The sequence below is a fragment of the Thalia democratica genome, chromosome 5 (genome assembly GCF_965202585.1).
Source record: "Thalia democratica chromosome 5, ktThaDemo2.hap1.1, whole genome shotgun sequence".
Lineage (NCBI taxonomy): Eukaryota > Metazoa > Chordata > Thaliacea > Salpida > Salpidae > Thalia > Thalia democratica.
Window position 1 is genome coordinate 35831822 of NC_139169.1, and position 144179 is coordinate 35976000.

The window sequence follows — 144179 nt, forward strand, 5'->3', positions numbered from 1 at the left end:
TTAAAGAAGCACTGGTATTATGGATTTTTAAAACATTGTAAACAGTTTCTTTTGAAAAAAAATAATGATGTAAAATTGTGTGAAAATATGTATGTGCATAGATTTTCTCAAACTCAAACATTTTACCTTGGAAGTTTAGGTGTATTTTTGTTAAGAACAATAGGAGGTAGATTGTACTGATAATCTCTCTTCATCGATTTGCTGAATTTCTCGATCTTCCTACATCTTTCATCACTTGTGAGTTTGTGGTAATTTATTGAAGTGCACTAACAAGTTAAAATAGTTTACTGTATATTTCAAACTTTGTTTGTTCTAACTTCTTTAAAAAAGCATTAATATTTTATTTTTACCCGAAAAGTTTATCTATTAAAAATAAAAAAAATTTAATTCATTATTGTTTGTTAACAATATCAATGTTTATCAAATGAAAAAAATCATCAACTCGTTGTTTAGAAAATATTTTTATCAAAAAAAAATGCAGATTTAGTAATTGGATCTTTTTTAAATTAAAACAACTTTTCCTGCAAACCCTCCAATGTATTCGTTCCATGCTGTGTATATCGTGGGTGACGAACTTTCCCAATCTGACTTTCAACAGTTCATGACCATCTGCAGGGTTACAAGTTTTACTAAAAGTTATTATTATTATTATTATATTGTTTTTTGTGCAATGTTGGACTCAGGCATCAAAACCTGAGCCACTTAAACAGGACACACAAAAAGAGAAAAAGAAAATTAACTTATATTCAAAACTTTAAATTATATATATATATATACAACCATAATTTAAATGAAAACACAAAGTTAAACACATATGATAAACAAATGAACTAAATTGAAAATTCAATTCAAAAAATTCAAACTTATATATTACTTAGTACACACAATAAAGAAGTTTGTGTAAAATCATGGCTTATAAAACAAAATTCATAACTACAAAATATATAAGTAAACTAATAGTTTGTAGAGGGGGAGGCGTAGGGAAACGAATTTCTTTTCTTTTGTTTACAGTGAAAAATTAGTGAATTTTACTGGTATTTATCGTATTTAAATCAAATCTTTTTAGCTTTAAACGAAATTGTTCTACCCTCTCACAAGATACTACATCCTGAGGTAGTCTGTTCCACATAGCTTTTGCTCTGTGAAAAAATGCGCCTTGCCACTGACTGTTTTGAAAATCATGTTTACATTTTATTTTCAAATTATTTCCTCTTAGTTGATATTTATTTTGGGAAAAATTAAAAAACTGGTTAAAAAAGCTTTTATATTTGCCATTGATAATTTTGTAAAGAGTTGATAAATCAAATTCCCATCTTCTATATTCCAGTGACTTCAAGCCAAATTTAATCATTCTATCATTATATGACGTGTAAGATATGTTGCAACGACTACAAATATGACGGGTAAAACTCCTTTGCACAGATTCAATTTTGTTAATATCCTTTTTTAAATGGGGTGACCAAATTTGGGTACTAAACTCAAGTTTAGGGCGAATGTATGTTTTAAACAGTTTTGTCAGAATTGAAGCAGAATTAGTTTTAAAACTTTTTAATATTTGATAACATGTAGTTTTTGCAATCTTATATAAATAGTTGATATGTTCATTCCATTTCAAATCTTTGGAAATATAAATTCCTAATCTTTAAAAACTTTAATTTCTGGTAACTTGATGTTATTGATTATGAGGTCAGTTGGAGAAGATTCTTTTTTGTTAATGGTTAGAATTTTACATTTGCTAGGATTTAAGTTTAGTTTTCTTGTTTTTAACCGTATGTAAATATTATCTAAAGATAGTTGTAATGAAGTATTTGACTGACTAAAAATTTTGGCATCATCTGCAAATAAGCTTAACTCACTTTTAATATCAATGTTTGAACAAATATCATTAATATAAATTAAAAAGAGAAGGGGACCAACTACACCACCTTGTGGTACTCCACTGTAGATTGTTAAAGAGTCAGAAAGCGTATTATTGATGAGTACTCTTTGTGATCTATTATTTAAAAAGTTATCAAACCAATCAATTAAGCTTTCATGTAGCCCATACTGATTTAAAATTTTTAATAATCTTTTGTGTGATACTGAATCAAAGGCTTTTTGAATATCCGTATAAACTACTTAAGTAAATTCATTTTTGAGATAAGGAACTAACCAAGAATGTAAGCATGTTAACAGTTGAATGGTTGATGAGCGGTTTGGAACAAAACCAAACTGTTTGCTATTTAATAATTTGTTATCAAAGAGGTGATTGAGAATTTTTACAGATACAATATTTTCATAAATTCTTGAAAAGCCACTTGTTAGAGATATTGGTCTGTAATTTAATGCATCGTGTATATTACCTTTCTTGTGCACAGGAATAATAAAAGATGTTTTCCATTGTTTAGGAACATCAGATAGTTCTAAAGAGCAATTAAATATTAATGAAAGTGAAAAAATTATTGATTGGATAACATGCTTGATATAATAGGGTGGAATGTTTTCTGGCGTTCTTATGATTTTATCTTTTAAGTGGTTAATTGAACTTATAATGTCTTCATAGGTTATGAAAAAATTTTGCATCTTACTACAATTCTTTTGGGGTAGCTTAAAAGACTGGTAACTCTCGTCTTTTTTGAAAACTTTTTGAAAATTTAAGTTAAAAAGTGTTGCTATTTCAAAATCTGAGGTTACTGTTTTGTTTTTATCATTATCATATAAGAGATGTATGGAATTATTTAACTTAAGTTTAGATTTCACGTAGCTATAAAACTTTTTTAAATTTGGCTTTTTGCAGAATTCGTTTTCATATTCAAAGTTGTATTTTTTAACAGCTAATTGATATTCTTTAGACTTGTTTTTGTATTTTATCAAAAGTGATTTATTTGTCTTACTTTTTTTGTATAGATTTGCTTTTTCTTTTAATAACTTTTTAATATGAGATGGATATTTTTTACTTTTGTTATTTTTAGAATAAATTGGAACAAAACGTTTGATTGAGATTTGGATTGAGCTAATGAATTGATCGTAGAAATGCTGGAGATTTTCTGAATTTTTAAATAAAGAGGTCCAATTAATTTTTGACAGGAAATCATTGATGCTTTCAAAATCTGCTTTTTTATAGTCATATGAGAATTCTTTAGCAATAGGTACTATTTTATTTTCAATTTTAATTTTTAGTGAAAGCAAGTTATGGTCACAAGTGTTTGTTAATGGAAAATTAGTTGAGTGTGATATGATTCTATGTAGACCAAAATGATTGCAAATTATGAGATCGAGAATGTTATCATTCTTATGGGTTGGATTTTCAATTACTGGGGTTAAAAAATTGTCTGTACAAAAATTAAGAAAACACTCATGGGGTTTATTGAAATCTGTGCTAGGAATCCTCCAATCTATATTTGGCATATTAAAATCACCAAAAACATAAAAAGAACACTCTTTTGGAAAAACCATTATAATTACATTTTGAACAGTCAGTGCGCATCTCCCAGACAGTGGAGGAAGGTAGACACAACAAAATCTTAATTTCATCTTTTTTAAAATTACATCTACACATAGGTATTCAAAATTGATGTTGCTAGCAGAGATAGAATCGTTTTTAACTTTAAGCGAATTTTTGAAAAGGATAGCAACACCTCCACCCCTACTAGACCTATCACTTCGGTAAATGTTATAGTTAAAAGGACACACTGTGGCATCATTGACCTTATTAGTCAACCATGTTTCAGTCAAAAAAAATAAATCAATGTTATTCAAATTTATATAGTTTTCTAAAATATAAAAAAGTTTTACTAAAAGTTGAACCTTTATTATTTCTATGAGAATAATGGATTCGAACAAAATAAAACAACTTTGATAAATATAATACAAAAGTATAACTTTTTATCAAAAACTTAACCAACAGGCATCAATAAAATTATTAAATACACTTAGTTGTTATAATATCATGTTCTAAATTAAAAGTTTATTTAAAATAAATATATATTAGCATCTCACTTTTAGCGTATGATAGTTGAAAGTTTTCAAGAAGTGCTGTTAAGCTCTGCAAAATAAAAGTTTGTATAAAATAAAATTATAAAAAAATTTCTATGTACTTAACTATTCATCTGAGCCAGGGGTCGGCAATTCAAAAAAGGAACGTTTTTTATGTGCTTTAAAAACATATTTTAAAATAACAAAAATTTTTTTTTTGAACAAAAATAGTTTAGCCGATAGATTATTCTATAAAAATAACACTTAAACTTTATTTTGTTTTTTGAGAATGTTAATACATTTAACGAGTTAAAAAAACATCTTAATGCGGCCCGCGGGCTACAGTTTGCCGACCCCTGACTAAGCAAAGACAGTAAAAATTTGGCCTGCGGGTCGAATTTAGCCAGTCAAGCTAAAACCTCTATTCACAACTTATTTTTTAGTTAAAAAAAAATTTAAAAAAAATTGAATCACCTATATCTCATAGAATTTTACAAACATGATGCTATTATAAATGTTAGTAGAAAGTAGCGTATACTTCGTGATTATTTTATTAATATTTTGTTGCTTAATAAACTATGTTTCATTTTTAATAAAAAATTACAAAAATGTTGCAGTAGTGAAAGGACTTAATTTTTTTTATATTGTTATTAAACCGTTACTTAATTTTTTAGAAATTTAGATTTTCACGAGCTATGAAAAAAAGAAACATTTTGTAATTTATATTTTTAAGAACTATCTTGTCCGTATATACAATGCTCTTTTAATTATTCTATTAACTACTCATTAATAATCAATTAAAACAAAAGTACAGAACCAAAGTACCATCAAAGTAACTAACTACATTATAGCAAAAAAGCCTAAGTGACTCAAATGTCTTACTTTGAACTGAAGTGGTTTATCCATGAGGTCTTTTCTCCTGCTGATACCCATGCTGCCATACATACTTCTATGGGTGACACCCAACACTATGTGGTAATGGTACTTGCCATTGTGTTTCGATTTGAACCCGATTGGAAAACGATTGACTGTGGTTAACTCGCTTGTTAGGTACCTGTGTTGTTATTTATTTAAGTTAAAACATAAATCTACAGTAGAAAAAAAACAACTTTGTTTTTTATGAATCTTTTTTTAGTACTAATATAGTTGTAACTTCAATTTTTTAATTTTATTGTCAAAACAATGTTTCACTCGTTTGAAATAACTCAAACGAGAAAAACACTGTTTTGACAATAAAATTTTAAACTTTAAGTAATAAATCTCCTTATAGTTAAGTCGAGAACTTTTATTGTAATCTCTAAAGTAAAAAGTATATAAATGTAGTTACAACTAATTTTGCAAACTATCTAGCTGAAAAGTTCAGAAACGTTCGAGCAAATTTTTAACTAACCGAAAACAATAGAATTTTTTTAATAAGCGATCAGTTTTACAGCTGCGATTAATAGCACGAAGAAGTAAGGGCATTTCTCAACGAAATAAGCATAGGCTTTTATCTATAAGCTTTAAGTTTGAATTATAAGAGACTTCAAGAAGAAAAAAAAAAATTTGATTTACTTTTAAGGTGAAATTGTTTTGGAAAAAAGTTATCAAAACAAAAGTATAGACAACACTTTTTAATCATCAAATTTATAGAAATCTAAAGTTTGTTAAAAAACATCATTTTTTTCGAACTAGAAACCTTAATTTTGAGGAAACATTATAAAAGTTATCAAAAATAAATGACAAGTTTAAGATATTATCATTGAAACTAAACATTTCAGATAAACAAAAACAAAATGAAGCATTTCTAAAAATTAAAAAAAAATTTAAATGAACTATATGAATGTTCATAATACACTAGTTGTAAAAATTTGAAAATGATTGGAAATAAATGAAGAAGTAATATATACTCAGTGGAGTAGACTTTTTCGCCTAAATTGTTTTAGTCTACAAAAAAGAACCTACCGAACAATGTAACTTTGATCGCTTATATCTCAAGACTTACTATGATTTTTTTACTGCAATAAAAATATTGTGATAGCAAATATAAAATTTAACCCAACAAGATCAACTTTAAAAACAATGGTGGCTCATCCTTGCACTTATAATTGTTTAAAAGGTGCAAAACAGTTAAAAGTATTGGTGCTGCTTATCATAAAAAAATAATTTAGAAAAAGTGTTGTACAGTAACCTCTCGCATCTTTACGCACTCGTGACGTTACGCTCTCTCGTTTAATTACGCATTTTAGAATTCTAAAAAATTCAAAAAATAAAATATTTTTATTAATATTGCACAAATTAGGTTTATTGTGATTTTATTCAAACTCATTAATATTTTTAATACAATGCAAAACAAGTTTATTCTTATGTGGGAAAAAGTCAAATCAAAAAAAGTTGTAGTAACATAAACAACTTTTATTAATCATTTTTCTTATATTTTATATATTTTTGTTCAAAATAAGAAATCCATTACAGCACCAAATGCATAAATTTGTAAAAGGTTATAGAAACAAATTTTAACATAGACACCATACCATTTCTTAATTGTAAACAAATGCTTAATTATAAATTGAGTTTGCTAAGTAGAATAGAATATAAATTTTAAGTATCAAATGAGTCACATATAAATAAATATAAAGAAAAATACACTTATTATCAAAATTAGTATATTTTTCTACAAGTATTGTCATTTTGTGTAAATTTAAATCCTTTTTTTTAATATATGTATAGTTTTATCTTTTGTTTTCATATTTATAAATAAAGTAAATAAATTGTTAAAAGTGGTAAAGTCCCCAGTCTGCTTTTAACTAGAAGCAATATCAAAAAACAGCCATTATAGTAAGTATATTTGGTACCTCTTGTATCTTTACGATCTCTCGTATCTTTACGCATTTTTTCTGTGGACACAATGTGCGTAAATAAGCAAGAGGTTACTGATGGAAACATAAAATTCTTAATTGTCACAAGTTAAGTTAAAAAGCTTCATAAGTTTAATACAGACACTAAACAAAAATAAAATCAAAACTACCAAAAAGTAATGAAAAATATAATTTTATTTAACTACTTTATGATTAAAATTAAAAATCAGTCTCAACTAACAGGGCCAAAACTACAGCCTCCAAGCATTTTATAGGGAGAGCCTCCTTGATAATGTTCCTGGCAATTTCCATGAGTGAAGAAAAAGGCCTGCACTTGCCAATGTTGAACAGTTGGGTGCCAGTGTGGTTGTAGGTTAGCTGCTGTATGTACATTTGCAACTGCTTCAATGCCGTCAGCACTGGCGAGTTGGTTACGTTTGGTGGGTGGGGTATTGGGATCTAAGATTATTGAAGCTGATTACAAATAAGAATAAAAAACATAATTATAACTTTGAAGATAAATTCTACTTTTCTTTTGGGTCTCTTGCCGTACTTCTGAGCGCTTGAATAAGCACAAAAGCTGAATTTCTAAAACTAAAACTAAATAATTTTTTTCTTTAACTAATTTTGGTAATGAGGTAGATTTTTTTTTCTAAATGTTTTTATTTTCTATCTGTTTAGGTAAAAATGGGTTTTTATGTTAAATGTTTTATAAAATAAATACACACAAAAATCTTCTAGAAAACATTAAGTGCCAATCCTTGCCCAACTATAAAACCAAAACAACTTGAAAACTTGAGTTATAAAAAATTAGAAATACTCAAATATTATACAACAGGTTATATGTCATAACAAGGATATAACTCCTTTAAAAAACCTATTGAAATCTATATCCTCCATCACTTATATCTCAAAAGTTACTTTATTTCTTTATTTTTTTTAAACTGTAAAAGACAACTTATAGTTTGGTATTTTTTATAAAAAACAAGACTAAATTTTAAACAATTTAAATACATATTTTATTTACTAAGACTTTCTTAAACTCAACTTAAACTCAATGCCTTATGACTTCAAAGGTAAGTAAATGTGTAGAAAAATTTTACTACCACTAACGTATACAAAGGCCATAGGAGAGGGAGGAATTGCCAATACTTCACATTGAGTTTTAGAAAACCCAAGTAAATCAAGTAAATAAAATATGTGTTTTTTTAAACTTAGTCTAACTTTACATAAAAAATACTTAGCTACAAGTTGTCTTTTACAGTTTAAAAAAAAACTCAAAGTAATTTTTGAGATAAAGCGACCAAAGATAGAAAGTTCAACAGCTGCTTTATGGGAGGCGTTCACTAAAAAGGTAAAAATAAATTATTTTACTAAAAATCTATTTTATTCTTCATTCTTAAGCAATGTTTTTAAATTTTACCAGGATAATCTTTAATAAACTTTAAACAACTTGTAGGAAACAGATTGTTAAATTTTCTTTAAGATATTTTAATAATGAAAAAAAGTCTTCTTAATTTTGGTCATATTTTCTGTTTAAATTTTCTTCCTACAAGCTGTTTGTATAAAAAAGAACATTTCCTGAAAGCTTGAAAAAGTTGCTTTATAATTGAAGAAAGATATTGATTTAAATCAAAATTCATAATTTGGAGAAAATTGACCTCAAAAATTTCTTGTTTCAAACGGTTGTATCTGTTTTTTTTTTTTCATGGACTGGTTTAACTATAATTGTATAAAAACTATCTTATAGTATATACTTAAAGTTTTCAAATAAGACTTAATGTTATTTTTGTATAAAAGAAAGTGTAGGTCCTTCATATGCTTAAAATATGAAATTAAGTTCAAGTGTAAAAAAAGGATGAAGTTGAACACTTTAGTGTGACAGAAAATTGTATTTAACGCAGTTTATGATGCTTTGCACATCTATAACGCCATAACGTGTTGCTACTGCTGTGAAGTCAAAGAAAAATAATAATAAGAAGTTAAAACAAAATGTATAATCAACTACTTATAAAAGTTGTTAACTACTCAAATTTAAACATTTCTCTATCCTAGACTGTTATTTAGTTTTAAAAAAATTACTAAATGGGCAAAATATCTAAACTATATAGTTCAAAAATTTATCAATATTAAATACCTACCTCATCACAATTGTCCATGTTCTTGATAGCAGTAATTTCATGTTTGGCATGGGGGTACATTGAAACAGCGTGAGCCCACAACCTCTCCCATGTTTCTTCATCCAGGGGAATCCCACTTCTGTTCAGAAGAAAGGGATACTTGAACGTTGATTTTTCAGAATCGTTTTCAGACGAGGCTTTGCTATCTTCAAAAATATACTCAATTAAACCAACTTGTCAGTGCTTTTTAAAAATGTTGTATTTCCTAAAATTAGTGTCTATTTTTTTAAAATGATTATATTATACTGTATAGAGGCAAAAGGGTGAATCACATTTCTTTAAAATTAGTCTTTTTTCTATACTAAAACAGTTGTTAAGAGCTAACAGTTGTTATCTGCCGCTTTTAATTTCAAAGTAGCTATTGAGACATAATCAATCAAAGTTGTATAGCTCAATAGGTTTCTAATAAAAAGCACAAACTAAAACGACAAAAAATACAATACTTCACTAAAAACCTTATCACCTCCTACAGTTTCAGAGCAATTGTTTTAAAACTTTTTTAGTCTATACTTTTATAAATTATAAAAAAATTATAGGAAAGATCAATTAATCTTTTTCTTACTCAAATGTTTTTTTAATCATTCGTTTATTTTTGTTATAATTGTTCAAAAATCGGATTCCTACAAGTTTTCATATTGAAAAAAAAAAACATTGAAAAAAAAAACCTAAAAATTTAGAGCAAATTGCTTCAAAAATGAAGTAAAATTTTTAAAACTCCAAAAAAAAAACAACCATATAGAAACTTTAAGATAGGTTTGTAATGAAAACTTTTAAGAAAGTCAATTATATCACATTTGAATTAAATACTTTTATTCTATAAAAAGTATTTAATAGTTATTATTTTAAGCTTTAGAATAAAAGTCTATGAAAATTTGAATAAAAAAAAATTATGAACTTCCTCTCTATAGTCAAAAACAACAAAAAAATTTAAAATTTACAGTTAACATTTAAGTTTGTTTTTTTTATGGGAGGTGTACTTTAAAGTTGGATATTTATTTAAATATAAAAAGTTTTGTATTTAAGCTCTATTTTACAATGCAACATAAAAATATTTACAGAAGTGGTTGTTGAGAGCATGAAATAAAATTAAAGAAATAGGAAGATTAAGCAAAATAGTTAAAGACATAGGGAGATTCAGCTTTTTTTTTTAAGTTGATCTTTTCTTTCTAAGCTTTCAGACACTTTTAGGCCAAAGGGGGTCCAACTCTTTTTTTTGACAAAAATTAATTTTGGCTTTGAAGTATAAACTACAAGACAGTTTTTGAAGAATTCAAAAATATAATTTGATTTTTAGTATATTGTAACTTTTGTAAAAAGTTTTCAATACAAATGTTATAGACTGCAAATTTGTTGGGGTAAATTTTAATGCAAATTTCAAAAACTACTAAAAATATATCTTCTGCTTCATTTTTTGAGCTGAAGACCTCAAACTCCAAGGAAACGTTCCTTTAATAGTTTCAAAGACTTTGAATGCTGCAATTTTTAAAATATTGAAAAATTAAAACTTCAGACAAAAAAAGAAAAAAGGTGCTTAATTTTTGATAAATTTATTGAAAAATTAAAATTTTAGATAACAAAAAAAGGTGATTTTATTTTTCAAAGTTAGAAAATTGCTGCACTCAATCTTTTTTAAACTTAATAACAGACTTTCTGTGAAAATTTGAAGAATATTGATTTTAAAATGAAGGATGAAAAAGTCTTTTTTTGTGTTTTTGGTTTGTGCCTCGCATTAGAAACCTATTGTAGAAACTTATTGAGGTCACCAACTTTGATTACTTATATCTTAAAACTTACTTCGAAATTTTTCAAGCAGTTAAAAATGTGTGATAGCTTAGATAAAACTCTATAAAATAAGATCAACTTGTAAAATCAAGGTGGACTCCCCCTATGATCTTAATACATTATGCAAGGCAAAAAAAACTAATTAACCAAAGATTTATTTTTTCTATATAATCCAAGTTAAGTCCTTTTTACAGCAAGTCCACGACTAAAATATAAATCTTTACACAGAATAAGTATTTAAACAACAAAATACTCACTTTTTATGTAAAATTTACAACTTCAATATTTACAAAACCTTTAAAAATGTATTGAAATTATTTCTTTAAAATTGAGGTCTCTAGTTCAACAAAAGAAAAAGGTTAAAGACATTTAATCAACTTTTAAACTTGTTAAGTCAATATTTGTGTTTTTATAACAAGTCCAATTTAGATATTTTAATTTATTCTACTGAGAGAATTGTTTTATTAAACTATGTTATTTAAATAATACAAATGTTTACAATGGATTTTTTTTTTTAATTCCAGCCAAAGAAATTTTTTGAAGAATAGAAAAAACTTTTTTTAAACTTGAGGTCTTTAGCTCAGAAAAAATTAAAAGCATATAGATTTATAGTAAAAAAAACTAGTGATTTTTAAACTATAAATAATAATGTACTATAAAAATATCCTAATTTGTTGAATTTGATTTTTTTTTTATCTGACTATACATGAAACATCAAACAATTTTTTTAAACTATCAAAAAACTACTTATAGTTTAAACATTAAGCTTCCACATACAAACCTGGATTTAATTTTTCACTTGTTAAAAAAAAATTAAACATATTTAAGGCCATTAGGGGAAAGTCCAACGTATTTTTTTACAAAAAATGATATTAGACCTTGAATGAAAGCTATAATTTTATACAACTATGTAAGATACTTTTTCAGAATAAAAAAGTTATAATTTATATTTGAGATTTGGTCAGTTGTGTAAAAATTTTCTGATACAAACTTACACAGAAAAAATTTATCATTGCTCATTTTTTAAGAATTTCAAATATCTGTTTTCCTACTAAATCTACTAAAAATCTGTTTACAGTTACACCTTCATTTCTTAGTTAATTAACCTCAAATTTCAAACAAATATTACTTACATTGATAGAAAAATACACATTGTAGAAATAAATATAAAATTAAGAATTTTATAACAAAAAAAAATATTGAATTGTTCTTTCAACAAAAATAAATAATTTTATTCAAAATAAATAGAGTCTTTTGAAAAGAAAGAAATAAAGTTTCAGAACAATTGCTAAAAAACTGTAGAAGATAAATTTTAATGAAACAATCTTTTTTATATCGATCTTCAATAAGTAATCTATTGAGCTCTCCAATTTTGTACCCTCATATTTCAAAAACTAATTTGAATTTTACAAAATGGTAAAAAACAACTCTTAGCTAAGTTAGAGATTAAGTAAAGTTAATTTCTATAACAAAAATAACTTATAAAAAAATGCCTTCCCCCTTATTGCCTTCTAGGGTAGCTGCCTAACTTACACAAGCGTACAAAATTGCACAAGGGGACAAAATTGCACAAGTGCACAAAATTGCACAAAGATACTTTTGCACAAAGACTAATTTGCATGATGGCACAAAATTGTACAAAGATAAAATTGCACAAAGATGCTTTTGCACAAAGGGTCACTTTTGCAGGAGACACTAATGCATGAGCAGACAATTTTGCATGGATAAATTTATTATTATTTTTTATAGTATCTGTATTTATTTTATTTTTAGTCTTTTAACACTGTTACCCCTAACCCTTCTTACCCTCGGTCAGTAGCTTTTTTTTCTAATATTAATATTTTTTTTTATATAATAATTTTTATTAGTTTTTTTTTTAATTTTTTTTTATTAGTATCACTATTACCCTTAACCCTCGGTCAGTAACTTTTTTTTATCCTTTTTTCATTAAAATTTATTTTTAGTTTTTTTTCTGTATTTTTTTGTATTTTTGTATTTTTACTCTCGTGCAAAAATAAAACTGGTGCAAAATTGACTTTTGGTGCAAAATATTCTTTGTGTAATTTTGTTCCTGGCATTTTAGACCCGATCCCAACCTTATTATAAACAAATCAATATAAAATTTTACAAAACTATATAAAGTTTTTCAACATATTTGATATATTTGTTACTTAATCACAATAAAATAATACAATTAATTGAATATATTTTTTTTTACATTTTTATTAGAAAAACATTAGTCTAACTCTTCCTTTCAAAGGTATAAGCGTTTTTGAGGGTCAAGCAAGTAAAGTTACATCAAATGTTATTTCTACCTACCCCTTTAAAAATTAACATTAAATTATCTAAAAAATATCATTTATAAACAAAAAATCCTTTGGTGACACCTCATTTGACAAATACTTACTAAGCAAAAGTTTCAGCACTGAATACCACAAAGTTTGATAAAATCATATCTCAAATCCCCAAGCAAGTTTTTGCCAAAGTTGCAACAAAAAAATAATCAACAATCTAATCATGTGATCACTGCCAGATTATATTATTATCTTTTTTGGAATCAATCGCCATTTACTTGAGTTTTCAATCTCTATATAATGCTATAAAAAAATTTAACTAATTTGAAATTTATCTTTTAAACTATTTAGGTAATGTCTGTAAAAAACACTTACTTAGTGAGAAACTAGTTGTTATAGTTCTTTGATATTTAGCTTTTTTGCTAGATATATTTGAGGCAGACTTCATTATTTTTGCTTAACAAACTTTCAATTTATAAACATAGTCAATTGTTAAAGTTTTAATGCATAAGTTAAGTAAGTATCCTTAAACAGTAAACATAAACTGATTTGCAAACATCTTCATAAAGTGAAGTACACTTAAGTGCTACTAGCAACTAATTTGTTTATGATTTGAAGGATTGTAAATACAGCTGACAAAAACTAAACTGGTTTAATTTCACAATATCAATGCTTACCGAGGCAACTTAAGAAACAACAAATAAACAGATGACTTTTGCTTAGTAAAGGTCAAATTAAAAAAAAAGCACAAAATGTTTTGAAACAAAATAGTAAAAACTTAGCCGCTTAAAAAAATCATTTTTTTTTTTAGTTAAATATTTTATGTGGTTTTAAACTAGTAGCAAAAAAGTTGAAAACTCCATGTTTTGGTTTTTTAGAGTTTTACTTAAAGCTCGTAAATAATGTAAATCTAAACAAGTTTTAACAAAACATTTTTTTTTCGAAATTATAGTTATAGAGAGTTTAAGAAGTTTTTAATTGAGTCATATCAGTTAGCCGATTAGTTTAAATTTGACTCTGTACTAGCAAGATTAAAAACACAGATAACTTAAAAAATTAATCTATTTTTCAATTTAATAAATAGCTGCTTTATTTAAAGATTAGAAAATTAAACATAAATTAAATCAGACATTTGTTTTTACTACAGTGAAGTTGTTTGGTTTAAACATTTTTAACCAAATTAGAGGTTTAAGTTCTTGGTTAGTATCTTGATAATAAAACGATTGATTTTAGTAAAATAATTGTCATTCACCGTTGTTGTGGTGTAGCACTGACCTTTGCCATTTTTAAGAAAAATACTTAAGAAAACTTTCTATTTTTCTAATTAGATAGTTTTTCGTATAAGTGTAAAAACAACTACTCATAAATAAAACGAATTTAATTTAGAATACTTTTGTATTAATTATAAAATAGTTATATAAAACTATATCAAACTTTAATTAAATGTATCTAATTACAATAACGAAATTTAAAATTATAACCGTTTTAAATATAACTAACCTTTTATGAATTAATTTCTAAACTTTAAATTTAGAATAATGCTTTGCTAAAAAAGTTTAAATCACAACTATATAACCTTAAATTAGTTTTATCAAAGACTTTGATAAAAAATTGATTTTTGATTTTAAGTTCTAAAGTGAACAACAAAAGTTTATAATTAAACAAAACATAAATTATATATAGATAATCCTATAAGGATAAGTATTGTTTTTTAATCAAAATATGTAAACAGAATCTCAATTAAAAAAAAAACAATTACTTTTACAAGTTTAAATAGCTTGCCAAATAAGTAACATTATTATCAGTAACTTGTTAGTCGTTTTGGTATAGATTTGAGAGCAAAATACCTTGAAAGTGTTAAAATTTTCATAAATTTCAGTTAATAATTATTTATGTATTTGTCTTTTCTATTGTTTTATATATCTATAATGAACTGTCTTATTCCTTCGTTCAACAATCTTTATTGATATATTTTTTAACTTAATTACATATAAACTTAAAAAGACCTAAAAAACGTTCTTAGTCATCTATTCTTTTAGTACTTTAATTCAATTCATCAAGTATGTTAGTACTAATATTTTTCACAAGAAAAAAAAGCCTTCTGTGTTCAATTCAATTTTTTTGACTATTTTATTTATTAAAAAAGCTAAGTTTAGGTCCCTTTTAGATAAATATTTTTTTTAAGATTAATCATAATATATATTATGTTATAAGAAAATGAACCTATCACGTCGTATTTTCTAAATATATAAAAACAAATTTATGTAAGACAAAATTTGAGCTGTATTCTATTGCTAATCTTACATCAACAAAACTGTCTACGTTATTAAGACTACACTAATTTGCTGCTTTTACTGTCATTTTCTGAGTTAGCACTTTTAAATTAAAAAAAATAAAGCTAAAGACTCAGATCCAACAATAATTAATAATAGTGAAAAAAACTAGTTAAAGGTAAAAAAAAGTTTAATTATTAACTTGTTGGTTATAAAAGTATAGATGTACTTATAAGTAGCTTTATGCAGAATTACCGATAAAAATAAGACGGCAATACTAGTTGAATAAGCATAAATTGCATTACTTCAAGTTAAAAAGTTTCTTCATAGTAAACAATTTTTAGAACTAGAATTAAAGACAAAATGTAATGTTATTCACAAGAAAAAATTGTTGGTAAAAATTTTGTTGAGTGGTAGCAATGAAAAAAAAATAAACTAAGTGTAAAATATCCAACAAATACGCCTAATAGTGTTAAACATGGTAGAAAACAAAAGAGAGTTTATCAACAATAAATATAGTTAATATCTAATTTAAGACTGTGCCAGATTAAAATTCAGATGTCTATACGTGTTTTGACTAATAAACTATCGATATATGTAATGTAAATATTAAGTACAAAAATGATACGATGATAAAATATTTTGTTACTAAAAACGGTTTAGGATTTTACTATATATTTTTTAATGATCGTGTAGAATTGAAACAAAGTATTTCTGAATAACTAAATTACCTCTTATTGAAGTTCTATCTGATGCAATACATTCTGGCATGTTTGTTTATTTTTAAACGAACGAAATAAACAACATAATCATTTAGTTAAGTAGATTCCACTTTAAATTCGTATAAATTTAAGTTTATTATAAACAAAATGTAATTTAAAAGTTACTGTTCGATTTCATGCTTTACTTAAATGTTTTCTGATAAAATATGTGTATCATTTTAATAGATAGTAAAGCGCTTTGTTAGGTTTTTAATAATATTCAAACTTTTTATTGTTTTAAATTAATTTTGCTGATTCTAATGCTGTTCTTTTTTAATTTTAGAATAATTAAAATCAAAAGATAGTTTTATGTATAAGCTAAAACTCATATGACTATATTAATGCTCATCATTATATATCACCATTGAACATTTTGATTACCTACTTCCTGGGTACAAAACGAACAAAAAACATAAAAAATCACTGTAAGATTAACTTAATAAAAAATTAAGCAATTTTGAAAACTTTAATACTCGCTAGTTGAGCGGATAAAAATAATACCTCTCATAAAAGTAATTACTAAAAAATAAAGACATACATAAGGATCTTAGTAGCAGCTAATCTAAACTAAAAAAAACTTTTAATACTTATTTACACTAGATAAATTTATATTGACCGGTAAGATTAAAACTCAAAAACAAATCAGTCGAACGTACGGTAACGAACGTGAAAACGTGTGAAAAGCACGGGTGACAATTTAGCACAGTGTGACATTTTAGCATGGAGTGACACTTTAGCACAGAGTGTCACTTTAGCACGGCGTCACTTTAGCACGGAGTGACACTTTAGCACGGAGTGTCATTTTAGCACGGTGTGACAATTTAGCACGGTGTGACACTTTAGCACTGAGTGTCATTTTAGCACGTAATAATTTTAAATCTTTTATATAGTTGAATAAATAAGGTATGCTTAAGTCTTAAAGCTAAAAAAGATGTGTTATAGACACAAACTTGATGAATAAACCTATGTTAACCATTTTATTTACTTAGAAAATATGTTCTCTACAGAGCACAATTATTTTCTTCTAAATGAAATATAGATTCTAACATGTTTAATTTTTAAAACTAAAACAGTTCATAAATGCTGTAAAAGATGAAACTTTTAATGCATTAGCTTTAAGAATACTTATTATTACTACTTCACTTGAATATTAAATGATAACTTATTAAGCAATTTTGTAAGGAGTTTTGTACTAAATTAAGACAACAAGTTATATACAATTTTTTAACCTTTACTATAATTTATATAATTTTACAATACCAGTGTAAATTTAAAACATCTAGAATTCTGTAAAAATTATGTATTTATTTTATCATTTGAAAAAAATGTTAAGTATAGAACGGGAGCTTGTTTTGACTGATTTCCTGTTATTTGTGCGACCCCTGAAAAAACTAGAGTAATCATAATAAAAAAGCAATTTTGGTTTTCTTCAAAAAACTTTACAAAAAATTTATATCGATATGTTAACTTTTTAATATCAAGTAAAATTAAGTTTTTATTTTTTGATGAGATACATAAAAACGTTATTTATAAGTTTTTGAATATTTTTTGATAGAATTAAGAACAAAGCATATTTGTAAAAAAAACCTTTCATTTAAAACTAGCAAATCAAAAATTTTTAAAACAAACTATATTTTGAATGATTTTACAAATCCAAGGGTGCCATTTTAAACAAGGAACCCTTAACACAATTTCTTTTATTTTTACATCATTTGAAAGACCGTAGTTTATTTCTTCATCAAATTTTAAAGTAAGTGTTCACGACTGCTACTAGTTTGTATCAAAAAGTTGTTTTTTTTTATTAAAATATTAAAGCTGGAACTGTTAGACCAGGGTTTTCCAAAGTGGGCCATTACAGGTGTTCAGGGACCACGAGCAGCAAAGGGGCCAAATGGGGGCCATGAGCAGTAAAGGAGCCAGAGAGAAACCATGAGGTCATAATTTGAAACGTACACTAGATATTATAGAGTTGATTACGAATAGCTTTAGTCTTAGGTGTTTTTAATGGTGGCTTAAGTAATATTATTGATGTGGGGCCATAGCATTTTTAATTTCTTTTTATGGGGTCTTTTGAAAATATTTTGGAAACCTTGTTAGATTAACTATTATATTTAGATTATGTTTTATATGTATTCAACTTATTTACTAATTTTTATTAGTCCTTAATGTAAATTTTGTTAAGTATCAAATATTTAGTTAAACATAGTAGCTTTACAATGTAAGGCAAAGTTTATAAAAATAGGAACTCGGATTACGTTTAAACTATTTTACCGTAAAATAAAAATTGGATCATATATGAAGATTATCCAGTCTGTTTTATTTCTATTTTAAAGTTGTTAAAAGTTTTAACATTTTGTATACGGGTTAAGAGAAAACTAATAATTAGAGTTTATTAATAAATAGTAAAAATGATTATTTTACCAACAAAATATTGGTAAACAGAAAGACTTATTAGCGGTGGGTTCGATTAAAAACATCATTCTATTAACTTGGAAGATATTTTAATAAAAGAAAAAGCTGTTTAATAACTATATACTATCAGGTTTTTTAAAACGTAAAAATATTTCATGAGTAAGAACTTTCTTTTAGTTTTAAAAAACTTTTTGACTTTACTTTGTAGATAATTTTTTTTTGTTTCTGTAAATACGTAAAAGTTATTACAAAGATAAAATACTTCTACTACTGGACTTTTATGAACAATAAATTACTATCAATGTTATAGGTTTAATAATTATAACAAGTTTTTCAGAAACCAAGCAGTTTATTATAATTTAGGAAACCAAAAAAAAAATTAACTATAAGTCACATTGCCAATAACTTTACACATTTATATGACATACACTCAACACAGCACAAAATATTATTTACTGTGGCGACTGAGGTTTTTGTGGCGACTGAGGCCCTCGAGGCAATTGAGACCCTGAAGGCATCTGAGACTCTTGATTGAACTGAGTCATCTGACGCCCTTGAGAAAACTGAGGCCCTTTAGGCATTTGATACCCTGAAGGCATCTGAGACCCTTGATTGAACTGAGACATCTGACGTCCTTGAGAAAACTGAGGCCCTTTAGGCAATTGAGATCCTGAAGGCATCTGAGACCCTTGATTGAACTGAGTCATCTGACGCCCTTGAGATAACTGAGGCCCTTTAAGTAATTGAGACCCTGAAGGCATCTGAGACTCTTGATTGAACTGAGTTATCTGACACCCTTGAGAAAACTGAGACTCTTGAGGCATTTGAGACCCTGAAGGCATCTGAGACCCTTGATTGAACTGAGTTATCTGACACCCTTGAGAAAACTGAGGCCCTTTAGGCAATTGAGACCCTGAAGGCATCTGAGACTCTTGATTGAACTGAGTCATCTGACGTCCTTGAGAAAACTGAGGCCCTTTAGGCAATTGAGACCCTGAAGGCATCTGAGACACTTTATTGAACTTAGTCATCTGACACCCTTGAGATAACTGAGACTCTTGAGGCATTTGAGACCCTGAAGGCATCTGAGACACTTGATTGAACTGAGTCATCTGATGCCCTTGAGAAAACTTAGGCCTTTTAGGCATTTGAGACCCTGAAGGCATCTGAGACCCTTGATTGAACTGAGTCATCTGACGCCCCTGAGAAAACTGAGGCCCTTTAGGCATTTGAGACCCTGAAGGCATCTGAGACCCTTGATTGAACTGAGTCATCTGATGCCCTTGAGAAAACTTAGGCCTTTTAGGCATTTGAGACCCTGAAGGCATCCGAGACCCTTGATTGAACTGAGTCATCTGACGCCCCTGAGAAAACTGAGGCCCTTTAGGCATTTGAGACCCTGAAGGCATCTGAGACTCTTGATTGAACTGAGACATCTGACGCCCTTGAGAAAACTGAGGCCTTTGAGGCATTTTAGCTTTAATCAAATTACAATACAATCTGCTTCCGTTAACAACAGCAGCTTCAAAAAGGTTCTGATTGTCGCACAACTTCGATAAGCCAATTCCATTGCAAAGATTTTTATATAACTGAAACCTATCTGCACTAAGTTTACTATCAGCAGCAATTCGTTGCTTGAGGGCTGCGACGGTCGTAAATTTGTGACAACCCAACTTCCACACGTTTCTAGTGCCATTTTCGTTTGGCGGCAACATGACGTAAAAATTCGCCCATGGGCAAACTCCCCCCATTGTGAGCACGAAACGTTGGGGAACATCCGTGGCAAAAAGGCGTTTTCCGATCAATTCGAACTTGAAACTCGGTTCATCAGCGTAGTCGAACAAAGACTGGGCTTCTTCAGGAATGTTGAATGTGTCACGAATCAGTCTTCTTATCTTGTCCGCGGTGAAAGGAACTTTGACATTGAATACGTGTTCTCCACCCTCGAAGTTTATGTGCACTTGTACCATGATAAACCTTAACAAATTACCTGATGGTTATTGATGCAAGTTCTTATACGTTTTTATAAGTAACATATTAAATTTAAATGCTTTTTGAACGATTAGAATCAAATGTTTATCAGTAAATTTCAATAAATTCAATTGTTTATAAGTTAGTTCAATTTTATAAGTATTAATTTATGATAATTAACTGTAGTTACATTCTATTTCACCTTAGGTTGATATTTCATAAAGTATCTACTTAGATTTTGTACAAAAGGTATCTTTTTTAGTGTAATAAGTGCACATATACTACAACACTAATTAAAATAGTTTAAACAGAATGAATATATTAGTATCTATTTTTTGTTTAACTTAATAAAACAACTGAAATAGGCTTGAAACATTTTGAACAATTGACAAAAAAATGATTTGATTTTTTCTAATTTGAAAAATTATGTTTTTTTGAAAATCTAGACTGAAGCAAAGCATTTATAATACCTGAATTATATTTCACATAATATTTTAAAAAGTTGTTCAGCTATAGTTTAAAAGCTAAATAAGTTTTAACATTTCTGAGTAAAAACTGACTTTGATAATACAGCTTGAACACTTTAAACTAAAATTTCATCAAAAGTTTATACTTAATTATAGTTCTTCTTTCCTTTAAGTAGCAACTAAAGCTGTTATATATATTTTTTGAATTTTGCACAGCAAAACAAAGTTTTTCAAACCATATTATACTTTAACTGTTAAGTTGAAACGTTAAAGTAAATATTTCAAACTATGAAAATAATAAGTTAATCAAGTAATTTAGCTTATACAGTTGGCAGTTACTTAGTAATAGTTTAGTAATAACTAATTAAACAAAATTTTCGTATATTATAATCTAACATTAATTTGTTACTTATGAATTAATATTTATACAAAAACTGTTGTCACGAAAAAAAATTTAAATCATCATTTTAAACTGACTAAAGAGTTATGTTGTGCGGACTAATAAGTTTATTTTCAAAGTAAATAAAGTAATATTATTTTTTTAACACTTCAGGATAATAAACTAATATATTGTTACAATTTTATTTGAATAGTTTTTGTGTCGATATGTTGTAGATTTAGATAAAACGTAAAAGATTTATGTGATAACTAGCTGTACTTGAAATAAGACTTTTCATTAAGTTATTTCTAAAGCCTGATGATATTTACTGAGCTTGATTTTTATTTTTAAAGGTAGTGTATTTATAAATAATAATATGTGGCGTACTAAACTATATATATGGAATAGAAATGCATTTACTTGTTATACAGTTAAAATTCATGTACGTAATAGTTTATTTATTTAACTGGTTTTATTTTGAGAGAGCTCTGAAATTTACGTGTAATTGTATTCTTTTAAGATACAAATAGTTCTATTTACTACCAAACATAAAAAGTTACAAAACTAATTTGTTACTAAATTTAAATGCTCAAAGAAGTACAAGTTTAAAAATAGTTAAAAAATGATTGTTATTGTATCTTATTCTTTAAAAGCTTTTGTTGCTAACATTAAAAAATTAAATTATTGGTAAAAGTTATTCATTATAAATGCTAAGTTAGGTTTTTAAACGTGAGTAAAATAAAGTACTACACCAAACTTTAAGTTTTAAAAATAAAATCAAGCCTTATTAGTAGAAACTTAACTAGTTAGAATTTTAAACTTCTTTGCACAAAACGTTAGCTGCAGTTCGTCTACAGCAGGGGTCGACAGGGAGTTGGTGCTCGCAGGCCAAATTTCAAGTTTCTAAAGTCTTCGCGGGCCGCAGTTTTAGTTTTAGTGATATTTGAATAGTATTTTGGCTTCAGTCACACTAGAGAAAATTTTACCTTTATTCAATTAATTATTTTAAATTACATTTAGCTGTACACAGAATGCCTATTTAAATTATAAATACTGATTATAATACAATTTACATTGACTAATATACTTAAGTGTTAATAACCTATGTACTTTCTTAAGTTAATAAGTTAAACTTAATATTTTTGTAATTTTATTTACAACCTAACTCTCTATAAAAATCGAGCTTGAAAAACATTTATGGGTCACTTTTATACATTTTTTATATTATTAACCCTTTTTTCATATTTCTAAAATTATATACTTTTAAAAATAGTTTTTCCGTCTTAAATACACTCTTTAAAAAATTCAGTAATTAGTTAACTAAATAAAATTAATACCTATTTGTATTGTAGAAAACTAAAACAAACTTTTTAAGATAATTTATCTTCGAAAACTTTAATAAAATACCTTATTAGTAATTAATTAGTATTTTACATGGTTGCCACTTTGAAAGCAAAAATGTCTGAGTTATATCAAACCAGCCTAAGTTTAAGTAGCTAAAAACTTGCTGTTAATCAAGCTTAAATCCCTAATTAAAATATTACCATTATAAAAAAGTACAAAACATGTAAGAAGACAAGAAAAAATAACTAGTAAACTACTTTACAGTTATAGAAACTATTCTGATAATTCAAAGATTTGTTCAAAGTGTTTGAAAAAAAGTTTCACATAAAATGTCTTAAACAGGTTTAACCTAGTCTGAGTTTTTCAAACTTTTAAACTAGCCTGTTTGTTTAGCAACCCTGTTTAAAATAAAGAAATAACGAATTTTATTAAATATTGACAGTGAATTAAATATATAAAAAAATATATATAAGTCAGTTTGAATGGACAATTAATTAAATAAACATTTTTAACAAAAGTTTAATTTAGCCATTAATGAAGTAGAAAAACTAATTGTTCATTGAGCGTTATAGCAATATTTTATCTGCAATAAAAACATTGCATTTAAAAACAGTAAATGTGAAATATAAGACGATCTATAGGAATTAAAAACGTTAGTTGGGAGTTGTTGCGAGAAATGAAAAAAAAAATCGATAAAGTCAGTACCAATAAATAACATGATCATTTTCAGTCACTACAGACTGATCAAAGAAGTGTTAAGGCAAGTTTTAAAGTAGCAAAATAAATTACTAAAAAGAAGATACTGTTTAAAATTGAAGACTTATCTAAATAATTTGTGTTGGCAATAGTAAAATATTTTAGTTTATTACATCAATAACAACAAGAAGTCGTGTTTAGGAAATGGCTGAAGATCATAAAGCCGCATAAATCAAATTAGGACTTTTATCAATCTGTTAAAATTGAGGACTGGTACAACAAATACTGGTCATCTGAGAATTTTTATTAGAGGTGTTTTTACTAACTTTGACATTTAAAAAGAATTTCCAGGTTTAGTTCTAATGCAAAGCACAACAATAGGTATAGACATTTTAAAAGCAAAGGTGCAATGCACCAATATAAAGTTTATGAAAGTACAATTTTTTGCTTCTATTTTTAGTATAAAACTAAATTTAAGGTAAAAAGTTTCTTAGATAATATAGCAATATTAAAAAGGTATTGAAAAGCTACTTTGAATGTGTTTTTTAGTATAAAATTACTAATATTGTATTTTTTTTTTCAAATCGAAATTTCATAATGTAAAATCTTTACATGTAAAAATTTTTTGAAATTCTAGGTTTTTTTAATTCTCAAACTCAAGCTCTTTCCAGATTTTTTAAGCATAAATTGTCAAATTCTAAGCTTTTCCGGGATTCAAGTTTTTTGGCAACAATAATTGTTCACGCTTATATGTATACAATAATATAAGTAATTTTTCAAATTATATCAGCTGCAAGACTTAAAATTTAACATATATTATATTTCATATCAACACTGTGAATTGAACAAAATATATATCATAAGTTTAATTTGCCACTCTTTAAAGCAAAAAAGCCAGCCTGAGTGACAAAAAACTAGCCTTACATTTTCGTATACAAAAAGCAATTCAAGTCAAAAACTGAAAAAAAATAATAAATTGGCCTGAGACTTGAAGTCTTCAAATTGTAATAGTTTCAGTGTGTGGTAATATTTAGTTGTTTATTTGCTCGAATATGAGCTATTTTGATTAAAAATTTACAGATTTAAAAAATAAACATCCATAAATTTAGTTTTTAATAAATAGGTAGTTCCAAAAATCAGCAATTGTGTATGTTAGTATGCAACGCATGAAAATTAACTTAATTTGCCAAAAAAACACCGTTTGAAAATTAAAATGTATGCCTAGCAAAAAGTATAATAATTTTTGTCATATATATTGGCTTAACTGTGTCTGTACACACATATTACATGTAGAAACAATAACGTTAGAAAACTATGCATAAACTAACCTTAATCTAACTTTAGTATTGAAAAAAAAGTGGTTTAAAATATGAGCATCTTTGTACATTGGTGTGCAAAGAAATTAATTTAAAGTGCAAAGAAAACTGCTAAAAATCAAACTGTGTCAAAACCAGAATATAATAAACCTTATTTCTTATTATTATGTTATTTTTAATGTTTTTTGCACACTCAAATATAACATTTAGTAACAAAACATCTATCAAAAAAAACTTAGGTATAGAAAACATTTAAAATAAATACCTAGACTGTAATTAAATGACATTTTAGTTACTTACTGTGCATTACTTTTGTACAAAATGGAAAAAACTTGCATTTAGTTTATTTACAAAGTAGTTTTTATATAACTAATTTATTAAATCCAAGCACTCTTTACACCTTTTTTTTTAGATAACTACTTACTTTTGTAAGGAAAAAGTTATTATGAAACTGAGAAAAAAAACCTGCTAGAATGCTAATTTTTAACATTTTTAATCTAAGCAATAAAGTCTTCAAAGTAATTTAAAATTTTATACTGGGACTTAAGACGAAATTATTTAAATTAAACCAAATTACCGAAAAAAATTTAACTTAAAATTAACTTTTACTCAGCGGGCCACAATAACATGCTTACAGGCAACAAAATTTTCTTTTGCGGCCCGCATTCCATTCAAAAAAAAAAAAAACGTGCTCGCGGGCCGCAGTTTGCCGACCCCTGGTCTACAGTATAAATTTAATGAGACTAAGTTTGTAGTTGTTTATGACGATGAATTAGTTGTTATTTAAAATACAAGCAATGTCTTTCAAGCAATGGTACAAACGTTCCACTCAATAAACCAAATAAATATTGAGATCTAAATCAATTCGATTGCATTTTATAGCGCGTTCTAATAGTTCTTTGAAAGCTTTTATTCAACGTATTTTAATAGCATGTAATGTTGATGTACGTGATCTTATAAATAAACTTTGCACTTTGTTTAGTTAAGCAATTATTGTTTTTACGCAATGAAAACGTTTGTTTATTATATAGAAAAGTTTTTTTCCTTGTTTTAAATTTTTACATTTCTGTGCTATTGTGTACGGATTTTACTAGGTAGGCATAATTTGTGGTTAGTTAAGCTCATTCATTGTGAAGTTTAGACTGTTTTCAAGCAGTTAAAATCAAATTATTGTTTAAACAGAACAATAACAATTTTTTAAATGCTTTTCATTAAACTAAACTGCTTTTTTTTAAATAATAACGTTTTAAATTAAGTTCAGAGTTTTAAAAACAGACGTTTTGTTTTTACAAAAAAATGTGTTTTAGTCGTTTTATCTCTGCTAGGATCCGACCATTTTAAAATAAAGGACCCGGAATTTCTTATTAGAACCTGGATCCAAGCGAAAAAGGGCGGGATCCAGATTTTGGGTTTGGCAGATCAATAGTATAAACATAGTTGAAGTTCTATCATAAAGCAGAACTTTTTTTTTAATCTTTTTACAGTAATTTACCTGATGCTGTTTTTTTTAATTTTTAGTCTTTAGAAACTATAGTATAAAAATACTTAATTTTAAGCTCTTTCTTTTTAGCATAACTATACTATTTAATTTCATAAAGCACAAACAATAATTGTACTTTGTTTTATATACGTTACACAGATAAAAGCTTTTACTTTTAAACTTTGAACAACAACTATACTTAAGGTTTTTTATTTGTAGTTGACTGGTTATTACTTATATTTATACTAGTAAAAATCAATTTCTTACAGCTTAATTTTTTATGTATTCTTGTCTATCACTTGTATTCTAAGCACAAAGAAACCTGGTAAGAAAAACAAATGTGTAAAAAGATTTTTTTAAATGGACTTAACATTCGTTTTATAACTTCTCATTTTTACATTTTATTGATTACATAAACATTTACAAACTATAAGGGTCGGTTTTTAAATGTCAAAAAACTTCTAACATAGTCTTAATTCGATCCATAAAAACAAGAAAAAAAAAAGTAGCTTTTTAAAAAATTACTTCTGAACAGCTTTGTATAACTTTTATATTACAAACATTACAATACAACAAAATAATTTTACTGATAAGCCTACTAATTAAAGGTTAAGGTATAGAAAAATTTATATTGATTAATTTACTATAATATAACTTTCAAACTAATAAAAAATAAAGATTAGAAATACTACAATTTAACTTTAATTTTAGTTGCACGTTATTAGTAGTTTCGTAAAAGTTCAATATGAACTGTGCTATAAAAACCAATTTGTGGAAACCTACAAATTTAAAGCATTTTTCTTTTCTTTTATATATAATAAGAAAGTTTAGTTGACAATATCAAAGTTATTTGAACCTAAAAATATCATTACAATAGCTAACAACATTTATTTAATAAAATATATAAGTTTAATGAGTGTGCTTGATAATGTTCATATTACTTTTATCGTAACAACATCACAGTTTTATCAAAACAAACAATAAAATCGACACAGTTTTAAAATCACAGTTTTCAAAAAAATATTGCAAAACACTGATCCAAACTTTTTTAGATTAAAAATTATTGTGTACAACTTTACAAAATTCACAGTACATTTTTTATATAAAAACAACAATGCTTGTTATACAATTTAAAAAATTACTATTTGCAAAATAAACGCTTCCAAATACAAAATACAAAATTAAACACACATTATCGCTTAATAAGTCTTGGGAAAGTTGTGCGAGTTGTAGTACGAGAAACCCAATCTGTTCTTGCTCTTGCCCGCCACCCCTCCGTCGTGGTGGTCCTTCACCTCCTGCGTGGACTTTCCCACCAAATTCGGCATTTCTTTGCCGTTCCTGTTTTTAAATAAAGACATGTTAGAGTTATGTAGGGTTAGTTTTTGTTACTAATTACAATTTAATTTTGTTTTAGCAATGCTTAGATAATTTAGAGATAAAAAGCTTTTTTTTTGTTTATCAAGAGACTGTTAAATGGCTTTATGCTATTATTCATAATTTAAGACTAGATGTTGTTGTGGCTGTTAATTAAAAATAGTTAGCAGTTAATATGAACAGTTTTATTTCAAATATATGAAACTCAACACCTTTAGTTTTTACAAAAATTTTGTTGTAAAAATTTTAAACAATACTCTACACCAGGGGTCGGCAAACTGCGGCCCGCGGGCCAAATGCGGCCCGCGAGTACGTTACTGTTTTAAATGAAATGCGGCCCTCGAAAGAAAATTTTGCGGCCCGCGAGCATGTAATTGTGGCCCGCTGAGCAAAAATATATTTTAAGAATTTTTTTTTGTTATTTGGTTTAATAAGTTTAATCTCGTTTTAGCCCCTGTATAACATTTTGAAAGAATTAAAAGACTTTGCTACATTAGCTTAAAAATGTGAAAAAGACAGATTAACATTCCATCAGGTTTTTTCTTAGTTTTATAGCAATTTCCTTCTTACAACAGCAAGTTAATATCTGAAAAACAGTATTAAGAGTGCTTAGTAAATTACTTATATAATATGTATTTAGTAAATAAACTACATACAAATATTTTCCATTTTGTACGAAAGTAATGAACAGTAGTTAACTACGATGTCATTTATTTGCAGTTAAGATATATTTTATTCATAAGTCTATTTTATAGATGTTTTTTTACTTCATAATATATTTGAGAGAGCATAAAAACAGTTAAAGTTACATAGTAATAAGAAACAAAGTTTATTTTATTTTTGTTTTGACACGTTTAAATTTTTTAGAAGTTTTCTGTGCACTTTAAATAATTTTCTATGCACACCAATGTACAAAGATGCTCATATTTTAAACCATTTTTTATTAAATAACTTAGTTAGATTAAGTTTAGTATATGCATAACTTTCTAAGATTGTTGTTTCTACATGTAATATCTAATTGTGTACAACCACGTTATAAACAATATATAAGACATAAATAAAAATAATTTTTGGCTGGTGTATATTTTCATCTTACAAACAATATTTTTTAGCAAGTTAAGCTAATTATTATGCGTTGCATACTGATATACACAGTTGCTGTTTTTGGAAATAGCTAATTAATACAATCTAGGTTCTTTATATGGTAAACTTATTAAATTTCTACATTGTTAATCAAAATAGTTCAAATTAAAGTAAATAAACAAATAAACATTGCAAAACACTCAGAATATGACTATTTGAAGACTTCAAATCTCAGGCCAATTTATTATTTTTTTAGTTTTTGATTGAATTGACTTTTGTATACAAAATATCAGGCTAGTTTTTTGTCACTCAAGCTAGCTTTTGATATATGATAAGTTCGATCTACAGTGTTCATTTTCATTATAATATATGTTAAATTTAAAATCTTACAGCTGATATAATTTGAAACTTTGTTTTATTAATCGTATACACATAGGTGTGAACAATCAGTGTTGCTAAAAAACTTTAAACTCGGAAAAGCTTTGAATTTGACAATTTATGCTTTGAAAAATCTTTAAAAACCTTGAATTTGAGGATTTTTTGAAATAACCGTGAGATTTAAACGTTTTATACATGCAAATTAGTGAATTGTCGTTTTGACTTATAAAATCTACCGTAAAAATACTTTTTTAATAAAAAACACAACTAAAGTAACTTGACAGTATTTTTAAATATTGTTATGTTGTTTAAGTTTATTTTGTACTTATTATAGAAGCAAAAAAAAATACATATTGGTGCATCGCACCTTTGCTTTTAAAATGTCTTTGCCTATTGTTGTGCTTTGCATTGAACTAAACCTAGAAAATTTTTTAAAATGTCAAAGATAGTAAAAACACCTCTAGTAGAAACTAGAATTAAATGAACAGTGTTTTTTGTATCAGTACTCGTATCTTATCAGATTTATTAAAGTCATAGTCTGTTTAATGCGGCTTTATAATCTTAAGACATTTGCTAAATACGAATTATTGTTGACATTGAAGAAATAAACAAAAATATTTTGCTACCGCCAACACAAGTTCATTAAAAAAAATTTAAATTCTAAAGGGTAACTTCTTTTTAGTAGTTAATTTTGCTACTTTATAGTGTGCCTTAAAAAGTTTCACTGATCAGTCTGTATTTACTGAAAATAATAATATGCTTTGCATGAACTGACTTAAGCGATTTTTAGTTTTTATGTTTTTCCGGAAACTCCTAGCTAATGTTTTTTAATTCTTGTAGCTCATCTTATATTTCACATTTACTAAAATTGATATAATGCTTAACAGATTTTTTCTACTTCATTAATGGCTTAATGAAACTTAATAAAAAACTTTAATAAAAAATGAAGTTTTTTTTGTTTTCAAATGTTAATATTTTTAAAGTATGAAAAAGTGGTTCATAGTATAAAAAATGTATATAAGTCTCACGAAAACGTTTTTCAAGCTCGGATATTATAGATAATTAGGTTGTAAGTAAAACAATAAAACATTAAGTTTAGCTTATTAAGTGTTTAACAAAGTTAGTATTTTATTAAAACTTAAGTATATTAGTCAATGTAAATTTATTCCTATATATATTTATAGTTTAAATTTAAACTATATGTAGGTAAAAGTCATTTATAGATATTAAAGTTATTAAAAGTAATTCTTTCTGTAGAGTGACTAAAACTAAAACCAAAATAATTTTCAAATGTCACTAAAACTAAAACTGCGGTTCACGAACATTTTGGGAAATTGAATTTTGGCCCGCGAGCACCAACTGCCTGCCGACCCCTGCTCTACACATAATAAATATAATAACGTAATGATAATACAATGTACTTTCTTAACTTTATCTAAATGATGAAATAAGATTAATTTAAATTATCTTAATTCTATAAGAGTCTAATTAAAGTAATAGAGTACTTTATATTTATAAATATAAAATTAAACCCAAAAAAAAGTCTTAATGATTTTAAATAAGTTTGTAATAATAAACAATATTATTTTATCATCGGCGGTAGAGAAAAAAAAAATTTTAAATAATCTATTTATAATCTTATAGTTAGAAAAACAGTCTGTAAGTCTTACAGATTGTATCAAAGATTAAAATTATTGTTTTCTTGTAAACAAGTTTAATGCTTAATCTAAAACAGCCTAAAGAACCAAAAAAGGTAATTAAATTTCCTTGCTTTAAAACTAATAATTTTTTAGCAACAAAAACATCAATCAAATAACTGACCAATTAGCAGCCATGTACGAAGGTCTGTTGCCGCTTTGATCAACCGGTCCCTTACCCCCACCGAACCCCGATTTAGCGGCTTTTATGAGCGGATAAACGTTCCTTCCCTTCGCCTTCGAGTCTGCTATCACCTTTATTGTTGGAAAATATTTAGTTTAAAAATTCCAATTTGTTTCGTTAAAAAACTATCACAAAAGTTCACATGTAATGCGCACCAAAAACACTTTTAGTACTTGTTTTAATTAAAAATTAAATCACAACCACTTTTAGTACTTGTTTTAATTTGATAACAAATGTTTTTATTTAATAGTTTTGTAATACAAGGAAGTTTTGGCTAACAATAAGATTTTAATCATAATAAGAAAGCTTAGCATTGGAAATTGGTATTTATATTGATATCAGATTCACTTGTAAGACTTTGAAATACATTACACGTTATGTATGTGCTTTAACAAAACAATATTACAAAGCTTATCATCACAACAAAACAGCTCAAACTTTATCAGCGTAATCCATAAAATATTTTTCCTCATCGTTGCAACCGAGCAGCATGGAGTTGTCGGCCAAATCTTCGAACTGCTTCTCTTGTCTCTCCTTCTCGGCTCGCTCGTTCAGCTGCGTCAGGTGGTACTCTGCACAAATTTTTGATAATATTTGTATAGTGTTGTACTAGTTCTGTTCACAGCAGAAAACTACAAGTATGAATGTGCTTATAGCATCAAAAGAAGCTTTTTAAAAGTATAATTGGAAAAAAACTTAAGTGATGTATTTATAAAAAATAATCATTTATTATTTACTGAAATTGTTTTCGGTTTCATAAAAGCTTTAAAAAGTATAAGTTTTAACCATATGTTTAAACTTCAATAATTATAAATAAAAAAAATTAATTAATAAAATGTTCACAATATATACTGTATATTAGTCAACATGGTATCAATCAAACTTGATATGGCAGCTTTTCTCTTCCTGTCTTCAGCCATCCTCATCTTGTCTTCCTCGAACGCGGCCTCATCGGCGATCTTTCTCAACCTCAACGACTCCTTGTTTATCTCCCTCTCTTCTTTCGACAACTTCTCGTGGTTGGCAATCTGTTGCAAACGTTCAAACAATTCACTGTGGTGGTTTATGCGCTGTTTAATATTACATAGAAAAACAAGTGTTTAAAAAAGTGTTCTCATTGATATATGGATGTTTTTAGTACAAGTTCAACAAACGGTGTCCTTGAGGTGCCTGCCGATCTTCCTCCGCATCTCCGCCGCCCTCGCCCGCTTCTCCTCCTCCGCCCTCGCCTCCCGCTCCTCCCGGTCCCTGGTGAGAAAGTCCTCCCTGCCGTGCTTCCTGCTCTCTACTTCCAGCTGGAACTTGATCAGGTTGTCGCCCAGCTTGTTGCGCCGCTCCTCGCCTTCTCTGTTCGGGGGAAAACACCGGTTGCGAGAATTTTAACTAATTGGTGTTTTGCACACTAATGTTTAATTTTTATATTAGGAGTGGTTGAACGGTAGATTGTGCGGAAGCTCAGAGGAAATATTGTAAACATTTTAAAACATGTGGCTTTAAGCTTTCTTTATAAACATATTTTTTCTTTTAAGAAAATTGGGTTTTGGAGAAAGTTTAAAGTAAATAAATAAATATTACGAAAGTAAGTAAAAAATCTAAAAATATATTATTACTTTTTAAATAATACTCTTCTATGTTTTACACGTATTGCTAAAGTAGGGAGGTGAGTTAAATTAATAACAAAAAAAATTTGAACCGATTATAAAAAAACTATTTCTATTCTTTTTTAACAAACACACATGTTCTTACTTCAGTTTGTTTATGTAGCAAGTTTTCAAAGTAGTCAACTTGTGTTATTTTCTCAATTATTTTAAATTTAGCCACTAATAATAATTTTTAAGATTAGAAATTAATCATCCAATTTTTAAGGAAATCAAACTATTAAAATTGAACTAATATTGGTTTTGGCTATTTAAAAGGTAAATATTTTTTTTTTTTAGTAGTAATTTTATTCCATAAACTAATTACTAAATTCACAAACTGGGATCCTTAAAATGAAAAAACAAAAGAAATCCTTTTGAATATATAATAATAAGTATAAAAATATGTTGAGCTACTTAAATTTCCTTGCCTAATTTTAAATATGTTCCTTGGTACCCTTAAGATACCAATATAATAACTAATTAGCTATAAAATTGCACAAAATATTTTTAGATGATTAACACACATTAACTTATAAAGCAAACAAATGTTAGTCTGAAGCTTTTTCTAAATACTCTTTTTTTTTTTTTGAAAAATATTTTATGTATCCTATCTTATTGCGAAATGCGTTTATGATTATATTTTATATTGATAAAATCAAACTTTTTCAGTCGTTCAGATCTTTCCCTGTACATTTTGTCCAGCTTCTTTTTACTTTCAGCAAATATCCTTATTTCATTTTCTTCCTCATCAACTAATTCCTTCTCCATTTTCTTGCTCAAGTTCCTTTATAAAATACCAAGTTGATTAATTAACTTAAAAATACTTAATTTTAACTCCAGTAGCACTTATAACTTTACACTCTTACTATATATGAAAACACTATTTACTTTAATAAAAATTCTTTTAGCTAAAATAAAACAAAAATCTAGCAGTTTAAATTATAAAATTTTAAACTTTCATAAATTATTTTTCACAGTACAATAAAAATAATTTGAAAATTAAACAATAAGAATTCAAAGATGCTATGAAATTAATTTTATTGGCAAAAGGTTTAAAATCAAAACCTTATTTTTATGTTTGTAAAAACTTTCAACCACAAGGTAGTAAAAAAAAATTGGAAAAAAAAAGGGCCGAAAGGACGAAAAATTGCGCGATTTTGTGTAAAAAAAAAGTTATAGAAATATTTTGAAAAAACACTTAAAGGTAAAAATTAAACTCAGCTTTAGATTTACCGGCAAATCCTCAAATTTGTTAAAAATTTCATCTAGTATCTAAACTTGAATATGTTCTCGTGTAACAAGTAACAAAAAAAAAACTCACCTCACTTTGATGTTGTGCTTGTAATTCTGCGCGGTCACCTTCATCTGCTCCCTCTTCACTTGCTCCACTTCCTTCACCTCCATCTCGTACAGTTCGTGCAGCTTCCTCAGTCTCTCCTGCTCCTTCAAGCGGTCCTTCTTCTCCTGCAGCTCCGCCGTCTCGCGCTCTTTCCACCTAACAGAGGTATTTGTTTTATTGGAAAAAAGGATCTAAAATTTGTAAGATTTTACCTAAAAGTTTTTCATTACAGTAAACTTATTGAACATAAGCATTTTGGCGCGTTTCTTATCATGTTGTAATTCGTACTATATATTCAATTTTGGAAAGAATTTTTTGGTATTTTTTGTTGTGGTTAAAGTCTTTTGCAAAAACATAGATTTTTCAACTGTGTTTTAAATGTTTTTGTATATATACTAATATTTTAGCATTAATTTAATATTTAGGGACAATTGCAACTAACTGATCTATTTGGTAGCTTTGTATCAATTTTCTTTCTTGCCATCTCAGCTGTTCTTTCTCTTTCTCTTCTAAATCTTTTCGTTCCTTTTCAGCTCTGAAAGCAACGAGTAATAAAAAAAATTACTCTTTTAACTTTTATGCAGGAACTAATATTTTAGTTTTGTGACAAGAGGTTTTAACTGAACTTTAACCATGTTGAACATAAGTTGTTTGTATTCTTATTTTAAAGTTTGTAATTATAATTACAACAGTTATAACATTATTACAAAAACTTAAGTACAACAGAGTAAACAGTACTTGACTTCAATTTTTTGCAATTTTTTAAAAAGATTACAGCAGTAAATTGTACTTAAAATGACTAAAAATACTTAGTTTTGTGTATTAACTATTATTAAAATGCATCAGAATTTAATTTCAAATATTTATTAAACAGCAAAAAATAACCAACTGCATTTTTAATCTTTCTTCCACTTGTTTGCTAGGAGGATTCATCATTTCTTTAACTTTTATCTGCATTTCCCTTTCCTTCAGCGTTTCACTGAGTAAGAGGGCACTCTGTTGCAAATACAATGATTTAAGAATTAGGCTTAGAACTATACAGTTAATGTTATGATTTCATACTTGGTTTTATATATTTTTTTAAAACTTCATATATAATTTATTAATAACTATAAATCATGTAGAGCAAAGTATCACCATCAGGTTAAGTAAAATTTATTGCGTACCAAACACGAAAACAATATTTAAATAAAAGTTAAATACTACAATGTTTTATAACTTATTCAAGAACTGATTTTAATACGTAGAGTGACTTTACAGTAACCTATATACTATAAATAACTAACCTATATAAGTTTTTATACTTAGAGTACGAAATCAATTAGTGTAAAATAGCTAGTACTTTATACGAATATCTTATATATAATACATAAGTGAAATTCTACAACAGCTTCCATGTATTTATAGACCATTGATGAATTTAAAATACCGCTTATATGGTAAATAAAACAGTTTCTATAATTGATAATAAAATCAATTTTAAGTACATAGGACATAGCGGGAAGGGGGTACATCATTAAAATAAAGTTAGTTTTTTTTTACATTTAAAACTAAACTAACAATTTTATGATTCAAAAAATTCACAGTAAGTTTTGAGATATTAGCGATTAATGTTAGAGAGTTCAATAGGTTATTAACGGAAGGCGCAAACTAAAAAAGACAAAAGTAGAGTAATTTCACTAAAAATATAGATCCTACAATTTTTTAGCAATCATTAACAAAACTTTCTCAGTGTAATCTTTAACAAGTTTTGAACAACTAGAAAAAACAAACATTTAACTTCTACATAATCGTTTTTTGAAAATGTAAACAAGAAAGTCAATTAATTTTTATGTTTGTATTTTGCTCAAAAATTCCCTTTCTACAAGTTTTTTGTGATGTTGAACACTTTTTTAAAGTTTAAGTTGAAATGTAAATTTCTTTAAATACGAAGTAGGACGTAGATGTTTAGTAAAAACTTACAGAATTCTTAGAAAATATGCATAAAAATTATCTCTTTCATACATTGTGTTGCAAACTTTTAACAAACCTAGTTATATATATAAGCTAATTAAAGTTTTTATTCTACAAAAACGACCTAATAGTATATACTTTAAACTTTTAAATAACATACAATACTATGTTTAGTAAAAATATATGTTGGTAACCTCTATGCCTTAAAACAGTAAATAGCATTCTCATATGAAGTTAATAAAATTTTTAATAAAGTATATGTCACACAGTCAGGAAAAAATTGTTATAATTTTGCAGAAAAAGCTCTTTTGTTTTTGCTGATTAAGTAAGTAACAACCATTAAAAATATATTATGTAATATTAAAGTAAGTAATCTTAATGTTATGTATATACCATCGGTGTATCACTGGCTATAGTGGTTTATATAAGTGTCAAAATAAATATCAACCATACACTCTAATGTGCATTAAGATTCATGACAAATGTACTTGGTAAAAAAAGTTGGTAATTTGACAAAATCATTTATTTCATTAGTCTCAGTTTTAATTTATGGATAATTTTATTTTAAACTTAAGATTTGATTATTCTATTTCAACTATCAGACTACAAGTCTTCGGTAGACTGACACCAGTCAATCTGACTGACTGGTGATTCCTAATCAGTATGAATTCGGTCTCAGTCTACTTAAGGCTTGTGGTCTGATGATCGAATTGGTATGATGTTAACTTGAGCATATCACGGCATACGGAATCTAGGCTTCGGCTCTGTAGACTTTCGCCATTTTTTTCGTTGATCAAAATTATTTTTACATACAGAAGGTATGAAACTAATCGATTAAAAATAAGTTAACAAGTATCATCTATTAAAAAACAAAAACATTAGCATAATAAGTCATTTTTAAAATATGTTTTATATAACTCACAGCATTTTTTAAATACATAAATTACAGATAAGGATATATTTCTCTTGAAAATGTTTCATTTTGCTTAAATTTATCAAATTTGTAACAAACATAAATGATTTATAGTAGGATTAGATAGAAGCTTTTTTATATTTAAACTTAATTACTACAACAAGATCATATTTTATTACAACAATAACAGCCTTTTATATCAAAATATTTTCATGTAAAATTATTAACTAGTTTTCCTTTTTTTTAAATACACGAAAACATACTTTATATAAGTTTAAGTAAAATGGCAACTTTAATACTACAAAAACATAACTGATTGTCATAAGATGTACAAATTCGTTTTTAGGTTTTAAAACTATATATAAAAACGATAAACTATTTTTGAATAAAAAAAAACTAACTAACAAAAGTTTTAAGAGAATATTGGACCTGCCAATTTTGTACAGTTTTGTTTATATTCTTAATAAAAAAAAATATTATATCAATACAATTAATACAATGAACATTTTAAAATAGTTACACAAGCGTTTAGCTAACATGAAAAGCCTTGATCCGGTCGGTCTGGTGGTACTGCTTGGTCCTCGCTTCCTGGATGGCCCTCCTCCTAACCTCCTGCTGGTACTTTCCCTCCTCGACGTCCACCACCTTCTTCTGCCTCTCTTCCTCCTCCTCCCGCATCTTCCTCGCGTTCAACCTGATCTGCCTGTCTCCCTGTGAATGCAATGAATGAGTTTATGTTTATTGAGAAGTGCGATAGTTTGCACACGTGCGTTTTGCTGCAGATTTCATGCTTTGGCTCATTAAAAGCTTCCATCTCACAATATTTATTATGGACAGAACAAAACACAAATGTTTAAAACGAGTAAGCTTTTTTCTATAACATTTAATTAAAAATGTGCCTTACCAATATTTTTCGCATGTGCTTACAACTTAAGCTCAAAGTTAAGACTCTATGTCTACAGCATTCTTAAAGTTACTATTAATACTTTGTATTATAGTAAATTCATGTGTTAGTTATAAGTACAATTTGTACTGTTTATACTTTTTCATCTAGCATGTTTTAACCTCAAAACTTTTTTTTGATCTAATCAGTATACAAAGCTTGAGAAATTTTAAGAAGTATGTTTGACTGATGATATCTGCAACATAAATTTATTAGTTAAATGGTTGCATTTTGAATAATTCTGTTTTAGAGTTTAAAAAAATCTGATTCAAAGTTTTCAAGTTTGCATAATATTAAAACAGCTTAGATAAAATGGGTTTATACTAAAACTTTTCGACTGTTTACGATATTTTGTGAGCTTTAAAAAAACATTAAGGTGTTTAAAACTATAAAAAACATGTAATGTACAGGATTTATAAATTTTTTTTTCAAGTTTTCTGAGTTTCTCTTAGGTTTTTAAAAGTAAAGTTTATTTGTCTATTCGTAGTAATAGTGTAAAATCAAATCTAACGTTACAAAATGTGTTAAATAGTATTAAAATACTTGAGAAAATGTTTTAATGTTAATTTAAATTGTTTTATAATGAATAAAATTACAAAAGATACAAAACAGTTTATTGTATATGATAAGACGTTAAAAGGTTCCGTGGTATGCAACTCGATAACCGAAAGGTTTCTTCGTGCATCAGGTTCTAGGACCAAATATTTTGAGCGCTTTTTTTGTCATTCAATAAACAATACTGATAGAATTTGCGTATCTAATAAATATTTATCTATTTTACATACAAAAACTCCTGGTTTTTTAGTGATGTTTGTGCAAAATTCTAGGGATTTCCAGGTTTTTTAGCCTTAATTGTCAAATATCATGTTTTTTCTAGTATTCCAAGTTTTTTGGCAACCCTGAATTAAGTTCTTTGACTTAAATTTTTAGTTGTCAGTAACTGTTTTTTATGGGAACGAGTCAAAATTGCACGAAGACAATTTTGCACCAAGGGTCAATTTGAACAAGATTTAAAAAAAACAGACAAAAAATAAACTAAAAACTAAAAGATAAAAAAAAATTACTGACCGAGGGTAAGGGTTAACAGTGATAGTAAAAATTAAAATTAAAAAATAAGTAACAAAATGATTATAATAAAAAAGAAAATAATAATAATAACAAAATATAAATAAACTAAAAAAAAAGTACTGACCAAGGGTAAGTGGTAACAGTGAAAGTAAAAAAAAATTAATGAAAAAAAATTGTTATTGACCGAGGATATGGGTTAGGAATAACAATTATAGGATAAAAAAATAATAATTTAAAAAAATAATTAATTAAAAAAAGTTTGACCAGTGCAAAAATTTCTCCATGCAAAGTTGTCTGCTCGTGCAAAAATGTCTTTGTGCAAAAGTATCTTTGTGCAATTTTATCCCCTTGTGCAAAATTGTTTTCGTGCAATTTTGCAATATTGTACGCTTGTGCAAGTTTGACAGCTACCCGTTTTTTATAATACATATCTTATTTCATAAGTGTGGCAGATGAACTAAAATATACTAAGAAACTTAAACAACAAACAAACCTTTGATATTTTTTGTTTTAATGCTTAAATGAAACAAACATTGCATACACAAAACCTTTTCCTTTAATGAAGAGATACATAAAAATGAAAATTAAAAAAAACGTAATCTGAAGTACTTTATTGGCTAAAAAAAAACTAAAACTAATAAAGACTACTACTCCTTAAAACCTAACATATTTGTGTAACCATACTTTCAAAAAGGTAAAAATATAAACAGTTATACAAGTGAACTGTACATTTGTTAGCATTTAATTTAAAAGCTTCAACAATGCCATATGGTAGGAGGCTTTCTCTTTTTTATAAAATTAACATTGGCTCCTAAATGAAAGCATCAAGTTAAAACTATAACTCAATTTTTTAAAACACATAAACTTCATTTACTACTTTGTAAAATGATATTAATATAAAATTTAAACCTTAGTTTACACATTTTCAATTTTCTCAAAAATTTAAAAGTAGACTTATTGACTTAGACTTATCTACTTTTTTTGAACAAGAGCCTTAAATTTTAAGGAAATATTTTTTTATAGTTGAAAAGATTTTTAGAGTTTGAAATTATTAACTATGAACTATAAAAAAATAATAAACAAAAACAAAACAAAAAAAAAATTATACTAAAAACATCTTTGGTAAAAATATTCAAAAAAAAAGTAATAAATATAGATTTACTTTGTATCAAATCTAAATTTCATTAGCTTGAATGTATAAGTAGTTCAAAATTTAAGGTTTTTCCAGTTAATGATTTTTTTCATAATAGCAGGTAGTTTTAAAAATATTATTTAACTTCAGGTTTATCCAGAAATTAAGTTTAAATGCCCACCCTACAAAGTTCAAAGTTAATTTTTAGATGTAAGTGACTAAAATCTATGATCTCAATCAAAAAAAGATTATTAAAGAAAAAAGTTTTCTCCTATTCCATTTTTAAACAATTTTAACTTTTTACAGTAAGTCCAATACAAATACTTAAATCTTATCAATGCAATTTCTTAACCATCTAGTTTTTTTGTTTTTTTTAACTACAGTTTTCAATTTTTATTATTTTCAAAATTCCAACATTTAATATCTTTTAAAGTATATAAGAAATACTTTTTGAAAACTAGAGGTCTCTAACTCACAAATAAAGAAGGAGATAAATTTTAGTGGTATTCTTTATTTTCTGAGAAAATTGAAAATGAAAAAATTGCACTCTGTACATTTGTATTGAAAACGATTTACAAAAATATTAAAATTTTTATTTTCTAAAAACTGACTTATAGTTTATACTTTAATACTTCATATAGTACCAATGTTAAACTTTGTAAAAATATGCTTACCTTCTTATGCCCTTAACTGCAACTAAAATTATATAATTAAACATTTCAGAAAAGGATAGTATTAGTTCTATACAAGATGAACTAAATCAACATAAAATCATAGGGTGTAAAAGATTTTATTAGATTAAAGAAATAAATACAAACAAACCAAAATTGTGTTAGGCCAATTTTTGATGGCCTCTTTAGCTTCCTTTTTGAGTTTCTGCTTTTCTTTGTAGTCATTGATGGCTTGCTGCTTTTTGCGCTCTGCTCTGTACAAGTTGTCTTGAATGCGGTCAAATTCTTCCCTCCTGAGAACTTTTACTTGTCTTAGATCTGTTCCATTGGGAAGATACAAGCCCTTGCCAAGTTCTTTCCCATCAACTAAAACAAAAGAATTTCCAATTTCAGTTTTTGTTGAAATTTATTATAAGGTATACCACATAGTTTGTTTTATATTAAGTTTGTGCATAAGAAATTAAAAGTACTCACATATTTTTTTTTTATTTATGATATATTTTTATTTTTTGAATTACTTTAAAAACACAAGAATTGAACTATAATGTAGTAAGAAGAAAAGCTTATGACAAATATATCAAAATTCTAAAAACATTAGCTTTTAGAATATCTACAATTTAAAGAAATTTTTCCAAAAAAAAAAAAAATTAATTCAGGTTTTAAGTACTTATTTAGGATAATGTTTTAAAATCAAATGTAATAAATTACCCTACAATTGTATTGATAAAATTTATTCCACATCAAGTATATTTTACAAATTCATCATAACTTCTTTTTAAAACTACTGAGTGTGATGCCATTATTGGACATTATTGTGCAGGGACGCCCATATTGAATATTATTAAGCAGCTAAAAGTTCTTAAGGTCAAAAAAACTTAGCTACACTAAAGATCATCTCAAAAGCAGACTCATGTCCTACAAAAAGCATTATCAGGGCTGTTATTTGACAATAAGAAGGAAACCAGAACAAAGGTCCAAAAAAAACAATCAACATTATTAATATCTTTTTGTGTGTTAGAACTTATTTCAAACTTACTCCATTGAATCTAAAGAACTAGAAGCATCTAACTACACTTCAAGAAGAAAATAGGAAGTGATAGAGCTAGTTGTCTTGGAAAATTGCTGAAACTTGTCACACAAAAAGTTGAATCATTTTGAAGACAAATAATAACTGAGAAGTTGATTTATTAAAACAACAGATGCTGACCCAACACTCAGAGAATGTTCTATAACACATGCTACCAAAAGTCCGCATTTTTCATGTTTTCAAAAGTCTCAACAACTTAGAAACCTCTAAGAATTTGTGAAACAGGGTAACACAAATGTACAAAATTAATTACATTTTGGCCCTGTCTTGTGTGGTGTGAAAAAGCACTTTAAAATTGAAGATTTATTTTTCAATAGGATGGTATTATCTCTCTCACATCCAAATTCTAAGCAAAAGTTTGATGTAGACACAATTTTCTGGGATTTTGAAGCAGATTGTACCCTCGATTCAAAACAAAATGGACTTCAGTGTTTGTCTAGTTTGGAAATTAAGGCCTGTTAGTCACAACACTCAACTGTAAACTCTATAAAAAACTTTAAGGTTTAAAATTGTGTCCAAAAATGTAATAAGAATTTTGTGCATCAGTTAAAAGCCTCAGAAAGGGAGCTGAACAAACAGTTGCTGATGAAAAAGGCCATGTTGAAATAAAGGCTTATACAATTTATTTTACCAACCTTTTAAATAAAACACAAAATATAAAACTTCTGCCTTCATTCATATTTTTTTAACTAATGACAATTTATACTTTCCAATAATACTTTCTGCACCCTGAATTGCAATAAGCACAGATTTCACAAAAATCAAACAAAAGAATAAAAAGTTTTATAAAAATGTAATATTAATAACGAAAAATTTGCAAAATAATCATAAAACAAATTAGATAAAAAAGATTACAAAGTAAATCAACCAAATAAAGCTTACCTATATCTCCTGCATTTCTTGCGGTACCTTTTCTTCTTCCATTTTGCACCAGGTTTATGTGCTGAATTGTTGTCATACTTATTTACATTAACTCCGCAATTATTTCTGAAAAATTATAAAACTTGATGAGTTAACTCAAGGTTTTCTTCTGTCTTAATTGACTATCAACTTTTTTTTTTTTTGTATTTTGTTAAGAAAACTTAAGTTGTGTAAACATAAAGATTTTGATTATACTATTTCGTTGTTTTCTTAAATTGTTTAATAAGTTGTTGCTCTGTTTTATTAATTTTTTTAGTTGCATTGTAATAAGAAGTACTTATGTATTGTTAATTACTCTTTGCTTTACTATTAATTACAATGATTGCATTTTCACTATATAAGCTAGATTTGAAATTTTATTTTTATTGCTTAGTATACAACTGACAAAAGAAGCATGAAATATATATTGTTCTGAAAAATTGAGTCTTATTTATATTGTTTGAAAGAACTATTTTTTAGTTTAAAACTTACTTTTTAAATAATAAAGTGAGAAAGATATAGTAAAAACTTATAAAATAATTTTAACTGCTTGTTTAAACTAAAAACTTTAAAAATATTTCTAAAAAGAAGTGTCAGTTAGTTATTAGATTTTTAAATGTTAGGTTGTAATTATTTCTAATCATAAAAATTTTATTATTTAAAAAATTTAGGTATCCGACATCTTTAAACGCTTAAAAAATTCAAAGTAACTTTCAAGTTACAAGCTGTCCAAGTCTGAGACCTCAATAAGCTCCTTATAAAAGGCTATTTCACTAAAAATCTATCCATTCTTTCATTTTTTAACCAATCTTCTTAAAACTTTTACAGTAAGTCCATAACTAATATTTAAATTGATTGAATGCAGGAATATTATTGAATGCAAGATGCAAAAATAAAATATTTTTTTTTAAACCACCTATTTTTTGTTTGTTTTATCTAAAATTTAAATTTTTAACATTAAATAAATATATGCTAATTAAATAACTTATATACAACCATGTTTCAATGGCGAAAAATTCTGACCTGTTTAAGTATAATAAAATAGTTAACTGCACATAACAATGTTGACCTGAATTTACAAACTAATGTCACAAAAACATGAAAAATAATTTAAAATAACAGCTTTTCTTCAAATGCTACAATAAGTCTACCAACAAAATATATAAAAACACACATAATTAGATCTTTTACAAAGTAACCACCCAATTATTCTGTTATATCTTAATACATCTTAAAATGCATATTTTTTAAACTATACACTTTTTTTAATTTTTCTTGTAAGTTTTTCAAATTTGTAATATAGTTTTATCTGATAATGTTATTCTTTATTTATTAACCCTTGACTAAACTACTAAAATTAAAGCAAAAAACAATAAAAAAATTGTTTTAAAATATTTTAATATATAACAAAAATAACCAATTAGATTTGGATAAAATTTGAAAAAAACCTCAACTTTTATTCTAATTGTAAAATATATTTTAACATACACTATACACCATACTAAACAATAAAACTTGATCGCTAACAAAAAAAAAAAACTCAACTTTTTAAAGAAAGAAAAATTTAAATGCTCACAACTATTGGCAGTGGAAGTTGATGTTAAATAAATTGTAGCTAAAAATAAAAAGTTGAAATAAACATTTTTTAAATTTAAATGTAGAGTATAAAATTGAGAGTAATTACTATAATTTATAGATATGACTAAACAAAATTATAAAATAATGCAGTAATTGTAGTTGAATTAATCAAGTTTTTGCACTGTATTGTAAGTATTTCACTAAAATTGCCTCTACTACTGCTAGCATTAAGTCAGCATGACTACATAGAAACAGTGCAAAATAATAAGAAATATTTTCAAAGATTTTTTTCAAAAGCAAATAGTTTACATTTTTACAATACAAATAAAAAATTTAAGTAACCTTTTTTGTTTAATAACATAACTATATTTTTTAAGTACTAAAAATGATTTAACTTTATCCGAGACAAGACATAAGTCTGTTTGCGTGGTATATGACTCGATAACTGAACGTTACACGGTGTAACTTACACCAAAGTAGGCAAATCGGAAGTTAAAAGCAAAGTTTTGTTTTTCTTAACATAAAAATTATATAATTATGAATAGTGTTTTTTTTTATCTATATAAGTTTTTTCGACAATTCTTACTGTTGAAGCTTAACGTCAATACTTAATTAGTATCTATTAGCAAATTGTAACAGCTGGATAAAAATCTTCAAATAAATTGCGCATTTTAAACTTAAGATTTCAAATATTTTTTCTACTTATATAATATAGTTAATAGTATGTATTAATAAAAGTTTATAGTTAAAATGTTTCAAAATAAGTTTTAGTACATTGGTATTTCTAAGCCGCATTAAAATTATTATAAGGTTTATTTAATTTTAATCTATAAATAATCTTTTTTTTTAAACATTAAAAGTTCAACCGTAAAAAAAAATTTGTGCATTAGGTCCTAGGAACAAATACTTTGAGCTTTATTTTGTCGTTCATTAAGCTATGAAATGAAAATAGATGAAAAATATATTATTAAAGTAATTTCGTTTTGTTATCTGTCTTTTTTTTCTTATTCACAATTAACAAAAGTTAATTTTCCAACAATCATAATTAAGCTTTTTATAGCTATAATATCAATTCTATGTCTGGTTTTATTGATATTAAGACTTAAAAAGTTTTTTTTTATGAAAATTTGACTTCAAAGAATAAAAACTTTAATATTGCATTGCATATATATTAAATGCTGCATAGTGCATAGGTGCTACGTTTGCGTATAACTATAAATACTATGATAAGTTTAATTAATGTAAAATATTGCAAAATTTTGTTGTACAACAACTTAACACTACAGTATGTAAATTACTTTAATTAAAGTAGTTAGTTTTAATTATTCATAATCAGTTCACTAAGTACACACACCATTTATCAAACAAAACTTTATATTTCACATAGCTTTCATGCAGTCAATTTTTTCTTGCAGTTTAATATTTTTAATCAGTTTTGACTACAAAATGTTCTATTTTTATGATTTTTTAGTTTGTCATTATCAATTAGTTTATAACTTATAAGTGGTCCGTTTTTAAGCTTTTACCAATTTAAAGTATACTTTGTTGGTTTTACAAGAAAAAAAAAGCTATAAAGACAACCTTAGGAAATAAAAGTATTGTAACATTTGATACAGCAAGTAAAGTATAATCTTGTGACTCAGTTTATGACAAATTCATTAATGTTTGAATTTCACTTGTATTTTCTCACATGTTTTTAAATTTTTAGATAAAAGTTTCATCTTGGGGGCTTTTAAACAACTAGCCATAAATAAAATTAGAATTTTCAAATTACTCTTGGCACCAGTTAATGTAACTATCATAAACAAATATGTTCACTCTTGTTTACCAACTAGAACAATTTTCAGTGATTACCTGGGATGATGTTGCACCAATATCAAGCTGAGATTATATTCTATGTCTTTTTTACGCATAATTTTAGGCTAAAAATTCATATTTTACAAATACATAAATTAAACTTATTTTTCATAAACTAATAAAAATTTATTAATTAAACCCTTTTATTTTACTATATAAAGCTATTAATATCAATACAATAATTTACATTGATTACAATATTGTAAAGCAAAATAAAATAAATATTTTATATTATAATAAGAAAATTTAAGTATTACCATATATATATATAAGTCCTGGACAAGACGTTACAAAATGTTCTCAGAAAGAATTCTAAAAAATTAAAAAATAACAGTTTTATAAATAAAATAAAACAAAAAATAACAGCTTTTTTTTTGTTTTTTGTCATTAAATTTTATTTTATTTAGTTTTTTAAATTTTGTTACAACAGATTTTTTCAAATATTGCAAGGAACATTTCCCAAAAGTTTGAGGTAGTTATCTTAAAATATTTAGGAGAAGGTAGATTTTTATGGATTTATTTTTCCACTGTTTTAGTTTGTGCCTCCTATAAGAAATATGTAATTGGCTCTGACTTTGACCTGCTCTATCTCAAAAACTATTTGAATTTTTAAAATCTGTAAAAAGCATATTGTAACCTAATTAAAACTCACTAAAATAAGACTAAATAGCAGGGTTGCCACTCGGTCAGGAAAAGTCAGGAAATCAGGAAAAGTCAGGAAAAATTTAACAAAATGACAAAAGTCAGGAAAAGTCAGGAAAAAATGGGGGGTTTTGAAAAAAAGTCTAGAAATTTAAAACTAAAAAAAAAGTCACATTTTGTGAGTTTAAATTTACAAAATTCCTTGTTTTCCAAAGCCTTCAAATGGTAAAAATTCCTTTTAAGTCAGAAAAAAAATCCAAAATTTTCCTAGCAATTTACAAAAATATTTAGTTTTATTTCCAATGCCTTCATCTGGTATAAATAAATAAAATATACTTTACAAAACTGCAAAATTTTCTGTTAACATATTGAACAAGTACCCTACTTGAACAAGCAGATTTTGTAAGCTTTATAGTATTGATGATCTGTAGCAAGGACACTTTCATAGTGAAACTGTGATATATACATAAAAGTTTATCTAGCATAATTTTAGAATCAAAGTGTTTTTTGTTTAGGTAAATTATTGAGTTCTTAATAACTAAGCAGTTAGTTTAGTATTTTATGTAACAAGTTAATGTGTATACTTTACTTCTTTATAATTTATTTAAAGTTGTTTAAATTTATAAAATAAGTTATAAGAGAGGTATATGCCAAGATTAAGTTTACTTATTATTTGTATTTTTTGTAGAGTAACTTAAGATTTTAAAGTAAATAAGAGTATATTTATTTGTTACATATTTTATACTAAATGATATTAGGAAATATTTTATAAATGAAAGTAAAAATAAATGAGTGCCAAAAGAAAAGAAATGAAGCCCACAAGTTGTGGCTTGATTTAGAGAAAAGATTCTCTTTAACAAGTGTAGGGGCAGCAGATGAGAGCGATTTAAATAGAATGAGGCAAATGATTTTATCTGCCAAGAAAATGAAGCAGAATGCAGTTCAGATGAAGGAAACCATATCTTCATTAGATGAAGAGGTTGAAGTGCTAATAAAAAAACAGAGAAAATAAATTTAAGTACATACATTTAAAAAAACAGTATTCGATTAAGTTCTTTATTGTTTTAATGTTTTAACTGTAAAAGCTCGTTATTGTTTTAAGGTTTGAGTTGTAAAAGTTCCTTATTGATTTAAGGTCTTAATATAAACGTTCCTTATATGTCGTTTCATTAATTTAGATACCTTTATGCTAGGAAATGTTAAAAAAATGTGTCTTTTTTCAGACAAGCTGTGTTTATAAGGTAATAATACAAGTATTTTGCTGATAGAGCTGTTTATTACAAACATCAATCATACACAGATGGTTTAAGTGATGTACTGGAAGTTTGATGATAGAATTCAGCAAAAAACTGTTGTTTCTAACCTGTATTAAAATTAGATTGAAAGCTTTATATAGTTTCAAGTGTTAGATTATGTATTTTAGAATAAGTTTAATTTAAGAGTTTGATTTAGAAAAGTCAGGAAATTTTTGGTAAAAAGTCAGGAAAAGTCAGGAAATTTTTCTCAGTTTGATCAGTGGCAACCATGAAATAGTCAAAAAGGTGATTTACTTCCCCCTATACCCTTAATTTATAAGTATAGTCCTAGTGGCCTGTTTGGCCAATCTTATAAAATTTTATATTACTTTTTACCTAGATAAGATATTGAAAAATGTAATTACTATAATAATTTTTTTTTGTATTATCTGTAATTTTGTTTTTAGTTTATAGTTTCAATAAAAAATAAATTAATGTTACAACTTATATATTTTGATTTGTAAATTTATTTTTATTTTTAAAATTTGTTAATAATACAATGATTCTATAACAAAATAAGTTAGTTTCCAAAAGTTTTACCAGAATTTCTAATTCATTAAATTCATTTTTATAAAGTTTTTAACAATATTCCTACATTGAAATATTAAGTTTTTAGAATACAAAATAATTATTTATACATATCTATCAATTAAAATGGGTAAAAAGGTTGAAAAGGACCATAAAAAGGAAGAAAGTATGAACCTTTAACTAGAGAAAGTGAAAACTGCTTGAAGCATTTGTTTTGTTGAAGCAGCACAAACAAAATGAATGCAACTTTAAACTTGCCTGTGTGAAAATTGAACATATCTGATGATAATTTGCAATGGTTTTTCAAACTTGACCAAAACAAATATGCAAGCTATGTAAGTTTAATTTTTATAGCAGCTACAATGCTGTAAATTCAATATAACTTAAAAAAAATTCATAATGTAATTGGCTTTCATTTCGTTTTACAGTATTTTTTATTACTGCACTAGTATTTTTAGTTCACAGTTTAAACCAAAAACTATCAATAAAAGTTATCTAAATTTATATTCTTAAACATTTATTTTCTATTCTATGTGTGTGTATTTTGAATGTAGCTGTAAAATATCCTAAGTTATTATTTATAATTTTTAAACTTGAATAGTTACTGTTTTTCTTTGCTTTATAATTGTATGAAATAAACTATGAACTATGTCAAAAGTCAACTAGTGTTTGATATAAATATCAACCACATAAAAAAGTTCAATTGTTTTAAATAAGGTATGAGAAGTTCCCTAGGAAAAAAAGGAGATGTTTTTTTGATGGTGATAAATGTACAGGTGACAATGTTGCTTTCGCCAGTTTCAGATTTGACATTGATTTTGACAATTCTGTTGTTTACTGTTTAAAAATTCAGCTGGTGAAAGATGCTCAGAGGAAAGTTCTTATGTTTGTTGTGCAGGTAATTTTTGTCTCAAAAAAAGTTGTGTGTGATGATTGTTTTAAACTTTACTGAGCTAGGCAAACCTGCTAATAATAATTTTCAGCCGTTAAAAATAAATTCAACAAATCTAAATAATTATATTTATTTTATGAAATATTTAAGTTAAAATTACTATGTGATGTTGTAAAAATGTTTTTGTATAAACCTTGGAAAAACTAATCAATTGATGACATGGGATGTCCATTTTTTTTTATGAAAAATGACATTAAATTTTATATGAAAGCTTTAAGTACAAACTACAAGCAAGTTTTTATAGGATATGAAATATATTTTAACTTTTGAAATATTGAAAAAAAATTAAAAAGTTTCAGATACAAACATGCGGATTTAAAATTTTTCTCGGTTGATTTTCTCTGAAATTAAAAAAATCACTAAAAATCTATCTTTTCCTTCATTTTTGAGCTTAATACCTCAAATTTTCAGAAAATGTTTCTTTTTATAGTTTAAAAACTTTGAATGTTGGGTTTTTAGATAAAAAATTAGGTGGTTAATTTTGATTTGAAATATTTATAAAAAAAAGCTTGCATTCAATTCTTTTAAATTTCAGTAAAGATTTTCTGTAAAAACGTAAAGAAAAATGGTTAAGAAAAAAAAAAAAAAAGATTTATAATGAAAAGTTATTTTTTTGTGTTTTTGGTTTGTGCCTTTGCATCAAAACCTATTGAGCACACTAACTTTGATTGTATATATCTCAAAAGTTACTTTAAGTTTCTTAAAGCAGTTAAAAATTTCTGATAGTTCAGATACAACATAAAATCAACTTGTAAAAATCAAGGTGGACACCCCTACGCCCTTAATTGTATAATGTCATAGGGGTGTCCAACATATTTTTACAAAAAGTTACATTATATGAATATTTGCATTTTCAATCTTTTTGTACCAAGAACATAAAAATAAACTTGATAACCTAATACCATCGGGCTTGTATGATATGTTCTCATGAAACACTTCATACTGAAAAAGAGAAGATTAATGAAATTCTAGTCAGAAATGGTTATCCATCAGAGCTGATATAAAAAGTCATAAAATCACATGATGACTTCCGTAAGAAGCCTAACATGTTTGAACCGGAGAAATTTTCTGCGGTTCTTAAACTACCATATTTGGGTACCGTATAATAGTTGTTTGAGAAGAAAGTGAGTCAACTTTTCCTTTTAACCAAGTTTAACATAGAGTAATATTTGTTTTTAAACCAGTTCTTAGATTGGAACTGAAAGACCCAATATCCTACCTTGATAAAAGTTGTATTATTTACTTTTTTTTTTTGCTTCTGCGAAAGAAGTTATATTGGACAAACATCTAGGCATCTAAAAAGGACAGTGAATGAACATATACCAAAATATGTATTAAACTCTATAAAAGAAAAGACTAATAACAAGACAAAAGCTGTTATAAATGCCACAAAAAGGTTTTTGATAGCAGAATAAAATTTTTATTTTTTGAATTCAGAACATTTCTGCATCAAAAAGAATTATATAATGGTAATGAATTTACTGTAAAAGTTTGAAGAAAGTTGGTTAAAAAATGAAGCATAAGATAGATCTTAGTGTAATAGTCTTTTTTTGCGATTTAGTTTCTTCTTTTTATTAGAAACCTATAGAATTCACTGACTTTGATCGCTTATATCTCAAAAGTTATTTATATTTTGTTAAGAAGTTTAAAATGTCTGATAGTTAAGATAAAACTTTATAACTTGTAAAATCAAGGTGGACCCCCCTCCCTCTTAAGGCCTCAAGCATCATCTTTTTTTGGATTTTGTTAACATAAAGTTACAAAAAAAGTTAATGTTTTATTAAAAATGTCAACACAATTACTAAAGTTTAGGTTATTAGATTTTTATAAGATTAATGGTAAAGCATCTGCCTAAATACTTTTCTTGAGTATTTCCTCTTGCTTATTATCTTTATATAAAAAATATTACTGAAAAACTCCTGGCTTCAACTTATGACATACATTGCAGATACTTCAGTTGTTTGCCATCAAATACCAAATGCACAAGGTGACAGTGTTCAATAGCAACAAGACATTTTACACGAAGAGACTACTAAACTGATGACTCTCTCCATGCGACAAATTGTGCAAAGTCTTCTGCAATACCGTTGCTAGGAAACAACCTGCCACCCAACGGTTGTTTCAGATGTGCTGCTATGGAAGCTCAACCTACTTGAAATATTTGAACTGTTTGACTTGACTCCTCTTTGCGTTTCTTTTTTGTAAATATAAATATAAATAGGTAATTGTACTTTTAGTTTGAAAATTCACCTTGGCAGTTATCTCTATAAGTAAATTATGTTTTCTGTTTATTTATACTTTATAGCATTCTATTAGTATTAGGCTATATTTCTTGTTAAAAATTTTCTTTTTTGAAAGCGCTGTTAAAGTCATGATTGTTTAGTTGATTTTTTATTTTTAAAGAATATGATGATTTAAAATAGAGTGTGCTTTATTTTAACTTGAATATTTTACAGAAGTTTACTTAAAATTAATTATGTGGAAGAAGTCGTTTTTTGTAGTTTTACTAAGCATAATCATTTATTATAAAATAAAAGTTGCGAGAACTCCGAAGTCAATAGAAGTGGCCGATGATGAATACGATTTTGTGATAAGTGAGACATTGGATCGCTCTTTACAAGGTGTAAATATTTAAGTTCTGTTATTTTTTTAGTTGGTGGCGGCACAACAGGATTGGTGGTTGCAAATCGACTGACTGAAGTTGATAACATCAAGTGAGTCTTTGTTGTTGTTCAATATCTTGAGTAATGCAGAAAATTTAATCATTTTATTAAATTTTTGTGTTCATTATATAGTTTTCTAGTTTGATTTATACCTAATTTAATTCCTATTAGTAGAGCACATTTTTAATGTCACAAAAAAAAGTCATAGTGCCTTTTTAAACATGTACACATTATAGTTGTTTATCAGAGCATATATGTGTTTTAAATGCTAGAATGTAATTTAAATAATAGATAATTGCATCAAAATCATGTCATTAAGTATGTTTTTGAAAAACAAAATACGAAATAAATAAGTAGCAAACTTAAATTGCTAAATATGTTTTTAAATACTATTCGGCTAGTGAAGTACAATTGCTTTTTTTTCACTTTTTGTTATAGTAGAATTAAACAAATTAGCTTTCGTTCAATGTTGTGTCAAAGTCGTTATTAAATCAATAGCATGTTATTTGTTTAATAAAACAAATAAAGTTTTTATTTAAATTATTCCAAGTTCTTTTATGGGTTATTTAATTTATTTTTATAAAATAATAAATAGTGGAAAAGTTTTTCCACATTATTATTCAATTTATTTTTAGTGTTGTACAATAATATTGTAAATTTTTTGTTCATATAATATTTAAAGCGTTGTAGTTAGTTATATATAAACAATGATATGAGTTAAGAAAACTTATTAACAAAAATTTGAGTGAATTTTAATTGTTATATTTGAGTTTTTTTCTCTGGCTATGAAATATTGAAAAAAAAAAAAACATATAACATTAACAGACAACATCTTATATTAAAAGTTTGTTAAGTGTTAATCACTTAAAATATCAGAGTTAAAAAAGTGTTAACAAAAAGTAATATAAGTATGCAAAATAAGATTGGTTATTATTCTGGTAAATATGATTAAAATTAAAAAAATGCTTAATAATAGGTATAGATAGCAAAAGTACAAGTAGTTAATCAGTTATTCTTAAAAGCAATCTGCTTTAAATTTATGTAAAAAACAAAATTCACCGCGAAATCGATCGTAAAAACGTTCGCAATTGCTTTTATAAGTTAAAACGACAATACAGCTTTGCCAATTTAAAAGTTTCTTTTTGTCAAAAGCTATTAACTTAATCGTAGGTTATAATAATCTTTTTAATTTAAACTATTACGATCTGTCCTGTGTTAAAGTTAAGTTACAATTGCATTGTTCGATAATTTGTGTCTTAAAAATTTGCATGGTAAGCTTTAATTAATTTTCTTAGATTTTAAGTAAATTATTTACTCTATGAAATCCTAAGCTAAATGACAATAAACATAAGTCAATCAATTTAAAGAAAAATACCAAATATCATAAAACAAAAATGTATTTATTGCTTATAAATTATTTTAAGCAAGTTCTAATAAGTTTATTGTTTATGAGGTGTTATAAATTTGATAAAATTAGTAATACAGACGAAAAAATTCAAAATTACATTAGGTTTGATTCTTATTTTTGCTATATATTAAAAAAAAGATATTGACATTTAAAGTACATAAAATTCTATTTAGTTTTGTTTTATAAACTAATAAAAACTGATTCGTCGATTTTAAAGCGTTGCTTTTAGTAAAGATTTGATAGTATGTTACAATTTTTCATAAAAAATTCTATAACTACTAAAAAATTTAAGACAACTTTATGAATATTTTCAATATCCGTATTCGGATACTCTGTTTAAATTGAAAAAAAAAGTGTTCGGTACAAAAACTATGTACTACAACATTGGTAGAATGTTATAGGAAAAATTTCGATTTTAAATATATTTTATTATTATAATTATAATATATTTTAACCCCTATTGTTTGTTTAATAGTAAAAATGGACAAATTTCTTGAATTTTAAATCTGTTGAACAATTTTCAATCCAAGATAGATTCTAACAAACTCACATTATATTACAAAAACGAAAAATTGTTTTGCTTTTTTTCTAAATTTAATTAACTAAATTAATAAATTTATACTAATTTTGTTCTTATAAATTATGTTTGAAGGTTTAGTAGACGATCTACAGTTATAAGGTGTTTTAAAATTTAAATTCAAGTGTTTATATTTTGATAATTGAAAAATACCTTTTAAGTAAAAAAAAATGGATTGAATTTTGTTGTAAATTTTTATATCGGTTAAGCTACTCCACTTATATTAATTGATTATCTTTTATTTTGCTAGTGTTGGTGTCTATAAGTTGTATATATTAAAAAAAAAATTTTAATCTTTTTCAATAATTAGTTTGATAAATAGACTTTTTTGAAGTTTTTGCATTAAGATAGTTTTTTATACATAAAAAATATTAAAATTAAAATTTGATTGAAGATGCAAAAATCAAATTAAAGTAGTAATTCTGTCAACGATTTCAAAGTATCTTTTCAAAGATACCCTTTCTTTAGGTTACTGGTGAAAAGTATGAAATTTACAAAGAGGTTATTAATATATAGCTGATGAAAACCCATTTTAAAAATGCCAAACAGTTTTAAATAGAATTAGAACTTATTTTATGTTTATGTGTGTCAAAAAAAAAACTTCTACTATGCTTGTATTTTAAAAACGTACGTTTTAAAAATAAGTTCTAATTCTATTGCTGGAACATTTTTTATATTAAAACTCGCTTTCATTTCTAGACATTTATCTTCAAATTACAACAAACTGCTCACAAACTTTACAGAGTGTTGGTGTTGGAAGCGGGCGATGACGAGAGCTCAAATTTTCTCATCAACATCCCAGGTTTGGTACCTTTCACTCAACTGACGTCTCTCAACTGGGGATACAAGACGGTCCCCCAGAAACACGCTTGCAAGGCCATGCAGGATAATGTTGGTTTTTAACGTTCTTAAGTCGATCAACTTATTTTTATCATTAAAGTTCATGTTTAATTAGAGTAAAACTTTTTTTGTAATTATTTTTAACTTATTGGGAAAATGTTTTTTAGTTCTAATAGTTTATTAAAAAAGGGTTTTGAACCTGAAAGCGTTTTAAACACGTACGTTGTGCATTGAAACTTGTAGATTCTCTAAACAATTTTTTGATTTTTTAATTTATTGCAATTAAAGAAAGTGTCGACCAAACATTTTGAATATCAAGTAGCTTTATTACTAGTGTATTTAGGAAATGATACAATTTTTTTTTGCCTCTTATTTAAAATGTATAAGTATATCATATGAAATTAAACAAGCAAGAATTATTTATTATAAGTTTTGACTTATTTCAAGAGATAGGACTTTTAAATGTTTTGATAGTTTTAGTTTATTAGTACTACTGGAATGGTTTTTTTAACAACGTAAATGTTAGCTAACCATACTAAATACTTTAATTTGTTTGTAATATGTATATATTGATTGTTTTATATAACATAATAGAATAGAATGACAAACCTTAATTTAAAAAACAGCTTTATATGTACTTTTTTAAAACTGCAAGTTTATAATTGTACAAAAAACTTGTGGCAACAAAACTACTGACTGTATAATATAAAGTTATTTAAGGCCATAGGGGGGTTGGCCATGTTTTTTACAAGTTGATCTTATTGTATAGAGTTTTTTTCAAGCATCAAGATTCTTTTTATCGTTTTAAAAAATTTGAATTATTTTTGGGATATGTCCAGTCAAAATTGGGCCGCATAATAGGTTCCCTATGAATAGGGAAAATTAAATAGCGAGAAAAGACTATTTTACTTAAAATCTTTCTCTTCCTAAATTTTAAAAGAAATCTTCTTCAAACTTTCACAGTATAATCTTTATACTATAACAAAAAACGTACATTTGGACTTTAAAAAAAATAAATAGATTTTATTTTGTCATAAAATTTTTATTTTTTTCAATTATTTAAATTCATATGTAATATTTTTTTTCTTTTAATTTACGGAACATTTCCTGAAAATTTGAAGAAGATTGCTTGAAAAATGAAGCAGGAGATAGATTTTTATGATTTTAAAAATTTCGGAGAAAATTGACCCCAAAAAATTTGCGGTCCATACGTTTGTATCGGAAACTTTTTATAAAAAATTTAATATCTCAAAAGTTAAATGATATTTTTGAATTCTATAAAATCTGGCATGTAGTTTGTACTTAAAGCTTTCATATAAAATCCAAAGTTAATTTTCTAAAAAAATGTTGGACCCCCCTATGGCCTTAATATAAGCAAATTATTTTCAGCAAAATTGAATTTTTTTAAATAAAATGAAAGTTATTTTAATTTGTTGTTTTTTTTTAAGAGTTAAGATATCATTTTTTTGTGTTTTAAAATTATTTTAAGTTGTCAAATTTCTTATATAAAAAAGGCAGACCACCTTAAAACCATTCATTCTAAAATTTTTTAGGAATAAGAATCTTAAACTAAAAGTATAAGCATTCAAGCATAAAACTGTTATAAATTCATTTTCATAAAAAAATGTTTATTATATTTTACAGAAAAGTCATTGGCCAAGAGGGAAGGCAGTCGGAGGTACTAGTTGCCTGAACTTTTTGGTATACACACGGGGTAACCGTGGTGATTTCGACAACTGGCAAAATATGGGGGCCGAAGGGTGGGGTTACGAACAAGTGCTTCCGTACTTCAAGAAATCTGAAAACATGACCACCACTGACGACAAAATTGATGAGGATTTTCATGGTAAAAGCGGGCCGCTCAAAACTTCCACGGTCAGAGGAACTCCAATTCATGACATAATGGTTGACTCTATGACCGAACTAGGTAAACTTAAGTGTTTTTTAATGCCACAAGTTTGCTGGATTTTTTACTATCTACTTGGATTTTATTTATTTTGTTTCCAACATTAAAGGAGGTCTTTAATATCTTTTCTTAAGATGTTTGCTAGAGCATCTTACAACTTTCAAAGTAAATAAACTGAAACTTGATGCAAAAACGAGCGTATAATTTTAACTAATTGCATTCTTAAAAAAAAAACTAAACTCCAAAACAAGGGTTTCCAAAACTCATTTTCAAAAACGCCTCTTGGCGGAAATGAAAAATATATAGCCCAAATTAATAGTTTACACTGAATGGAGCGATATTGCCCACTTTGAAAATCTTAGTATAAACTAACTTTGTTTAGTAATGTTAGAAAATAAAGTTTAAAAATTAAATGTAAGTGAGTAAATTAATTTACAAGAATAAGTTCTAATTTTTTAATTATAATTTACTCAATTTAGTAATTTTTAATTAATTATCTCTATTAAAAGCGTCTTGATCACATTTTTACACCTCTACCGAATACTAAAAATACTTTACAAACAAATATTTTGTAACAAGCTGCTCAATAAATATACAATAATGCTAGAGGTAGGTTGTTGTATAATGCATACATATTTAATACAGGTTTTAAAGAAGTAGATTACAATGGCAATAATCAGCAAGGTTTTTCACACATCCAATCAACCAAGTATTCAGGAGTCCGTCAAACTTCTGCTAATGCTTTTCTTTATCCTTTTCTGCAATCAAGGTTATCGCATAATATTATCTGATAAGACATACTAGGGTTGCCAAAATACCTGGAGTATAATAACTTAGGTAAAAAATACCTAGAATAACCTGTAATTGAAAAGAATTTATTTATGGATACTAATGAAATTTCGATTAGATAAGAAAGATCTATCATATAGAAAGCAAGAAAATTTATAATTATTATTTTTTAATTAAAAACCACACTTATTGTAGTTTTAAGGTAGCTTTTCAGTGTTCTTATACCAATTTAGACAATTTTTTATTTAAAAATTAACTTTATACTAAAATTGGACCAAAGTTTTCTTTAAAAATCCTGTGATAAATTAAGAAAACCTGAAAAAATATTCAAAAATTATTTGGCAACCCTACCTCATACTAGTTGTTAATTACCGTGTATAGATATTTTTGTATTAAGCTGTCTAAATAAGTACTAATTTATACATTCCAGTACACTTTTAGTAACACTCTAAAGTACGTGTATAAAAGCTTGAATAGAACCAATTTTTAAAACGTTTAACAACCACAGAAAGGACAGACTGCACCTGCTAACCCGAGCTCACGTGAAGAAAGTGGTGTTCGACGACGGGGAAACCCCTCGCGTGGTCGGGGTGAGGTACGCGCGGGACGGGGAGGAGTTCGTGGTGGGAGTGAGGAAGGAGGCGGTGGTGAGCGGGGGAAGCGTCAATACTCCGCAGATACTCATGCTGTCGGGTATTGGTGACAAGCAGCACTTGCACGATCATGGAGTTTGTTTTAACATTGTTAGATGCACAATATTAAGATAATTTTTGAATTTATTTAATACATTTATTGATGTAAAAATATATTTATTTTCAACAAAAATAAGCATAAAAAAACATTAAACAAAGTTAGAATAATAAAAAAAACTCATTAATATGTTTAAACTTAGTTGCTTTATATAAAAGGCGACAACTTAATACATACAAACACATTTGTACAAAATTAATAAAAGTAAATTGTTAGTCTGTTAGGGGGGAGGCGTAGGGAAATAAAACTAATTAATATTACAAAAATAAAAATGAAGAAATCACTAGTTAACCTAGATTGGATAGATATAGTTTTAAAAAAAAATTCTGTATTGTTTTAGTGGAAAGTTACTGAATTTTACTGATATTTGTACTGCTTGAATTAAATCTTTTTACTTTTGAGCGAAAATGTTCCACCCTCTCACACTACACTACATCCTGCTGTAACTTGTTTCACATAGACTTTGCTCTGTGAAATATTAGAGATGCATCACCTAGTAGTATTTTCATTACACATTTTGAAGACTAAATTCCAAGTTTTGCTAACATGCTAGAAGAACAATGAATTATTCTATCATAATTAATATTTTTTATGCAAGTTAGTTGAGTTTTTTTTAACGTATGTTTTCTACTAAAGTGCTGAGAAACCGAAATCTAAACTAACAAAAACATTTTAAGAACGAGTCAATATGCAGATTTTACAGCACGTCACTAGTCATTATATATAACGTAATTTCAAATATTCCGATACCTGTTGTGTTAACTACTTTATAATTGATTTCAAACATAGATATTTGACGAAATGAAATTTCAGATAGACGTTGTTGCCGACCTTCCGGGAGTGGGATCGAATCTTCAGGATCACCTCATGATACCCGGGTGCATGAAAGCGGAAAAAATTCCTCAACAGTGGCTCGGCGCTCACATGCTCAATCCTTTTCATGTAATTTTTGTATTTGTATAAGTTGATAATAAAAGTGAGATATTTTATTGAGTTGCAGCTTTATGTATAAAGTTTTTGTAATTTTTTATTATAAGGTAAACTTTACACATAAGTTGCGTTTTTTTTTATCTAAGCAAAGTAAAAAGTGAAATTATCTCAACATCTGTTTTACAAGATAAATATTTCAAAGGTTGCAAAGGAAGTGTACAACTACGCGATGCACGGAGAAGGGTTTCTGACAACAGCAGCCGGGCACGATTTGCACGGCTTCTTCAGCACTCCTGCTAAAAACATCACCAAGCTCGGTGACAGGTGCGAAATTGTGTATGAGCTACTAAAATACGTTTGGTATCTGTTTGAATACTTTAAACGACTTTACCATTTAATAACACTTAAATGGTTATTGTTTTACGCGTTTTGATCTTTAAGCTACTCCGTTTAGATATTGGTATTAATTATTTAACGGTAATTATTTGTATTCAAAATTTTTAAAGGTATTATTTTAAAAACATAAAGTATTAAAAATACTTTTATCTTACAGGCCAGACTTACAAATTTTAGTGCAGGGAAATATTTTTCCAACAATTTATCCAATGAGATTGATCTATGAAAAGCTGTTTAATTATAATAAAAAAGTTAGTTTCGTAATTTTTTTTTAATTTAACTTGTAAGTTTTTATAAGAATGGTAATGATTTAGACAAAGAAAATTTTAACTTTGTATTCTGCTCACTATTTTTGATCCTTTAACATTTCAGTGAATCTTTAAATAATTCTCAAAGTGGTTTTGTATACTTAGTTTACAAAAACCTGTGAGTTATAAATTGGTATTTTTGTTAAATAAAAAAATTAAATGGCTTAATTGGATGATATTTAGTAGATGTAGTTAATTTAAATAAAAAACTTATCAAGTAGTTTATTTTTAATGCGAAGAGTTCTAATTTTTAAATACGAAAACAAAATATTAGTAAGATTTGGTAAAGTAAACTTAACTTATTATTTGTAGCAAGAATGTGTCGATTTGAGTAACATAAACTATCTCAAATAATAATATCTTTTGTTTAAGTGTGAGATATATAAATATTTTCTGTCTAGATAACTTATACACCCGAAGTTAAAAATTACAAGTTTACTTTGATCCACCTCTGATTATTTTTCGCTTCTTTAAAAAGTTATTTTAAATTCTAAATTCTAAATATACAATATTTGTTTAAAATGGTTTACTAGAAGATACTTTCGATTTTATAAACCAGAAACAGAAAAATGACAATTAAAAAGTCAAAGTTTAGGAATGAAAAAATTAGTACAGTTTTCTAAGTCTGTCTAAAAACATTTTCTAAAAATAAAAGTTTAAGTTCTCAGTGATCATAAAACATATGTCTTGTTAAAAATAAAACAGACAACAAACAACATGAAGGAATGGTCATCATCTAACAATGACGACACAATGTGCGACTTGCATGTAAACTCGCTTCTTCTGCATCCCTACAGCGTTGGCACAATAAGATTGAAATCGTCCAGTTACCTCGATCATCCGCGCATCGATCCGAACTACCTGTCGGATTATCGAGACGTCAAAACTTTGATAGAAGGTTGTTTAGAATTTGAAAACTTAAAGTTTGTTTTTAAAAAGAACTGTAGTTTTAATCGACAGTGTTGTTACAAAATTAACTAAAGCGATACAGAACAATTGAGTATGTATAGCGTGGTTACATGACAAAAAAAATTCGGACAATTCAAGTTTCGACGATTCAAATTCTGAAAAGATGTTTATACAACCATATCTCAAACAGTAATACAAATGAAAATTAAATAAAAAAAAGGTGTTTTCAGATGTGTTTAACAAAGCTATGTTAGCAAAATCTAAACTAAAAAAACAATTATTAGAAGAAATTTCCTAAAATTACTAAAAAATACTATACTTTTAAATAACTTTTAGCTATATCTTGAAAAAGATTTAAAAATTTTCAAAAAAAAAGGTCTGTAGGTATAAATTAGACCAATTACATATTTTTTAATTTGTTTAAAAATATTTAACTTTTGGTTTGGGGCCTTATAATTTTTTTTAAGAATTTGAATTGTCGTGCACCCGTATAATGTATATACAGTTCCAACATTACTTGTTTACTCTACTGATATGATTGTACTCAAAGATTGGTTTTGTTTTAAATTAACATGATCAAAGTTTGTATAACATCACTACATATATTCAAAAATGAAAACTACTATAACAAATAAGTTCATAATACAAATTTTTATTCACATATTGTATTCTAACTTCTTCAATTGATCTATATTCAAAAAAATTGTTGGTTTTCTAAAAGTAATATTTATAAAGGGTTTCGCCTTATTGAGAAAATGGAAAATACAGAAGCACTAAAGCAGTTTAATGCAAAATTAAACCTTTATAGCCCTGAATGCGGTACGGAAACTGAAAGTCCCAGGTTTAATAGCATTTGTAAATCTTAAAATATTCGTTTGCTACAATATAGTTGTGACAGAAAGTTTATATCTATCATTTTTGTTTAATAAAATAAACTGTATTTGAAATTTTTCATACATATTGTTTTTATTGTAATGACTTTCTAATGTCGGACAAGTTTTACGAATGCTACATAAGAACAATTTGAATTACATAAGAATATAGTTGTAATATGACAATACATTTATAGCTTGATTATTTGCCAAACCAACTGTGTTTGAACCAAACCAACCGCGTCTCATATAAATATGCGTTAGCTTCGATATAGCTTTGACAGAAAAACTTATATTTATTTAATTATAGTTATTAAGTTGAAATATCACATTTATAGTTTGGTTATTTGCTGTTTTGAACTGAAAGTCTCATGTTTCATACAAATATGCGTTTGCTATAACATAGCTGTGACAGATTTTTTTAATGAACTGTACTTGAACTGTGTAATAATTGAACAACTATTGATACAACTTTCCAAGATCGGACAAGTTTTACGAGTGCTACATAAGAAAATTTTCATGGACAGTCTACCATCCGGTGGGCACCGCAAAAATTGGCACGAAAGATGACCCCATGGCCGTTGTGGATCCTACTTTGAGGTTGATGACTTTTTTAGTTTACGTAACATTTTAAACTTGGGGCTTCGAAGCTATCATTATCTTTTAAGATAAAATACACAGTGTTAAGAATTCTAGTACATTGGTAAAGTAAAAATTAAAACTGTTAGATGTAACATGTTAAAAAAGACATACTCATGAAATGTAATAAGAATGAACAAGGTACTATATGTCAAAACTGTATCAAAACAAATATTTTTGTTTGCATAACCTACAGGTTTTTCATAAGAGTTTAATATAACTTGCATACTGCAACAAAATTTTTGTTATTGCATGAACTAAAGCATTTAATTATTACTTTGCCAAATTAAGTAATTATAAAAACTCAATATATTCAACAGCGTGTACAAAGTTGACAACTTGAGAGTTGCTGACGCCTCCGTGATGCCGGAAATAACCTCGGGGAATACCCAGGCACCTTGCTACATGATTGGTGAGAAAGTAAGTGATATGATCAAGCAGAAGTGGAACTTGTTATAACTTGTTTGATGGATGTGTGTATGTTTTTATTAGACGGTACTTTGTTGTTTCATATACAATAGTTAGAACTAACAATATACTACCTAAGCTTTTTAGCTCAAAGTTATGACTTAGTTTTGATAGTTTGTTAACTGAATAATAGTTTTTTTAGTAATTTTTTGAGACAAAATAACCGCCATATTTCTAATTCTTCCAACTACCATGAGCAGTTTTAGCTTCTAATTTACAATCATGTTGTTTCACATTCCACATTTAAAATTATAAATTTCTCATCAAATACGTCTTTGTCTTTTTCGTACTTATTATTTGAGTTTTTGTTGAGCTTTTATTCTTTTAAACTAAATGTTTAGTGTTTTTTTAGTGTTGATCGAATCATTTTTATTTGTTTTTTTTAATAGTATAATAATTATTTTAGTATTACCATAACTGAAGCAATACTTCTTGTTTAGATATTTTCTTCGTTTTATTTTAATAAGTGTGTAGTCGTTAAAACATTTTTTTAATTACATTAATCCAACAGGGTTGCCACTCGGTCAGGAAAAGTCAGGAAATCAGGAAAAGTCAGGAAAAATTTAAAAAAATGACAAAAGTCAGGAAAAGTCAGGAAAAAATGGGGGGTTTTGAAAAAAAGTCAGGAAAAGTCAGGAAATTTGATAAAATTTAAAAAAAAGTCAAATTTTGTCTGTTTAAATTTCCAGAATTCCTTGTTTCCAAAGCCTTCAAATGGTAAAAATTAATTAAAAGTCCTTTGAAGTCAGAAAAATATTCCAAAAATTTACAAAAATATTTAACTTTATTTCCAATGCCTTCATCTGGTATAAGTTAGTAAAATATCCTTTATAAAACTGCAGTCTCCTGTATGAAAATTTGATTGAAAGCTAAATATAGTTTCTAGTTTTAGATTATGTATTATAGAATAAGTTTAATTTAAGAGTTTGATTTAGAAAAGTCAGGAAAATTTTGGTAAAAAGTCAGGAAATTTTTCTCAGCTTGATCACTGGCAACCATGATCCGAGTTTTTCAACAGCTGTACATAATAAATTACAAAAAAATATATATACTAACACTTAAATAATTATTTGATTTTAATTTAAAGTATTTCATAGTAGTCAATGTAGTAAAGTTATTTAACAATTATGAAAAAAAAAACAGCTATGAAAATAATATGAAACAGAACATTTTCCTACTTACCAATACTTATTTATTCCAACCAGTATTTAATTCTGCCATCATCAACAAATTTGAGATTTTTCGCGCTATTAATAGTAAATAATGAACTTTTACGCACGACTGGTATTAGGTTGTCTTGGATGATGTTGTTGTTGGTCGTGTGGCTAAGTACATTATTTATAATACAGTACTTATTTATAGAAAATTTCAACTTGGTAAAACACAATTTCGTAGATAATTACATTTAAACTCGACTAAAAAAATATATATTTTTAACTTTTGGTAGGTATTTTTTCCAAAGCAATAATTTAAGAGAACAATCGCTTAATCTTTTTTTTTTCTTGTTTGTTAACTTACAATTACAAAAGACCTGATGAATCTATCAAGCAGTTTTTTAGTCACTTTATTTATTATTTTTAAAGGTATTGCTATATTTGCTAGACTAAAAAAGTTGTGTTAAACATTATAATGTTCGTCTAAAATGAAAATAAAAACATTTTCGTCATTATTGTTCCAAATCTTAATTTCAAAATTTTTAACCTATATTTCTTTTTTTTGGAAATTTTCTCACTTATATACATTGTTAATATTTCTTAAAAAAGAATATACGTCAAAAGCTAACTTATTCGACCTGCGAAGAGTATAAGTTCGGCCGCGAGCATGTATTTATTACAACGGCATGAGGCGCGTGAAAAAAAAATGCACAAAATATTCCAGGATTTTAATAAAAAGTAAAATACGGGTGTTAGATTCAACTTACGGGCTATTAAAAACTTACCAAATATATTTTAGACTAGTTTTGAATAGTAAAATCTGCAACTGCGAATATTTTTATTTTTGAAAAGTTGCGATCATTCAACCCCTGCCGATCCTTGGTTTAAGTCTTATTTTTTAAATTTATAAAAGTTGTTTGTGATGATTTTAAATAGCTTGTTAAACTCGCTTTAGTTTAACCCCTACGTGGTATTAATCTCTTATGTATAAAAACGACTTCAAATTTATTTTTAATGACCAGATATTGAAAGATCTTTTAGCTTGCCTTTTCACTTGGCGGTTTAAATTCTTAAAAATAATAATTAGTTGTTCGTTTTGCTTCTCTACCGTATTAATTTTGTCATTTTTCAGAAAAATAATTAAACAGTCTAAATTATTTATGTATCAAACATTTCTTTGCTATACCAAGATAATTTAAATCAAGTTTATTAAACACATTTGAGAAATCAAAAAAGTGGTCAAAAGACTTGATGTAAAGAAACCTTTATGTCAACAACTTTTTACTTTAACTAAGCTAAAGAATAATAAAAAATAAACTCCTAAAGAACAAAAAAAAATAGTGACTTTATAAGGATATAAGAAAAAACGCCCTTTAACAACCAATCTTTAGGGGGTGCGGACGATTAAAATAATCCTAAATTCAAACTTTTATTCTGAACTAATTTAAGATCTTTTTGTATTACAACTAGGTAGGTATCAGAAGTGCACGAAGGGACAATAAAAAGTCATTTTTTGCACGAGGACCATTTTGCACAGCGATAGTTTAGCACGGGTTAAAACTTTTATTTTACTATCACAGTAACCCCTTACCCTTAATCGGTAACTTTTCTTTGTTATTGTTTTTTTTTACCATCTCTGTTACCCTTTTAATACTAACTTTTGGTCAGTATTTTATTTATTTACTTCTAACTTTTTTATCTTTTATATTTCTCGTGCAATATTAATAAGATTTATATTTTACTTAGAAATTTTAATTTTGTTTTATCTTAATGCTTATTTTTAAACGAGACCCAACTTCATAGATTAAAAAAAGAAATTAAACACATAAGTCATTGATTCCATTCAACATCAATGGAAAAGCTAAATTATGTACGTGTATAGTATATATGTACTGTTAAAATTTATTTAGCAATGAAAAAATTGCTATAACTTGGAACCACAATAAAAATTAAGTTTTGTATCTTCATATAAACAAGTTTAACAAAAACACAATTGTTACTCTACATTACTTAAGTTTTACAACACTAACAAGAGACCACTGAAAAATTTGTTTTATACATCATTATTCATCTAGATCTAGAATATTTTCTTCTTAAGTTTTGAAATGAAAGATATTTAAAATTTTTGAATTTTAAGTATTTTCTTGTTAGTGCGGTAAACTTTAGAAATTTAGAATAACAATTGTGTTTCCGTTTAACTTGTTTAAATTAAGAAACAAAACTTATTTTTATACGTCATCATTCAATTAAAATACTTTTTACTTATAACTGCAATCAGGAAAAAAACTTTTAAAACTGTAAAATCTAATGCATATTTAGTACATTAGAATAGATGTCACAAATAATTAAGTTTGAAGCTTTTCCACAGCAGCTTTTCTTTCAATTCTCAGTTTCTGCACCTCGCTCCTTTACCGATTTGCGAATTTATGATATGTCACGATTGTTTTTATTGTTGAGTCTACTATGCGAATTAAATTCACATACAACCCCAAACTATTAACCTTAAGTTTATTAATTAGATCCAGAGTTGTCAAAACTTTATGAAAATTTTTTCAGGTTTTCTGTTTTTCTTAAAGGTTTTAGAAGGAGGATTTTTTTTTCTACTTTTACATAAAGATAAATTTAAAGTAAAAATAGTCTTAAATAGTAGGAAAATTGAAAATATATTGTTTTGCTACTTATTCTAAATAATACATAAACCTTTGTTAATGATAGATGTTTCGTATCTAATCTAAATTTCATTACACTACTTGTAAAAATAGTTCAGATTTCACTTGTTATAGGGTTTTTTTTTCTAAATTTCAAATAGTTTTTTAGCAAATCATTTAAATTCAAATTTTGACCAATTACAAATGCAGCTTTTTAAACCGAGATAATTCTAAAAACCTTTTGCATTGAAAACTTTTATAGTTAAACTAAACAACAATATAATATAAAACATATAGTTGTATAAAAAACAAAATTATTTCACAAAATGTATAAAACACAACAAGCATCATCTTGCTAGCGAATCTATGAAACATAATAGCACAAAGTTGTTTTTCTTGTTCTCCTTATTTTTTTATCAATGCTCTGTTTTTGAGATGCAGTTGTTTCGCAAAGTTGTTCTTAGGGTGGTTTCCTGCAACCTAAAAAATAGTCCTTTTTATTTTCAATAGGTTTTTAGATAACTAGCAATAATTTCAATAGGAATAAGATTAAATTCAAGCAGAGTAAAAAAAACAATAAAATTAGAAATGTTACTAAGTAAAGGATGCAAAACCTGAAATAAAAATTTAGTTTGGTCTTATGAACGTTGCAAATTTATTTATAACCTTTATATTTTACTAAAAAAGATTTTTTTTCGTTGTCGTACTTTTAACAAATACAAAAAATTATAGTATATTTTAAATATGTTATTTTTCTGAAATAGAAAATTATCTTTAAAAACAATTTAAAATTTAGGTTCACATGCAACAAAATTATATACATCTATCGATTGGTTTAATTTAAAATATAATCTGTTGTACATACTAAAATAAAATTTTAGTTGTTAAAATAATTCTTTTTTCTTACTTCAGTTATTTATGAACGAATTCTGTATTTATTTACTTAGTTTACAGCTTAATAAAATTAAAAAAAAATAAGCTTTTACAATATAAAATTTTTAAATATGTGTAAAGTTTTTGAAAAAAAAAAACTGTAATACAAAAAAAGTTGTAGAAGAAACACGAATTTACAAGAATTACCTTTTAAATAAAATGTTGGCATCTTTCTATTATTTTTCAGCATACAGAGCTTAACCTTTTCTGAATAATGCTTTTTCATTATTATTGTAAGTTTCAAAAAACCTTTATAGAAAATATATTGTTGATAGTTGATCTGCTACACAACCATGCTTAACAATCACAACATTGAAGTTGTATTTATGTAAATGTAAGTAAATAAAATGCTTAAAAAAATATTTAGTTATACTACTAAACGTGTAACGATATTTTTACAGGCAATGAATGTTATGAATATACAACTATATCGTTCATTTTTGTACTAAACGTGTTTATAACATATTTGAGAAACTTAAGGTTTAAATGTTAACTACTGATTTTTAAATTTTATTCTAGCTTTTACAAACAACTTAAAATTTATGTTTTTTATTTGGAAAAACAATTATTACTTGAAAATTTATTTAATCATTTTAAAATACAACTTAAGAATATTAAGAGAAGAATAAAAAACTATAACTTTATAACTACCAGTTGTAACAGTTATCCCATAAAAAAATAAAAAGTTTTGTTAAAAATCTTATATAAGGTTTCATAAATTTATAAAAAACGTTTTATGTATACAACTAAAAAGACGGCATAGAAAAAATAAAGACAAATCTAAAGCATTATTAAAACAAGCCTTGTCACAATTTTGTATGCAGTCAGTCCACATTTATTTTTCTTGCAAACAATTACCAAAATTCGGTTCCGTACAAATTCATCCTTACAAGTTAAACTTGTTTCAAGTACACCTTGTCGGCATCACAAACCCCAAGTTCGACATCCACCGTTTCAATCGCTTCTCATCCCTATTTTAAAAAGATCCTCGCTTTGTCAAGCACTGAGACTTTTGAAAACTACAAGTAATAATTTTGTTGTTATTTAGTTAAACTTGCAAAAGGTTTTGACAAGTATTTAGCAAAAATTAAACGGCAATTCTTTATAAAGGAGTTATTTATAAGTTTTTATGGGAAGAAAAATTCAAAACATAATCACTTTGTATATAAATTCTCTATGTTTAAAACCTTATCTGGTTTAACAACTTTAAGGCTTAAATTTGAACATAAGTAAAGAACCAATATTGAGTTATTTTCATAAAATTTTTATAATACTTTTAATATCATTTAACTTTTTATTTTAACAAAACCATCAGGGACGAGGCGTCATGACGTCATAGGGCGTACAGAGCAGTTTAAACTACCTCAAATCTTTATTAAATTATGCAGTTATGTTAAAACTTCGAAACAAAATAGAATGTTCAGGTGTGATAAATATCTTTTTACCGACTGTGCCCTACGAGTTACTGTCAGGGTAATGCGCCTCAACTGTTTTCTACGCCCTAAAATTTTCATATCTACCAAACACAATAATTCTGCCTTCGAAAACCGAACATATAAGCTATTTTCCGCCAGGTTTTTGTGGCAATCGTGTATTTTTCAATCGACATCATTGGTTTGTAGATGGCAACTTGATCCCTTTCTTTAAACCAGTCAAAAACGTAAACGCCTCTTTTTATGCACCCTCTTGCCCTATATATGAATAAACTTCTAAAAAAAAAATCTATTAAGTACCAAATAAGTCACATATAAATAAAGATAAAGATAAATCTACTTATTATTAAAATTAATAAAAAAAATTTACAAGAATTATTATTTAATATAACTTCAATTTCTTTTTTTTTATATATGTTTAGTTTTATCTTTTGTTTTAATATTTATAAATAAAGTCAATAAATTGTCAAAAGGTGAAAAGTCCCTAGTCTGCTTTTAATTAGAAGCAATACCGAAAACAGCAATAATAGTAAGTTTATTTGGTACCTTTCGTATATTTACGATCTCTCGTATCTTTACGCATTTTTTCTGTGGACACAATGTGCGTAAATAAGCGAGAGGTTACTGTATGTAATTATGCAAAAGGAAAACAACAAAATTTGTTTTAATGTTAGTTTTTTTTTACTTTTATTCTAAAGTTCTTTTTATTTAACGGCAGTAAAATACTTTTAGTTTGTAAATATAAAAATGTTCACACTAAAGTTTATTAGGTTATTTATAAAATTGTAAAAGTTAAAATATTTTTTATTGTGTATATTTCTATACTATTTACAGTTATTTAACCTTAAACTTTATTTCACTGTTTCAATATAAAATTAGAATAAATTTTTTTGTATAAAATAGTTTGGTTCAAAAATGTTTACAATGTTAAAATTTTGATATCGTTTAACCAAGCTCTACTGTACATAATTAACTTAAAATATAGAAATGTTCTTTGATTTTTTTCTTTTTTTAGCAAAAATTAGGCCAGGAATTACTCAATTATTAAGTATTAATTCATAAGACATAAAAAAAAAATTCTCAATAGGAATAAATTATAAAAATGAATGTTGTAATCATATCTCTAGTTTTGACCATTTCACATACTTATGACTCCGTTCAAAAAAGAAAGTGAGCGAAAATCTTATACAAATGTAATTTTTAAGCTTAAACTTTTAATACACTTCTTATATAAACAAAGTAAAGTGTATGCAAGTTTATGCAAACTCTAAAACTAACTGCTTCATGTATTTTTGATGAAGTTTATTCATTAAAATTAATAAGAATAGAAAAGCATGTTGCTTTTAATTGGTGTAACAAGTTATTTAAAATCTGTATAACTTAGGAAAACTAAAAATAAATCAAAGTACTATGCTGTACGTTGTTTATCATATTAATTTGTAGATAAGAAATTATCACACATTTAAACTGTTATTATGAAAAGTAGAAAAAGTAAGGATTACTTCTAAGTTAGTAATGATTTGTTATGTTTGATTATAAACTATATTAAATACAGAAAGTGTGTTCAAAAGATTTTCTTTAAAATTTTTGAATGTTTCATAACACTTCATGTATTTTATTTTTGAATAATACAACAGTATTGTTATTTTTACATAATAACAAAGCGTCGCTACAGTATAATCGTTTCAAACAAAGAAGAATGACAATGTAACAGGATATCAAATTGGACTTGATTACTGTTTAGATTTGGTTGGAAGTTTTGAGCTAAAACTTCATTCAAGCTTTAAGAGAAAGCTCGCAAGGTCAAGTTTTATACTGGTGCAAGTTTAATACACTTGACAAAAGGAGAAAATAAAATGCATACCAGAAACCCTGATGCAACATTGAGTTATGGAATGTTTTATATAAGCTGATACAATAGACAGACGGGGAGATTCTAGCCACAGCCTGCTGCAGTAAACGTGATATTGAAGAATACACATTTATATTGTTTTCTTGTGTTTTAAAAGTGCGTTTTTACTAAAGTTTTTTTTATATAATTTAAGTATTTCTTACTTACATTCAAAGTGGTTAAATCTTTTTTTTTTGGTTTTATACACTCTTAAAGTATATTCTTGCTAGATTAAATGTTTTGTAAAAGTTTTGACCACATTTAAAGTGTTTTCTAAATTTGATGTTCTTTATATATTTGTTAGTTCTCGCAATTCTTTTACTAATACAACATGTTCATCCATTGTCATGCCTAGTATTAAATAACGTAGCCCTCAGTACATTTGAGTATAACCATATAGTATAAGTTAATTATTAAAGGTACCTATATCTATAGGTTACAATAATAACATCAATTTTAATTATAGTTGTTACACTCTTTATTTCCTGAGAATGTTTTGTTTTAACTAGGCTAAAGCTGAAATTATGTTTAATTATTATTTTAAGAGAAAGTTGACCTCTACTTCTTATATTGATGTTCAAGTACCTATATCATTGTAACTGATTTTTTTATTTTAATCTTGAATTTGAAATACTTGAGAGTACTTTAAAATATCATTAAATAAACAATTATGAGTTTAGACTTTAAGTCTTCATATTCCATTTTTATTTTGTAACTAAAGGGAAATAAATCTTAGAAATAAGATTTTGAAATAACTTAAAACACGAGCAAATGTCTTTACTTTGATCGATGCAAAACAATATACTTAGAGATATAAATCGTCTTGACTAGTAAATATTCAAAAACAGTAAAGTTTTGGTGAATCTTGATTTTATAACTCTGCTTGATCTACAATAGAGTTTTATGATTAAAAAACTTGTACAGTATTCACCAATGATAAGAGCAGTACAAAGTATTTATATTTTAATTATAACTAAATCAGGAGGTTTTTAAATGTGTCACTAAGATTTATCTAAAGTTAAAACTTACATGATTGTTTACTAATTATTTTCAAGTACTTTTTAAACCTAATCATCACAAATAGATATTTTGAAAAATATTTAACCCAAATCTACTCCTGGTTTTCGATAAAAGCTAGAGGGAGTTTTATAAAAGTAATTAAAAATATTTTCTGAATTTTTTGTTTCGAGTTTAAATTTCATTAGGTTTTCTACAATCTTACAACAACTTCGTGCTTTTAGTTTTAAACTTAACTTTTTAACGTTGTACAATAAATAAATATCAGTTGACTGTTTTTAAAAAATTGTCTATAATTACGACTGAATATGCGACGGCCCAGGACAAGCAACCTACCTATTTTAAACATAATACAACTATTGCAAAAAAAATTAATCTTTTTCATAAGAAATATTCTGAAATATTAATTTAATTGTAGTTCACATTAAAAAAACTAAGTTGCTCTTGATCGCGAATGAAGTTTTTAGTAATTCTAGCCTACTGACTGGAAAAGTTGCCCAATGCCCATATCTGCGGTAGAATAAAATACTATCAAAACATCATTTTAAAACTGACTGATTTATACGTTAACTTTATAATAAAAAATACAGTAGACTACCTCTTAAGTACGCAAATTGAACCTGACTAAAAAGTCCGTACTTAGCACGGGTAGTGCGTACTTTTCGACGACATAGTATAATATGAAATTTAGTTGTTTGTTTTCTTTCTTACAACTAGCCACCGAATAATTAAGGCAAATAAACAAGTCTTTTTATTTAAAGTAACATTTAATACATAGTTCTAATCTGCAAAATTTTTTAATAGATTTTAAAATGATTTATTTTTTCAATAAAAAGTTTCTACATAACTAATACATACACTTAATATAGAAGGTCAATGATATAAAAAAGAATATTAAGCCATATTTTGTTTTGTTAGAGGAAAAGTACTATTGTATTTAAACTACATTGTGTTTAACAAACATTTCCAAAACATCAATGTGTGTACATTTAAATTAAACTATGACTTAACTATGTTGTATTTGTAGGTTTTTTTTAACTTCATCATCTAGATTTATTTTATAGCATTACAGCTCAAATATCATTATTCTATTCACTTTTCGGCAACCACTACAAAAGTATTTAGTTTATTAACATTTAATAACAGGACTGTTACAATCTAAGGCCACTTAGACTACTCAGGATTACTCACCCTAGTTTGAAAGTTTTGAAAGTCTCACGCTAACTCATCAGGTTGGCCATTCTACCTGAAACATAAAATAAGCTGAAATGAGAATGGATTCTCGATTTTGTTTTTCTGGATAAGTGCGTACTTAATGCGGGGTGCGTACCAAAAAAAGTGCGTACTTAAGCGGTAGTCTACTGTACTCATTCAAATGACCTCCGCTTTTCCGTTTGGTACAAAAAATATTTTATCAATTGATTCAAAAGTTTCTGAGCTAATTTACATTGTGGTTAATGAACAGTTATAATTTCTAATGATAGACCTAAATCAGAGTTTCCTGTAGTTTTGTGTATTTGTATTGAAAGTTAGACAAATAACATTTTACTTTTGCATAGTTCTAATCTTGGTCAAACTCTGTTTCAGACCCTTATGAACAAAGTTATCATATTTTACTTCAATATTCAAGTCATAATAATATCAGTGCATATCAAATAATTATTAATCTACTTAGAAATAACTTATAATGTTCGAGAACAACTTATACTGGTTTTTCTTGAGTTATCGACATAATAGTAGACTTTTCAGGTTTAAAAAGTAAGTTCGTTAGATACTAAAAAGTAAATTATTTGAACAGAATAGACATAAACTTTAGCTCAGAAAGTTTAAAAAGTAAATATAAGTACAGCAAAAAATTGTATTTATCATCATACATTCAAGTTATAACTAGCTGTAATAAATTCATTCAATTGAAAAAAAAAGACCATATAAAATAAAAAAATTTAAATACTATTTATACTCGATTATGAGCAGTTTTAAAATTTTTGAATATATTTTCTTTAATACTGTTCTAATAAAGTTATGTCAAATTTTATTTTATTAATTTTTTCTTATGATAATTGCTTGAAATCTCAAAAACTACACATAAAATTCTCAAAATTAGCAAATTAAGTAAAATTTACGTAAAAAAATGAACAAGTAAAAAAGAAAATAGTACAGAAAAATAAAGCACATCGACTGACTGCTAATATTACACTTTTTCACAGTAATAAATAAAAAGTTGGAATTTGTTTCACTTAGATAGAGAGCTCAGAACACAAAACACGAAAAATAAAATATATAATTTTTTAGAGGTTTTCTCACTGATTTGTGTAAACATTTAGAGGCTTTACAAAAGTGTATATTTCTTAAAACTGCAAATTTATAAAACTCCAAATCACAAAAAATATTTGAAATAAATGTTAATGTTTTTACAAATGATCAATGTTTTGTTATATAATAAAAAAGCTTAAATATTGACACTATAATTAATATTGTTGATTTAAAGCAGATTAGTGCAAGCTTCTTCAAAGCCATTTGATAGCTAATCTCTCTTCACATTAATAAAATTTACGTATTTTGAAAGCACGAGTTTTTAAATGGCTTGGCACACTGCAACTTTCATATTTCTCTGATGTTGGAACTGCTCTGTGATTGGCTGATTTTCGCCACGTTCTGCTCCACTGCGCTCGCAAGCTTCCTTCTCAAAACCGCTATGTGGCGCTCGTGTCTGGTGAAATACGTAAATTGCTCAACTTTTATTTTAAATTTACCTTTGCGACACTTTGGGTTTTAATTACTAAAATAAAACATATAACATACATTACAAGAAAGTTAAAGTGAACAGGGGAAAAACATTAAGTTCCTAAAAGTGAATATAACTACTTTTTAGCAAGCAAAAAAAAAACTATCTAAAGCAGCGATTCTTAAACTGGGGTAAACTTACCCCTGAGGGTAAATTCCCTTCTTTTAGGGGGTAAATATTTTTTGTTACATGCTATGTAAATTGATGTTTATTATTTGTATTTCTAGTTTATTAGTTAGTGTTTAACTGTAATTTTTTTTAAATAAAATAAACTTACATTTTCATGATTTTTTATATTTAATAAGCTTAAAGTTCAAAAAATCTAGTTTTTTCCTCAAAATTAAAAATTATTTTGTAAGTTAGGGGTAAATTTGGTAATAATCTTTCAAAAAGGGGTAAAAAATGAAAAAAAAGTTTAAGAATTGCTGATCTTCATTTAAAGATCAAAATAATGATTAGTCCATTCTTAATAGCATTAGAACAAAATAAATTGAAGCAATTACACATTTATTAACTTTAACTTATCTAATTTTTACAGGAATAACTTTTAAATTAATTTTTAATCACCTTTATCTGTTCTCTCAACTCAAATTTTACATCAAATATTAGTCTATAAACTTATAACTTTATTTGAGCTAGCCAAACTAAAAATTAAATTTTAATTAATGCTGAATTTTTTGCTAAGGGGTAAGAGTATAAAACTGTTTACAAAAGAATTAACTATCAAACTAACTGGTATTCCAGTATAGTATATAAAATAGTTAGCATATCGCCAATGTAAAGTTCCCAGTATCAAGTGAATAATTTTGTTGGAAAAGTTTTCTACTGCTTCAATTATCAAAAACATACATATACAATATACATAAATGATAGTTATAAAACTCATAAACCATAAAAACAGGCAAAATGAATTTAGACATTTTCTGCTGAGAAAAATATTGTTGTCTAAATTATATCAAAATACGTACAAAATTATTTTAAGGGTTAATGTTATACAAAAATTGCAAGTAAACTAGTCAATTAAAATAAGATTATTTTTTAACCATAAAATTAAATACCACTGAACTCTAGTCTTGAAAAAAAAATTAACTTTATTAACGTGCAACACTGAAGCTAATCTCATTTTAAAAAGCAAGGTTTTTTGTTACCTCTTTTAATACAGTTTTTGTTATACTAACTAAATTGACAAATTTTTAAAAAAATAGATAAACTGTTGGTAAATAAAAAATAATACTTTTGGCAGAGCAATTTAAACTTTTTGACTAGATAAAAAACTTTTGGGTTGTTTTGGTAATTCAGTTATAGTTCCTTAATATACCAAAAAAAAAAAAAAATCATTGATAATATCAAGACATGCATAATACAACAATTCTTTTTTTGTAACGAAATTACTGTAAGTTTTATAAATTTATTACAGTTTGAGTTTATCCTAAAAAAAAAATGATTTGATATACAAATGGTGTTTGTAGATTTTTATCATTAAGGTCATTAGAATTTCCATATGACAAAAATTTGCAACAAAAATATTAAGTTAATTTAAGGCTTAAGCTTTTGTTAAAAAGTACACTAGTAACAACAGACAAAACCGCACAAAGTTATGATGAAAAGAGTTAAAGTTTATAATGCTGTCAAAAAATAATATACATACATTATTACAGCTGACAGCTGCATAAAAATTATACAAGACTGAAACTGCATTTATTTCTTATAAAAAACACTTAATTAAATTTTCCATTGATGAAATAATATCCGGCTCTATTCACCGCACAAAACTGCAACAAAAAACCGAGTAATTAAAAAGTGGGAACATTTTTTATTTAAACAAACACGCGTGTAATTGTCCGCGTAAAATCAACAAAAAGAAATGTTTCCAGAGTAACAAAAAGAAATGGAAAAAGAGAGGCGATCACTTTTCAAGAGCAGCTCATTATGCATTGTTACGTCACTTTCACATAAATATTGTTGTAAAATTTTACGTTTTGTTTACTTTTGCGCTATTGTGAGCGACCATAACAGACGAAAATGACTTTAAACTAATTTTTGAACATCCTGTACAAAAAGTGATTTTAACTTTATGAAAAAAGATTTTTTAAAGGTTGTACAATACAAAAGGTAATGACAACAAGATTAACGGCTGAAAGCAACAAATTGAAAAAAACTATAACAATAAGTCTACCCGAAGCAGAGATTTAGAAAAGTTTAATGAGTTTGTGCATGAACTCAAAAATAGTTCAGACAATTTAAATATCATTCGAAGCTTTCTGTTTGTGCTTAACTAATATATTTTTGAAAGTAACGGGTGATTGTGGTCATGTGCATAATCTATTGTGATATAAATAGGACTTATTTGCTAAATAAACGTTGTTTGCTGAAGGTGTTAGCTTTTATTTGCGTTTGGTTAATACTACCTTTCGCTCATTTTCACATGAAAATCTTGTTTCAAACGGAACTATTCGTAACATACTTACCAACCCATAAGAGTTTAACAGATGTAACTTTTATTTTATTAAAAGTTTTACTTTTGTAACAAGCAAAATAGGATAACTTAAGTAGAACTTTTAAAATTAGTTTAGACTTGGTAAAACGGTAATAAACTTTGTTAGTCTTTTAAAGCAACTATAGTATTAAAAAAATACTAAACTTTAATATTTATCAAAGCAAAAAAAAAACTAACTACATATGCAAATAAAATATGAAGAAATTTTTTCTAACTCGGAGAGCTAAAAATGTTAAATTACTAAAACAAAATAACAATTTTACCTATAATCAAATTACAAGAAGTTATTACAAAAACATTTCAAGTTTATATAAACCAGGTTTGATAATTCTTTTCACATATACTTATTTATTTAGATCATTATAAGCATAAAAAGTTATTGCAAATGTTAAAAAATAGATAGCTAAAATTTTTGTTTTTTCATAACTTTATTTCATCATTAAGATAAATTAATAGATATAGTAAACACTTAATTTATATTATTAAGCTATTAGTTGTTACCTCAGCCTGATTCTTTTCTTAAGGTTAATTTTTTTTGTTAACACTAGCTAAATTAATTCTTAAATTCTAAAATTGTTGACAAATTACAGAAATTTCGTGTTCTTTTTGTATAAAGTGGTTTTAAATTTCATTAGTAGTTCCACATTTTACTCAGGCAAATTATACAAATTCTCAAACCATGCGATGTTCAAGCAATTAGCATAGCTCATCGCACACACAACTAACAAGGTCACCAAAATGAAAACTCAATGTAACTGCATTCCCTATGCCTTTTAGGAAGAATTACTTCGGCAATTTTTGCGTTATTTTTTGTGTATGGGTCGACTTTTACTCGGTCGTTATGGAAACCAAACAAAAACAACTGGCTATTTATTTTTTCCCTGTTAAATTAAATAAATTGACTAACTTGAATTTTTCTTTAAAAAAAATCTTCAGCAGATTTTTATTATAATGTTTTTTTTATTTGTTTCGTTTTAGTTAGTAAAAAATCCTTTTTGAGACTAATTTTTAGTCATACTCTGAACAACTTAAAGTTTAAAAACAACTAAATCAAAAGTTTCAATGAGAGTTTGTAAAATTTAATTATTTTTAGAAATGTCGTCAATCACATATTATTTGGTTTATTTTATAACACAATTGTAGATAAAAGTAGCATTATTAAGTAATTTTTTTGTTAATGCACAAAAAATAAACAAGTAAATTAAATATTTCTTAGCATATTTAATGACTTTTGATATAAATGCTGCACAAAAAGTCAACTATAATAGCTTTGCCATTTAAAAGGCACACAAAATTATCTTATTTTTTAGGAATTTTTGGTTAGGATGATTCTGAAAAACTAGGACTTTAGCACTAATGACGTCTTAAAATTTTCAACATTCAAGATACTCAACTACTATTTTCACACAAACTTTTTATTGGTTTCGTTCAAGACTTGTATCTTCATCTTCATGCGGTCGCTGTTCTCCTTCTGTATCTGGTTGTGCTGGTTTGCCACCCGCAGCGACTCGTACAACCGGCTGGCGTCGTTCTTACTGTCGTCCGCCTGTCCCCGCTTCTTCTTCAGCGAACGCTCCAAACTGTTTCGTGCAATTTGTTTGATAATAATTTCTACAACAACTGAAATACATTACAGGGTTGCCACTCGTTAATTCAAAATTTCTTCCAGGTTTTCAAACGTACACAGTTTTGAGTCTATTTTTAGTTTAAAGTTAAGTTTAAGGTAAGAGACTGTGTTAAATAATATAAAATCATTGAAAAGATACTGTAAAACTACTTTAAATGTGTTTTTTAAATAATTTTTTTTTAGTAATGACATATTTTTTTTATCTATATGATAGATTTTTTGAGTCAAATCGAAACTTTACTACTGAACAAGTTGTTAAAATTTCAGTTTTTCAGGTTTTTTTTTTGCCTAAATTGTCAAATTCCAGGTTTTTCCAGGTAAAGTGCCAACCCTGTATGCTCATAAAAATAAACAAGACCCGTGTGAAAACTCGATTGAAAAATACAACTTACGAGTGGTTTTATTTTATGAGGTTATACAGTATGAACTAAATAGTAGCAAAATTAAATTTAGTAAGTAGACGAAAAAACTAGCAAACGCGAACCTGTATTGTAATCTGGCTGTTTCCAGTCTGTCTTCAGTTTTTATCAATTTTTTCTCCGTTTTAATTCGGTCTTCTTCACTTTGTTTTAGGCATGCCTGTATATTAAAAACACCAAAATTTATCTACTTTAAACTATATACAAATAAAAAAAGTTTAATAAAAAGTTAATAAATAAAATCTGTAAACTTAATAAAAAAAAATCAATTGATTTCGAATATTTTATTAAGATATGATGGTTTTCAAAACGTTTCTGCCATTAGAAGATGAAAAATAGGTTTTAGTAACTTAATTGTAGTAGGCCTTCTTAGTAAATAACATTAATTAAGGTAATTAAGGTAAGAAACAAACTAAAAAAAAAAAAATTCAAAATGATGAAACTTACAACCTACTAATTCAACTTCATTATAACTGTTAATTATAACACTTTAAAAAGTTTTTATAACTGCCTTAACTTTATAAAGATAAATTAACCTATGCAAAACAAAAACAGTTAATTAACGATGTTTTTAAGTATAGATATTTCAACACTAATACAATAGCTGCATTAAAAGTAAAAATACTGAAAAAATTAATATCAAAATATTTGAAAGCTAATCTATTAGTTTATAGAATACTAATAAACATCAATACTAAAAACATAAATACATATTTTAAAATACTTATACTATAACATTTTTTTTTATTCAAAAATATTTTAAATAACTTTAAAACCAGTTTAACCTGTAATTGAGTAATTTTACTAATAAGTTTGGAATTAGAATTACTTCTATGGACTTGTGGAGTTTTATTAGTCTTAAGTTCGTCTAATTCTTGCTTTGCCTTGGTTAACTAAAGTTTAAAATTTAGGAGTGAAAAAAAAAGTTATTAATTAATGTATAAAAAATGTAAACAAAACAAATCTAATTTTAATATTATAAAACGTAAAAAAAACAATTTTATCAGGGTCACCCAAGGTTTTTGGGAAATTTCTTCCAGGTTTTCAAAAGTACAAGTTTTTATGTCTATTTTTAGTATAATATTTTGATTTAGAGTTTAAAACTGTCTTAAATAGTTTAATTACATAGAAGAGATACTAAGAGCTACTTTAAATGTGTTTAAAAATAAAGTTAAAGACATTTTTTTTTTATGATGCATTTTTTGGGGTTTATAATTTCATATTTTATTAGAATAGAAATTTCATTATTTTATAACTTTTTTTTTAATTGAAGGTTTTTCAAAGTTTTTTAGTGAATTGTGTTTAAAGTTTCAGGATTCTTTTTAAAAATTTTCAAACTCCAGGTTTTTCAGTCTAAATTGTCAAATTCAAGGTTTTTCCGGGATTATAGGTTTTTTGACAAACCTGTTTTATTAATTCATGTTTTTATATGTAAGCTAATTACTATACACACGTGTAAAAATCTTTGTTGATTCTAACCTAATTGTAAAAACTAGTAGTAATTTTGTTTTAAATATAGAGTGTACACTGTAGACGCAGTATAAAAACAAATACATCGTTAACTTTTACAATCCTTTCAAACATTTATACCTTCTTTTGCAATGAGTCTCTCTCACCGATGACTTGCTGTACCTGCTCGTTGTACTTTTCCACGTTTTCCTCGCACCTGACCCGCACCATGTTCACCACCTCGTCCGCGTACTTGCTCGCCTCCCTCGCCGTCACGCTGTCCCCTATCAGCTCTATCAGCTTGTTGATGTCCTGTTAGTGGTGTTTGTTACAATATGGCTACTTACACAAACGTTGTCCTGTAAGTAGTGTTTGTTGGAAAGAGCACAGCAGAATTGTCAAAATGCTTGTTGTTGTTACGCTATTTAAGCACCAAAGCGTATAACTTTTTGCTTGTGTCAAGTTAATAACTTACGCTCAAGTAAATAAAGCAATATTGCCTTTTCACAAGTATGGTGCTTGGGGTCGAAAATTGCAACTGACTTTCACAGGGTTTAAGGTTGTTAGAATTTTAATTCTGCCGTTTAAAATGTTGATTTGTCAGTTTAATGAAAATAGTGTGCTTAGAAGTCGTTTTCCATCAAAACAAACTTTTTAATCTTGTAAACTATGGACACATATAACTAGGTAGACTATAATTAAATAAGAAGAAACTTTACATGTTTTTCTTGAAATTATTATCTTTCTATACAAATAACAAAAAAAAAACATTAAAATAAAAGTTAAGGATCTTTTTTTGATAAATAAATAAAGTTTTAAAAACAATATTAAATATATCGTCACAACACAGTAAAACTATAGAAACTTTTATACAGTACTGTAAAAGCTTTAAAAAAATGTTTGAACAAAAAAAAAATGTTTTAATATTAAAGCATTAAACAAAAATTCAAATTTATAGTTTTTCTTTTCAAATAACTTAGATTCTAGATAGATCACAGCTGTGATAAAATTTTTATTTAAAATATTAAAGTAGAGTTTGAAAAACTCAACATCATTTCACATCAAAAACTAGAAAAAATTTTTTATTGTTTCTGAAACCTGGTACTACATGTTAATTTTTTAAATAAGATTTGACCAGAAAATAAATATTTTTTTTTGAAGTAAAATTTTGAGGAATTTATAAAATACATACTTAAAAATCTTTTGTTAATAAATATCGGTATATGTAAAAAGTCTCACATAATGTTTACATTGACAAAAATACTTAGTTTAATAATAAAATATTTACATTACTTTTAATTCAATTTGATTACATAAAAACATCTTTTATATAGAATAACTTTAATATAAAATATTTAAACTTGTTTACTTAAACGCTAGTTTAAGATTGGTCTTTAATAGATTTTAGAAAATTGTTGCAGTTTATTTCTAATTTTTTAATTAATCTCAAAATCTCAAATTTTAATTTAACAATCACCAATCAAAAACTCACATTACGAATTGAAGCGTCAACTCTCACTCTGTCTTCTTTATTCCTGTACAAATTATTAGAAAAAATATAACTATTACTATAGATTTAATACAAACTACTGAAAAGAATTAAGGTGATATCAAGTTCAGCAAGTCAAAAGTATATTTATTTAGCTTAGTTTTCAAAGTCTTATAAAACTCAAACAACTAACCCAGTTTTAAAACATCAAATTTTAAGGGCAAAAACCGTTTTATTTATATAACAATAGTAAATACAAACGTAATATCGTGCATGTACGCCTTGGCCCTCAACACTGCCTCGTCCTTCTCCTGTATTGCCAGCTTCATTCGCATGTTCATCGCCTTCTCCCTCTCCTGCTGCGCCCTGTACACTTCCTCTATCACTCCTGTGGTAATAAATGATTGGTCATGTATATTAGTTCGTGTAATGTTAATAGCATAGTAAGTTTACGAACATAAATACTGAATGTGAAAAGAAGCTCGTCAGAAAATCGATTGCTTTCAAATCGTTGATTTAAATCAACTGACGCGTTTTTACTTCAATAAAAATAAACGTTTGAAATAATCTACAAAAAAAACTTGAGCACGATCTCGTTAAACGAGTGGATTGATTTAAATAACAAGATATTATAACGAAACATCTACATTTGTTCTTCAAATTTCTCCTTTTTTAGTACTGTTTACTAGTTTACTCGTAAAATTTTTAATTACTTAGGAATAATTAATCAAAAAAAGGAATTGTGTCCATTATACTTATTTAAAAATTACTGCAAATTTCATGTGTTATGTTTTTGAAACAAAACTATGACAAAAAAAAAATATATTTCTAAACAGAATATAAAAAAGCTTTATGATGTTGTTATTTTAGATAACAAACAAAATAAAATTATTAGTCTTACTTTAAATAAACTTCATTTAACTATGTTACATTCTTTAAGCAAACCAATTAATATTTTACAGGTTATTGAGTTTTTTAAATTACTTTCACTACAACTCTTTTTTTGGTGACGTAATCCAAATTTAATTGGGTGTAAAAATCTGAAAGCTTCTAAAGTGAAAATAAAGTTTTAAATACTAAATTTATAAATTCTTTATAACTTGTATAATAAATAAAAAATTCAATTTTCGACAAAAACTAATTATGAGTACCCATAAGTTAAAAATTTATATTTATATAAAAAACAGTGTTTACCGAAAGTGTGCGTATACTTTATAACTGTGGAGCACATAAACTGTTATAAGATATAATATAAAATGTTAAAAAGCAATAAAATTTTTTGAAAATGATTAATTATAGAACTTAAGTTAAATATAGGCTTTTGTAACTTTATTTAGTACTCGTATTTGACAAAACTCAAATTAAGGAGAATATATAAAAAAAAAAAAATTTTTTAATTTAGATCAATTTTAATAAGAAATTTACAAGTCATTAGTTACCAATTGTTTTAACTTTGAAATACTTATCAAATAAATATTTATACTGTAAAAACAAGTGTTCTCATATTGTTGAATTTTTTACTAATTTGTGAAAAATTATATAAATTTTAAGTGCTTACAAATTATGTTAACATTGTTTTTAGTAACTTTAAATATTTAAAATTAGGTTTGATCAAAAAAATTGTATTTTCATTAATATAAGTGGAAATTAATTTTAACTGTTTATCGCATAGTTCAAGAAAAACTTTATACTTTTAAAAACTAAGTATAATATATTTAACTATTCCTGACAACCTATGTAAATACTGCACTAAAATAAGCCTTCAACTTTATTTTATTATTTTGAACTTTTTTAATTTATCTATGGTGATACAAACTCCATAAAAACTTATTTAATTATTTCTATATATCAATTTCAGAATTTTGATTAAGTTTTATACGCTGGTTCAATGTATCTTTTTAGTATACAAAAATAGGTCAAGCAAAGTAATTTTTTAAATTAAATCTATAGCTCATTAGAACCACTTATATGAATAAACAAGTTATAAAAATATATTGTAACAATGTAAAATTTGTTAAAAAACATAAAATAAAAAAACAAACTAGTTATTTCTCCGCTTCCGTAGCCATTTTTTTCAATATTTTTCATTTCCAGTTCCTTCTTTGCAGTTTCCAGTTCAACTTTGTACATTTCTAATTTCTCGTTTGTCTAAAACAATTGAATAAGTTTAATTTAAAAGTAAAATATTAAAGCATAATTGAAGCTAATTTATTCAAAACTAGCTTTTTTTGATTTTACAGGGTACGCAATTTATTTAAAAGAGCTGAACATTTTATCTGTAGATAAATTATTATTTCATTTTTGCCTGATCTTTTGAAAGTTAGGAGAAATTAAAGTTTATTTAAAAAGTTTGTAGTAGCTTTTTCTTAAAAAAAAAACAAAAACAAGTTTTTGGTCTCATATAAAAGCTTTAAATATCATAAAAAAAGAATAAATTGCATTAAATTTTCTCATGTTATTATATAACACTATTTTATATTGTTTTACTTAATTAGGAAACTTTTAATGATCTCAACTACTACGAAAAAATAAATCTATTAAATTGTCATAAGAATGATAAAAATCCTTAGGAAGCTTAATTAAAGGAAAACAGTAGAAAAAAAATCAAGTATGTTAAAACTGTATAATAAAGTAAAATTTTATTAATAGAATAGAAATCACGTTAAATTAAATATCTTTTATTTTTCTAGATAGTATACATAAGTAGTTATTTTAAAAAAAACATTTATATTGAGTTTTATAAATAGTTGTGTGTAAGTTGTTAATCAAAAACAAAGTCATTCTAAGATAAAAACTATTCCATGAAAAGTTTTCTGTTTATTCAAATATATCTTTATTTTAAAAGTGGTTGTACTTAAAAGGTTTTTGTTTAAACATTAAGTATATCTTAATGCATCCTAACGGTAAGCATATGTGAACTGTAGTGCGTATATAAATTAATTACGACATAAAGAATATTTAGAATGGTAAAAAAATCTTTTTAAATGACGTTTATTTTGTATTTTTTAAATAAAATGATACTTATAATAAAAACTAACAGTATTTAACCTATGATTTATGCATTAAGACACTCAGAACATATTTAAACTTTCTAGTGTAATATATTTTCTTTAAACTTACCGTGCACAGCTTTCAAAAAGGTTCAGATCTTTGTTCTCATTAATGTACCTTAATTAGAAAAAAATAAAGTTTAATTATCAAACACAAAAATAAATTACCTTCTGATGGTTTAACTTTTCCGACTTCAACTCGGCCTGAAGTTTTTTGAACTTGACTTTCATATTTTCTAAATCACTTCTGTCTTTATGTGCAGTTTGATGTCCGTTCTGTAAGTAACATGTGAGATAATGTTAGTTTATTTAGGAAACTAAAACATATATTTTAGAGCACATTTAAAAAAAGTTTATCATATTTTAAACTTTTAAAAACAATTGGTTTTCTATCTTTTAGAAAAACTATGTATCTTAGTTAAGCCAAAAAGTAAAACAGTTTGCTAACTGTTAAAAGCAATTAAAATAAATTACGCTTGTAATCTGAAAATAGTTGAACTTTTTTGAAACTTGTTACATAATATTCTAGTTACAGTCTTATACTATTGTTTATTTCAAGATAGTTTAAAAGACAGCTCTGCATATCTTTTTCGTTTTAACATTAAAACATCCACAAAATATATATTTAACAAACTTTAAAAAAGTTCAATAATTTAGTAGAATGTATTTGTACTTACAATTTCAGATGAGTTTTGTTTTTCATTAGGGTTTCCATTTAAATTCAATTCTTCTGAAGTTGTTGAACTGACAAATTTATACTTTATATAATAACTTATAGTAATTTACTAACAAGTTTTACTAAATGTATTGAATAAAATATTTGAATATAACAATTATACTAATGAAACGTAATTAATGAAAGTAAAAATCAACATAGTTTTTATACATTAGCACCAACATTTCCATATAATATTTTATAGAAAGAAAATAATATAATTTGATTGCATTTAAACTCTTATATAGTTTATGTCTAATTTAAAATTTTACTGTATAAAAAATGTAAGTAAATATAGTTTTAAACTATTTAAAAATGCTTATTTTGCCATAAATTTTAAAAATTTATTGTTTCTGTTTAGCTTATTTCACTCTAATTCTAACATGTTTTTATCTTATTAAGTCTTAATCGCAGAACATATAAAACCATAAGTTTTAATAATAAAATTTTTAATATCTGTTACGAGTTTTTAAAATTTATTATAAGTTTTCTCTTACACTCTAAACAGAATACCTGTAATCAGCTGTTATTTTTCATTTAACAAAAATTTTATCATTGTAAAAAAATCTCTTTTTAATAGAAAATAGTTGAACATTTAAACAAAAACAAAGTACCTGGAACACTCTGAACAGGAGCTGGTTTCATCATCATTAGAAGATGTGATGCTTGAGGTGTGGCTGTTGAACAAATCACTGTGGCGACCATTTCTTTCTTCTGATTGGTTGTTATACGGCGTGCTGTGGTGACAGTCACCATGGCGACCAGTTGTTGGTGTGCCATTCTGTACTTCTTTCGATCTGGCTGTGGTCGAACTGTGGTTGTTGTGTTGAACAAAGTTAGCAAATGATACTTTTTGGTGTTAAATTAAATTACAAAAATTAAAATCTTTAACTTATTAGACTTACATTAAACTTGTTAGGAATATCATTTGTTTTACTAGTTTCAGTAGAAATATAAACTTACTTCATTTAAGTATAAAAACTAGTGGACTACCGAATCTAAAAGATTTTTTTGGCTTAAAGTCTTCTTTTTGGTTTATTAAAATTTTATATAAAAGTTTTTTCATTTTTTTAGTGATTTACCGGATCCAACCGGAACTTGTCATAACTTGCCAAGATCTAGATCTGAATTGATTTTGATTCAAAAAAATATCCAAACCTATATTTGGTTGGATCTCAATTAAGTTATAAGATCCTGATCCGGTCAAACTTACTTTTAGATTCAGCTTGGTAAGATCTATAATTTATTTGGGATCCAACTGAACTTATACTTGTTCTTTTTAATACAAATCTGGTCGGATTTGGTTCTTGGTAAATTTTGATAAGATCAGGCCAAATCCGGTAAACCACTAAAAATAACTTTACAACTTTTATATAAAGTTTATGCCAACCAAAAAGAGGACTTTAAACAAAAAAAAAAGTTTTGAAAAATAATTTTAATTTACAAAACCTTTATACTTAATTTATAGAATTAAAATGTCAAATAAAACTATTTTTACAAAAACAAATTTTAATAAAGCTTTAATTTTCTATATTTTGAGACTTAATCAATTTTAAATTAAATTTAAGGTGAAATAGAGGAAAGTTTTGATTAGCTCACTCATAAAAGAAGAAAAGCAATTTTATAAGTGTATCTGATATATACAGAAAAAACATTCTGATTGGATTTTTTATTGACATTTTATAATATATATCTGAAATATTTTATAATTTAAGCTACTCTATTTTAAAACATAAAAATCAATCAAATACAATGTGCAAGGGTGATGCAAAAAAAACTTGAAGCTTTTTTTTTACAAATAGTTTTACTGATAGCATTTTTGTAACTTTCTCAAGACTTTTAAATTGGTATTAAACTTAATAATTATATTTCGATGTACTTATCCAATAAAAACTAATCAAAGCAAGCTGTTTAGATAAGAGCAAACTTACATGTTTAAAAAATTAAAAAGTAACATAATTTATTTTTAATAATTGAATTTTTGATAAAGTTTAAACAATGGATGTTACATAAAACAAAATTGCATAAATGCCATTAAAATAATAACGCATATTTCATTCTATATAACAGAAAAAATATATTAAGTGAAAAAAAAAACACACAGAAAATTATAAATACTTTTAAACTTGAAATACTTACAACCATGACTAAATTTCATTCAGTTGTATTAAACATAAAACTAGATACACTAGGCACAACGTTTTTAAATACTCTTAATAAATTAACATTGACTTTAAGTGCTTGCTTAGTAAACCAACCTACTTTGTAAATTTAAAACATTATTTTGTTGTAAAACAATTACAATTAAAGAAATTATATACAATGCACTATCAACATTATCAGCCTTTATTAGTTATTAGCAATTATCAATCTTTACTTTAATAAGATTCACCTTACAAATGATATACAGGAAAAATAATAAATTTATAATTTATAATCTAACCTTTCTGAAGTACAGTCTAAATTCTTTAAAAGTAATTTAGACTGTGTGTCACAGTAGTCCAAACTCTCCATATTTACATTTAAAATTAAATTAAGTTTACTTTCATATGTAAAATAAATTATACATAAATTTTTTTAAATACACTTCACAATCTAATCTGCATGCCAATTATAAATTACAAAAATATATATTACCTATAATATTGTTCTATACATAAAAAAGAGTTTTTTTAATCAGCTTATGTCTAGTAAAAAATACTAGGTAATTTTAGTACGTAAAATTTAAAACATTACGACAGCAAACTAATAGCAAATTGTTTAAACATAGGCATGAAAAGGAATACTTAATTTTTTAAATTCTAAACTTTAGATTTTCAGCTGTCAGATCAACAAAACAAGTGTCAAGATCATAAACTTTAACGCAGAACGAGCATAAACAACACATAGTTTGACACCGCCTAATAAAAATGTCCATTAAACGGTCAGCTTTCTGTTGGGCACTCCCTTCATCATCCTCCTCATCAGGGTGATCTTGCCGTTCACCGTCCTTTTCCTTGCCTCCTTGCCGTGCTTCTTGATCCTCTTGTACATGTTTCCCTTGTAATCCTGACCTGTTTGTTATTCAATCGCGTAAAAAGTTTGAAATTAGCTGTTATACAACTTTATGGGACGCGTTAAAAATTCACCCAATCAAATTCGAGAACCGCTTACCAATCGAGGATGAGGGTTAGGAGTAACAGTGATAGTGAAAAATAAATAAAAATAATAATAATAATGAAAAAAAATTAAAAAATAAGTTAATAAATAAAGACAATTTAAAATAATTGGATGGATTTTGATAGTATACCAACTTTATAGTTTTTGTGACTTTATGATATCTTAGCAGATGCAACAACTGATATTACATACAAAACTTGCTGCACAAACGTTTATTTGAACAAATTTCATAACTTTAAATGATGAGTATTTTAGATGTTTTAAAGCTTTGTTTCGTGCTTTGACATCATTTCAAGGTTTTTATTATTAAATACATGATCAATCAAAGTAAGAAAAATATATATAGTTATAAGATTTTTATATAACAAACATCAACCTTTTAATGGTTACAATAAATAATATTGAGCTTATAATTAAACTACTTCTTACCAAATTTAGTTAAAAATTATCAGTATAATCTAAATCTACTAAACTATTGTGAAAATTTATAAGTATAGCTCATTTTATTATATTTATAGCATATTTTAGCTCATTTAAAAATGTACCTTAGTATTTCTACTCAAATCAAAACTTTCTTTTTACACTATGTTTAATAGACAATAAAGTTATATAATAAATTTTAATATGTAACCTCAATTTAAATTAAAAAGTTTATAGTTATAGTATTATACTCTTGATTTATACCTCTCATGTTGTATCTAGCTGGAAGGAGAGAGAAACCAAACAAGTTGTTGTCAAGAGCGCTTGTAACGGATGTAACTTGCTTTTGAACGACTGGCGACCTCAGCAAGCTGCTTCCAGTAGAACTGAATACTCTCAAACAATTAGTCAAAAACATCTGAGAATATAAGATCTACTTACATTAAGTTGGTAATTAATTTATATGATTGGGTAAATTAATAGTTATAAATAAAGCTGAACTTTTAAATTATTTACAAAAACAGACAAAAAAGCAACATTAAAAAAACCTTGGATCATATATTATAATCATAGCTATGACTACAATTTTTTTTTCATATTTAAAGATTTTTTTTTATTATTGTCAAACCTTTATCACACGAAGGTTCAGCCTATTATTAATAATTTAACTTTGATACATAATAAATAGAGAAAAAATTTAAATTGTTTAAATTAGGAAAATTAAAACTTAAGTCATACAACTTTCAAGTCTTACAACAAAATTAAGGGCATAGGGGAGTAAATAGTTTTCACAATTCAATCTTATTTTTTGAGTTTTAATTAAGTTACAAGTTGCTTTTTACAGGTTTGAAAAAATTTTAAATAATTTTTAAAATATTGCTGGTCAGATTTGGATTCAGCAATAGGTTACTTATAAGAGGCACAAACAAAAGACGTTGAAAAAGGACTATTTCTCTAAAAATCTATCTTCTTATACGCTTTTTGAGATTATTACCTCAAACTTTCAGAAAATGTTCCCTCTCTCTGTTGCAACAAAATTTTGGAAAATAAAAAAATATATTTGATAAAATTAAACAAAAAGAACATTTTTTAAAATTCTGTAAAAAGTAATAAGTAGCTTAATTAAAACTCAACAAAAGAAGATCATAATGTGAAAAAAAAATATTTACACCCCTTATGCCCTTAAATAAAATTGTTAGAGCAGAACTTATGTGTGTCATTTAAGCTACCAACATAAACAAAACTTGATCAACTTTAGTACAACCTATGTGACTTATACTTTATTATCTTCACAAAACTTTTATTTTATAATGATCTACAAAGATCAAAGAATAATGTAAAAACTTATTTAATCTTTGAAGCTGTTTTGAATTTTCCAGAGAGACGTTTTAAAATTTAAACTAAAACTTGTCCAAAAAGGATTAACCTAACAACCAGAATTAAGCAATCTTTGATTAGCGCTTTTTATGATACAAATGCAGAACATGGTTATTATTTAAGCTACCAACATAAACAAAACTTGATCAACTTGGTAGCTTAAATGATACACATGCAGAACTTGAATCATGAAATATTGAGGAATATCTCTCTATTTAGGTACACAAAAGTTGTAGTTCAGAAAATTCAGATTTAATTTTTTTTGAGTTACTGTGAAATAGTTCTTCAAATAAGGATTTTAAAATAAACATTGTATCATTATAAACGTAAAAATTAGACTTCATGAACATGTTTTAAAACTAAATTAATATTTAATACAAGTATAAAATGGGTTTAAAAACTATTAATATATAGTAAATTTTAGATGTTATGATTTTTTTTTTTTTTTTTTTTATTTAATTTTTTTTTGCCATCATTCTCTTATTATTAGACCTAAATGACCATTTTTAATTGAGTTTAGGTATAAATTAGTTTATGAGATGTGGATCTTCAAAATTTTTCAATAAAATTGCAAATTGTCAAAGTTTTAATTACATGTAACTAACTGTAAAAGCAAATAAACCTATTAAAAAGGTTTTTAATTAGCTACGATTGATATATGTCTAAAATTTTTAGCGCTTAAATTTTTAAAATTTCTTAAATTATTTTAATTGTGAAAATAACCTCATAGCTAACTAATGTAACTAAAAAAAATGATGACTATTTTATTGAAGTTTATTTTATCTAACTACATTAGTAAAACAAAAGTTTTAATTTTCTATAAATTACAGTCTTATAAAATAATAAATAGACTTATTTTATCTACATTAAAAAAAAATGTTTTAATGCTTTTTTAACCGCACATGTTATCAAAAAAACTAAAATTTTAAAAATATAACAAGAAGTCAATAGCTGAACAAAAGTTGTCAGTTATTTTTTAAGAAATAAACATAAAAATTATTAAGCCTTTTTTAAGTAAAATAATCAGTAGTACTATCTTCTCTGCAACAAGTTTAGGTTTTTTTAGGTCATGTATCATATTTAAGCTTGCCTGGCATTTTGTTTAGTTATGTTTAAGGCAATAGAAGCACAGTGAGCCTAACATTAAAATGGGTAAAAGTTTTGTTTCTTAATATCTTTCTTAGAACTATTAAAGGCATAGGGGGGTTAAACACCTTTTTCACAATTTGATCTTATTTTATATTGTTTTTTTCTAAGCTTCAAGATGCTTTTTACAGATTTTTACAGATGTTGTAAATGCATACTAATTTACAACAAGAGAACTATTTTTTTATTTGAAACCATTGTTTTTTATATATTTGTTGGCCATGGGTTTTGAGTAACGTTCAACTAAGAGAGTTTTCAAAGCAGTCATTAAGACCCCTACTTCATCAGGCCAAGCACATTTATTCTTTTTATGCATTTGTTTTTGATTTCACCATTTGCAAACACTCACTATAATAAAATATAAAACAAATGGGATAAAATGTTAGAAAACCCTCTACTCATTTATATATAAATGAATGATACAGAAAAAAAGTACAACAACAATCGAACTACAAAAGATTACCACTTATTATAAACAAGTACAACTAAAATAGTGCTATAGTAAGTATATAAGAACACAAACTGTGTTTTATATCTTTCTAGCATTAAATATATTACTAGAAAAAATAAATTCAGTTAAATAAAGTAACAAATAAGGATAGTTGTTACTTTAAACATTATTTAAAAATCAGTTCAGTATTGGTGAACTTGCAGTTAAACAAGTAAATCAAACTAATATCATTGAAATCAATATTTTGAAATCCCCTTTTCCAAGGTTTAAAAAACATTTACTAAGGATACACGAAACCATAATTTGGTCTATGGTAGAACTTTTATCAGCTTTGTTGTTCAACTTTAAGAAAAATTCAATATGGTTGACTTTGTTAGTTTTCGTTTAAATATTTTGTTTAGTTTTTTGATACATAAAAAACAACCAAACTTTATTCTAATTCGGAATCTACTTTTTGTTGATAAGTATAGCTTAATACATGTTTCCACTCTCAAGTGTTTCTTAACTAAACAACCTAGTTTATTTTTACCTATTTAAGTTTTAATAAGATAACGTTATTTAAAGTGCAAAAAGTATATTTAGTTGTTTAAAGCAGGGGTCAGCAACCAAAGCCTGCAGGCTAAGTTAAGGTTACTGGCCGGTTAAGCAAAAATATTTGGTCTGATACGTGTTATTTAGCAATGGAGACACTAAATAATAATAAAAATTGAGTTTTTTTTAAATAAAGCCTTAAAAACATATACTTTTTTTCTTTAAGTTAACATACAACTTAAAAATTTAGTTTTATCACATGCTTGCTCTTAATTTTTAATTTTTAATTAAACTATAACAAGAAAATAAAAACTTCTGTATTGTACCACTAAAATTTACAAAAGGGATCTCTAACTCTTAATAATAAAAATAGATCAAGGTGTTTTGTGGAACTGGCTAAGATGTTTCAAAAGTCCTTATTACAACAGAAAGTGAAATATAAATGTTTTATTCATGTACTATTAAAGTAAATCATTTATAACATCGTATACTGATGTTACAGAATTCATACAAAACGTACTTGAACTGTCTTGAACATGCAAGCTAATTTTAATGATTAATTTCTTAAAAGTTGGGTACCAGTACTGAGAAAATTACTAATCAACCTAATTAATTACCTAAATAATTACTAATTAGAGCAATACAGTACTTAAGACACGTTGCTTAACAAGTTGTAGAAAAAAAAACGAAAAACGAAAAACAGCAAGGTTAGTAACTTTTCATCAGAGGCAAAAGAGTGCTGGGAAAATATGACTCAAGCACTAACTTATCGCAGTCTTTGTGATTTGTTTGTGGACAATTTACTCTTAAACGACGTAGTTTACATTGCTGGAATGGAATAAATGAGTCGGCAGAAAAGGACTACTCAATGTTAACTACAGACCATTTTGAAAAAAATTGCGAATACGATTTTGAAGCTTACCTTAACGAAAGCTGTTAAAAATAAAAAATGAAAAAGAGAGCAGCTCTCTATGATCTGCAATTTGTTTTAAGTAAAGATTAGTAATTTTGTCAAATTCATACGTTATAAGAATAGTTTTAATAAATTTTCAGATACAGAAACTTTAGTTAATTGTATTATTTTGTTGAACGACAAAAAAACGCTCAAAACATTTGGTCCTAGGACCTGGTGCACGAAGAACCTTTCGGTCATCAAGTCGTATATCTATATATAAGTACGGATATCTTTTAACGCTTCGTCCAGTTAAAATAGTATATCAAAATTTGTATCTTATTACATATCAGAAATTGAGTTTCCTTATTTGTATATTTTATGCTAAACAGTTATACATTTTGATGAATTGCTGCTAATCTTATAATATGTTCACGTTGTTAATCAAACATGCTTTTATGTTAATTTGTACTATTCTATTTTAAATTATCTGTGTTTTTTTATTGTCAAAGTAAAAATTGTTTTAATTAAAATACTTTTTTTAAACTTATTTAACTAATTTTTAAAACATGCTAATCAATCTAAAAAAACTAATTTGTTTTTAAATAGCTATATGCAGTAGTCTAAACAATCTATAAAAAAAATTGTGATGTTCTGATTTACCTTTCATTTCACTCTAAAACTGAAAAATAATAATAACGGTGGGAAGATTAATAGCAAACTGTTGAACTATACGGTTTATACTTGTATACGTTTTACCATAAACATTTTCTTTACACTTATAAATAAAGAATAAGCTTTCAGAACTGGTGTGTTTATGTGATTTAACTTGTAACTTATAGTCTTGTAACTTTGAAAACTACAAACAAAATTTAAAACAACTTATCTTGAATATTAAATATATATTTATTTTTCTACCGATTAAATATATGTACCAAAAAATCACTAAATCTTATTGTTTTCAAAATTAAATGATATAATATATGTATTAAAATCTAATATAACTTGGAATTATATGTTAGTGATATATTAAATATAAGCAAGTAAAAAAAATTTAAAAGCTTAAGTATTTTTCAAATACAAATTATATTAAATTTAATTTATTTATACAAAAAAGGAAAAATGTTGTTGTCGTTTAAATTAAATTTAAAAGTATAAATTACAAGCGTGAACTTGGCTTGATAGCTTTTTTTTGTATATATATTTTTAACCAAACTTAAAAACCAATTTTTTTCAAATTCTTTATTGCTACCTTGGAACTTTTTTTATTTTAAAGAACGTTCTTTTGCTTTACTTTTCACAATAATTTCCATCGAATTGGGGTTTGACTTTTGTAGTGGGGCCCCTTTAAAAATTTTGAGTTTTTTTCTATTTTTTTTATTTTACAAGTTTTTCTCCGAATTTTTTTTTTTCTAATTTTTTTTACCATACTTATTAAATTTGTAATTATTTTTATTTTTCAATTTTTTTTATACCATAAGCCTAAATAAATTTTTCAGAAAAAATCCAATTTTGCACGATTTTTGATTTTTAGGTTTACAGATTCTTATGCAAAATTTTTGTTTAATCATTTTTATTTTTAACAGACTTGTATAGTTAAGTTTCATGATGTAATTATGCTTTCTTTACAATTAATTGTTGTGTTTAAAATATATGACCAATACAAGTTTTATCTAAACTTTTAGCACTTGAGCAAGAAATCCCTCAAAAAGCTTTGGAGAATTTAGATAAAACTTGTATGGGTCATATATTTACAAAACAACAATTAATTGGGAAAAAAAATATAATTACATCATGAAACTTAACTATACAAGTCTGTTAGAAATAAAAATTATTTAAAAAAATATTTTTGCATAAAAGTCTGTAAACCTTAAAATTGAAAGTCGTGCAAAATTAGAGTTTTTTTGAAAAATTTATTTAGGCTTATGGTATAAAGAAAAAATTAAAAAAAATACTTGTAAAATTTAAAAATTAGAAAAAATCTCAAAATTTTCAAAGAGGCCCCACTACAAAAGTCAAACCTCAATTCGATGAAAATTATTGTGAAAATCAAAGCAAAAGAACGTTCTTTAGAAAAAAAAGTTCTAAGTTAAGATTAAAGAATTTGACAATAATTGGTTTTAAAGCTTAGTTAAAAAAAAATTACAAAAATGCCATTTAAGCCAAGTTCACGCTCGTGTATAAATTACGTATAAAAATTTATAAGTCACAACGTGACCTTACAGAAACTAACTTTAAGATACAATAAAAAATCTAAAAATTATGAATACGATGTTTTACTAAATTTGAAACAAAAATAAAAACATTTAGAGTGCATCCTCGTTAATTCGGCAGTAATCTGCAAGTTTTTTTTTTTTGTAATTTATACCGGGTTAACTTTTGGTCCGATAAGAACAAAATATTATTCTTTATTTAAACAACCTATCTCTTTTATATTATGCATTATATGTAAGAAACGCACTCTTTTTTTTTTGTTTATTAAATGTATTAAGTTTTTATAGACTTTAGGGATCAAAAAATCACAGGATGTGGTATCGTGTTAGAGAGTGGAGTATTTTCGTTAAAAGCTACAAATATTTAATTTTATTAGGATAAATATAAGTAATACAAAAAGTATTAATTTTAGTTAATTTATAAAACTTATATCTCATATAAACTAATTACTGATATTTTTTTAATATAAAATATTAATTGTTTTTATTTTCGTATACCTCTCCGCTACACATTATCTGTTTACTTTATTAGTTATGTACAAGTATGTAATGTTTTGTGAACAATGCTTATAGAAAATAATCCTTTTAGTGGTACTTTTTATGATAATATGTTTTTACTTTTTGTGTGTTCAAAGTTAGCGGTTTTAACTTTAAACACATAAGTTTTTGTTTAATCAATTTACTTCATTATAGGATTGTTTATTGAACGACAAAATAATATATCTAAATGTGGACCTGGTGTACGACGGAACCTTTCGGTTATCGAGACGCACACCTCTTACGTCATTGGATACAGTTTAACATCATTGTTCAGGAATTTTTTTTTTTGAATATGTGTACTTTTGTATTTTAAACTGTTGAATGTTACTTTATTTCATGTTTACTTTCTCTCTTATTCTTGTGTGTCCTGTCTAAGTGGCTTAGGTTTTGATGCCTGAGCCCAAAATTGCACATGAACAATATAATAACAACATTAAATGTTAAAACACAAGTTTATTACATTGTTTTAACACAAGAAAAAAGGAAATGATGCTTACAAAGCTAACAAATAGATGTAAAATAGAAAATATAGTTTGTTGTTATATTTGAAAGCTTTATAGACTTAGCTGAATTTATAAATGAAAACAAGTTATAAAAAAAATTAAAGAGATAAGCTATAATTTAGCTTTAAGCTTTTTAAGTAGCATTAACAATACTAAGTAACAATTTTTTTAAATGTCCTGAACACTCTTCGTTAATATCTTCCCACAGCTCTTTAGCAAAAATTTCGTTGTATCTCCTCTTGATCAACTGCAAATCTATCTGTTATATGAATAAATTGTTTGCTAGTGTTTTAAATTAAAAAAAGTTTTTTCACGCTAGTCTTTTAAAACTAAACCATGTTAATTAAAATACATCTAGGAGATAAAATATTTTTTCATTTTTTAACACAGTTCCTTTATAATTTATTATCTATAAAATCTTTGCTTTTAAACTTAGTAATTCTTGTAAACTTTATATTTAACATATTTTTATACTTTGTCTAGTGTATTTTTAGTTCTTAATTAAATTTAAGGACTGTAAATTATAATCGCCATAATTTAATTAGCAAAAATCCACTTATTTACTCTTACTTAATTTCTTTATTTAAAACAAACAAACTTTTATTCAGTATTCAGCGTTTTGTTGGCATAGCAAAATTAGCATTCTTATAACTACGGTGTAAAGCATTTGTGTCATTGTAGAATTTTTTTTCAAAACAAGACCGTAATATAAAAAAAATTATCTAAATGTAGCAGTTTTCAAGTCTTATTGTTTAAGAATGTTAAGAATACATATATAACAGTCTGTAAAACAAAAAAGAAAGTGATCACACCCGCTAGGTTTACAAAAACTCAACTATGGCTGATAATAGCAACCCTGCTGTAAAAAGTAGGCACTACAATACACTTGAAGTATAAAAATAAACACTATAGATAGACTCACACATACTTAAAATTGATTAAAAAGTTACTTGTTAAGATAAGAATATAGTTTTGTGCTGAGATTAATCATTAAACGTAAAAAAGATGTAGTATTAAGCTTGTTGTTGTTAAAATACAGCTTAAATTTGTTGTTAATATTACCTTTTACTTTGTGCTTAGTCAACAAGAAACCTAAAAGTTTGTAAAAACTTGTATTTTTAAAAACTAGAAATTAAAAAGTTCATTTACAAACAAAGCTTAAGTATCAAAGTATTTTCAACAGTTTAAATAGAAAAACAGAAGTTAAAAAATAGAAAAAAAGGCACAATAAATGTAAATAACCAATTTTTTTTAGTATATATTATATTATCAACAATATAGTAGTTTAAACTTGGATTTTGAGATAATTTTAGAGATTTTATTTGGAAACGCTGAACACCAAAACAACTGTCTTCAACAAGTTTAAAACGTCCCAGTTTGTTTCTTATTTATACTAAACCATTTACCTCGCACTGTTTAACTTTCAAAATGTTGACTGATTAAGTTGAATAACTTAAAAAAATATATTTATTTTAAGTCTGTACAGCTTAATAGGTGATTCGTATTGTTTATACGACATACTTGAATTGCTTTCGTTTAAAGTCTTTTATTATAATTTTCAAGCTCTTAAATTTTACTCAATGAATAGAATAAAAAGTGTTAGGCCGAAGACTAAAAGAAACATTAATTGGTGCATCATTATTTGATAACTTTTTTGTAATTTCAAACAAGTGTATTACCTCTTCCCTGGTTGCTATGTACCTTATCAATCCTTCTTCGTCAGTACCCAGACCACGCATTGTTTCACGAATATTAGTTGCGTAGTAGCCAACGTGGTCCGTAACCATGGCAACTATTATTTTGTAGGCCCTTAACAAATCACCAGACGTTTCCGCTTCAATAGCATGCTCGAATGAATTTCCAGCAATCTTAAAAGAAAGTTTTGGAAAAATATCTGCTTAAAATAAAATGTTTTTTTATGCAGAAATACTTTTCATAGGTTTGTCTTTTTAAAAGCTAACAAAAACATTTCAAAAACTCTATTTGTTGATAAATCACTTCTGTAAAACTAAGTTTTCAAATATACGAATTTAAACATAACTTACGCCAGCGTAAACTTCAAATATATTTTGCAATTGTAAGTAGTTTCTTCTTGTTAGTATCGAATTAAATACACACTCATCAGTTCCGAAAAACTTGTTTTCTCCGGCCTTTAAAAGCATTTGTTATGTAATATTCATTTAAAAGTTAAAAACTTTAGCTAAAAGTCAGTAATAAGTCAAAATTTAAATATTATTTTTATAGTAAATGTTTTTGAAAAAAATAATGAAATATTACTAAAGAATGCAAAAAGATTTCAAATATGAATTCATTATTAACAAATCATAAAAAAAATTAGGCACAAAACTTACATCGAACAATAGTCTAGCGTCTTTGGCTGCAGCTTCCTTGTCGACGGTGTAGCTTTCATCTCTGTCTGATGTTGCCATGGAAACTAACAATTTGCGGAAATCCCCACTTGTTTCTGAAGTTAAGTCCTCCAACAAAGTTCTTTTGTATATATCCAAGTAATTTTCCTGTTAAATTGTTAAAAAAAAACTTTTAAGAATTGCGAAATGTTTATTAATAAAAATTAAACAAATTTAGTTAACCTAAATTTTTTCAAACTAACTCATAAGCTTGTTTTTTTTTGTTAAGTGTTTATCACAGCTTAGAGTCAATGGATTTATATAGTTTTATACACAAATTAAATCAAAGTTTATGTTTTTATGAATAGTCATTAATTAAAGTAATATTTATATTATGATTTCTGTAATAATTTAATTTGTTCCAAATTTTAAGTGGTACTTTTTTGTTAGGCCTTGTACGAAACTAATTGTTTACAAACAATTTAAAGTGATTACAAAAATACGACGTATAAAATTAAATTTATACTTGACTAGTTTGAAAACTTTGTTAGAACAACTTTTATACTCAGAACGCTTTTAATAAAATGCATAGATGTTCTTATAGGTATTTTTTATAGTATTTGAATGGAACAAATACATTTATACTTTTTTATGGTTCATATCCCAAGTGATAAATAAATAATGATAAAAAAATTTGAAGGAAAAAAGAAAACTTTAACACTATATATAAAAAAAAAGGTAAATGTTTTAAATTTTCACAGTCAACAAATATGAACTAACACGAATCTTTTTCATACTGCAGTTATTCTGGCTGCAGAGAACTTCAACGAGAACTTTTTCGTTTGTTCCTAATCCCTTCATTGCCTTGTGAAGTGTTTTTGCTGCGTATTCTTCTCTACTCTGGTCATTGAAGTAATAACATTTAAAAACTGTACAGCAGAATTAAATATACTTTAGCATAAATAAAGATAGAGCTATTAAAGATATAGCTATTAAAGATATAGCTATTTAGGTTTCCCAAACTTTTATTTCAAATTGCCCCTTTTATAGAAATTAAAATAGTTATTGGCCCCTCCAACAAAACTACTCAAAAAGCTACCATTTAAAACACTCAGGCTTTTTTTTTTTTTTTTGCTTTTCATCTGCAACTCAGAATTACTAGTATAAGTTTCAAAATTACTAATAAAAACACATGAAATATTTTTTTTTTTTATGCTCTTCATGTGCAACTCAAGAATGGCTAGTGTAGGTTTTTCCCCCCTCCCCCCCTTCGCCCCTTTACTAATCATTGCCCGCCGACTTACTAAAATTGCTCCCAGGGGGCGAAAAAAATGTTTTTTATATATTAAGAATAACTTAAAACATTTTATATTTAAGTATAAAAAAGTGTTTACCTCTACCAATGCTAAAACAGCTCGTTTGAAGTCTCCTGACAGTTGTGATTCAAGATCACGTGTTAGATTTTTACCGAACAACTTTTTGTACTCATCTTTAATGGCTTGCCGTTGGTAGCAGCTTCTAAATATTTAAATCAAAATAAAAAGTTTAAAAATTTATTTTCTAAGCTTTTATTTAAATCATACATAAGTTATTTTCATTAAGTTTAAAAATGTACAAATATAATGCTTAATGTAAATTTTTAAAATTAGTTGAAAAACGTTGTTGAAAATAGATTAAATAATAAGAAGTATAACTGATTAATTTAAAACGAACTGTAAATATTTCACTTACTTAAATTTTAGAAAAACTTTTTATGTAAATTAAAATAAATAAAAAGTTTATGATACTTAATATTTTTTCTCAAAATTTTACAATAAAAATACAACATTTTATTTAAAAAATACAAAATTACTTCCATACGAATAAAGAAAAGGTATAAAATATAGCTTAAATGATAATCACTTTTAGAAGTACGTTTAAAAAATTACCCTAAAAATAAATAACCAGAATTATTACCTAAAATTGAACTAGTAAAAACAGTCATCAGGATATTATTTTTATTTGATTTAGTTTTTATTTAAAAGTAAAAGTTTCTATACTTTTATTACAATTTTATTAATGCTTTATAAAACTTTCTTTCAAACTTATTACAGTAAGTATCTCTTGAAACACAGCAGTTAAAAAGTAAAATATTAAATTAAGTTCTAAAAGCATGGATTCTTCGAAAGCCTTATTCAAACTCGCCACTTTGGAAAAAACAAAAAATAAATTTTTCACATATATTAGTTAACTACCTGTTTATTTTTTCGCCTTCTTAATAGTTTTTTGCCTCCAGATATCGCCAAATTTGGAAAACCCTGGTTTAAATTTTACCTCAAAGTAAATTATTTGAATAACGCTAAAATTAGTAAATAGCAAGCAATGAAGTAAAACTTCTATAATTACCGAATATTTAAAAAACAACCCTTCCAATTTCGCTTCTTAAATAGTTATTGTCCCGATTTACTAAAATCGCCCCTTTAAGAAACCCTTCACAACACAAACTAGTTTGACAAATACCTTTTTGTAACAACTTGTATGATTGCCGACTCGTCAGTGTTCATTCTTTTCAAAGCTTCATTCAGTTTACTTGCATCTTCACGTGCGTCAAAGTCGTTTGAAACTGGCTGTTTTTAATAAGCTTAATTGTTATTCGTTACTTTAAAATTTTATTTTGCTGTTACTCGTTTGTTTAAGATTAAACATTGAATGACAAGTTTTTAATATTTAGGCTATGGTTATTTTATTACTTTTATTTCTATAAAAGTATAGTAATAGTATACTTTTTTGATAATAAAATTTGATAATACTTACTTTCTCTGCAGTATTACCCATGGTTTTATTTTTGTAAAAATGTACTAAATCTGTTTATCAAATTTAGTCTAAAAAACATTTAGAAGTTAAAACTAACTGAAAAAAAGCAAAAAAACAATAATAATGAGGCAACTTAAAACTTAAAGTTTATTACTTTGTACTGTGTTTTCATGTACAATGATCACATTTAACAAGCTGAGTTTTAAACTGTCTCATTAACATATACTTAACGTTATTCAAGTAATTATATTAAATTAACTAAATTTCTTAAAAGTATAAAAGTACTGTTTAATTAAAATTCAACAACTGAAAAAGCGATAAACTGTCAATACTCTTCTATGTTTAAACAATCTCCTTATTCATACCATTGTACAATAGTACACACTTAAGTTGTATTTTGCTTTAAATGTGTTTTTCAATGTAAGTTAATCATATAATCAACTCATATTTACAAGTCTTAAAAAATCTTAGATTAAAAAAATTTGTTATTGTAAGTCATATCTAATTCATATAAAAAATCTTTACCTAATTCTTATATACAACAAAAAAAAACAACTATGAAAACTAAGCAACTTAGCTTTAAAAACAATTTTACGTAAATTGTCATTTCCGTTAAGCAGAGAAATGTGATGACTAAGTCTATTGTCGCAAAATTAACAAACTTTTTTTAGGCTTCAAAACAAAAAAATAAATACAATTACATGTTGTACAGCTGATCATAAGTTTTGTATACAAGTGCTAAACAGGATATTGATAAAAAAAATTAAGTTTTAAATTTTTGCAGTTGTTTTGAGTTAAAATTTGTTTTATTAGAATTTTATACTTTGATATCTTGTTAGACATAAAGTTGTTTACATAAAGTTTTATTATTTTAAACATAGACAACTGACTGATTATGTTATGTAGTATAAAACCTACTTTTACAAAAACGTATTGAACTTACTGTGTTTAAAATGTTTCGAGCGAATAACGAAAACTTACAGTTTTTTAAAAACAAAATCAAGATAATAGTATGTTAGTTAATAAATGCATATTGATGACTTTTAAGCTACTAAGTTTTGGTAAATCTTAGAAAAATAATAAAAATAGTTTATTTGTGTAAAAATTATACATTAATAATTTTATATTTTTTTTACAAAAAATTGAATAGCTTAGTTTTTAAAAATATTAACATTAATTTTGAAATATTTAAATTAAATAAATACTAAATGCTTTTCTTAAGTTAAAAATATTTAATTAAACATCAAAAATACTTTTATTACTCATAGAGACAACAAAATGAAGTCATTATCGAAGTTACACAAATTGAAGTTGAAATTGTTCAATCATTGTGGTGATCTTAGAAAACATTTCAGTTTATATTATTAGTAAAACAAGCTTAAGTCTATAAATTGAACATATTGATGTAAAAAAAGTTTTTTTGAATAAGTTTGTATATTTTTTAAGTAAGAGTAAAAGTAATACATAAGGATTTCTTAATTAAGAATAGTTCAATTAAATAAATTAAAATCACGGAAGTACAAGTGCAGATTAAATAAAATAAAAGTTACCTAGAACAATTTTTTAACTTAACGTACATTATCACATCCTTAATATTTTTAAATTAACAATTTGTAAATAGTAAGTTAACTTCGTTCACCATTTAAAGTATGAGTAAAACTTATTTCGTTTGTTACGTGTTATTAAATTTTCTTTTGTATAATCAGGTTTTATATCTTTGCTTATGAGCTATGTTAGATATGGCTTGCTGTGCTGGGGAAGAGCAGATAAATGTATAAATGATATCAATGTTTTTATAAACAGAGCACTTAGATGCATACATTATAAGAAATATGATGATAGTGTACGAGAATTAAAAACTCAGAAAAATACTAGATGTTGAAAGTCTGTATCTATATGAATTAGGTCTGTATATGTTAAAGTTTCACAATAATCTGTTACTAGGGAACTTTAAAAATTACTATAAAAGTGTAAAAAGTGTACATAATTATTATACAAGGTCTTCAGAAACAAACTTTTTCCTACCTAGATTCAACAGCAACATAGGTCATAAATCTCTATCCTATCACGGAAGTAAGTTATGGACTGAGCTACCATTATATTTAAGAATATAAGTCATTTTGGAAAGTTCTAGGATGAATTTAAAAGCTATCTATTAAAAAGTAATTAACAAGGTTATTAGTAATCATTGCTACTCGTCGGTTTATTTTTGTTTAAGGAGTTAATAGTATTTTTCATTTAATAAGCAACTTTTTTATCTATTTATTTTTTTGCATTTTTTTTTGTTCAATTGAATTGTTCGGTTACAATAACAGTGGTTAAGTCTAGATTGCAGTATTATCTATCTGGTTATTCTTTAGATAATTTTCTAAGATTGCTATTTTGAATTTAGATCAGAAAACTTACAAACTTTTTGTTTTTTTTAGCATGCCAACGTAAAAAAGAAGTTATAAATGTATATACTTTAACAGAAAATTATGTATTTAAAAAGTACACTGAGATAACTGTTTCAAGTAAAATTATGTTAAAAAATCTCTTTTTTTGAGAAAATCAGAAAAAAGAAAAACTTCTGTTTTATGTTTACAAAATTTTTTGCCTTGAAATATTACAGTTTTAGATTTAGACAAGTATTAAAAATATAAAAAAGTATACTTTATAACAGAAGGAAATTTATTGTTATTATTGATTGTTAATATTATCATTGTTTTGTTTCTCATTAGAAGCAAAAATTAAACATTTCTTGTCTTTTTATTTTAATTTATAAAAATTAAATTCAGATATGGTAGAATTCACGTCTTTAAAATTATTAAAAATTTATGCAATAGTTTATCTATCTACTTAAATGTGAAATTATGTTTACTTTTTTTTACTTTCTTAAAAGAGGGAGTAACCTATCATTCGAGTAATCAAATGTTTGCTATAAGTATTGTTTAGCTCCTTTTAAAATTTTATTTTAAGTTATATATATTATTTAAATCTTATGTTACTAAACAAGTTTTTAAGTACATTTTTATACACAAAATTCATTTAATTTTCGCTTAGTCTTTTTTTTCTTTCAATTCGTTTAACTGATTTTTTTATTACTAAAGATTTAAATATTTAAATAAAAAAAGATTAAAACTAATAGCTCGTAAAAAATTTATAAGCATGTGGTGTACGACTCGATAGCCGAAAGGTTCTTTTGTACACCAGGTCCTTAGACCAAAATCTTTGAGCGCTTTTTTTTTTATTGTTCAATAAACATTATATATATAAAAAAGATAAAAGAACAAAAAATTACTTCATATGTTCTATGCATTAAGTTTGTTCTTATGCGATATAATACCAGCTTATGTGATTGTATTGTAATAAGGTTTTTAAACAACAAGACATTTTTCTACTTTAAATTGTAGAACTGTAGTAATTCATAACATTGTCAAAAACCAAACCCATGATTTTAATTTTGTTAACTTTTTAAGTAAGATATTTTGTTTCAAAAATTTATAAAGTTTTGTAATAAGTAAAATCATTTCTGCAATATTATGATAAAAATTTCTACAACTATTTCAAATCTGTTTTTATTGTAAAAGTTGTTTTCAATTTTTTTCCCGTAGGGCTTTATGTCAAACATGAGTATCATAAACCTTTTACTTCAAACTTTGTGTTTAATACATTACTTTATAAAAGTTTAAAGGTTTGTTTTAGATTCTTATGTGTAACTTAAAATTATTAGTAAACTGTTTAAATTGTATAAATTATAGTTATCATTTAAGATTGCTAGTTTTTAGTTCTTATTCGTTATTTACTAAATACAAAAAATGTCCTGGACCTGAAGGTAAAAGGTACTCGTAGTGTGCGACTCTAAAACCGAAAGGTTCTTCGTGCTTGACCAAATATTTTGAACGTCTTTTTTGTCATTCCATAAACTATAATATAAGAACAGCATTTAAGTTAAAACAAACAGTTATGTAAATCAAAAACTACAAAGTTAAAAGATTTTAATAAACTTTTTTTATGATAAATTATGTTTTTCTAATTGTTTTGAAACATTTACAAAATATGATTCAGCTAACGTTTGGAAAACTTTTTAGTCAGTACATAAAAATATTTATACCTTGGCATGCCAGAGCATTTCATTGAAAATACTAAAATTATTCAATTAAACAATTTATTTTGAAAGACCTTTTATTTTTACTTTTCACTTAAATCTAAGAGTATCTAGTGTAAGTTTCAAATTTCCCCTCAATTTAACTATTACATTTATTTATTTTTTGCTCTTTTCTTCAAACCTAAGAATGTCTAGTGTGAGTTTCATGTACTATTTCTTGAGCTGAAGGTTGTACCTTTTATGGGCCGCAGTTTTCCGACCTCTTATCAAGTGAATGTTTCAAAATGTGGTTTAGCGGGCTACTTTTTTTTTGATTTATGATGCGATATTTTTTTTTAGTTCATCTACTTATCTGATTTACCTAAGCTTTATGCCAGGTTGTATCAATTAGCAAAATAAAATAACATAGCTTTAATACCTTAGGATTAAACTTTTTTAAACTTTGGTAAAATTCGACTTTACTTTGTCATAATAACCGTTTGAACAACTTTTTTTTTCGTTAGCAAGACCTAAAGTGGTCTGCCAATGATGATTCTAAAGTTCTAGTTAAGAACAATATTTCTTAGCTGAACTTTTTACTTTAAATCTTTTTGTTTCTAAATGAAGATTAAAAACAGACTTTAATCTTTTAAAAAACCAGAAAACTTGTTGTCTCTTTTCGTGACCATCGTGCGCATCTAAATTCGACAGACTATAATAAATGACTATCTAGGTTTCTTTCTATCATAATTAAAAACAAAAATATATTTTTTACATAGTTATATTAAGACAGTCTCGAAATCTAAGCCAACACTTTCACAATTAAGATGTTATATGCATCTATATTTTTGTAGAGTTCTAAAATAGTATTAATTTTTACCTTACACCACTAAGTTCTGTTAGTCAAGTTTAGCAAAATTTTAAACTTCTGGAGAGCACATTTGTTCTATGAGTTTTTTCTACCAGGTTGAATTATTAGACTACAAAAAAAAATAGTTTTGTTTAAACAATATTTTGAAAGTTCAGATAAATAAAAGCTTGTAAAACTTACATAAGTCAAAAATCAAATCAATTTTAACAGTTTGTATTAAATTTGAGTTCGTTATACTGTTTAAAATATGTTAAAAATTTAACATCTAAAACTATATAAATAAGTAGTGTTTAGTATTTTACTTTTGAGTTTTACTTTTTTACTGATACTTTTGCAGTTTAGACAATTTTTGTTTATTAAAACATTAAATAGTCAGGTACAATACTCAAGTACTAAGTTAAAGAATCATTTTTAGGAAATTTTATTATGACCTATTTTTGTCATCAAGTTATAATATTAATCAACTAAATGATATATATCAGCATCTTTTTTATTAAAAATCAGCTTTGTTAATTTTTTCCATAGTATACATTTAATTAGTTAAATTTAAGGAGAAGTTAATTTAAATAAAAAAAAATTGAAAAAAATTTCAACGTTTTAAAACAGCCATAAATTTTTGATTATAGATATAAATAGTTTCTGATGTATTTATGAAGTATGAAATTGTAGAATAAATTTTCAATCTTTATTTGTACAGTGATACAGTGATGCATCTATAGATATAGTATACAATATAATCAATCATTATTTAAAAATTTTAGTTTTTTTTAAATAAAATAAGACTGAATTTTTATATTAACTACCATTATTTTCAATAAAAACACAAGAAAGCAAAAACTGCAATTATTACAGCTATTATTGAAAATACAATCCTCAATTCTTTTTCAGCTTTCTTCATTAACCACGTGTCTTGCATTGTTCTGTCAATTATACTGGATTTTCCCCCTGCCATGGCGACATTTTCCCTGGGAAACTCAATTTCCGGTGTCGGTTTTCCCAAGAACTTACACAAAGGCTCCCATCCCTGAAAAAATAGAGAAACAAAAACTTAAACTGACCAATTAAATAATTAAAACAAGATATTTTATTATTGTTATTATTATTGTTGTTATTATTATTATTGTTATAATTATCATTATTCTGTTGTTATTATTATTGATATTATTGTTACTATTATTGTTATTGTTATTATTTTTTTTATTTTTTTTATCATTATTATTTTTATAGTTTTTTTTTTTTTTTTTATTATCATCATTATTGATTTTCTTTTTTTTGTTAAAAATACTATTATTTTTATTATTATTTTCATTATTATTGTTATTGAAGCTTATTTAACACAGAAAAACGCTAAAAATATTTGTTACTAGGACCTGGTCCACGAAAAACCTTTTAATTAAAAACTTTTAAACTCTAAACTTTGATTACTTTAGACCAGGGGTCGGAAAACTACTGCCCGCGAGTTTTCATTTTAACAGGATGATGACCATTCAACTGGCGATCTTGTTCCTCAGCAACAAGACCACTTTTAAGCTTGATTTTGATATAAAAAGAAACAAAATTGAAATTTTTACGTTAAATAGTGATAGGAAAAACTGAAGTAAACTGACGTCATTATTAAAGTTTTTTCTAATCACAATCTCGAGGGTAATGTTCAGAAACTCGAGTTGGATGACAAAAATGTTATAAAGATCACTATTTATTTTTTCTTTTTCTACCGGTTCTATCATTTATGTAAAACTAATATTGTTTTTTTGTTGTCTTTTTTTTAATTTTCTGCATTATTCTGTTTTTGTTTGCTTTTATAAACTTTTTTTGACTTATCGGCTGTTTATTACACACTTATTTCATTAGGATAAATCCAATTGTAGTTAATTGTTTATAATTTTACTAAATACCTATTTTTAATTATTCTTATAAGCAAAACTTATTTTATCAACACAATTATAATTGCATAAAGCAGCTTATCTAAGAAAATATGCATCTAACTTCCTATCATTAAGAATTAACTATCAAAGAAAAGTTTAATACTCTTTATTTAGTAAAATCTAAAAGCACAAATTCAATATCTTAAACGCAGAAACGAAATATTAACAAACACAAACTTCAAAAATAAAAATAAATTGCAACAAAAATGTCTTTTAAACGACAACTGCTTAGCAAGCAACCTAATTTAACAAGCCCAAAAAAAAACAGACAAAACAGCAAAATTTTACGTAGGTTAAATAATATAACACTTAATGTAGGTACCGGAATCATAAGGCAAACTTCAACAGTAGAACAAAAAGGTATAGTACAGAACTATCAAATTATATATGAAAGTTTAAAGATACGAACAAAGATTATACCTTTAAATGCAAGTACTTTGCAGAATCAAAACGATGCCAATAAATAACGAAACGTTAACCTATGCAGCTTGAAAAAAACGTAATCGAGAAAACTTATAAATATTTAACACAAATAAAAGAAAAGAAAGGCAACAGGCCAGTCACCATAACCAAAACATTTACTTTAAAAAAAAAAGAAAAAATCTAAAATTAAAATTAAACTAAAACTAAGTATAAGAAGAGACAATACAATACAAAAAAAAACTTGTACAATTGTATTTTCAAAATGTACAGTACACTACCGCTTAAGTACGCAAATTGAACCCGACCAAAAAGTGCGTACGTAGCACGGGTAGTGCGTACTTTTTGACAACATAGTATAGTATAAAATTTGGTTGTTTTTTTTTTCTTTCTTACAACTAGCTCCAAATAATTAAACCAAATAAACAAGTCTTGTTATTTTAAATAACATTTAACACAAAATTCTAATCTGCAAAATTTGTTAATAGATTTTGAAATGTAGTTTGAATTTTTTTCTATAAAAAGTTTCTACATAATTGATACATACAATTAATATAGAAAGTTAATGTCAGTCAATAATATAAAAAAGAATTTTAAGCCATATTTTGTTTTGTTAGAGGGAAAGTACCAAACTACATTGTGTTTACTAAACATTTTCAAAACATCAATGTGTGTACACTTAAATTAAATTTTGACTTAACTATGTTGTATTTGTAGGTTTTTTTTAACATTGTCATCTAGATTTATTTGTTTTGTAGCATTACAGCTCAAATTTCATTATTCTTTTTACTTTTCTGCAACCACTACATAAGTATTTAGTTAATTAGCATTTAATAACAGGACTGTCACAATTTCAGGCCACTTAGACTACTCAGGATTACTCACTCTAGTTTAAAAGTTTATTTAAATTTGTTAGATTTATATAAAAAGTTAAAATATATATACAATTTTTTTTTCTAGACAGATGCGTACTTAAAGCGGGGTACGTACCAAAAAAAGTGCGTACTTAAGCGGTAGTCTACTGTACTGACCAATATCTTTTTTTTAAATAAACCATATTTGCTTTAATAACTTACGCTTTTTAGCATCTAAACGACTGTTAGAATTTTCGAGAATTTTTTACATAAAATAAATGCTTTTAAAAGTGCTAAATTTTTACTCAAAGGCTTATGGGATAATGGAACAAAACACAATAATTACTTTTTTTTATACGAATAATTCTGTCATTAAACTAAAGTAAATTATTAACTCCGACATCAATTGTGTCAAGTTGGAATATATCATTAAATTGTCAGTTTGCAATTATTTAAGTGTAGACTAGTTTTGCAAGTAACAAGAGGCTATTCTCAAAACAAAAGCAATCACCAAACTACATCCCACAGACATGTTACGTAAATTAAAAACCCTTGTTACGCGACTTGTCAAGTAAGGATAAATTTGACTTCTAAGGCAAAGAGTAATCATGACAGTTTTTTTCAAACTAGATCTATAACATTAATCATATGTATCATAAAAGAAAACAGTGCTACTTTGTTTGTTAGCTTGTGTTTATGTTTTCATATATCAACTTTAAAACTGATTTCACAAAGTTTGCAAATGAGTATTTATTTTGTTAGTGATATTTTGCTTGTGTAAATTTAATTAAACACTTTGTTACTAAACTACTGCCTCGTGCAAAAGCCATTGTTTATGAAAATCGATTACTTTCTCACAAAAACTTCCTTATCCTTATGTTAATAATGATATAATTTTAAAATTCTAAAATTGAATATGTATATAGTTTCATTTAGACTGCAATAAATATTTAAGTGTTTTTAATACGATTAAAACAAACTACTTCTTATAAATACTTCAAAATGGCTGTTATGAATTGAAAAAAAAAAGTATAGTGTTTAATAAACTAAATTTTTTCTCGGTTATTTTATTTTTATGACAGTGTTCAAAATATTCTAATATTTAATATCCAATATGTTTCTAATCAAATTATACAGAATTGAACAAATAACCTGTTTAACGTTAAATTCTAATAATTGTTCAGGCAGAACGATACTTCTGACGTTTATATTGTGACGTCTGTACCATTTCTGCCATATCAGTTTCTTCGGTTCATGGTCTCCCTGGATAAAACATTAAAGTTATTTTTATAAGTCGATCTTTTTATTTTTTTTTTAATAACTGTACTTTTGTATTTGACGATAAAATTCTAGATTAATATTTTTACTTTTCTTTAAATTTTTATTTTGTTTTGTTATTTTAGCTATTGTGAATTCTCGAAAACTATTTTTTTATAATATTACTTTACTTATACTTATTTATATAAAAGAATTTGTAACTAGATAAATTTCAAAACTCACTTGAAAACTTTCAATACTATTTGTTTTTAGTCATATTAATGCAACTGTTTTTCTTTAAAAGTTATACAATATACTGTTTATAACCTACCTATATAATTAAAAGAAATTTATGTAATACTATATGTTAAAGCTAATAATATTAAACTAAAAAAAGTTGTAACTATATTTTTTTGATAACTTACTAAGGTTGCCGCAAACATTGCGTTCTCCCAAGTAAGAAATCGCTGAAGACTTTTTGAAATAGGTCTCAAATACTTTAAAAACCCGTATTGTTTTTGGCTGTAATCCATCATTGTTTTGAAGCTTTCAAACCAAGCGTCTTCATTGTCTCTTAGCATTAGCACAACCTTAAAATTAGTACACTTGCTTTGTAGTTAACCTACTAAATCAAAAGACCTAGTTTTTGTGACAAAATTTGATAACTATATACTTTATTATGTAAAAAAAAAGCAGTATTAATTTTTAAACCAAGTTTTCATCAGGATATTCAACTGTTAAGTGTTTGTTGTAAAATTTAAATATTTGCTGGTTAGTTTGTCGATAAGAATTAATAAATAGTAGAAAGTCACAATACAGTTTAGTCCAAATTAAAGCTGACCAACTTTCTCTTTTTAAAAACATGTTATGTTAGTTTTCAAGAAATGTAAATCTACATGCTGTAAGTAAAACACTAAAATAACTTATGGTGTTTCAAAATCGATAGTAAAATTTAAGAAAGTTTTTTTTTCTTTTCTTGTTTATACTAAAAGCATTAAACTTTGAAAATTATGAATTAAACTTTAACTTTGATAGGTTAAATTTAAAGTATACTTTGAATATAAAAGATTGTTTTTTGTAGTTATAAAAAGCTTTAAGAAGATTTAAAGTTTTAAGTTTTTTTAAACTCATGTAAATTTAAGATTTATAAATTAATACATAAACTTTAAAAAAAGTAGCTTTTAATAGATTTTATAACATAAAACCTTAACGAAAATAGTTTAAAAACAATTTTTAATACAAAGCAACTATTTTTTGTTTAAAGGTATACTTTTGTTAAAAGCTAAACAAATTTTCAAGTATAAACAAGTTTGGAATCTAATTCATACAATTTTAATATTAGATAATTTTAAACCTTGTGTTACGCTTTTCGAAATTTAAAAGTCTGTTTTGTTTTTTAAATCATAATTTCTTGCTTACCTTTTGAATAGAGTTTTTAACTAAAAATTTGTTAAAGGTTATTTTGGACAATAATCCAAACCTTTTTTAGTTTGTAAGTTGAACAAATATTCAAAACTGTAGATGCTTAATGATGAATAACACTTAATACACGACTAAGCAAATTATACTCTCAAATTAACATCAAAATATGTGTAGAATTGTTATCAATCATCATATATATTAAACATCACTTTTGAATTATAATTGAAGGATAGCTATATTAAGTGTTTTTACATATTATTAAAGTTTTTTTTTAAGATACAATAAAAGCAAAACTAAGAATTGATAAAGTTTAGTAAGATGTTACTGGACATAATTATTATAATTACAGTGTGTTTTACTACTTAGTGTTAGCTCTAAACAACACATTATAGACGAAACAAACCAAAGGTAAATACTTTGATTTATGTAAATTTTTATTAAACTAAATACGTGAATATAGTTTATTAAATTACATTTAATTTTTTTAATTTAAAATTTGCTTCTAGTTCACTCTAGTAGTCAAATGAGAAATGCTTAATACTAAAAAACTAAGTATTTACTTTTACTATACTTTTAAAAAACTCAAATTACTTTAGCATCTGGATAGTATTTGAGAAATTCTTCGAAGAAAAACGAATGAGGAAAGTCAACAACTGCATCGACATTTTTGTATGTTTCATTCATTATTTTGTCGTAACTCTCTGTTTTGTTCAACCATATTTCTTCCCATTCTTCAAACGCAAATTCAATACTCTCTTCAAAGTCATAAACTGTGGGTATAATTTTTAATTTTACTCAGAATTTTTTTTTTCTTAAAGCTGTGTAGAAAATTTTTTTCGTTCTCATAGTTTTTTAATACTTTGTGTTTAAAATACCTTACTAAGTTTATTGTATCCAAAGTTGATATTTTGATAGGTTTAAACATTTCAAGTAAAAGATTTAGTATCAAGCTTAATTACAACTAACTATCACGTACGAATAAAATCTAAAATTTACAAATTTTATAAAACGCAATAAGTATAAAACTACTAACGTATTTGCTTAGTGGATAATAAGTTTAACATAATTAACTAAGACCTAAGTTAGAAAAAATAGCACAAAATTTAAAAGTTAAATGCTATAAAAATGTTTAATACTTTCTCTTTATAAAGTAAAAAGTGCTTGAGTCATAGCTAAAACTAAAAAAATTGTATACTTAAAACACAGGTAGCTCACGAGACGACGTAAGAAAAAAAAGTATTAATTTGAAATACGTTTAACTACTTAATCATTCAATCAGCTACTAAATGCAGTTATTTATTCAAACAACATTTCTTTCGAGATTTAATGTGTTTATTAATTCGGCTCAGTTTTATTTTTAAGTTTTCGAGGCACGTTTAAATTCAAAAAATTTTAATTGCACATGTTACGCTTGAAAAAAAAATTCTAGCTTCATTTAGTGGTTTAGTTTACTTGCTTGGAAAGATAATTGATTTACTTATAACATATGCAATACACAAGTACTAATTCTTCATCGCTAAACAGTTAGTAAAACAATCAAGTGTCGGAAACGTATGGGGAAAAAATAAAACTTAATTAATTACATCTTCAAAATATTTAAGTTAAAAAGTATAATTTTACTTAGTTAAGCATTTTACTTAAGTTCTAATTTCAGCGAATTTTTCTAAAAAGAATTCATTTAATAAAAATATAAAATTATAACTAACTTGTATTGTATTTGTTTTTTAATTTGAAAAAATAAATTAAAAAACTTTACAAAACTTATTAGCTTTAAATATAAAATATTAGCTTTGAAGTAAACTTTTGAATGAAAATCAAGCAATTTATTTAATTTCTTTGACATTAAGCTTATGTTTAGTTTTTGAAACATTTTCGATAATTCAAACAAAATTTCCAAATATTTGTTTACAGCAAACATAACATAATATCATAGAAGATAACAAACTTTACATAAAAACAAGCTGTATTTTCAACTGTATCAACATAGCACATAAGCACAAGTTTTTATTAAGTTTTGTAATTCAAAAATTAAAAACAGTTATCCAAAAAAAACTTGATTTTTATACTAAAACTTTTGTTTGTTTCCCTTTAACTTTAATAATTCAACTTTCAAAAGTATCTACTGGTATAAAATCGTCTTTTGTTAGGAGTCATCTAAAATATTTTTTTGTAACTATACTTATTGTATTTATACAACCAATAATAAATTTAAAATTTTATTAACAATACAATGTTTCACTCGCTTGAAACGAGTCAAACAATATCTTCAGTTAAATTTTTTTTTACTTAAATAGAATTTTCTATATTGAATAAGATTTTATTCAACTGAAGATCTCGTTTGACTAGTTTCAAGCGAGTGAAAAATTGTATTGCTAATATAATTTAAATTTTATAATTGATCATTCTCATTATATTCAAGTTGAGAACTTTGATTGTTATCTTTAAAGTATAATGTTCATAGTATTTATACAATACTTAAAAGTTTTTTTAAACAGCACAAACTTAATTTTACACAAACCGTTTTCATATCCGAGATGTCTCAATGCTTTTGCGAGTGATTTAGTGCCAGTTTTGGGTGCTCCCGCGCAAATAACCTTCATAACTGCTACTCGTTGTAATTTGTGCAAGTGAGTACCAATTTTTAAATATTAAAATAAATAGCGAAACTGCTGTATGCCACTTAGCGGCTGTTTTTTTTTGCGAAAATTGTTAAAAAGAAGTTTGTAAAAAGAATAAGTGAAAGGGTTATTTTTTTATTACAATTTATTATAGTTTAAGAAAAAAAATCTAGCTTTGATTATACATCTAAAGGATCTTTTGGGTTTTAATAATATTTTGAGTATTTTCAATGGTTATTGATTTGTTCTAATGTTTTAACAAGCATAGGCTTTAGTATAGACCTAATTTTTATTTAAATTACATTTTATATGAACAAAATCAATTTTTATATAACCTATGCTATTTAAATAATCTACTTAACAGTTTAATAAAGTTTTTGTTTTTAACTACAATTATTAGTTTATGAGTGTTTCTTTTCCTTTTTATAAATTTTTGTAGTAGTGTAGTAGTCCAAACTTACTGCTTTAAAATAGAGGTTTTTTATGTAGAATTTATTCTTTTTGGAGTAGTGTCTACTTTGTATTCACAGGAACTCTTTCTTTTTTTTTCTCTATTCGTATAATAACTTGAAGGTTTTTTTTTTTATGTAAACATTTTTTAACATAGGGGTTTAATGTTTAAAAAAGCACAAAAACTTTTTTTTTCTTTTTTAAACAAATTCTGAAAACTTTTTAGCAATTTATATTAATAGTCTTTGTTAATGAGGTTATTCGAAAAAATATTAATTGTTTGTTATTAAATAATTTAATTTTCAAACATAAAAAATCTTAAGTGTAAAACATTTACGTAAGAACTATCTCAAAAACATTTTTTGTTTCAATGTTAATTAACAATTTTAAAAAATTAATGTACTGTTTATTCGACTTAACATTGTTTGAACAGACCATTACTCGGCAGAAGTTTTTTTTATGCTGTCTATTTTTTAAACTTTATATTTTTTGATTTTTAAAAATTTATAATGCTTTACGACCACTGTAGCTAGTAATTTAAAAGCTTTAATATGTTGATACAAAGTTTTTTTTAATATAAATAACTGTTTGAATCAGTGTTTAATTACTGATAACATAATAAAAAAAACCATAGTAGCTCCTTAACCATTTAGTATTTCTAGTTTAATTTTTTTCCGACAGATTTGCAGCTACAAATAGTTTTAAAAGCAGAAATTACAAAAATATCTATCAGATGAAATACTAATTCATAAACTTTTTGTAATACTTTATTTGTTAGTCTCTTAACTTGATCACTGTTAAGATTATTAGATTTTGAACAAAAAAAAACGATTAATCAAAACTAATCAAAATTCAATGTTTTTGTTTAAAGGCGTATAGTTAAACAAATATGGAATACTAAATATTGTATATAAATATTCTAAAGTACGCAAAAATAATTACATATAGATTTCTCTTTTTAATATTAAAGTTTTAAAACACAACAAAGCATACATATACTTACTTATATTGACCTGCTAAAACGAGTTGTTTACTTGTGAGCTTCGTAAACTTTTTATTAATTATAACTTTGGCAATTAGTTTTTTAACCATTCTATATGTTAATAAAATTAGAATTTTCAAAAAAAAAAGTAAGCCTGATCCTCATATTATGACTGGTTTGTTTGCTTAAACAGTTATTTTTAATAAAAACTTTGGAGCTGTTTTGCTTATTATTTTTCTAACTATTAAAACAAAGTATTTTATTTTAAAGCTTTTATCACTTAATATTTTAAGTTTGTTTCAGTGTTCTGCATCATATACTTTTAATTTTTTTGATATTTTCATTCTTGACGATTTGCAACTTATAAATGACGTTTCAACTATTTCAACCCAACAATAATAACACTATCAAGATTTAAATGGATGTATTACACTATTTAACTTTTGTTTATATTAAAAAACTCTTTTTACTAAAAGGTTTAATTTTTGTCATCTAATATTAAGGTAAGTACAATTGTAATCGTGTTTAAATTATTGAAAATATTGTAAGTATACTTTAAAGTAATAAACTCAAACCATGTAAGGTTAGACATTTCGGGTATTATATCTTGTTACTTGCTAACAAGAAACAAATTTTAAACAAAAGACAAGAGCTCTTCTACACCTGCCCGCACTTTAGGAAATTTTATTTTAAAACTTAGCGTATTTAATTCTTTTATCACTTATTTTTATTTTTGTTATTACTTGTACCCTTATTTGTTAAACGACATTTTGTTTTGTGTTGCTATAAGCTAAATCTAAATCTGTATAGAACAAATCAGCTATTGTAAGTATAAATAATATTTGAAATTTAAAAATATTTTTCATTGTTATTGTTTTTTAATTTTGTTAATCAATTATCTAGTAATAACACTATACATTTTTTAATTTTCTAATTTGATTTGAATTTAATTATAATTTCTTGCATTATTGTATTTTTTAGTTATCCATCGTCTTATGTTTATTTTATTTTGTAGGCCAGAAAATCCTTTAGAGGTGAAACATTATTGCCTTAGTATTATATCTATGTTTTAAATAAATAAAAAAAACTAAACAACCTAAAATACTTAAGTTTAATAAAAAACCTATTTTGATAAATCAAAAAAATAGCTATAATTAATAATATATAAAATAATTTTGTTATCAAAAACAGCTATGTTTAACTTGCACAGAGTATACAAGCTATTTATTAAAGTTTTGTGAAAAGTCAACATCACCAAAGTTTTAAAAACAACTAGAACTCGTTATTTAAAATGAAAACAAAAAGTTCTTAATAAAGTAATACTAAAGTTTAAAAAAAAATTCTATTCTGAACTAAACAGTGAAACTATTTTTTTCTTATAGATGTAGTAGAAATTAATTTTATCAACCGTTATCTTTAATAATAAGATTTTTTATAAATAAAACTAAAACAAAGTTGTTTTAAGTTAACTACCACTAATTTCAATAAAAACATAAAAAAGCAACAACTGCAATTATTACAGCTAATACTGAAAATACAATCCTAAACTCTTTTTCAGCTTTCTTCATTATCCACGTGTCTTGCATAGTTCTGTCGATTATGCTGGATTTTCCTGTTGCCATGGCGACATTTTCCCTGGGAAACCCAATTTCCGGTGTCGGTTTACCCAAGAACTTGCACAATGGCTCCCAGCCCTAGATAAAGTTTATTATTTTTAAAAGACACAAAACTACATTTATATGTAAAACTATGATACTTTGAAATAATAAGTTACTGTTTCTAAAAATTCATTAATTCTTTAAAAATCAACTGTCTATAAAAACTATTAAATTTATTCATGTTAAATAGTTGCTAAAATACATTTAAGCTTTGCACTTTTTTTTTACTTAAGGTCAGGTGTAGGCACATTGCTGCCTAGCAAATAAAATTAAACATATCTTTTAAAAATTAATGTTTTTGCTCTTTGTTTAATTTTTTAGACAAAATTGAAAACAGATCTTTTTTTTTCTAACCAAAATATACAAAGACAAATAACCTGTTTAACGTTAAATTCTAAAAATTGTTCAGGCGGAACGATACTTCTGACGTTTATATTGTGACGTCTGTACCATTTCTGCCATATCAGTTTTTTCGGTTCATGTTCTCCCTGGTTAAAAACTTGAAGTTACACATTTTTATTCTTTATTAATTGAGTTTTTTTTTTTTGATTTCGTAGTTGTTCTACGAGAACGTAGAACTTAAACTTTTTCTAACTTTTTTCTAAAAGTCTTCTGTTTTTTAAAGTTTTAAAATTAATTTTATTTTAAGAACAATAGTTCTACAACATTTCTTACAAAATTTTAACTCAATCCACTTAGAACAAAAACTTTTTTATGACTTACCAATGTAGCTGTGAACATTGCGTTTTCCCACGTGAGAAATCGTTGAAGACTTTTTGAAAAAGGAATCATGTATTTAACATACCAATATTTTGCCTCACTGTATTCAATCATTGTTTTGAAGCTTTCAAACCAAGCGTCTTCATTGTCTCTTACCATGAGCACAACCTACAAACGTATACAGTTGCTATACAATTTAACTAACAAAGCAAAAAATTAAACCTAGATTATAAATTTAAGAATAAGAATTTAAAAAATCTTAAAAATCAAGTGTTCATTAAATGTAATTATATTATTATCGTCTATTCTAATGAAATTGAAGTTTTTTGTTTATTAATTACTTAATAAAAGCTCATAATAAACTTTAAATTATAACTAAACAATATAATCCTAAAAAATACATGTTATGGCAGTTTTAAAAACATATAGAATTACATGTTGTAAGTAAACTTTAAAAGTATAGTAAACCTTATGAAAGTTTTCTTTTTTTTTTTTTTGATTAACATTACAAATTTTGAATTTTACAACAATGATAAAGACTTTACTTTTAAGTTAAAATTAAATTATACTTAATTTAAAACATTCAATTTTCACTGCAGTTTTAGAGCTTTAAGTTGTTTTGTAATTAATTAATTTTTAATCAATCTGAAGTTTTTATAAGTATTACATTAAAATATAAGGTGTCTAATTAAGTACGTTTTGTTTGATTTCAAGATAAATAAACTTGAATAACGCATAAAAACAGTTTGTTGCGGTGTGATTTTCTTCCAAATCAGCCAGTTTTCGTTCTTTATAGAGTTATATTTTCGTTATAAGCATAATATACTTTAAGGTGGAGTAAATGACAAATTGAACTTAAAATAGTTTGACGATAACTAAATAAAAGTCTTATTTCCAAACAAAATTTACATTTAATGTACTCAAAAGCAGTATTTTTGATTTGTTTTATACAAACATGTTATAATATTCGTTTTTTTTTCGAAAAATTCTTCAAAATAACTAAAAAAGGAGATTAACTAAAAAAATGTGTATATTTAAAATGCATAGCTAGTATACAAAACTGAAACTAATTAGTATTACTAAAATGTCTTGTATGTAAAAATGTTTACACTTAAACTAAATTTCGTTATTTTTAATGTTTTTTATAGCTAATTTTAAATAACCTATAACAACTTTTAAAGTTTTTAATGGTATTTAATTTTTTAAGTAAGTAATAAAGAAAATACAAAAATTCATCGAAAATTAATCACAATTAAAACGTTTTTTACTCTTAAACATGTATTTTATACAAAGAAAAAAAAAGTTAATGTTTGCTAAAGTTAAGGGTTGATTGAAAATCATAGTTCAGCAAATTAGTCTAAACATAAATACTTTTTAGTTAAAAGACAAGAAAGTTTTAAAAAGGACTTTTAAAACTTTAAACTAAACAACAATAATTAAATTATGTTTGAGCATATTTTTATAACATATTATTACAAAAACCTCACTTTCAGATAGACCTATGACTCAAATAAATAATTTTTAACATTTAAAAAATGTTTGAGTATTTACTACTATCGAAACTAGAAAAAATTACTTTAGCATCAGGGTAGTATTTGAGAAATTCTTCAAAGAAAAACGAGTGAGGAAAATCAACAACTGCATCGACATTTTTGTATGTTTCATTCATTACTTTGTCGTAACTCTCTGTTTTGTTCAACCATATTTCTTCCCATTCTTCAAACGCAAATTCAATACTCTCTTCAAAGTCGTAAACTGTGGAAATAGTTAATTTATTTGGATTATTGCTGTTTACATTTTAATCAAAATGTATACAAAGTTATTTTTGTTTATATTTTGTTTTAAATATTTCAGTTATAACATAATACTTTTGTATAAAAAACTTTATTTAATTTAATGTCCTAAAATTTCAATTGTAGTTAAAGAAATAGGTATTTATAGCTAAAATTTAACATTAAGCTAATAACAGTTTATATCTAATTAAGACAAAGATGTGAAAATAAATTTTCAAGTTAAATAAAACTGTAACTAAATTCAGCATTTAATTTTATGATTCTAAAGCTTGTGAGTAAGTATGGGATATTTTTTGTAAAAAACTAACATTCTCTAAGCTTTCTAAAAACAATTTTCCCAATCTCCAAAACAATGTTGTTTATTCGAAGGAGTTAACTTCTTTGCAATAAAATCATAATAAAAAAGTTTTTTTTTCTTTTAATATAAAATAGACAACATTTTGAAAGATTTTGGCATTCTGTAGTAATTGGTGAAGACGATATGCTTTATTATGTTTTATTACAAAAATGTTAAACTTAACATGCTTCTTTGACTTTAACTTAAGATGCTCTAAGGTACTTATTAGTATATTTGATTATTTGTATTCAAATAAAGTTTTAGTATAGTGTGATGTATCTTTGTGCTTTTTAGTTCATGTGAGTAAACAAATATTTTTTATTCGATTTGTATATTAATCTATATGTTTCTGTACCCTATCTACTCTATTTTTTAATAAGCAGCCATTTATTGAGACAAAACGTAACAAGCTTATTATTTCTAATATATTTGACTGGCTTGACTTAGTAAATTTTAAAGTTTGTGTCAAATATTTTTTTTTTATTTCCAGGAGTTCTAACCTATTAAATTACTAACTAGTTTTTTTTTTATCAACTCACATAACTTTATCCATAGCTAAAACTAAGTATAATCAAAATTAAAGATATACATAAAACTTAACAACTGTTTTATATAAAAAATGTTTCGAAAATACGTAAGCTACTCAATCATTCAGTCAGCTACGAAATGCAATTATCTAACCAATCTACATTTGTTTTTAAAAATAATATGCTTATAACTTAAGTATGGTTTTATTTATAGCACTTCCCAGCACGTTTAAATTTAAATAATTTTAGTTTCAGATGTGGCGCTTTAAAAAAAATATAATTGACGCTTTACTCAGTGTTTGAGTTTACTTATTCGAAAACGTTACTTATTTGTTTAATATGCAACAGAAAAGATAAATGCTTAATCATTAATCAGTAAGTAAAACAACTAGTTGTAGGAAACGTATGGTGTTAAAATAAAGCTTAATTAATTACTGGTTCTAAAATGTTTTAGTTTATTTAACTTTTAGTTTTTACATTTTTTTATGTACATTTAAGAAGAACAAAAACACTTATGTTAACGTAATTTTTGTATACTTAGATTATTTTCGTACATTTTTGATGAGCTTGAAACATGTAGTACTAGGTTTAAAAAATAATATAATATGAAAATACAACAGTTTATTCAATTCTTTTTGGCTCTCAGCTTTTGTTTTAGTTTTAAAAAGGCATCAACTATAATCTAAATAAAGTTGCCAACTATTTGTTTATAGCAAACAAAGCAAATTAACATTGAACTTAACAAACTTTGTATTATAATTTTATACATTAAATATTAGAGTTATAAAGCATAACAAATACAATCTAAATTACAAATTTAAATACGTTTTGTAGACGCAAAATTAAAAAGTATATATTTTAAAAACACTTGTTTTTTACGTGAAAACTTATGTTTGTTTAAAATTTTATAATTTAACTTTATTAAAATTTACTAATGTAAAAGCTTTTTTTATTACGAAACCATTATAACATAATATATAAGGAATGATTGTTTACCAATTAACAAAACTAAATACTGATTTTTTACATGTTTAAAAAAAATAACAACACAAACTCAATTTTACACAAACCGTTTTCGTATCCGAGATATCTCAACGCTTTAGCGAGTGATTTAGTGCCAGTTTTGGGTGCTCCCGCGCAAATAACCTTCATAACTGCTACTCGTTGTAATTTGTGCAAGTGAGTACCAGTTTTTCATTTTCAATAATAAAACAAATTGCGTAATTCGACTGATGTATGCCTCTATGCGGATATTTTTGGTAAAAACAGTTTGAAATAAGTTTGTAGTTTTAAATGTTATAAGAGATTAATTTAAATATTTTGTTTTTACATAAATAAGTTAAGCTCTTGAAAATTTCAGCAAAGACTTACTAATCTATAAAAAAATGTAAAGATAAAGTAAACTTTAAAATATTTAATGCTTAAAGATTGTATAAGCACGTAATGCAAAAAATAAATTATTATTTTTTAATATAGTATGTTTTAAAGACTTAAATTATATTAATATTTTGTGAACACCTGGCATCTAATTTTAGTTTAGAAGACTAAAAATTAATTATTAATATTTTTAACCTGCATAAAAATATTATTCTTTATGAGTCTAAAAAAAATTTTGAACACACAAAATATAAAATCCAAAAAGTTGTAATCGATTTTAATACTTTTGTAGAACTCATTCTTTAAAATAAAATAAATGTACACGTTTAAATCAGGGTTTCCCAAACTGGACCAAGTGGCTTTCTTGGGGGCTATGCGCAGCAAAGGGGTCAGAGGAAGGGTCATGAGTTCATAAATTGATACATACACTAGATATGCTGGAGTTGATGAGGAAGAACAAAAAAAGGTCTAAGACGTTTTTAATGGTAGTTTTTAAACTTATACTAGTTAAAATTGGAAAATAATTAAGCAAAAAAAAGTCTTATGTTGTATTTTTTTGATAAATCGTGTTGGAGGGGGGCTATAACGTTTTTGATTTCTTGAAAGGGAGACTTTTGAAAAAAAAGTTCGGGAAACCCTGGTTTAAACAAAGTCTAATTAGTGCACATTTAGGTTACAAATTTCACTATTAGAAAATAGATACGTTCAGAAAATATGTCTTTCGTACTAACTCATATTTTAACTGAAATAATTTGATAACACACGATGTTTTTACAATATAAACCTTATAAAATATAAAATAAGTATCAGTAATAAAACAATATACAATGTAGACTTCAACTTAAAATGACTTTTAAACTACTTTTGTTGCTAATTAAAGGTTAAATTGTTAGTTTCAACAACCTTTAAATTTTTCTAAACCTTTTAAAGTATTTTTACATTTTCTAAAAGTACTGACTTAATCTTTTAAATTGCTGACATCAAATTGTAATTTAATTACAATTTTCTATTTTTTAATTGGAAACACTTTGTTGTTGGGCAAGCTATAAACAACAACAAATGAGATGTTGACAAGTTATAGTACAAGAAGTTTGAAATTGTTGCTATAACAACTGTCATTACTCAAAGAAATGACTATTGTGAGCTTGGATCATTGTTAGAGACAGTAGTCTGAGTTCTGAGGAAAGAATTGGAGTGGAGTTGATTGTCTTCCAGTAGATCCACCTTTTCCTGTGTGCTAGTGACTAATTTTTTTGACTTTTTTTATAAGCAAGATACTTAAATTGTCTTTAGACAAATTTAAGTGTTTCCTTGATTTTTGTTAACATTGTATAAAATTTTATAACAGTTTATAAAATTTTATTGATTTTTTTCAAACCTGAGTTTTTTATTGTAATTTTTGTCTAATTTTAATTACTTTATTCATTTTAAGTTTTTTATATTTTGTTACAAATTGGTTTACTTTTAAGTTTTTAGTATATAAATTTATCCCAACTGCTTTGTATTTTATATTATTAAATAGTTTTTGTTAAAGTAAATTTAAACTATGTCACGGGTCAGTCAAAATCCAGAGTGTCTTCACTCTTCACACTTCTTGACACTATGATTCAAACTCGGGCTAAGAGTGCTCGCATTCAGAGCCAAAGACCTCTTAGCCATGAGTCAACCATTAACCCCCCTACCCTTCTAAACAAACCCTTGAAAGTTGGCATGCCAACCTCCTCTGGTTTCAAAATCATCTAATCTTAGTTTTTTTTCTTATAATAGCTTTTCAGCAATGAACCAGCCAAAAAACTTTTTTTGTGTGGATTAGTTCGAATGAGTATAGATTTTTTCGAATAAATCAGCTTCATACATACTTTAGAAACGCTTGTAACAATATTAATTTCACAGACAAATACGAAATCAGTTACAAACTTTTTTAAACCTATTTTTTTACAATAAATTATATTTTAAATTTATTTTAAAAGTAACAATCAAAGTTCTAAACTTGCATCCAGGAAAAAAAAACAATTAACAGTACTTTATAAATATAAAAAGAAAAGCAGTGATCGCTGTTACTTTTAAACATATTTTGAGGTCAAACTTTTAAAGTACACTAATATACTTAACACTGAAATCACTTAATAGTTTGTTAGCTAAAAATAATCAAATTAAAAGCACGCAGTCTACAAAAACTTTAAGTTATTTAATAACCGTATTATATTATAAATGTAATCTAATGTTTGTCACTGAAAAAAACTAACCTTCATTACACCAGATGTTTTGAATTTTTTGTAAGTAGCAAATGCAACGTAAAAGTTTAACGTAGCATCTTTTTCTTCAGCTGTTATTTTAGTTTCTAGAATGACTGTACTGACTTGGAGATCACGAATACTTATTCCTTAAAATTATTTAATCAAATAATCATAACGCTGTTATTTTTAAAAAAGCTTATAGTTTGTAAACGCAATCTTAGACGCGTTCTATCCGAATATATTTAGATGATGCTAAAAAACTATGGCTTTGTAAAGGACATTTTTGAGGTATACAAACAGTTTTTTAGCCGTTTTAATACGACGAAAATAACATTATATTAACTCTATTGACGGTACATTGAACATTGAAAAGTGTCAGAAAGAGTTTATTTCATAAGTTGCAAACAAAGCTGTTAGCACAAGTGTCCTAACTCTCTGTTAAACAATTTATTAAAGGAAAACGTTTAATATTGTTTCAATAATAAACCACAATAAAGACTTTTTCAAAGAATTTTCATTAATTTCAGTTGAAAGTTTGTTGTAAAAATAAATTATTTCAACAACTAACCTTTAAAATATATTAAATGTTCGAGACTTTTGTATAATTATAATATTAAAAACCATTTTAAATATTTTATTATACAACATTTTATTTTTAATTTTTTATTTAACACTTATTATGATGGCTTTCGAGTAACAATCACAAATTTTAATCTATTTTTATTTATTAAAAAGCTTCTCTGTAACTGTGTGTCTGTTAACATACAGCTTTTGTAAAAGTTTTTTTTTCTTCAATTTTTTAACTAATTTAATTTTTAAGTTAAATCAACTGAGGCACGTAACACGATTTTTTCTCCTACTGTCTCAAAAGAGATGTCTGTAAAGCATCAAAACTTTAATACAAAACAGTAAAGACTTTTTTGTTATGGACCAAAATAAAATAAAACTGATAATTTTACCGGTTTTAATTTTTTTGAGTTGGAAGATAAAATTTTGAAATTACATCACTTCAAAAAGTGTAAACTGAATAGCAACAATGTAAGGACATATGTCGACTTTAACATTTTGTTGAACTAATATCAGGGGTGAATTCCCATATTTAAGACTTTAGCCAAAGCCATTTGTGTAAACCACTTTTATCGACGCTAGATTCTTCTCATAGAACCATCAACGACTGGTGAAAACTTTACGTTCACACTATCGTTCTAACTGCTTACTGAAAATCCAACTGGGAAAATACTTCGATAAAAGAACGATATTTCACTCTGCCGTATCTTTTATCAGGTCTTAAAGAAATGTTTTTGCTTTTACAGGTCTTTTTGCTTTTGGAAATGTATGAACATCTTTTTCATGATCTATAGAAGTAATTTGAGATACTCTTCGTTGCTTCTTTCCACAGAAGTCAAACCAACATTTGCAGACTTTTTTGGATTATTTCTTGTACTTTCTTAGACAACCTAAAGCATCTTCTTTAACTGATTAGTGCATGTTCTTGCACTTAAAACGGTTTTTAAGAGTATAAAGATTCTTTTTTATTGTAAGCTGCCTCCAAGAGTTTCATAATCTATTAGTTTATAATGAAGCTGGACTATTTTTTCCTCTTTTGCTCATTTGAAAAATATTGAAAATTTATCTGTATATATTAAGAAAAATAGCTACAATCAATAGGAGCTCAACATGAAGAAAAAAATATTAATGGTTATTATTTTTAGGCTGGATTACCCTGTTAATGTAGTATAATATTATAACTTAATTTAAAATTTAAGTTTTTTTAATAACTACAAGGGTTTCAAGTAGACTAGCCCACTATACATATATGTTTGGCTTGCAACGTGTTTTAGCTTTGCAATGTGTACAACTGTTTTTTTTTCACAACAACTATTTTCTAATTTATGTTTACATAAAAAATAATTCCATTTAAGATTGCACTTTAATTACCTTGTAATTTTAGTTTTTATGCTTTAACTACACAAAACTATCAGATCATTAAGACGTTTTTTAAATACAGCCGCGGAAGGTTTTAAGACAAATATAGCCGACGACTGGAAAACTGGTCAAGCCTTACATCATAAGTACTTCTATCGTTATCTTAGAATACATTTTTAATATACAGTACATCTCAATGGTCTTCCAAACTACTGAAACCAGCTTTGTACAGCTTGGCTAATTTATGTAGAAATTTAATTAAAATTTGAGCTTAACACAGGGTTGCCACTGGTTTTCAAGAAATTTTTTTCAAGTTTTCAAAATTCCTTCCATGTTTTAAAAATTACACATTTTTGGGTTTATTTTTAGTTTTAAATTTAGTACTATAACAACATTAACAATATACTGTAAATGTATTTTTTAACATAAGATGTTTGATGACGACAAAAAATTCTTATTTACATGATATATTTTTCGTGTCATACCACAATTTTAATTAACAAAAATGTAAAGTTTGTTCAAAATTCCAGATTGGTTTTAATTCTTCAAACTCACAAGTTTTGTGGAAACTCCGTTGATAAAACGTCATTGAAAACGACGAAAAATAGCTAATTATATGATTTATTTTAAATTTAAATTACATAATAAGTTATTTGAATGACATATTTCTGTCAGGACCAAAATTTTTGCAGTAATGTAAGGCTCATAAATAGACTTAAGTTTTCCGTAACCTATTGAACACATTAACTTGAAACCGCTACATACGCACACCATTAAAAACATATGTCTATAAAAATTTTCCTAGGTTTCTGAAAATAATTAAGTCAGTGGTCGATAACTTGTGGCCCGCGAACGAATACTTTGAAACTTATGCTAGATATTCTGATGTGCAAAAAATGAAACTACAACTGCGGTCTGCAAAAATATTTATATTTTCAAAATTTGGCCCGCGAACACCAACTGCCTACGGACCTCTGCATACAGGATACCAAACTTGTTGTGAATGTTTAGGGAATAAATTTTTGGATTATTTTTTTAGATCAACTCAGTGCTTTTATCTAAATGAAAGTTTTCCTAAAACTATATACAAAACAATTATCAAATTTTATGATATTTAACAATGTAATGATATGATGTATGAGAGTCAGTTAAGATTGAAAGTTATTAGTGTTTAAGTATAATATTATAAATTTTATCAAAAGCTTTTAGCTAAACTATCTAAAAGTGAAGCAATTAGACCTTAAGTTTAACACATTAGTCTGGATCTCTGAAAAACAGCAGAAAAACTAAGAAACTCACCTTAATCAAAATACTAAAATTACAACATAAATCATTCAAATGCTAATTAGTTATATAAAAAAATTGTTCTAAAAATGGTGTATATTATTATTTATTAAAATATTCTAGGTCGAATAAAAAACACTAAATCAAACACAAAAATAAAATCTATGGGTATTTTCTAAAATGTTTTTCAAGTGTAGGTAAATAAATAAAAAATTAAATTAAACTAAAATCAATAAAACAAACTACTTCATTGACTAAAGATTAAAATATAATTTTAAATACTTAAAAACAGTTTGTTATTATTTATAAATTAAAACTGTCCACCTTAAAATTTTGCTAGAGAATAAAATTTCTTTTGAACATTTTCTAAAAAAATTCATCTATTTTTAACTACGTGGCTGTGATGTGACCCCCTATTTTTTATTGCCCCCATTTTCTCTTGTATCCCCCGCCGCCACCGTTCCTGTTGTGGGTCTTTCCTCCCCAGCCCCCGCGGCCACCCTTGTTGCCGTAGCCGCCACGGCCACCGCCGCTTCTGTTGCCCCAGCCGCCGCCGCCCCAACGGTTGCCGCCGCCGTACGACTTTGTTTCCACCAGCGGGGGCAGCTCGGTGGCCTGGAAGAGCTTCATGGAGGGGGAGTCCTGCCAGGTGGACTCGATCAGCTCCGTGCATTCCTCCGGCAAGTCGAACACCGCTCCCTGTGAGAAAGTTTTTCTCATGAAAATTAATTAGATTTGAACTAGAACATGTATATAAAATATCAACAATCAATAATAAAATGAAACAAGTAATTTTCGTATTGTTCACCAAGTTTCAACGTTTAAGTATAATATAGTATTAACTATATTATTAATTATTAAAAGCAATCTTTACATACTGACAAAAGATTTAAAATGCTAATAAATATTAAAAAAGAACATTTATTTTAAGGTTATATCAGTTTAAACTTCAACAAAGTTTTTTATAGCAATCCAACTAACCAGCTTGTTCTCGAACAATTTCAACCCGCTCATTTTTTCCTTGGTTTCGAGACCGAAGAACTTTTCAACAGTGCCGTACACGAAACCGTTGAACCTGATCGCGTAGTGCACTTCGAACTGCCATGTTGTGTAATTCTGCACAAATTTACTTAAATAAGAACTACTTTTATTAAAAAATAAAAACTATTATTGTTCAACCATTTGCTAATGAATGTGAGTTCAACCACTGATACATCATAAACATTCACCAACATTGGTACATAACAACTGGAAAACTAAATTCAACTTTATATTTCGTAGTCATCCGGCTTAATAACACATCCAAACTAATATTAAAATTCACCAACCTTCCTCGACGTCAGCAGGCTTCTGTTCTCCAAGCTGCTGGCGCCGCTGCACAGCGCGATTGCGGCCGCCAACGCCTCCACGGCGCCTCCCTCGTACTTTTCGGCGATGTTCTTGGCGTGATCCATGAACTGCTCCACCATCTTCTTGTTGATCTTCTCCAGCGAAGTGATCGTGTCGCTTATCGACGTTTCAACGATGTCCTGTTGTATTTGAACTCGTTAAAACTGACTGAAACGTTTGGTTGAATAATTTTTTTCAGTAATGTAAAGGGACTTCAAATACAATAAAGTTATTTATTGATCTTGTTAAAAATTATTTGAAAACACTTGTCAGCTAAATAATGATTAATTCAACCACAACAGTTAAATTGTGCAAAGACTTACTATTTTTGAATCATATTCTATTTTTGAACTTAAATATACTTAATTTTATTCGTAAGCTAAAGAAAACGTTCTGAAAGTCTAACAGAGCCTATCTTGCGTATTCATAAACCAGACTAACTCCAGTATAAAACACATAACGCACAGAACAAGCGTTTCCTGCAACAGCTCAATCCTATTAACAGTTAACTCACTTTAGGCTGCGGCGGGCTGACAATTTGAAACTTGATTCCGGTTTTCCTTTCCAGCTCCCTCAAGTCCCTCTCTTCGTTGGGCTTGAAGAAGCAGATGCAGGTTCCGTCGCGGCCCGCTCTCCCTGTGCGTCCCGATCTGTTGGTGAGAGAAAAATACGGTTTTTTTATAACACTGTGACAGGTGTACCTTTTAACAGTAGACACTTGGATTTGTAACACATATTAAATAACAGATGTAGGTGGAATATGCTTGAAATATAAAAGCACAAAACTTTTGTTCAAATGTTCATAAATTTAAACAAAGAAATTAATATGACTTGGTAAAAAAGGTGACAAATTACCAAGTATGTATTTGAAATTCAATTTTGTATCTAAACTTTCGGTCAGCTGCAGTTTTAAGGTTTTGGAAAAAATTTCATTAATAACATTATGCAAATGTGGTAAAGTAATAATGCAGCAGTATATAATTAATATCTAAACATTTATCGTTAACCATTTCTAACTAAATTTTAAATATATACCCTTGTCCCCAACCCACCTTACCCAAACATATAAATCAAAAATTTTTAATCTATTTAAACTTAAAAAATTAATATATGAGCCAATCAGAAGCACCATATATCTGCAGCTGATAGAAAATAAATGTGTCCGTTTTGTGATAAAACAAAAAATATTTCAAGTGACATAATTTTTTATTATTAAAGATTAATTATAGTGTGTTTTGCAAATAACATTTTTTATTATCCGATATCAACTTTAAACCAAAATTATCTTTTTTATGTTGTAAATATACAAGTAATATTCAACATTTACAACATATTAAAACAAAACATGACCGAAGAAGTTTTAACAAGATTTAAAACTAAAGATAAAGATCAAAAACTCATTCTTACGGAAACAAGATATGAATTTTCTTAAATTTAAAAAGTCAATATATACAAACCTGTGAGTGTAAGATTCCCAGTCCTTGGGCGGGCACGACTGAATGACGAGATCGATTTCAGGGATGTCGAGGCCTCTGGCGGCAACGTTGGTGGCGACCAGGCATCTGATGTTACCGTCCCTGAACGCTTTCATTGTGATCGTTCGCTGCTTCTGCTCGATGTCTCCGTGCAATACCTTATAAATGTACGTGGTTGAAACAACATTGATATAAAATTTAAATAAAGGCAAAATTAAGTTACTTTTATCCCCGCCATATTAATTAGCTCTTGAATAAAGATAAAGTAAATATTATGAACTGCAACTTGCTCTAATTAGGTTTTTATTATAAAACTAAATTTAGCTACATAGTCAAAAGTACATTGTAGTTTTACAAAATCTATTTATTACATAAAATTTTACGTACTACTTTTTTATCAACAAATGAAGATCTTTGAAAAAAACGAACTAGCAAAAAGCAAACACCTAATATGTACACATTATATAATTAATTTATGGAACTTTACATGCAGGCCTTTTTTAATTTAATGCTGTAAATTAAATGTTTGAGTACAAAAAGTAACAGATTAATTACAAAAATAAAAAATGACTTCACTATACGATAAACAGTAATAAAATGGTTGCATCACAGCAAAGAAGTTTAATTTTAAGTTCTTAAACAACATACTTGTGGCTTCTGTCGTTGAAGTTCTTCAAACACTACCAACTCATTGCACTCTTTCTTGGTTTCAGTGAAAATGATGGCTCTTCCGTGCAGGCCCGAGTACATCTGAACGCAGGAACTCATGCACCCCGGTCGCTCTTGCCATCCGCATCTGTGTTGAAATTAGTTGGAAGTTAATATCTTTTTATTAACATGCCGTGAAATATATTATTTACAATTTGCTGAGATTAAAGTCCTGCTGAGAATAAAGAAAATTTATTTGGGTTTATAACAATAAAAACTAACTACTATAATATTTTTATCATAAAGTTATCAAGAATTTAAAATTATTTTAAGTCAATATATTCTATTTTCATCAAATTAAAAAAAAATCTTGTGAGATGAGCTTATACCGAGATAATTACCTAATAAATAATAAAAAACCTGATAGCAAGATGCTTGACGTGCACGGAAGTCTTGTTGACTTCGTTACCGATGGTGTCAACGTGCTCGAGGTTTTTGGGGTCCATGTACCTCTTGGACGTCTTCTGAACCCACGGTGGGCAGGTAGCACTGAACAACAACGACTGCGGCTTGTGATCTGGAAAAAAATCTATTATTAGGATGAATTTTTATTATTAGGATGATTAATTGTTTGAAACATAATTTTTAACTTATATTGAGTATTAGTTTAAGAGCAAAAATTAATCAAAATAGACCAGCATACATGCTTCGTATCATTTGTTCTAAATCAATTGTCCTAAATACCTAGTTATTATTGTTTAACTCAACACTTTTAATTTAAACCCATCGGAAAAAAACTAAAGTAGTAAAATTTCAATATAAAAACCTGGGGTGTAGCAGTTGCTGTATATTTCTTCTACGGCTGGCGCGAAACCCATGTCCAACATTTGATCTACTTCGTCGAGAATCGTGAACTCAACAGTGCTTATGTCAAGGTTGCCTTTGCTGTTAATTGGTTATAAAATATTGTTTTATCACTTCAAATTAAATACATGGGATTGGATAAACTGATTTGCATAGCATTAATTATTATTGTTTAACTACCAATGTACAAGTGTTATGAAAATTTAATTTCAATTTTAAAAATCAACTTTTTTAATTTAAGTCTCTCAAAAATATATTTTATTAACAATTACAAACTTGATGTGATCTTGAATTCTTCCTGGAGTTCCAACGATGATGTCAACTCCATTTTTAAAGGCTTGTTCTGTTGAAATTAACTTTTTAATACTAAATATTTATATACCTTCCACAGTTTCATTTAGTTACGAACAACTTAAAATTACTTGGGTTATAACCAAAATTTATTGTTTGGGGTTAGAAAATCACAAAAGCTTAACTCAAGTTTAATATCAGAACAGCTATGCAATATGCATCAACTGTTAACATGCAAGTGTTATAATTCTAAAATCAATCTATCAAGTATTACAAGTTATAAAACACATGTAGCTACATTTCATTAATCATATTTAACTATTTACCAAACTATCGATTTTGTTGTTACAAAGTTACTACCAAAACACCATACTAGATAAAGCATAAAAAAAAAACTATTATTTTACTAATAAACATCAAATTATTCAGTCAAACCTTGTTTCCAGTACGGAGTGCCTCCGTACACGACAACCGTCTTGAGCGTCTGCTTGACGAGGACGAAATCGTTGTGAACTTGTTCGGCCAGCTCCCTGGTCGGGCACATGACGAGCACCCTGGGCAGTCTGCCGTACCCCCTGCACCTGTCCGGCTGAGTGAGAAGCTTCTCTACTACGGGCAGCACAAACGACATCTGGTGGATAAATTATATTGCGTTTGTTGTGAGAATTTTGAAAACTTAATTAGTAGGAAAGTAGATTTTTAATGAAATAGAAAAAGAATAAGCTATAACTTATAATATTATTAGTAGCTATGCTATATAACTAGTAGACCTAGTAGTATATAGCTTAAAGATTTCTACTTTTGTAGCTTATGCTGTTAGTAGCACATAACAGATTTTAAAGAAAAATATTTAGTTCAAAATTCAAAGTAATATAAATTTTAAGTGCACAACAGTATTATCAGTTAATAAATTGTTTTTTATTTTCTCAGATTTTTATAAAATAACAAAAATTAAAATACTATCAAGATAGTAGGTTTAAGTAAAATTAATTTCAACTTAACCAATATAATATATTACTAACTATAATAACTATATTGATAATTTATTTATTAACTTTTATAAATTTTCTAACACACCCTAATAAAAATAATTCTATTTAAGTCTTTATTAAAAATAATTAAAATATGAATATAAAAAATAACTTACAGTCTTTCCTGTTCCGGTACCTGCAAAAAGAATAAATAAATTAGTTTTGATTACGCAAAAATTCAAGCTGACTAATTGTATTAGTTTACATATCTAATTCTAAAATAAAGAAATATAAATTGACACTTTAAGTTTGAACATGGAATTATGTTTGTTAAGGCCATTTTGTCACTTCTTTAAAGATCTTATTTTTACACAAGGACTAAGCGCTACTAGTTGATTTCTACAGTTTTTTTTAAATTCAAAAACATTTTGAGGTAAGGCAATCAAAGTTTGGGAGTTTAAGAGGTTTTTTATGGAAGATAAAACTGACAGAGAATAAAAAAAATATATTTCAATAAAAGTTAGTATCCTCCTACTTACTGTTTTTAAACAATCGTTTTGAATTTTTCTAAATTTGATATTAAATTAAGTTTGATAAACTTGAAGATAACAAATTTTTTAAAATTATAATATTTCTTCCAAAAACAAATAAAAATTTATCTTTTTAATCTGATTCATCTAAGGTGACTTTGACATTTAAAAGACCATTTTTTAAAACTTAAATAGTTAACTTTTTAATTTTTTTTTTTCAAACTTCAAGGAATCAGCCCATAAATACTTTTAACAAAAATCTTTGAATTTCAAAATAAAACAATTGAAATTTTATACTCAGAAAAATTATAAAAAGTACCTTATTATTTATATTTTAAGATATCATATACGGAACCAATAATATTTTTTCTAAACACTGTACCGCCTTATGTTTTTTTAAAGTTTATTAAGGTTATCTAAAAACACACTAAAATTTACTATAAATTTTAAGGCTAGCTTATGTAATAATAAACTGCTTTAACTTTACCCCTGATTTTACTACTTTAAAAGTTACGCGTAGGCTTAAATACTGTATTTATCATAAATCTATAGCACACTTTTTAATATTTTGGGTAACTGAAAGTATACAATAACTAACGGGCTTGTGCAATAACGTCTTTTCCATCATAGATAGGGTGGAACGTTTCATACTGAATTGGAAACAAATAGGATATTCCTTTCTCCTTTAACAACTCAATTGTTTTTGCAGTCAAGGGGAATTTTTTGAAATCTCCCTTCACCTGATGGCTGTTTGGATCAGCAGCTGGTTTCTCTTCTTCCGAGGTTGACGGCTCAGAATCGGATGCCTTTTTTATAAAAAAAATTATATATTAGTTGTTCTTTTGAGATTGTAGAAGCATGAATTTAAGAAGCAATAAAACAAAACAACAAGACTACAAAACAGAAACTATAAATTAATTGTTCCTGTTAAACAAAGCCGGTTTTTTGTTATAAATTTTTCAGTCAATACTTAAATTTTTTTAATCTAAATTTCGTGCACTAATACTTTTTGTTTGTTCCATTTTTTATTGATGGTTTTCTTTTTTTTTTTTTGTTAACCATGTAATTTTTTGTAATGATGTGTATCAAAACAGTATAAAAAAACAGAAGATGAGTTCAAACTTATATATAACAAACTAAGTTTTCATTAGTAAAAATAAATTTAAACAACTTGAAGAATATTAATTTAAAAATTTTAGCAAATATAAAACTAATTTACAGTAACCTCTTGCGAATCTACGCACATTGGTGTCCACAGCAAAAGTGCTCAACTAAACGAGAAAACGTTAGTAAACGAGAGGTATCAGATATACCTATTATATTATTTTGTTTATGGGAATGCATTTGATTAAAAGAATCCTATTGTAAAAATTTAAAATTATTTTAAACTAAGTAATTCAATATAATTTTGTCAAAAAATAATGTATCTTAAATACTTTTTAAAAAACTATTTTTTACTCACAATTTCTTAATTAATACTTTTAGAGAATTTTATAATGTGGAACTAAACAAGGATGCATAACCAAACGAGTGCGTAAATTCACGGGAGGTTAACTGTTTGTAATAACTAAATTTTAGTATAATTTCAAATTTTACTTAATCACTAAGTATGAATCAACTAACAGCTTTGCTTTTCTTTTTACTATCACCATTTGCAGTTTTCTTTTTCTTTTTGGCAGGTTCACCGTTTGAACTTTCTTTTTTCTTTTTCTTCTTAACAACTTCTCCATTAGAGTCCTTCTTTACCTTCTTTACTTTTTTCACCTTATCTACTCCATTCTTTGTTGTCTGTGATGTTTTAATTATTTATATAAAACTCTGATTAAGCATCTATTGCTAAAATAATTATTTACGAGGTCGTATAACTTAAAAAAAGTTAATACAATGTTTTAACTATACAAATAGGTTGATGCTATATTACTTAGCTATTAACCCTAGAATAGCTATAAAACTAAAACATAAAATCCTTAGAACTTTAAACATTTATTTAAACCAGAGTTGCCACATTTTAAGTCAAAAAACTAGTTTGAGTGACCAAAAACTGTCCTTAGTCATCATGAGTTTTTTTAATTCTTTAAAATCAATAAAAATCAAGTTATTAAACAAAATTAGTTTTGAAATATTAAAACATATAAACTGGAACAATAAATCTCATTAAGGTTTAGAAGTTAAAAAAAACTGAGATTTTTGAAAAATCCTAAAACTGTCTGAGGTTTTTTATAAAAATACAAACTGGCCTAAGTCGTCTGGATTTGTTTTAATTTCAAATTAGCATGAGTTAGCCTGAACCATCCTGAGATTTTCAAGAGTTATCATGAGTGTAAACCCCGTCAACAAAGTTTGATTAAGCACTCACTGCAGAAACTATTTTACTGTCTACAGACAGTGAGTGGTGAATAATAATTAAACATGTATAAATTCTATCTTATATCACTTTCAGACGAGGTACATTTCACCGTTCTATGTTGAAAAACTTCTATGTTGAATTCTAACAAATTCTATGTTGAAAATGTATAGTAACAAAACAATAATCAAATCAAAAGATTAATAATTTTACCATTAAAAAAAAGATTAATTTAACAACTGTACAGATGTTTCTTTTTTAATGTAGTTAGTTAAGGTGGATAACAGATATAATATGTTATATAATAATAACAGATAATGATTAAGTAATAACTACTAATAAAAGTATTTTATACTAACTTAGTTATACTTATATTGTTTAGGTAGTAATCCACCTTTTTTTAAAGCTAATCTTATTTTGTACATTTTCTTATAAAACTTATACAACATTAACTTATAAAATACTTTGTACACTTTAAAAAACTCATTGTAACTTTTAATATATGAGGTGTCAAAGTTCCAAAGTTCAATATGTTCCTTTTGGATGGCACAAATCAAAATGGCAAAAAAGAACTGTTTTTTTCACTAAAAATGTTCTTTCTTATCATTTTCAAATTTGTATAACTACTAATATTAGAATGATTCTAAAAAAATCCTTCATATATTGAAAAAAAAAACATTTTTTAAATTAACAGTTGATTGTTACTTTTATCATATATTTTTATTTTGAAATATTTAATATAATTAAACAGTGTTTTCATAATTTGACAAGACATATTATGAAAATGTCTAAAAACTTGTAATTTTTTGTATAAAGATAATACCAAGGTTGCCACACTTTAATTCAAAATAAATGTTCTAAAATCTCAGTCATCCTGATTTTTTTAAATCTTTACATAAATTCATTACCTCTGACATAAACTACTTACATGTAATGTTTATTTTCCTTCCAAATAATAAAAAGAAAACGTGCGTTTATATATATGCTTCTACATTTTATGTTTACAAACTAATGAGAAATACGGCTGTTAAAAACTCAATGTTTAAAGAATAAAATAATTAAGATTTTTTTTTAAGTTTTTGGATAATTTTAAGTAAAAATAATATATTTAAAATATAATATAGAAAAAAATTGACATTTTAATTGATAACTTTAATCTTATTACATAAACTACTCACTTAAATTCATACTTCAAGCATATTAAAACTTTAAACAAATAGATTTTATCTCTTTTATCTGCATAACTTATATATCTTTAAACTATTTATGCTTAATATAAATTCAAACCATTATACATAATAATGTCAGACTTAAAGCAAAAACTAAAATGTAATTCCTAAGAGCTGTAAAGAGATATAAAAAAATTATCAAATAACACAAGGCTAAAAAAACAACTACACATTTTAAAAAACAAATTCTTATACATAGGTTATATAAATGAACAAAAAATTGAAACTGGATCAGCTAAATCTCATTCAAGATCTAGAAAAAACCTTGCCCTGAGACTTTTTAAAAATCCCTAATCTGAGGCATATAAAATAACAAAATTATCCATAGTTTGCCTGATTTTAAAATAAAAAATCATAATATCATGATATATATTCTATAATTTTGATAAACTACAAAATATCCTAAGATATCCTTATCTTGGGTGTGTGGCAGTCTTGTAAATACAGCAACTTTATTTTCAATTCTAAATTACTAAATTATCAAAGTAGTGGTATGAAGTTTTAAGAAATAATTAACTAACAGACAAATTTGACTTTATTTGATTATTTGCAGTAAAAACAAAAATCTTTTTAACCAAGCACTGAATTCAATATGAATATATAATTTATTTAGGGCATAGGGTAGGGAGGAAATCAATTTTTTAATGTTTGATCTTATTTTATAGTTTAAATTAGGCTACAAGATGGTTTTTACAGATTTTAAAAGTTCAATATAGTTTTTGAGATACTGTAGGTCTAAGCCGGAGGCAACAATTGGTTCCTTCTGGGAGGCGCAAACTAAAACAACAAAAAAAGACGATTTCACTAAAAAGCCATCTTCTCCTATGTTTTTTGAGATGAGAACCTATACTTTTAGGAAACGCTCCTTGCAATATTTAAAAAATTCTAAGTCATGGTGATCTAAGAAAAGAGTTATGGAAAAAAAATGCATTACAACAGGGTTGCAACTTGTTTTTTCAAAATTTTTTCCAGGTTTTTAAAAGTACACATTTTTGGGTCTATCTTTAGTTAAAAGTTAAGTTTAAGGTAAGGAATTGCCTTAAAAAGTATAAAAACATTGAAAAGATACTGTGAACCTACTTTAAATAATTTTATAAGCAAAAAAATAATTTGATGATAACAAAATTCTTTTATTAAACAATAGAGTTTTGGAGTCAAATCAAAATTTTACTACTGAACATGTGAAATTTGTTCAAAATTCCAGGTTTTTTTTTGCTTAAATTTTCAAACTCCAGGTTTTTCAAGGTTTCCAGGTAAAGTGGCAACCCTGGATACAACCGTATGGAATTTAAAAACTTCAAGGCTAACTTTCTTGAAATTCAAAAATTTATCTTCTCCTTCATTTGTTAAGCAATTTATTTCAAATTTTTATGAAATGTACATTTTAATACTACAAACATCTAGTGGGAAGCATAATAGAAAAAAATAAAAATTTATGACCAAAATTAAAAAACATTTATATATAAAAATATTTGTATGTATAAATATTACAAATATTAAAAAATATGCTACCTTGAAGCTGTTCTAAATTTATTAAAGATTACTCTTAGAAAGTTTTAAAACAATTGCTAAAAAACTGACTGAGGAAATAGATTTTTAGTGAAATAGTCTATTTTTGCCCTTTTAGTTTGGGCCTCCCATATAGAATCTTTTAATCACTAACTTTTATTGCTTATATCTTAAAAGTTAGTTTGAATTTTAACAAGAGGTAAAAAGTAACAAGAAGCTTATCCTAATATGTAAATAATAAGACTAAAATTTAAAAAAAAGTTTCACTCCTCTATGCCCTTAAGCTTTAACTTTCCATACAATCTATTGAACTGACTATAGTTGTCCTCAAATTTAAAAATTTAGTTTGATTTCCAATTATGTAAAATAAAAAACAAGTATCCATATGAAAATACACAAAAAAAAACAATTTGTGAAAAAGGCAACCATCTTTTGTCCTTAAATACAAGTGTCTCTAATGATATGAAATAAACTAGGTTGCACTAAACTAAAGTTTTTTTAAAATTTCTTTCAGGTTTTCTGAAATTTTTCTAGTTTTTAAAAAAACAAGCTTTTTGGAACACTTTGAGTAAAAGTTTAAACTTAAGGTAAAAAAATTGTCCTAGACAGCAAGACATTATTGAAAACAGAATTGCCAAATGTTTTTGAGAAATTTCTTCCAGGTTTTTAAAAATATAGGTCCATTCTAATTTAAATTTAAGTTTAATGTTAAAAACTGTGTTAAGTGGTATAACAAAATTGAAAAATACCTTATAGCTACTTTAAATGTGTTTTTAAATAATAAAAGTTTTTGATGATAACAAAAAAAGTTATCTTCATGATAGATTTTTCTGTTTAAATTTATTTTAATTCCAATTTTTTCAGTTATTTTTGTTCAAAATTCCACGTTTTTCAAAAATTCTTATATTTAAGGTTTTTTTAGCTATATTATCAAATTCCAGGATTCCTGGTTTTTTGGCAACCCTGTGAAAAAGTACTGTAAAGCTACTTCAAATGTGCTTTTTAAAGTAAAACTTTCAAATGATTCAAAAAAAATTCAAACTTTATGATATATTTTTGTATTTAACTTTAAAAATGTTACTTCACATGTAAAAATAGTTTTATATTCAAGTTTCATGAGGGACTTTGTTCAAAACTACAGTTTTTTTTTTTGCCTAAATGGTCAAAGTCCAAGTTTTTCCAGGATTGCAGGTTTATTACCACTAAATTATCAATATTAAATGTTTATGCTCATGCATACTAATGTTCTTTGTTAAGGGAATAATTATCCAACATTTGTTTTATACAAAAATTAACACTGGCTCTTATTTCAAAGCTTAGAGTATACACTAAAAAAATATTTTAAAGGACAAAAAAATTATTATCAAGTTTTGAGATATTATAAGTTTTGTCTAAAAAAATTCCAATACATATGAAATCTAAAATTTTCAAGGCCAATTTTCTTGAAAAATTACTTTTAATTTTAATCAAAATATAATGGTTGTATGATAAAAATCTGATACATAGTATTTTTATAACACTTTCAAGTAGTAAAAACTTTAAATTTATATTTTGACTGGTAAGTTTTATAGAAAAAAATTAATGAATCCAGAGTAAAAATTTTAGATACTCCATATAAGCCCTGATAAATATTTATTTAAATATTAATAATTTTCAATTTAATTACCAAAAAGTTTAAATTCATGTAAGATGTGAACTTTAAGTAAAAATTACAAACTTAAACTGAGTTAATGTTATGAATAAATTTTTAAGCTACATCTATATTAAATTAATGATGTCAAAATGAAAAAGAACTTAATTACTTATAATTAAAATAAAATTCACATAAATAATCCTGCATAAGTCTGCTAAAGTATAACCTTCAATTTTGTAAAAAGGTTGACTTTCTATACGTTAAAAATAAAAACAAGAACAAATTAGACAAAAAAAGTTGTATTTTTAACTGTTATCAAAATATAAATTTAGTTTAATTATAGTTAAATACATTTAAGTTATCTACAACTTTTGTAGAAGGTATTAAGTTAAGATCAACAGGAGTTACAAACTAATCAAAATTTTTAATACAGATAAATGTTAAGCCATTTAAAAATGTAATACAACATTTACTTTAATTATATATGATTAATTCCTTTATGAAAACTTTTATTTAATATTACAGGCTGGACACTGTTATTTTAAAATTTCTAGTAAACTATTCTAACTTTCTTCATGATTTTTAAAAGTACAAGTTTTCTTGTTTCTATTTATTAAAAAATCAAACTTATTATTATGATATTATAATGATAGTTTAAATCTAAGTCTCTTATGTAATCTAAAATGAATATCTCTTTACATTTTAACTTGTTTAACGCCAGATTTTCCTAGAATTTTTCATAAATTCCATGTTAATATAGGTTATTTTGATATTTCAGATTAAATGGCCACCCTGATTTAAGTTAACTGACCACAAATTTGAACATAAATTAAATGTTATGTAACTTTTTTAATTTTATTACTTAGAAAAGGTACTATTCACTTACTTTTTTCTTTAATTTTTTTTCTTTTTTCACTTCAACATCCATTGTTTCATTTTCAAGAGCAACCATTTTTTAAGTTTCTATTTAAATTTGATAGTTTAATAATAATTTAGATACTTAATAACAGTTATGTTAAATTTACTAAAATTTTTGAGAAATAAATAGGAGCTATCCACGCTTAGCAAAATACTTCACAAAATGGTTTTTTTATAAAACTAACAAAAATAAAAGCAGCTGTTGATGAGGGCTGTTTAAAAAAACTGTGAAGCTTTTAAGAGTTCAAACTTCAAAACTGTTACAACTACAAAAAATGTCGACAAATTCATTGCACTGCTTTATTAAGTAAAAAATATTTTTCAAAACACACTTATAAACTACTGCTGTGTTTAACTAAGCTATAAAATATAATGTTAACATGTACAAAATTAGATAATGGGTACGTCATGATGAGTTTAAATAAAAAATGTAGAACAAATACTGTCTAGATAAGAGTTTTTATAATAAGTTAAACACAGAAGTAGTTGATGAGTGTGTTTTGAATAATATTTTTATTTAATAAAATAATAAATGCAGTTGTCAATATTTTCTAATTAAAACTTGTACCTCTAAAAAAGTTATTTAAAAACTGTAGAGTTTTGAAAAGTTCAAACTTCAAAATTGTTACAATTTATAGAGAAATACTTAGCACATTCAACAAATTTAAGTAGAGCGTAAATCTAGCTGTTTAAGTAACTGCGTGTTTTTAAAACTATGATTATCACCAGTCTATTCTTAATAAATTAAAGTCAAAAAATGTAAGTTTTTAAAAAAGTTAAATTTTAAGAAACTGCTTTGAAATAAGAGTAACAATCAAACTTGAGTATAAAACTATAATAACTTTTTGTTTAATAGAAATCATTAATAGGTTAGTTGAGTACTTTTTTTAATGTTGTAACAACAGATATATCAATAACTTCATAGCAGAATTTTTATTTATTTTTATGGCAATAAAGAAAAAAGACAAGTTATTTTTTTTTCACAACACTAAATTTATAATAAGGACTATAACTTATGTTTTATAAGCTTTTTATATTAGCAATAAACAACTTAGCTTATAAAAGTTTTTTAATGTTATTAGCTTATTAGTAAGAATATAAATTTTATAATAAATTTTAATAATAAAAAGTAACGTACGTAATATAAACGTAAACTAAACACTATATTATTAAAGTCAAACTGTAATATTAGTTTATGTATTCTGTACATTGATAAATATCTGTAAAACACTCTTTAACTGTTATCATATCGTTAGACATTTTGTAAAAAGATCAAATTTTCAAAAGAATTGTTCTTATTTTTTAAAAATTTAAATATAAAGGTTTATAAGTTTAGATGAAACAAGGTTTTCCAAA

At 25.9% G+C, this 144179-nt stretch overlaps 10 protein-coding genes across 13 annotated transcripts in view; 2 read left to right on the forward strand and 8 right to left on the reverse strand.

Moving 5' to 3' along the window:
* LOC145835858 (tubulinyl-Tyr carboxypeptidase 1-like) overlaps nt 1-13529 on the reverse strand; it is a 15368-nt gene extending 1839 nt beyond the window's left edge. The window contains exons 1-7 of one of the 2 annotated variants that reach the window (XM_082943598.1): nt 13419-13529; nt 8933-9113; nt 7033-7250; nt 4837-5008; nt 3979-4024; nt 530-609; nt 127-266 (exon numbers count right to left, since the gene is read on the reverse strand). In XM_082943598.1, the coding sequence (XP_082799724.1) occupies nt 127-266; nt 530-609; nt 3979-4024; nt 4837-5008; nt 7033-7250; nt 8933-9113; nt 13419-13495 (914 nt within the window). In that variant the 5' untranslated portion in view covers nt 13496-13529. Of the gene's footprint in view, nt 1-126; nt 267-529; nt 610-3978; nt 4025-4836; nt 5009-7032; nt 7251-8932; nt 9118-13418 lie in introns of both variants that reach the window. The other variant, XM_082943599.1, reaches the window with a different exon arrangement.
* Nucleotides 13530-26967: 13438 nt separating this feature from the next.
* Nucleotides 26968-42599, reverse strand: LOC145836124 (cilia- and flagella- associated protein 210-like). Its single transcript, XM_082943933.1, has 12 exons — nt 42494-42599; nt 40676-40890; nt 37248-37421; nt 34734-34840; nt 34287-34379; nt 33827-34000; nt 33167-33289; nt 32020-32212; nt 31749-31893; nt 31304-31437; nt 30806-30936; nt 26968-27487 (listed from the first exon to the last, which is right to left on the reverse strand). The coding sequence occupies exons 1-12, from the start codon at nt 42567-42569 to the stop codon at nt 27346-27348; spliced, it is 1707 nt and encodes a 568-aa protein (XP_082800059.1). The 5' UTR covers nt 42570-42599; the 3' UTR covers nt 26968-27345.
* A 6053-nt stretch (nt 42600-48652) lies between these two features.
* On the forward strand, nt 48653-51534 carry LOC145837187 (N-alpha-acetyltransferase 40-like). Its single transcript, XM_082944956.1, has 3 exons — nt 48653-48746; nt 49129-49309; nt 51312-51534. The coding sequence occupies exons 1-3, from the start codon at nt 48694-48696 to the stop codon at nt 51402-51404; spliced, it is 327 nt and encodes a 108-aa protein (XP_082801082.1). The 5' UTR covers nt 48653-48693; the 3' UTR covers nt 51405-51534.
* Nucleotides 51535-51823: 289 nt separating this feature from the next.
* Nucleotides 51824-63704, forward strand: LOC145836058 (glucose dehydrogenase [FAD, quinone]-like). The gene is made up of 13 exons (XM_082943852.1): nt 51824-51957; nt 52017-52077; nt 54755-54902; nt 56496-56778; nt 57403-57526; nt 58055-58274; nt 59110-59238; nt 59429-59550; nt 59780-59873; nt 60636-60828; nt 61575-61680; nt 62192-62311; nt 62671-63704. Exons 1-13 carry the CDS (start codon nt 51840-51842, stop codon nt 62807-62809), a joined length of 1857 nt encoding a protein of 618 aa, XP_082799978.1. The 5' UTR covers nt 51824-51839; the 3' UTR covers nt 62810-63704.
* Nucleotides 63705-73758: 10054 nt separating this feature from the next.
* LOC145835637 (uncharacterized) lies at nt 73759-88510 on the reverse strand. Of its 3 annotated transcripts, XM_082943313.1 has the most exons (13): nt 88369-88510; nt 86540-86737; nt 85888-85954; nt 85379-85486; nt 84203-84308; nt 82422-82548; nt 82164-82206; nt 80813-80983; nt 80008-80115; nt 79288-79382; nt 78589-78756; nt 77903-78057; nt 73759-74604 (listed from the first exon to the last, which is right to left on the reverse strand). In XM_082943313.1, the coding sequence occupies exons 1-12, from the start codon at nt 88437-88439 to the stop codon at nt 77907-77909; spliced, it is 1413 nt and encodes a 470-aa protein (XP_082799439.1). In that variant the 5' UTR covers nt 88440-88510; the 3' UTR covers nt 73759-74604; nt 77903-77906. The 3 variants fall into 3 exon arrangements, with proteins under 3 accessions (XP_082799439.1, XP_082799441.1, XP_082799440.1); XM_082943315.1 differs by lacking the exon at nt 80008-80115; XM_082943314.1 differs by lacking the exon at nt 77903-78057.
* Nucleotide 88511: 1 nt separating this feature from the next.
* Nucleotides 88512-89929, reverse strand: LOC145835638 (uncharacterized). Its single transcript, XM_082943316.1, has 2 exons — nt 89769-89929; nt 88512-88978 (listed from the first exon to the last, which is right to left on the reverse strand). The coding sequence occupies exons 1-2, from the start codon at nt 89920-89922 to the stop codon at nt 88842-88844; spliced, it is 291 nt and encodes a 96-aa protein (XP_082799442.1). The 5' UTR covers nt 89923-89929; the 3' UTR covers nt 88512-88841.
* Nucleotides 89930-97094: 7165 nt separating this feature from the next.
* Nucleotides 97095-102390, reverse strand: LOC145837003 (annexin A13-like). Its single transcript, XM_082944770.1, has 8 exons — nt 102299-102390; nt 102005-102111; nt 100900-101023; nt 100286-100405; nt 99509-99673; nt 99203-99307; nt 98837-99025; nt 97095-97416 (listed from the first exon to the last, which is right to left on the reverse strand). Exons 1-8 carry the CDS (start codon nt 102317-102319, stop codon nt 97291-97293), a joined length of 957 nt encoding a protein of 318 aa, XP_082800896.1. The 5' UTR covers nt 102320-102390; the 3' UTR covers nt 97095-97290.
* A 5656-nt stretch (nt 102391-108046) lies between these two features.
* On the reverse strand, nt 108047-115713 carry LOC145836461 (uncharacterized). Its single transcript, XM_082944259.1, has 5 exons — nt 115632-115713; nt 113705-113883; nt 112117-112281; nt 111587-111697; nt 108047-108259 (listed from the first exon to the last, which is right to left on the reverse strand). Exons 1-5 carry the CDS (start codon nt 115711-115713, stop codon nt 108047-108049), a joined length of 750 nt encoding a protein of 249 aa, XP_082800385.1.
* A 2931-nt stretch (nt 115714-118644) lies between these two features.
* Nucleotides 118645-123350, reverse strand: LOC145836462 (uncharacterized). Its single transcript, XM_082944260.1, has 5 exons — nt 123269-123350; nt 121118-121296; nt 119545-119709; nt 119199-119309; nt 118645-118857 (listed from the first exon to the last, which is right to left on the reverse strand). The coding sequence occupies exons 1-5, from the start codon at nt 123348-123350 to the stop codon at nt 118645-118647; spliced, it is 750 nt and encodes a 249-aa protein (XP_082800386.1).
* Nucleotides 123351-129150: 5800 nt separating this feature from the next.
* Nucleotides 129151-142924, reverse strand: LOC145835386 (nucleolar RNA helicase 2-like). The gene is made up of 14 exons (XM_082942952.1): nt 142792-142924; nt 136814-136978; nt 135789-135996; nt 134837-134856; nt 134125-134320; nt 133675-133741; nt 133361-133479; nt 132955-133111; nt 132535-132682; nt 131869-132044; nt 130926-131061; nt 130351-130551; nt 130004-130138; nt 129151-129721 (listed from the first exon to the last, which is right to left on the reverse strand). Exons 1-14 carry the CDS (start codon nt 142855-142857, stop codon nt 129443-129445), a joined length of 2073 nt encoding a protein of 690 aa, XP_082799078.1. The 5' UTR covers nt 142858-142924; the 3' UTR covers nt 129151-129442.
* Between the last annotated feature and the right edge of the window lie 1255 nt (nt 142925-144179).

Bases quoted from the DNA above. Each gene is read 5' to 3' on its own strand.
- LOC145836124 (XM_082943933.1), bottom strand. From the start codon at position 42,569: ATGACAACAATTCAGCACATAAACCTGGTGCAAAATGGAAGAAGAAAA. The intron at 40,891-42,493 runs GTAAGCTTTATT...CTTTTGTTTTAG, and splicing joins AAGAAATGCAGGAGATATAG to TTGATGGGAAAGAACTTGGC. The intron at 34,380-34,733 runs GTTGGTTATTTT...CGTTGCTTTCAG, and splicing joins GAAGAAAGATTAAAAATGCA to AGCTGAAAAGGAACGAAAAG.
- LOC145837187 (XM_082944956.1), top strand. From the start codon at position 48,694: ATGATAATTTGCAATGGTTTTTCAAACTTGACCAAAACAAATATGCAA. The intron at 48,747-49,128 runs GTAAGTTTAATT...GTTTTAAATAAG, and splicing joins AAAACAAATATGCAAGCTAT to GTATGAGAAGTTCCCTAGGA. The intron at 49,310-51,311 runs GTAATTTTTGTC...CATACATTGCAG, and splicing joins TTCTTATGTTTGTTGTGCAG to ATACTTCAGTTGTTTGCCAT.
- LOC145836058 (XM_082943852.1), top strand. From the start codon at position 51,840: ATGTGGAAGAAGTCGTTTTTTGTAGTTTTACTAAGCATAATCATTTAT. The intron at 59,551-59,779 runs GTGCGAAATTGT...TTTATCTTACAG, and splicing joins ATCACCAAGCTCGGTGACAG to GCCAGACTTACAAATTTTAG. The intron at 60,829-61,574 runs GTTGTTTAGAAT...ATATTTATAAAG, and splicing joins CGTCAAAACTTTGATAGAAG to GGTTTCGCCTTATTGAGAAA.
- LOC145835637 (XM_082943313.1), bottom strand. From the start codon at position 88,439: ATGGAGAGTTTGGACTACTGTGACACACAGTCTAAATTACTTTTAAAG. The intron at 80,984-82,163 runs GTGAGTTTTTGA...CACCACTAACAG, and splicing joins TTGACGCTTCAATTCGTAAT to GACATCAACAAGCTGATAGA. The intron at 78,757-79,287 runs GTTCGCGTTTGC...TGCACGAAACAG, and splicing joins ACAGCCAGATTACAATACAG to TTTGGAGCGTTCGCTGAAGA.
- LOC145835638 (XM_082943316.1), bottom strand. From the start codon at position 89,922: ATGTTTTTGACTAATTGTTTGAGAGTATTCAGTTCTACTGGAAGCAGC. The intron at 88,979-89,768 runs GTATAAATCAAG...AATAACAAACAG, and splicing joins AGCTAGATACAACATGAGAG to GTCAGGATTACAAGGGAAAC.
- LOC145837003 (XM_082944770.1), bottom strand. From the start codon at position 102,319: ATGGGTAATACTGCAGAGAAA. The intron at 102,112-102,298 runs GTAAGTATTATC...TATTAAAAACAG, and splicing joins TGGGTAATACTGCAGAGAAA to CCAGTTTCAAACGACTTTGA. The intron at 99,674-100,285 runs GTTAGTTCATAT...ACAATTTAACAG, and splicing joins GCAGTATGAAAAAGATTCGT to GAAAATTACTTGGATATATA.
- LOC145836461 (XM_082944259.1), bottom strand. From the start codon at position 115,713: ATGAAGGTTATTTGCGCGGGAGCACCCAAAACTGGCACTAAATCACTC. The intron at 113,884-115,631 runs GTTTGTGTAAAA...TTATACCCACAG, and splicing joins ACATCTCGGATATGAAAACG to TTTATGACTTTGAAGAGAGT. The intron at 108,260-111,586 runs GTTATTTGTTCA...CTATTTTTTCAG, and splicing joins TAGAATTTAACGTTAAACAG to GGATGGGAGCCTTTGTGTAA.
- LOC145836462 (XM_082944260.1), bottom strand. From the start codon at position 123,350: ATGAAGGTTATTTGCGCGGGAGCACCCAAAACTGGCACTAAATCACTC. The intron at 119,710-121,117 runs GTAATTTTTTCT...ATACGTTTGTAG, and splicing joins AATACTACCCTGATGCTAAA to GTTGTGCTCATGGTAAGAGA. The intron at 118,858-119,198 runs GTTATTTGTCTT...AACTTTATCTAG, and splicing joins TAGAATTTAACGTTAAACAG to GGCTGGGAGCCATTGTGCAA.
- LOC145835386 (XM_082942952.1), bottom strand. From the start codon at position 142,857: ATGGTTGCTCTTGAAAATGAAACAATGGATGTTGAAGTGAAAAAAGAA. The intron at 135,997-136,813 runs GTTAGTTGATTC...TTTATAAAAAAG, and splicing joins GTAAAAAGAAAAGCAAAGCT to GCATCCGATTCTGAGCCGTC. The intron at 132,683-132,954 runs GTTTTTTATTAT...ATTTCAACACAG, and splicing joins GTCAAGCATCTTGCTATCAG to ATGCGGATGGCAAGAGCGAC.